The sequence below is a fragment of the Oncorhynchus kisutch genome, linkage group LG20 (genome assembly GCF_002021735.2).
Source record: "Oncorhynchus kisutch isolate 150728-3 linkage group LG20, Okis_V2, whole genome shotgun sequence".
NCBI lineage: Eukaryota > Metazoa > Chordata > Actinopteri > Salmoniformes > Salmonidae > Oncorhynchus > Oncorhynchus kisutch.
In genome coordinates, this window is record NC_034193.2 from 39,783,112 (window position 1) to 39,907,921 (window position 124,810).

Sequence of the window (124,810 nt, forward strand, 5' to 3'; positions counted from 1 at the left end):
GTATGTGGAACTCAACATACGCTGCGCCTTGGTCCGACATTCATTATAACGAACGTGACACCATGTGCAGTTTGCAAACCGTAGTCTAGCTTTTTTATGGCGGTTTTGGAGTAGTGGCTTCTTCCTTGTTGAGCGGTCTTTCAGGTTATGTCGATATAGGACCCGTTTTTCTGTGGATATAGATACTTTGCACCTGTTTCCTCCAGCATCTTCACAACGTCCTTTGCTGTTATGGGATTGATTTGCACTTTTCGCACCAAAGTACGCTCATCTCTAGGAGACAGAACGTATCTCCTTCCTGAGCGGTATGACGGCTGCGTGGTCCCATGGTGTTTATACTTACGTACTATTGTTTGTACAGATGAACGTGGTATCTACAGGAGTTTGGAAATTTCTCCCAAGTATGAACCAGACTTTTGGAGGTCTACAATTTTATGTTTCTGAGGTCTTGGCTGATTTCTTTTGATTTTTCCTATGATGTCAAGCAAATAGGCACTGTGTTTGAAGGTAAGCCTTGAAATACATCCACAGGTACACCTCCAATTGACTCAAATGATGTAAATTAGCCTATCAAAAGCTTCTAAAGTCATGACATTTTCTGGAATTTTCCAAGCAGTTTTAAAGGCACTGTCAACTTAGTGTATGTCAACTTCTGACCCACTGGAATTGTGATAGAATTCACTGTAAGTGAAATAATCTGTCTGTAAACAATTGTTGGAAAAATTACTTGTGTAATGCACAAAGTAAATGTCCTAACCGACTTGCCAAAACTATAGTTTGTGAACAAGAAATTTGCGGAGTGGTTGGAAAAACGAGTTTTAATGACTCCAACCTAAGTGTATCTAAACTTCTGACATCAACTGTATTTGCTTTCACCATGTACAGCTGCTGTGTAACTACAGAAGCTTTTACATGGCATAAGAGCAACTTGTAAAGTGTTTTTGGGGACCCATCAAAACTGTTAAACATTCCTCCTTCCGAAAGTTAGCATACTACAGTAAGAATGTCCCTGAATGTCCCTGTTTTATGAGCTATGCATTTTATACATGCATGAATTCCATTTTACCACAGCATATCCTATCTCTGGTCCAAAATAATAATTTCAACAAATGGTAGGTATTGTTCTTGTCTCTGAACATTTCAAATAAAAATATTATTTCATCATACATAGATAGTCAAGACCTAAACTGAACGATTTTCACATTGACTGTTCTCTGATCAAAGTTGTGAACAAAACTGCATCATCAGAGCTCAATACAGGTGTCCTCAAGCAACACATGGTATCCGTTTCATTCTGCAATATGTCACACTAGTATTCATTTATGGAGACAGATAAGTGCCAAAATCATGTACATAAATGATCAGAATACACAATCCTCAAATGTACATAAGTCACAATCCACAGACAGATACAATTTGCCTTGTACTCATGCAGTATTATTTATGTCCTTGACTTTACATCCTCCACCCCCCACCTCCATCCAAAAATGAGCCCCAAGGGGTGGATAATGACAGTTGGGATATTCTGGTGACAAGGTGGGTGAGTTTGCAGTGTTGTTATTATTACAACATGGGGATTCGTTCCAAATGGCACCCTATTGTCTATGTAGTGCACTACCTTTTACCAGATCCCTATGGTCAAAAGTAGTGCACTACATAGGGAATAGGGGTGCCATTTTGGACGCAAGCCGCGGGACAATTCCGATTGCCCTGGAATGTGAAAAGAGTGAGTTAAGGGCCACAGAAAAAGGTCACAGCCACAATTATCTCTGGCCTTGGCCTGACAGGGACAGCTGAGCAGGCCTGGTATTCTTCCTGTTGTCGTTTGCTGTTGCTGTTTTAGGGGCCAAATGGACAATGTTTCTTTACCCCCATGGGCTGACTTGGTAGCTATTCTCGTACTTTTAAAGAATCATAAAAATGTGTAAAGATACGAATAGGCTACCCGGAAAAGGCTTCTGCTGAGGATAAACCTGAATGGGGACAGTTTGTGCATATATTATTATGAAACATCGCGTGCACACACAGACAAATACACCCATGCATACAGTGCCTTCAGAAAGTATTCACACCCCATGAGTTTTTCCACATTTTGTTGTGTTGCAAAGTGGGATTAAAAAGAATTGAATTGTCATTGTGCCAACAATCTACACAAAATACTCTGTAATGTCAAAGTGGAAGAATATTCTAACATTTGAAAAAAATAAAACACTGAGTTAGCAAAACATTAAGGACAGCTGCTCATTCCTTGACATAGAATGACCAGGTGAAAGCTATCATCCCTCATCACCTGTTAAATCCACTTCAATCTGTGTAGATGAAGGGGAGGAGACAGGTTAAAGATGGATTTTAAGCATTGAGACAATTGAGACACCGAATATGTATGTGTGCCATTCGGAAGGTGAATGGGCAAGAGAAAATATTTAAGTGCTTTATAACAGGGTATGGTAGTGGATGTCAGGCGCACTGGTTTGAGTGTTGCTGCTGGGGTTTTCATGCTTAACAATTTTCCGTGTGTATCAGGAATGGCCCACCAACCAAAGGACATCCAGCCAACTTGGCACAACTGTGGGAAGCATTGGAGTCAACATGGGCCAGCATCCCTGTGGAATGCTTTTGACTCCTTGTAGAGGCTGTTCTACGGACCAAAGGTGGTGCAACTAAATATTAGGAAGGTGTTCCTTATGTTTTGTGCACTCAGTGTATATCTTGATTAGAATAGTGTTCAGCTCCCTGAGTCAATACAGGTTAGAATCACCTTTGGCAGTGATTTTAAAGCTGAGTGTTTCTGGGTAAGTCTCTAAGAGCTTTCCACACCTGGATTGTGCAACGTTTGCCCATTATTCTTTTCAAGCTCTGTCAAATTGTTTGTTGATCATTGCTAGACAACCATTTTCAGGTCTTGTCATAGAGTTTCAAGGAGATTTACAGTGCATTCGGAAAGTATTCAGACCCCTTGACTTTTTCAAAAATTTTCCTTATTCTAAAATGTATTAGATTGTTTTTCCCCCCCTCGTCAATCAACACAAAATATCCGATAATGACAAAGCAAAAACAGGTTTTTAGACATTTTAGCAAATAATAAATACAAAAAAACTGAAATATCACATTTACATAAATATTCAGATCCTTTACTCAGTACTTTGTTGAAGCACCTCTGGCTGAGTCACTCAAAGACATTCAGAGACTTGGCCCAAAGCCATTCCTGCATTGTCTTGGCTGTGTGCTTATGGTTGTTGTCCTGTTGGAAGGTGACCCTATGCCCCAGTGAGGTCCTAAGCACTATGGAGCAGGTTTTCATCAATGATCTCTCTGTACTTTGCTCCGTTCATCTTTCCGTCGATCCTGACTAGTCTTCCAGGCACTGCCACTGAAAAAAATCCCCACAGCATGATGCTGCCACCACCATGCTTCACCGTAGGCATGGTGCCAGGTTTTATCCAGACGCAACGCTTGGCATTCAGACCAAAGAGTTCAATCTTGGTTTCATCAGACCAGAGAATCTTGTTTCTCATGGTCTGAGAGTCCTTTAGGTGCCTTTTTGGCAAACACCAAGAGGGCTGTCATGTGCCTTTTTACTGAGGAGTGGCTTCCATCTGGCCACTCTACCATAAAGACCTGATTGGTGGAGTGTTGCAGAGATGGTTGTCCTTCTGGAAGGTTCTCCCATCTCCACAGAGAAACTCGAGCTCTGTTAGTTACCATCGGGTTCTTGGTCACCTCCCTAAATCAAGGCCCTTCTCCCCTGATTGCTCAGTTTGGCCGGGCGGCCAGCTCTAGGAAGAGTCTTGGTGGTTCCAAATTTCTTCCATTTAAGAAGGATGGAGGCCAATTTGTTCTGGCTGATCTTCAATGCTGCAGACATTTATTGTTACCCTACCCCAGATCTGTACCTCGACACAATCCTGTCTCGGACCTCTACAGACAATTCCTTCGACCTCATGGCTTGGTTTTTGCTCTGACATGCACTGTCAACTGTGTATATAAACAGGTGTGTGCCTTTCCAAATCATGTCCAATCAGTTGAATTTACCACAGGTGGACTCCAATCAAGTTGTAGAAACACCTCAAGGATGATCAATGGAAACACAATGCACCTGAGCTCAATTTTGAGTCTCATAGTGAAGGGTCTGAATACTTATGTAAATAAGATGTTTCTGTTTTTTTATTTGTAATAAATGTGCAAAAATGTTTTCACTTTGCCATTATATGGTATTTGGTGTAGATTGATGAGGAATTTGTTTTATTTAATTGATTTTAGAATAAGACTCCACTCTTCATCCCTCATGACCCGAGCCTGAGAGTCTAGGTGGTACCATAAACCTGGCTCCCAAACTCTCCTTGACCTGTATGACCTGTGCCCTGATAGGTTGCTAGGGAAGTTACTAGGGGGCCGGACATCTGCCCATCCTCTTGACGAGACAGGGCAGCACAATATTATCAGTATCCCTCAAACAGTGGCAGAGAGCAACATCTGTCTCTGCCCATCAACAACTGGACTCAGTCATACTGTATCTCTGGACTGGTGGGATGGTTGAGTTGTGTAACATATTGTTCTTAATAATTTGTTGTTGTTGCATTATGTATGCTGCCTCTGTATATCTTGTAACCTGTAAACATGTTCAGGGATTATATATATATATATATATATATATATATATACATTTTTGATTTATTTAACCTTTATTTAACTAGGCAAGTCAGTTAAGAACAAATTCTTATTTACAATGACGTGCTAGGAACTGCCTTGTTCAGGGGCAGAACAACAGATTTTTACCTTGTCAGCTCGGGGATTTGATCGAGCAACCTTTTGGTTACTAGTCCAACGCTCTAACCACTAGTCTACCTGCCGCCATTTATACAGTCCTTAATTCCTGCTATTTTTGCTCTTGTGAGATCGTAAGTACAGTAAATTCATTAACTTTCATTTCCTTCTACAGAACCCCTGCTATTCCACTACTTCTCCCACTTTTAATCTGCATTTACATCCCCATGTTCATCTTCCTCAGCGTGTTTAAATAAAGTTCCGATATGTGTTAACTCTTGGGCTGCTTTATTCCCCTTTAACCAGGGCGGCATCAGTCACAGTCCAGTTAAATACACAGACCCGGGTCACTCTCTTTCAAGGTCCTTTGTCTCGCCGGATTTGTGACTTTGCTGACACCACTACAGCACGGCGGCCCACAGAGACCACACAGGGTACTTTCCACACTGCCCACCTGTGGTCCAGTGGAGTATGGCCCCGGGTTATCCAGTGGATTGCTACCATGTGGATTATACCCCCTCTCTGGAGCCTATGAGAGCCCCATGCCTGCTGACGGTGCAGCATGGACCCTGTGGCCCTTCTCCTCCACCTACGGGATACTATTCAGCACCAGATGGGGCCACAACCCCAGCAACCCAATGTCTGGATTGTTCTTCTACATTGAAGTCCCAGGGAGTTACAGCGTTGTGGACATCGCTGCATATGTCATGACTATAGGAAGCTCGTTTTGCCCGACTTGAGCAGAATACACAGTATTTTTCACATTCTACAACAGAAGACCAGATCCCAGGCTTCCTCCTATCAGGGGAGCAGGTTGCAGTGGAGAACATGGGACAGTCATGGTGGACAGTGGCAAGAAGTCGTCTCTTCGGCCCTGGCACCGTTGCCAGGTGTGACTGTGACCATCGAATGTGACTATATTGCCTCTCCACCCTTCGCGGCCCCTATGCTGCCTCTGTATATCTTGTAACCTGCAAACATGTTCAGGGATTATATGTCATTTATACAGTCCTTAATGACTGTTATTACCCCTCTTGTGAGGTCATATGTACAACATATTCATTGCCTTTCAATTCCTTCGACAGAACCACTAGTAGTCCACTACCTCTCCCACTTGTCATCCCTATGTTCATCTTCCTCAGTGTGTTTAAATAAAGGTCCTGTATGTGTTAACTCTTGGGCTGCTTTATTCCCCTTTAACCAGAGGCAGCGTCAGTGAATCGCAAACCAGTAAAAAACGTAGAGCCCGGTCAAGGGGTGACAATACTTTCTGAAGGCACTGTACAGACACACATGCATACACACACACACACTTGCCATATTGCTCCCATTTATCTAGTCCTCTGAGATCGACAATAGTGACAAGGGAGTAGGGCACTTGGGTCAATTATTCAGATGGTTTGATTTGGTTTAATATACCTTGGGAAATGCTAAATGTATTACCATAATGCCAAAGTCTATCTAATCGTCTCAGATTTACTTCCTTGAGTGCCTAGGGTGTAGGGGCTAGGGGTTGTTTTGGGACTCTGAAGAGTAAGGCTACATTCGGAATCTCTGCTCGTGCACTCGTTCACTCCCCCTCATACATTTAAAAGCATTGGATTGGTGCAAGCGTGACTGGAGAGTGTTTCCAACATATTCCCCACAGCAGTCCATTATTTTTTAAATCTATGAGTGCCCACATGAGAAAATACTATAGTAACCTATGATATAAATACTATAGTTTTCACTGTAGTGTTTTTGCTAACTTTACTGTAGTATTGACTGTAGTGTTGCGGACACGATTGCAGTACACTGTAGTATTTACAGTTTACTTATGCAATAAGGCCCGAGGAGGTGTGGTATATGGCCAATATACCATGACTAAGGGCTGTTCTAAAGCATTACACAATGTGGAGTACCTGGATACAGCCCTTAGCTGTGGTATATTTTCCATATACCCCAAAACCCTGAGGGGCCTTATTGCTATTATAAACTGGTTACCAACATAATTAGACCAGTAAAAAGTGTATTTTTATTTTTTAAATGGTATACCCATGGTATACGGTCTGATATACCCCGGCTTTCAGCATATCAGCATTCATGGCTCGAACCACCTGGTTTGTAATAGAAAATAAATACTGTAGTAAAAAAAAGTGTGTGTGTGTATATATATGTATATGTATATATACACACACACTATATACTATATATATATATTGTAATTACTGTAGTGTTTTTGAAGACTTATTTACTGTAATATTTTGAAATGATAGTTCAGAGCTTCTGCTCTTTTCTGTAACCTGTAGGGAACACAATATATGGTCTATACTTGGCATGTAGGTTTCTTGCTTATGGCACAAATTGGGATATGGGACAGGGTATTTGCTGGTGGGAAAGGAGGACAGGCTCATGGTAATGGCTGGAATGGAATTAAAGGAACGGAGTCATTAAACGTGGTTTCCATGTGTTTCATGTGTTTGATACCGTTCCATTTATTCCATTCCAGCCATTACAATGAGACCGTCCTCCTATAGCTGTTATATGCACATTAAATACTGTTTTATATACTTTAGTAATTACTGTAGTGTTTTTGCAGACTAGTGTTTTTGTGGACATTACTTTGGAATTTACTGTACAGTTTTTTGCAGTCTGTAGTATTTAATATAGTATTCTACAGTACACTACAAAATTCTATAGTAAGTACTACTACACATGATTGAGGGATACTACAGTGTATAGTATTCTACAGTTTGCTACAGAATTCTATAGTAAGTACCGTAGTATTCTATAGTACACTAGTATGTTACACTTCGGGAGAAGGGTAGAGAATCTGAATGTTGCCAGCACTAACCATTGATTGAAGCATCCAACAGACTGGCTCCCTCTACTGAATTGTGCCATAACATGCCATTTGCTGTGGTATTGTAAATCATTTTTATAGCCCTCACTTTGTTTGTGTTATCTGTTTTAAAAAAAACACGAATAATATAATTTACAGAAATATATAAAGCAAAGTGGTGTATAACAAAACATATGTTCTAGCTACGTTGATGTCAAACTAAAAGTATTACTAATAACATGTGACACAAGGCAATAATGTTAAAGTACAATGCAAGAGTAGCATACCATGCAAGGTCATTTTACACAAATGTAATATATCGGATATAAATTGCAGTGGTGTAAAGTACTCACTAAACACAAATACTGCATTTGTAAATAATGTCTGAGTGTGCCCCTGTCTGTCCGTAAATAAAAAGGAAAACCTGCCGTCTGGTTTGATTAATATAAGGAATTTGATGTATAGCAATTACATCTTTTACTTTTGCCCTCGTAAAACTGACTATCCTACCGATCCTTGACTTCAGCGATGTAATTGACAAAATAGCCTCCAACACCTTACTCAGCAAATTGAATGCAGTCTATCACAGTGCCATCCGTTTTGTCACCAAAGCCCCATATACTACCCACCACTGTGACCTGTATGCTCTCGTTGGCTGGCCCTCGCTTCATATTCGTCATCAAACCCACTGGCTCCAGGTCATCTATAAGTCTTTGCTAGGTAAAGCCCCACCTTATCTCAGCTCACTGGTCACCATAGCAGCACCCACCCGTAGCACGCGCTCCAGCAGGTATATTTCACTGGTCACCCCCAAAGCCAATTCCTTCTTCGGCCACCTTTCCTTCCAGTTCTCTGCTGCCAATGACTGGAACCAACTGCAGAAATCACTGAAGCTGGAGACTCATATCTCCCTCACTAGCTTTAAGCACCAGCTGTCAGAGCAGCTCACAGCTCACTGCACCTGTACGTAGCTCATCTGTAAATAGCCCATCCAATTACCTCATCCCCATACTGTTATTTATTTTGCTCCTTTGCACCCCAGTATCTCTACTTGCACACTCATCTTCTGCACATCTATCACTCCAGTGTTTAATTACTATATTTGTAATTATTTTGCCACTGTGGCCTATTTATTACCTTACCTCCCTTATCCTACCTCATTTGCACACATTGTATATAGACTTTTTCTATTCTATTATTGACTGTACGCTTGTTTATTCCATGTGTAACTCTGTTGTTTGTGTCGCACTGCTTTGCTTTATCTTGGCCAGGTCACACTTGTAAATGAGAACTTGTTCTCAACTAGTCTACCTGGTTAAATAAAAAATAAAGTACCTTTTCCACCACTGTACTTAAGTAGGCTACATTTAATACCAGCTAGTATATAGTATATTACAGTTATAGTATAGGTATTACATTTAATACCAGATAGTATATTACTGGGTGACTTTCACTTTTTCTTGAGTATTTTTTTTATTAAGGTATATTTACTTTTATTCAGTTTGACATTATTTGTACTTTTTTCACCACTGCTAAAATTTCATCTGGACAGTTGTGAACGGCAAATGAATGTAACGCATATGTTGACCACTAGGTGGTGGTAGAAGACAACTATTGAGGTTTGGGACCATGGTTCGTTGAGCCTTCTATGTGTGAGAAATTGAAGAATAGTTTATTGACAATATAAAAAAATATATTTTCATTGTCACTAAGGCTGAAACAGCGGTAATGTGATACAATTACCTTAATTGAAAACTATCTACAGCTGTTCTACACAAGACCCCTCAAATATATGTTTTCTTTCTTTTTCTCATCACCTATTGTGTCAGTGAATGACAGATGTGTTTGGCAAATAATTGATGGTGCAAATCAAAAATATGTTGCATTCCAGTAACTTCAGCTGTTATGAATGCATGATAATCATGATTGAGGTATTCGGGTTACTCACTAGTTCATAAATAGGCTACATTAGGTATCATTAACCCTGTATACAAATCTCCATAACATACCAACCAGCACTATTTATAAATGTAACTAGGACGCACCTATGATAAAGTACAGTCCAAACTGTGATGTAAATGCAATGTCCCGAGAGTGACCTTATTGTGTGGAACAGTAGAAATAGGGAAACTCATAGATCATAGTTTGGTATAGCCAATTAGTCCACTGTTGGCTTTTGGACATACCTAAAAATCCTATACGGTCTGCAGTCCTTCGGGTCTGACGTCATCACTTCCGCAAGCCCCCCCTCCTCCTCCACTTCCAGTGTCGGCGGCGTTGGCTTCTACCGACAGAATCCAACATGGAGTAACCAGAGATGGGGCTCGTACGGGGCCATCCTCACCGACATCAACGCACGATTTCAATTACCGTATTTCAGCATGGGGCGCGACGGGATTAAATCGGTGGAGGTATTCCAAAGGGATTTACACTCTCGTGGATGCACTCGAATAATTGTAGTGAAGCGCTGAGAGACGAAGAAGAGAAGCAAGAAATAACGCAAACAAACAGAAAAAACACTCGGAAAACTAGGCTGCTACTGCTACGGGTGTGTGATCGAGGTGTTGGACGAGAAGGGCAAGACAAAATGAAGACACCACACAATGTACCCTCGGGTGGGATATTATTGTAGGTGAAACGAAAAAAAATGACCGAGGAAACACACCCAGACGAGTGAGTAGCCTATAACATTAGCTACTTGACAAAAGTAGCCTTAATTCTTATTTTGCATGTGATACGTTCTCTATTTATACCCATGTTATGCATAACGAGAGTGGTGGACCTGAAGTTTTTCTCCAAAGTTGAAAATGCTTTGTTACAATGTAACGTTAGCGGACAGAGGAGCGGGATGGTTAGGCCCCCCCTCGCCCTGCTGAACGACTTCAGTCTCGAACGAGGGAGAAGGGGGGGGGGGGGGGGGGGGGGGGGGGGGGGGGTTGGATCAGAAACATTTTGTAAAGGGTTTACAGTGAAAAGTTTCAAAACTGCACTTCATGTACCATTTGCCATGCCAATAACACGGCAGACGTATAACAACTTTGTATGTTGACCGCTATGTAAAATGATCTGGGTGCACGGTCACGGAAAAGTAGCTTTCGTTTGCATTGTGACGCTGTTGGCTAGAAAGTCTTTCTTTGTGGAGGACTGATATGCCATATCCGCCATTTCTTTTCGGAATCGCTCTCATTTGCATACTGTCCTTCATTCATAAAAATACCGACCGCAAAGGCCGAGGGGGTGCGCGCTGCGTTGGCAGAGTCTATGCGAATATTTAATCATTTTCTAAGTAGGATCAAATATGAATGTCTAGTTGGAAAGTTAATCCTGTTGATCCAGTCTAATGATTACATCGCATTTTACTGCAGTTACCACATTTCCGCCCAAAAGCTTTTTGGTTTTATTATAAGGACCTTGTACATTACGTTAGGCTATTATTCATAAGTTCTGCTGCAATAATAATACATCGGAATTCACTGGAAATTATTTCTAATGCACAGATTGTTTAATTTTTCTCTCTATTTCTACTGGGAAACCCATTTTCACACGAGCCATTTTCTCATGTAAAGTCCATTCCATCTTATAGGCCTACACACTTGCTTTTTAAAATAGATGTCCTATTGTAGCCTCCTCAGAAGGGAGGCGGAGGACCATCCTATTCATTGAATTTCATAAAAGTAGTGAAACACTTAGTTATAATTTTTAGATAACACTATATGTACTAAATATATTCACATTTCACCAAATAATAGGGATGGACAAATATATTTTTTTGACTGAGTACTTGTATGATATGTTTTTTTAATTTGAGTACTTGAAAAACAAAGGTCCACACTGGAAATATGTGTGTGCGCATTTATCTATATGCCAACGATACATCATTTATCATAACCATTACAAATAACAAATCCTAATAGCTAAAATGCCCCAGTCGTCAATTTAAAAAAAAGTGCAGTTTTATAATGAATTCATTGAAACGGTATTTTCACCTGGTTATATTATATCGTGGAACACAATCTTCAAAAAGGTAGTAACCCCTTGCTTGTAGAATCCTATCCTATGCCATAGCGTTGTTTAAAAAATGTATAAAATTGCACCCAAGACTCTTATTTCCCAAGCCGTTAACCACAGTAAAGACACACCCATTTTATAGTAAAAAAAAAACATGATTTAATAGAACAGAATAAAATAGTGTGAAGTGATGTACATCTCCAAGTCTGGAACAATTATTATCAGAGTGATAATTTTTTACCAGGCTCAATTTGGTGAGTTAAAGGACCATTTTTTAGGGTTACAAACCAAAATCTGTCTTTTCGATATAGGTGCATTCAACGTAGTTGGCCTAGGCTTAATGATTCTGAAGAAAATATGCCATTTCTATTTATCAAACTAATGTTTTGCATATTGTGTGGAACCTGTCTATGCTTAGGGCATAGGCTAACCAATTATAGCACAGGCTAACCAATTCTAAACGGCACTAGCAGTTTGCAAAGTAGTGTTGCCATAGTCATAAACCCTGCCTATTTGTACAATTTCTCTTCTTAATATCAGATTTAAACCTAACCCTTAACCTTAAATTAAGTCCAAAAAGTTTTTGTTTTCATACATTTTTACAATATAGACCATTTTGACTTTGTGGCTGTGGTAACTTGTAGCCTGAGCGGAAATTAGACTGGGTGCAATTATTCCAAAACTACAGCTTGTTGTTGGAACACAGATTTCTTTACTTCAGTCAACCAGTCCATTTTGAATTTGTGATTAAACTGTTGTTATTTGGCAAGGAACGTTGCTTGTGTATCTCATCAGTTAGATGCATTTTTTTCCCGAAGGCCGAGCGGGAGGTTGTGTGTGGCACTTAGCATGTGTAGAGGGAGTGGTCGGAACCCAATTGAGTGAGACATGGTGGGAAAGGACATTTGGGGAGAAGAACGGTTTGATACATACATTTGACATTAGTCATTTAGCAGATGCTCTTATCCAGAGCGACTTACCGTAGTTAATAGGCCTACATCATTTTTCATACTCGTCCCCTTTGGGAATCGAACCGATAACCCTAGCATTCCAAGCCGCCATGCTCTACCAACTGAACCACACGGGACCCACTTGGTTTCGTTTTTGTTTGCCCCGCAAATGCATATGTACAAATTGAACACGAGTTGAAGCAAATTAACGTTGTCTTCAAAGATGAGTTTCGACCAAATGTTTTTACAGTATTTGAAAAACGTGATCTCTGGTTAAAGACAGTTAGGATGTCCGTTCCTGTACTCAAATTACTCACACCCATCCCTACCAAAATAACCGATTAAAACGCACTGTTTGCAATGGTCTGCAGTAGCCTCAACAGCACCCTCTAGGGCAGCACCTTGGGGTAGCCAGAGGACAGCTATTTTCTGTCCACCTCTGAGTACATTGACTTCAATACAAAACATAGGAGGCTCATGGCTCTCACACTTCCATAGACTTATACAGTAACCCTAACCATATGTATACTTGTTGTATTTGTTCTTCTTCTTAGTTTACCTTTCACTTACTTAGCTAATGTAGCAAATTTAGCCTACTCAACAACCTGACTCAGAGGTGGCATAAGCGTTTCCAACACTTCAACTCTTCCAAGTCAAGATAAGCTTTTGGTTTCATTCATTTATTGCCACTGTGGCCCACCAACTGCTTGCTATATACACTACTGTTTGATTGTACACCATGGATTGCATTTTGGGTTTACTAACATGTTAGTTCTAGTTTGTTGACTATAACGTTAATATGGTGACAGCGATGTAGGCTGTGTAGTGGTTAGAAGTTACGATATGAAGGTTTGGCTTGTTAGAGGTTTATTGTGCCTGGTCACAGGCATCTGTTCTGTTGTGCACTGAATTCCACAAGCGAAGGGGAAAGGAGCGAGGAGTAGCGTAGATCGAAGGAATTAAGTGATGATTCTGTATGTGGCTGCTATGAAAGTGAACTGTGGGTGATAAGATCAGCTAGTTGCAGGCAAGCATGTGCAAGGCGGCATTGAATGTGTCACTTTGATTACTCCAATTTGTCTCTCGACCGGTGCGCCTAGGATATAAACTTTCATTTGTAGGCTAGGTTGTAGCAACCTCACGATGGGTATAGGGCAAATTCGATTATCATGTAGTAGCCAAAACCTGTTGTTACACTGAGCTGGGCGAATGGAATATGAATGACACTCATCCATGCTGTCGGCCAGGGTGAATTCAGAAAAAGTGGGATTTTTTTTTTGCATTTCAGTCTTTTGTAATGTCTTTTGATGTCTAGCCAACATGTTAGCCCAACAAATGATACAATGGTCATCCCTAATATTAAATGGCACTCACCACAACTGGCCTACACGTTCTATAAGGCATATGTTTCTGGGTGTAGAGTACAGAGGGGTAGAGAGGTTTGGCAATAAAGGTGCTGTTGCTCATAGCATTATGTCCTTTGTCTTGCGTGTAGAGATTTGGCAATAGCCTACTCCTTCAGGTCATTGGTTATCTTTTCTTACAATGATTTCTGGTACACTCACACACACCTATAGGTAAACACATGACTCGGATGGTAATGTAAAGGGAAATCTAATAGTTTGAGCTTGGGAAATATTTACCCAAACTGAAAGTGCTAAAAGAAGCAGGTTACTTCAATCCATAACCGTTGGCGTTGACATTTCTTAAGCAATTGAACATGATTGAATGGTGGGAATGTTGGAACAAAGTGGCCTTGGCAACGTTTCATGTGTGCACAAAAGGATACGTGGGATGCTCAAGTTCTCTAATGATATCACAGGTTTTAGTACCCTCGAGCAACAGGCCAAAGTAGTTACACAACAGTGTTCCTGCAAATTCCAGCTACATACAGTACACAACTGTTAGACTGTTTTATTATATCTATCCAAATGGCTAAATGTGGTCCAGTTTTATTGATCTAAGTGCAATAAAACTCAGCTGTACTATTCTAGACAGCAAATTTGTGAGGCGTTGCCTTGCATTCCCCCAAATGTGCATATGTGCACCCCCCCTGTTTCCGGAGGTTTGGTTGGCTATTGATCACAGTAATGATGCCACAGAACCAACCATTTCTGAGCTGTCAATAATGCCACCGAGGGGAGAAAATGACATTGAGGAAAGGTCAACACAACTGTCCCCAGCTTCCCAGCCCCATTACTGCCCTGGATCGATTTCATATCAACCCTCCCCTTCCATGAGCTGGGCCGGCAGAGTTCAGCTCAACAACGGCAGAGATTAAACTATTGGAGCAAAATTGTTGCTGTTGTCATTTTCCCCCTACCGAAAGGTTGTTTGAACGTCAACAAAAAAGATGCCTCATTGCCCATAGGCTTATTGTCTATCACCAATGATACAAAGCTTGTTATTACATGAATAATACTGTACTTCATTCATGTGCTTTACTTGTAGACTGTCTCATTCATTCTAAGGTCTTGATCCTGACTTAAACTGTCCAAAACTTTGAGGGACTCAAAGGTGGCCAACCTCTACACTACAAATACTGTTGGGCTTTTTTCCGAGTGATTGGGAAGTCATTCTCCATGTTTGCCATTTGGGCTACAGGCCATGTGACATGACTAATGGAAGATGGATTTCCTTTACTTCAGTTCAATAGTGGCATCGCACATGTCCACATTCTGCCTCTATCGACCTGCTCGCGTTTTGGATATCTGTTGACGGGGGAGCTCATGTGAAAGCGCTGCACCAAGGTCACAGAGTGCCTTTTTCCTTTTTCCCCCAGTTTGGTTGACTTGGTTAAAGAGCATAGTCACTCTCTTTGTGATGCGAGGGAAATCATTCTCAGTGTTTGGCAGTGACCAAGTGAAAACACTCCATCTGCTCCATCTCTCCGCTGATAGGGGAACTGTGATCTGACCATTTTGTATGGGGGTGATGTCATAAGCATGTGTGGAGTTTGCATTAGTTTTCCCCGGTGTCAGTGGACCACCTGAGGCAACAGTGTGCTGGAATGGCTGAACCTGTACATCCAGTGTACAGCCGGTGGGACATTGGCGCAAAGTTCGCTTTAGCAGCGTCAATGGCAAGGTCCCACGTGAACGGTTTGACATGACTAGTTTAGCAGATATTAGTTTTGGGCAGGTAAAAGGCACTTCAGTTTACTGTAGCAAAAAAACGAGTTATATTCCTAGTTATTCCCATCCCAATGTACAGTACATTTGCCCCAATAGAGGTTTGAAAAGACTGTCCCCCAAAAAAATCACACCAAAAAAAACTCAGAAGCTTCTTTTGGAAGTGTAGCCCACAACTTTAAGACAATAACTTATCCAGTAGAAAATTGTCACGAACATACTCAGTCTTGATGCCCTATTGAGGACCAATCAACACTACCAACAGGCTTTTTCGCTAATAGATTATTGGATTTTATGTGATTGTTTGTGTTTTGGGGGTTAAAGGCAGATGAGGTAAGATTAGGGAAGCCCTATCACATCCTTTTCTTATCAGCGAAAGGGTGCAGAGGTTGGAACAATTGAGTTTTTACATTTTTTTTATCCCCGTGTGTCAGTTTGTTTTATTTGATCAGTTTATTTTGGCAGTAGGTTTGACAGTGTGGTTATGGAACAGCTGTTTAGGCAACAATTACATTTCTGTACGCAAATACCTTTCGGTATGCAAAATGAAAACTGCTGTTAAACTACAGTACCAGTCACAAGTTTGGACACCTAATTATTCAAGGGTTTTTTCTTTATTTTTTAAACTATTTTCTACATTCTAGAATAATAGCGAAGACTGAACTGAAATAACACACATGGAATCATCTAGTAAAGAAGTATCTCCTTTCCTATAGTAGTAGTGGTGTTGTGTGTCTGGAGTATATTAATAAATATATGTTGCACTCTGTCTGCAGTGCCACCACCAGGCATGTGGTCTGTAGCCACAGATTACATGCCTCTCATTTTCTATCCAATTTCAGCTGCCAGCCATACTATGACATCTTCATTCTGAATTTAGTATACCTTCCATATCAAGGTCCCGTAAATACTAGCGCGTACTATACTAATTGGAGATGTCTAGGGTGAGGGATGTTGTATAGTAAAGGGGTGAAACTGTGGTGTAGATATTGGAGGAGGCGAACAGTCGACGTGGAGTCATACATGCATATGTATTTATATTAAGAAGAAAAAAGATGACCACTGAGTTTTATTATAGAGTTCACCTACCTTATGCCCAATCCACATTTTATTTTGATATATATATATATATATATATATCAGTCAGATGTTTACATACACTTCGGTTGGAGTCATTAAAACTAGTTTTTCAACTACTCCACTAATTTGTTAACAAACTATAGTTTTGGCAAGTCGGTTAAGGACATCTACTTTGTGCATGACACAAGTAATTTTTCCAACAATTGTTTACAAATTATTTCACTGTATCATAATTCCAGTGGGTCAGAAGTTTACATACACTAAGTTGACAGGAAAATTCCAGAAAATGTCATGGCTTTAGAAGCTTCTGATTGACTCAAATTATGTCAATTAGCCTATTGGATGTGTACCTGTGGATGTATTTCAAGGCCTACCTTCAAACTCTGTGCCTCTTTGCTTGACATCATGGGAAAATCAAAAGAAATCATCCAAGACCTCAGAAACAAATTTGTAGACCTCCACAAGTCTGGTTCATCATTGGGAGCAATTTCCAAATGCCTGAAGGTACCATGTTCATCTGTACAAACAATCGTACGCAATAAACACCATGGGACCACACCGCCGTCACACCACTCAGGAAGGAGACACGTTCTGTCTCCTAGAGATGAATGTACTTTGGTGCGAAAAGTGCAAATCAATCCCAGAACAACAGCAAAGGACATTGTGAAGATGCTTCCTAGGCCGTCATTGAAATTAAAAATGTGTTCTTAACTGACTTGCCTAGTTAAATAAAGGTATTTAAAAAAATGGCGCCCAAAAATACAGATTTCCGATTGTTATGAAAACTTGAAATCGCCCTAATTAATCGGCCGACCTCTAATGGAGAGTAAAGAGAAGATCCCACCATTAGCATACAATAACTCCATTGGTTTCAGTTCTGGTGGGACTGGACTATTTTGGGCTAGAATATGAATATTTAGGCCTTAACCCTACTTGTTTGTTGGAATCGTTTATCCCAATCAAAAATCAACCTATTTCATGTACAGTTGTCTATGAACCTCTGAGCCTTGATGGACCCATTTCTGCACTGCTTTGCTTTGTCTGGTTCATTAAGTAACAGAACAGCCTCTTCTCCACACCTCAAACTCAAGGAAAGTATCCCATGACGTTAACTTTGTTACCGGCCAGCACCTTGTACAAAATCCTCATCACTAGATATGCTTGGGCCGTTTATGATTGCCTGTGATAGAGAAACAAGAGCTTGGAGGGGAAACCGATGAGCTGTCCTGGATGGGAGCTGCCAGAGAGGAAAAAGGATAGGGAGAGGAAAGAAAGGGGACTATCGATCACCTATGTTCCTCTATTCTGAGCCATGGATGACATCACCCCAGGTCTTTCACACCTACCCGTGGGTTGGGTTTGTACATTGTAAACCTTTTAACCTCCTGTTATGAGCCTGACAAAGTTAGGACACCGGGCAAACACTCCTGATAGAAGTCCAGTCAGAGCTGAGTAATATTCAACCCACATTCTTCTGACCTGCTTGCTAGCAAGAGCCATGGAATGTACATGCTCTTTGCTCTCTGTTTTCAGTTGCTTCAAATTCCTTTAGTGCTCAGTGAGGATCCTGTGTGTGAGAATAAGGCCATGTTCCCCCGCTTCTCCCCTCACCCCTCCTTGACGGATGAGGATGGAGTGTGCTGTGTGCCACTGCCGGCAAATGCGGAATGGCTGCCGGGCGATGACTCATGCTCAACACACACACACTCCACTCTCTCGCTCCCTCTGTCTCTCGCACACACACACACACACACACACACACACACACACACACACAAGCGCCATCTGCTTGTCAAGGAGACTGAATCATACGGTACGTGGGGAAGCACTTTTGAGCAAACAGCCTGGAAATTAGGCACGGCCGCTGCTGCTTCCACCATGGTCAGACTGGTGATTGGGATGTTGCGTCGTTTCGCACACCGCAACCGTCTACCGATGGAGACCACGAGGAATTTGTGACCGTGGCCGCGGGGTGTAGGAGAGATGTCCGATTATAAAAGGCAAGCCGCCCGGTTTTGTATTTCTGCTGCTTCCCCTGGTTCTGCTAGCCATGTCTTTCTGTGTCTACTCTGCAGTGTTCTCCTCCTCGCTCATATTCTGGGTGGCTGTTGCTGGAGGGGCTGCTGCTCGTGACTACTGCTTGGTTAGGATACGGTTTTGTTTTGGCTGTGGCAGAATAGGTTAGATGAGCGAAGCAATGCTGCCACCTTTTTACAGAGGAGATTTGGTGTTTCTGTAAACGGCTTGTGCTCTCAGGGCTTTAGATGTGTAATCATAGGTGAGTACATTCGCTGGCACTCTGCGAGATTGTTATGAATCATCCATGTGGGCTCCGTGTTCATGGATCTCAGGGAGACGGATCGTCAGCCTTGTTTGCAAAGACGGGCTTTATTCAGACATTCTCTTCCTTTTTTCCCAGGTTATTGGTCAAAACTCAATAAATATTCATTGTGTTTGTAAGTGCCGCCAGGGTATCTGGGATAATCATATGGTGTGTGTGTGTGACAGAGAAGATGTGGGAGAGAGGGGTGACCTCTGCAGAGGGAGAGGAATTACTCCCCTCTTTAGTATGTACTATTATGGCCGCTGCATTCCAGGGGTGTCAACAAAACCCGAGCTTATCGTGCTCTGGGGGTGGGTGGGCTGTGGAGTCATCATCCCTAAAACTGCCTGTCCCTCAGTATTTGACAAAGAATTGGCCATGTCTAGTGCCACATACACCCAATTCATAAGCACTGGTGTCTTTGTCTGGGATGATATATATATATATATATATATATATGTATGGATTGCTGCTGATTTTATTTTATTTTATTCATTTGTAACCCTTTTGCATTTTCGCTTTTAGTTAGGTGTCCTTATTTCTCTGGTGTGCATTTCTCATGTGTCTTGGCATGGTAGGTACATGTCTGAGTTGGGCCTAGCTTGTCTGAGGGTGTATGTGTGGGAGTGTTAGTGGATGTGTACCATCACCCATGCTCTCTTCAAATGCCAGATGGACAGCTAGTTTACCATATTAAAACCCATGGGCACATAGACATCTTTCAACTGCTATGGGCGTAAAATTCCTGCCCAATATATCGCCAAATAGTTTGATCTGAGGTAGTGTCATGCGCACAATTGTGCTGTACCCATGGTATAGCAATGCTGATTCTTACAGGACTAGACTTGCCTCAGTATCCCTTTGAGAGGCTGTGATGACTAGAAAGACAAATGTAAATGTGCATGAGGAGTAGTGTGAGGGTGCGATTAGGGAGGTGACAGGTTTGAGAATCAATGGAGATTTCGGCGGCCATGACTTTTTGTAAATCTGCGTTCTTCATATCTGGTTTCGGGGCAGCTGCTTGAATAGCTGATATTTGGTACCCTTTTTCAGCAGCTTGGCGATATCATTTCAATACTATGTCATGCAAAGCCATACCACTGCTAATGGGAGTTCTTCTTAATAGCTGTGTTTAATTGGTGCTAGTTTGTTTGTGTCCTTTCAAATATGGCAGAAGGTGAGGGGGTGATGCAGAGTACGTTCGCGGACCAATTTCACAGCGCAGATGTACGCGTGACTCAATTTTTTGGGGGGGGGGCTTGTTCACGAAAAAGGGGTTTCGTCCTGTGGCTGTATGCAAATATGTAGGTTTCATTTGTATCAGTAGTTTTGTTTTGTTGTGTTTGCACTGCAAAGCAGGTCCACGATTGTGACCTCGTGTCACCTCATGTTTCAGCGTGATAATCACCGGCCCCATGTTGCAATTATCTATACACAAGTCCTGGAAGCTAAAAATGTCCCAGTTATTCCATGTCCTGCATAGTCACCAGACATGTCACCCATTGAGCATGTTTGGGATGCTCTGGATTGACGCGTACGATAGTGTGTTCCAGTTCCCGCCAATATTCAGCAACTTCGCACAGCCATTGAAGAGGAGCGCGACAACATTCCACAGGCCACAACAGCCCGATCAACTCTATGCGAAGTAGATGTGTCTCGCTGCGTGAGGCAAATAGTGGTCACACCAAATACTGACTGGTTTTCTGATCCACACCCCTACTTTTTTCTAAGGTACAGTATCTGTTACCAACAGATGCAGTCATGTGCAATCCATCGATTAGGGCATAATGAATTTATTTCAGTTGACTGATTTCTTTATAGGAACTGCAACTCAGTAACATTTTTGAAATTGTTGTATTTATATTTTTGTTATAAAATATAAATGCAACAATTTCAAAAAATTTAGTGAGTTACAGTTCATATAAGGAAATTAGTCAATTGAAATAAATTCATTAGGCCCTAATCGATGGATTTTATGTTAATGTCAGATTATTTTTTTCCCCACAAAAGGGCTTTATTACAGATAAATACTCCTCGGTTTCATCAGCTGTCCGGGTGGCTGGACACACATGATCCCGCAGGTGAAGATGCAGAGTGTGGAGGTCCTGGTCTGGCTTTTGTTACACATGGTCTATGGTTGTGAGGCCGGTTGGACAGTACGTCCAACCGGCCTCACAACCATAGACCATGTGTAACAAAATGTTCTAAAACAACTTTGGCTTTTGGTAGAGAAATTAATATTCAATTAATCAGCTTTGGTGGGCATTCCTGCCAATTGCACGATCTCTCAGCTTGAGATATCTGTGGTATTGTTGTGTGACACAACTGCACATTTTAGTGGTCTTTTATTTCCCCCAGCACAAGGTCCACCTGTGTAATGATCATGCTGTTTAATCGGCTTCATATGCCACACTTGTCAGGTGGATGGATTATCTAGGCAAAGGATAATGCTCACTAACAGGGATGTAAACCAATTTGTGCACAACATTTGAGAGAAATAAGCTTTTTGTGCGTAACTAACATTTCTAGGATCTTTTATTTCAGCTCATGAAACATGGGACCAACACTTTACATGCTGCGTTTATATTTTTGTTCAGTGTAGTATATTCAGTGTATAACACACATCCAGGCTGCGTAAGGGCTATTTGACCGAGGAGAGTGATGGAGTGCTGTATCAGATGACCTGGCCTCCACTATCACCCGACCTCAACCCAATTGAGATGTTTTGGGATGAGTTGGACCGCAGAGTGAAGGAAAAGCATTCCTCATGAAGCTGGTTTAGAGAATGCCAAGAGTGTGCAAAGCTGTCATCAAGGCAAAGGGTGGCTACTTTAAAGAATCTAAAATTATATTTAGATTTGTATAACCCTTTTTTTTGGTTACTACATGATTCCATATGTTATTTCATATTTTTGATGTCTTCAAATGTACAATGTAGAAAATAGTCCAAATAAAGAAAAACCCTTGAATGCGTAGGTGTGTCCAAACCTTTACTGGTACTGTGTGTGTATGTCCAGTTGAAGTTGGAAGTTTACATACACCTTAGCCAAATACATTTAAACTCAGTTTTTCACAATTCCTGACATTAAATCCTCGTAAAAATGTTTTAGGTCAGTTAGGATTACCACTTTATTTTAAGAATGTGAAATGTCAATAATAGGTAGTGATTTATTTAAGCTTTTATTTCTTTCATCACATTCCCAGTGGGTCAGATGTTTACATACACTCAATTAATGTTTTTTTAAATTGTTTAACTTCGGTCAAATGTTTTGGGTAGCCTTCCACAAGCTTCTCACAATACGTTGGGTGAATTGACCCCTTCCTCCCGGCAGAGCTGGTGTAACTGAGTCAGGTTTGTAGCCCTCCTTGCTCGCACACGCTTTTTCAGTTCTGCCCACAAATTTTCTATAGGATTGAGGTCAGGGCTTTGTGATGGCCACTCCAATACCTCGACTTTGTTGTCCTTAAGCCATTTTGCCACAACTTTTGAAGTATGCTTGGGGTCATTGTCCATTTGGAAGAACCATTTGTGACCAAGCTTTAAGTTCCTGACTGATGTTGCTTCAATATATCCACATCATTTTCCTTTCTCATGATGCCATCTATTTTGTTTGTGAAGTGCACCAGTCCCTCCTACAGCAAAGCACCCCCACAACATGATGCTGCCACCCCTATGCTTCACGGTTGAGATGGTGTTCTTCGGCTTGCAAGCCTCCCCCCCCTTTTCCTCCTAACATAACGATGGTCATTATGGCCAAAGGGTCATCAGATCAGAGGACCTTTCTCCAAATAGTACAATCTTTGTCCCCATGTGCAGTTGCAAACTGCAGTCTGGCTTTTTTAATGGTGGTTTTGGAGCAGTGGCTTCATGCTGAGCGGCCTTTCAGGTTATGTCGATATAGGACCCGTTTTGGTTTTTACCTTTATTTAACTAGGCAAGTCAGTTAAGAACAAATTCTTATTTTCAATGATGGCCTAGGAACAGTGGGTTAACTGCCTTGTTTAGGGACAGAACAACAGATTTTTACCTTGTGAGCTCGGGGATTCAATCTTGCAACCTTTCGGTTACAAGTCCAAAAATCAATGCTCTAACCACTAGGCTACCTGCCGTTTTACTGTGGATTGGATACTTTTGTACCTGTTTCCTCCAGCATCTTCACAAGGTCCTTTGCTGCTGTTCTGGGATTGATTTGCACTTTTAACACCAAAGTACGTTCATCTCTAGAAGACAGAACGCGTCTTCTTTCTGAGCGGTATGACGGCTGCATGGTCCCATGGTGTTTATACTTGCGTACTATTGTTTGTACAGATGAACGTGGTACCTTCAGGCATTTGGAAATTGCTCCCAAGGATGAACCAGACTTGTGGAAGTCTACCATTTTATTTCTAAGGTCTTGGCTGATTTCTTTTGATTTTCCCATGATGTCAAGCAGAGAGGCACTGAGTTGGAAGGTAGGCCTTGAAATGCATCCACAGGTACACCTCCAATAGGCTAATTGACATCATTTGAGTCAGTCAGAAGCTTCTAAAGCCATGACATTTTCTGGAATTTTCCAAGCTGTTTAAAAAGGCACAGCCAACCTAGTGTATGTAAACTTCTGGCCATCTGGAATTGTGATACAGTGAAATAATCTGTCTGTAAACAATTGTTGGAAAAATTACTTGTCATGCACAAAGTAGATGTCCTTAACCGACTTGCCAAAACTATAGTTTGTTAACAAGAAATTGGTGGAGTGGTTAAAAAACAAGTTTTAATGACTCTAACCTAAGTGTGTGTGTGTACTGTTAAAAAGTTTGGGGTCACTTAGAAATGTCCTTGTTTTGAAAGAAAAGCAAAAACAATTGTCCAGTAAAATGACATCAAATTGATCAGAAATACAGTGTAGACATTGTTAATGTTGTAAATGACTGTAGCTGGAAACGGCAGATTATCTTTTAATGGAATATCTCCATAGGTGTACGGAGGCCCATTTATCAACAACCATCACTCCTGTGTTCCAATGGCACGTTGTGTTAGCTAATCCAAGTTTATCATTTTAAAAGGCTAATTGATCATTAGAAAACACTTTTGCAATTGTTAGCACAGCTGAAATCTGTTGTGCTGATTAAAGAAGCAATAAAACTGGCCTTCTAGTCAGAGTTGCAAAGCAAAAGCCATATCTCAGACTGGCCAATACAAATAAAATATTAAGATGGGCAAAAGAACAGAGACTGAACAGAAGAACTCTGCCTAGAAGGCCAGCATCCCGGGGTCGCCTCTTCACCGTTGATGTTGAGACCGGTGTTTTGCCGGTACTATTTAATGAAGCTGTCAGTTGAGGACATGTGAGGCATCTGTTTCTCAAACTAGACACTCTAATGTACTTGTCCTCTTGCTCAGTTGTGCACCGGGGCCTCCCACTCCTCTTTCTATTCTGGTTAGTGCCAGTTTGCGCTGTTCTGTGAAGGGAGTAGTACACAGAGTTGTATGAGAACTTCAGTTTCTTGGCAATTTCTTGCATGGAATAGCCATCATTTCTGAGAACAAGAATAGACTGACGAGTTTCAGAAGAAAGTTCTTTGTTTCTGGCCATTTTGAGCCTGTAATCGAACCCATAAAATGCTGATGCTACAGATACTCAACTAGTCTAAAGAAGGCCAGTTTTATTGCTTCTTTAATCAGAACAACAGTTTTCAGCTGTGCTAATATAATTGCAAAAGGGTTTTCTAATGATCAATTAGCCTTTTAAAATGATAAACTTGGATTAGCTATCACAACATGCCATTGGAACACAGGAGTGATGGTTGTTGATAAATGGGCCTCCGTACACCTATGGAGATATTCCATTAAAAGATAATCTGCCGTTTCCAGCTACAGTCATTTACAACATTAACAATGTCTACACTGTATTTCTGATCAATTTGATGTCATTTTACTGGACAATTGTTTTTGCTTTTCTTTCAAAACAAGGACATTTCTAAGTGACCCCAAACTTTTGAACGGTTGTGTGTGTATGTGTGAGCACCTGCTCTATAATTTCACTGTCCCTCTTTCCCATGCTAACTGACTGACCCCAACTTTCTCCCTCTGGCAACCATACAGTGACAGCTACATTGTGCGTGTCAAAGCGGTGGTCATGACCCGGGACGACTCGAGTGGCGGTTGGCTGGCCCAGGACGGTGGGTGCCTCAGCCGTGTGGGCGTGTGCAAGGTGCTGTCGGCCGAGCTGCTGGGCCGAAGCAGCTTCCTCATCCACGGCGAGCGCCTCAAAGACAAACAGGTGAAGACCCAGCTAGCACTCAGACCCAAATCCCGAGTAACAACAGTAACAATTAGCTCACTAGCTTCCGAAGTAAGAAGTGTCGTTGGTAAAGTGGGATCGAATCCCGTCCAGGGCAGACGAGGGTCGATTCTGTCACACACATTTTAGAATGTATTCACAAATCCTTTATTGTCACCAGTTAACGTTTTTCGGGAATGTCCATGTCACCCAAATGTGTTTGTCAGATATCGGTCCTCAGCTTTTTTCTCTGTTGCTCTTTCTGTTCCTTTTATAGATAATTCAGGTTGTAGAATCAGTGTGGGCTTGATGTAAAGACGATTGTAGTTCGAGCATACTTTGTTAGGAGCATGGTTTAGTTTATAGTCCATTCAAGTGTGCCTCCTCCCAGGTGATTCTGGAATGCTTCCTGAAGAAGGATCTGGTGTACACCAAGGCCACGCCCACATTTCACCACTGGAAAGTGGACAACAAGAAGTGTGGCTTGACGTTCCAGAGCCCGGCCGACGCACGTGCCTTCGACCGTGGGGTCAGGAAAGCCATGGAGGATCTGACGGAAGGTACGGGAGGGGAAGGCGAGGACTATGAGGGCTGTGTCTCAATGCTCTTGAATGGTATACATCTTTTAATAGCCACTGATAGATGGAAGAGATGGATTGGTAACCACCATGTTGGTTTACCTTATCAAATGCGTTCAGATCATCATAGTAAGAAAAGGAAGATGTTTGATTCTTTGGGGATGTGGAAGTCCAGATGAAGTTTTTCAGCCTCCTGCGCTGCAGGTTACTCACTATTGGCTCGTTCTGCCATCTTTGTTTTCCAGGATCTACCACCTCTTCTTCGACCATCCAGAACGAGGCAGAGTTGGGTGACGACGATGTTTTCACTGTGAGTTCCTCTATTGTAGTTTTAAACACCAGCAAGTTCAGGGACATTATGAACACTTGAGAGAATCCAAGTTTGTCTTTTTTGGTTAGGGTCAGGATTTTAGTCCCACCCAAAACTCTGGGCTTCATATCAATGGAGACTAGATGTTTCCCATCTATGGTCATGGCTGTCCACTTGCATGTTGGACTCCATATTGTTTCCGTCTGCAAGATCACCTCTAGTCTGTGCTTGGTCAGACTTTTCTCTCGCCTTCACTTATAGTCCTTTTTCTTTTTGGAAGAACGTGTGAACCAAAAGCTATTTTTATTTGGCCCATTTCGGGAAGAGATGGCCCTTTGTTTTTGAGTAAGACATGGCTGGTGTGATAGTAACAGGCGGCTGGTGGGGGGAAGGAAGGAAGGGTAGGTATCCTGTAGTGTTTTGACCAGACTCCGCCGCCGCTTGGCATTTTGGTTTGTCGCCGTCACAGGAGATGAGGTGCAGCAGGCGGGGGTCGCGAGGTCTCTTCCTGCCCCCCACTCCCCCTCCTCTAAAACTGTCATTAGCAGCTGCTTCCTAGCAAACTGCCTCTGTGATTTAACACCAGGGGAGGGGGAAGGAGGGGAGGACTGAGAGAAGGGAACGCCTTGTGTTTCTCTCTCTCATGTTGAACAGTCTGGAGAGAGCTGGGGGTTTTTGGCCAGCCCTCTTGGAAGAGGGAGTTGCTGTGCGTGTGCGCACACTGATTCTTCCTTCAGCTGTGTTTTGACTTGCCTCCGTTGTGGATTTCTGCAGATGGATGTTTTTGTTAGCCAGCAATTGTGCATGTTGAAAGAGCACGTTACGAAGCAAACGTCTAAATAACTTCATTGCGAATGCTCGAGATGATTAAACATGCTAATTTACTCAAGTGCAGAAGCTGTGAAACAGCATGTGGCTAGCATAGTTCAGGTTCCCAAGCTACCAGCTTTGACACATTAGACAAGATGGGCCACTTCCATCTATTTAAGATCTCTTTATGGGCTCCTGAGTGGCGCAGCGGTTTAAGGCACTGCATATCAGTGCTAGAGGCGTCACCTAAAGACCCTGGTTCGATTCCAGGCTGTATCACAACAGACCGTGATTGGGAGTCCCAGGGTGGCACAATTGGCCCATCATCGTTAGGGTTTGGCCGGGGTAGGCCGTCATTGTTATTTACAATCTGTTCTTAACGGACTTGTCTATTTAAATAAAGGTTAAAAGAACAAGAAAGCCCGCACACTCTTAAAGCTCCCAATTCACTGCTTTATTGACAACGCTTCAATCTGAAATGGATCTTCGTCAGTTCAAACTAACAAACGGAGTGCTCACTTCCCAAAATATACCCATTTCACGTCACATGACCATTACGCGTCACATGACCATTACGCACATGACACATGGTGGGTGTGGAAACAATTCAATTCACTTTTGTGCACAATCAATCATAATTAATCACGGAGGTACATAAAGGATTATATACAAATGGTTTCAAGTTAAAAACCTAGGCAACTCTAAAAAAGATTGTTGGAATACCCAACAACGGCCACCACGCAAGAGGCGTGGTGGCCGTAGAAATAATTCCAGTGACCTATTTCAAAAACAACTTGTGTATCTCTAATAATTTGATGTCAATGAGATGGGTACATAAAGTACTTACAGAATCTAACAATACAGTGCGTTCAGAAAGTATTCAGACCCCTTGAGTTTTCCACATCATGTTACGTTACAGTCGTATTCTAAAACAAATTAAAATGTCCCCCCCGCTTATCAATCTACACACAATGCCCCATAATGAATACTTTCCCAATGCACTGTAGATAAATGCGCAAAACATTTCCCCCCGTGCATTGTGTTGTTAAAAATTTATTTTATTTCCATACAAGTACTGAAAAGAAATCATGCGAATACTCAGTCAAAACATTTCAAATACTCATCCCTACCCAGAGCTAGCTAGAATGTGGCCACCTCCGGTAGTTCACTAGATCACTGCCCTGAATGCCAGCTCCGTTCCTGGCATGAATAACATGAAAACCTCACACAAGGCATCAAAAGCATCAGTCCAGTAAGGCATACATTCCTGCACAGATATAACTGCAGTGTGTGTTGCTGTTATATCACAGGGTTTTGAATAGCCCTAATTTCCAGGGAGAGGAGAGTGAGGGAGATTGTACATGAGTCATAGTGTTGCATCTGCAGTGGAGGCCTCTGCCTGGCAGCCTCCATCCCAACTACTGATAGCTGCTGCCTGACCCACTGTAATGTACCCAGCCTACACGCAGTTAGCTATCCTAGCAGACATGCTAACCCTTTACTACCACTGTACTCTGACTACACACTGTTAGCTAGCCTAGCGGACATGCTTAATATGTTACTTATTTATCAAGCAGACACACTCACACTTAAAGGATCACTGAAATGTTGAGATTTGGGTTTTTCTACTTACCCAAAGTCACTGCGTGCAGTTTGGAGATTATTGACGTAAACATATCGTTAGTTTAGGGCAAAGTCGAAGGTGTATAAAGATGTCGGGATTCAGATATGACGTCATGGTTTTTAACACTACGCATGGAGCTTTTAAATTACGGTGTGCAACATGGTTTAATGTGTCAATAAATCGGCACTGTGAACTTTTTTCAAGTTTTTGATATTGCTAGTGTCTTGGAGCTTAAATTGGGATCATGTATACTGTGCTTCTGACGATACAAAAAAAGAGTAGCATTTGTGGTAAGTGCATGGATCTTTTATACACCTTCGCCATTCCTGGAAGTCTCCCATTACAGTAGCCAGCTCCTCTCAAAAGCATGGAAATAGACAACTGAACCAAAGCTGAGTGGTTGGTCATTTTAGTCTTACAAAAAGCTATACATAGTAAACAATATTTTATACATTTGGTTACTTTACTGATAATCATAAGAAACGTGATTCTATCCACTTCTCTGTCCCGTTGTCACATAGAGAGGTATAGATATCAGAACATTGTATGATTACCATTGTGGTGCCTGTGAGCGCCATTGAGACCGATAAAACTTTGCGACGACGGGAAAGAGAACGGCGTGGATAGAAGATCAGTCAAAGTAACAAATGTGCTATGTTTAGCTTTGTAAGACTATACGTTTTGGAGTAGTTGGAAGATCTATTTCCCTGCTTTTGATCGGCGCTGGCTACTGTACCCGGGAGACTTCCAGAAATTGCTCTAAGCTAACGATATGCTAACTTGAATCTTCTCCAAACGGCACACAGAGACATAAAACATGGTTTTCAATGAGCTCGTCTTACTCTGGGTAAGTAGAAAGATGACCTAAATCTAGAAATCTCGCAGTGTCCCTTTACGCTAGCAGACATGCTAACACATTACTAAACATGCTCAAACGTGATGCTGACAATACTACCAAGCTCAAGAGAAAAGACGCTACTTAAGAACACAACTAAGAAATGGTTAAGTATTACACTACTACTAAAATAAACTGAGATGGCCCTTCACTGCTACACAACTTTATTCCCTCAACGTTAATAATAGCAACCTAGGCTAATGAATCCGTCCATTGTAACTAATTTGCTTTCCTCTTGTCTGGCGTACCTAGCCTTTATCCTAAATCTGATGGTGATGGGAAGTCCAGGTCCTTACACTCGCTTAACCCTCTTTCTCTTCCTTTTTTTCCCTCCTTCTCCCTTCCGATGGCATCAAAGCGGAAAAGGGCCTAGCGTGTCGTTTCCACAGGATGTCCAGTCGGAGGGAAGAGGGCCCGTCAGTAATCCGTCACTGCCTCCCTGTTTACATAGCTGGCCCTACTTAGAAAAAGCAGGCCTGCTCAAGGGAACGCTTCAATTCGCCTCGGTTGCAGCCCCCCTGTTTTTTTTTTGTTTTTTTTTTGGGAATCTAGCCTCATTCCCCTGTGGCCCAGAGAGCTAGCCTGAAGGAGGGGGAAGGTCACATTGTATTCGATAGGATCTGTCTTTTTTGAAAAGCCTGAGGGAATTGAAGTCCGGGCACAGATGGAGGAGAGAGGACAATGACAAATGACCTTTACCCCCCCCCCAGGCGCTAGAACAATATTAGTCAAGAGTAAATAAGACACTCCCTGGGATGATGCAATACTTCCTCCTCTTTTTGGAAGGTCTGGTGAGATTTGGACAGACTGTTGGAATGTCTCCCTTTGGGGCTTGTGGGGGGATGTTTAACAAGGGTGCAGGAGGCTCAAATGCCTCACACTGTGTGTGTATGTGTGTGTAGTCTTACCCTTTTGGACATCAGGGTCTTTTTGAATGGGCTGCTGGTGAGTAGACTGTCCACTCTGTAGTGTCGATGAGGCCGAGGGTAGTTTTAGAATCGCCAGCTGCCGCGAGTTCCATTCCTGTGTCTGGTCTGGAGGCTAAATTGATAATTAGCTCAGCCACAAATACACCCCTCCCCAACCACAGAAATCATTCCAAGCACAGGAACACACACACACTTACAAATGCGCGCACACACAAACACACTCACAAGTAGACCCTGTCGCACACATCCCCCAACCTGCCCCACAGTAATTACACTTAGCACAACACACACACAGCTCCTACCATTTGACTTTTCCTGTGCTCTAGGGCACATTGGCTAGAAGCTGGCTTGTGTGTTTGTTACTCTGTAAATACATCAAAGGGCTCCTTCCCCCCACCCCACCAGATGCAGCCCCTTGCCTTAATCTCCCATCTTTATTCACCTCCATTCACGCCCAAACCAAGAGATGATGAAAATCTTCTAACAAGGCAAGAGGTATGCCTTTGAAATCAGACGCTGCGCCACACACATCTCACATCTCTCCCCAAGCAACACGCCTGGTGGACTTCCGTGGCTTTTGTGATGAACATGGGCAATTTAGCCCTTTCACATTCCAAAGGTCTTGTGCTATTAGTGCTCTAGAGCATTTCTTTCTCCCTCTATAATTTTTTCCCCCTCGAGAAAGCCCTGCTGTCGGAGTAAATATCTGAACAGGGTCTGTGTTTGTAATCATCTCCATCAAACGGGCCCCGGTTCGCCTCCTAAAGAACCTTTCTCAACCATAACCAAGCTCTTGGCATCGCCCGAGGAAGGGATACCACTTTTAGCTTTGGCCGGGGCTCGCCGAAAGCCCTCTATAGCAAGAGTCTGTCTGTCTGTCCTATAAACCTGGGACTAAGAAACCAGAAACCGTCCAAAGTGAATGAGAGTGTACAAGAGAGGTGGTGCTCTCATTTTGAGATCATATGCCGTGGCCTGATTCCCTCATCTGATTACCGCAGCCTAGTGGTCCTCTGGCACGCAGTGTTGCGGTGAGGCGAACGAGGGAACCGAGTTAGCTCAAAAGCACGCCCCACCCCCACATGAAAGAGGTGCCCCGTGCCGGCCTCAACTGGTGACGCAATCGACCACACTCGATGCTTGCTCGATGCTAAACGGGCTGTAAGTCGTAACTCTCCGAGCTGGAATTAATTTAACCTACACTCAATATAAAAAAAGGGGGAGTCTTCAGAACAATTTTTTACCACTCTTTTGTTCTTGGGAGGCGTGGGGGGTTGTTGGTTAATTGCATACAGAAGTAGAGAGATTTAGACTGAGCCATGACACACTTTTACCTTAGCAATGGCCCACTGAGCACGTGCCATGTGCAGGTCGGTTTGTTGGTCTCTGTGTAAAGGGCCAATGGGAGTCTGCTTCCCGCACGGGTTCTCGTGCCCAATCGAGGGTGTCGTTATCTCCAAAATTAGTGGTACCGTTCATTACGTAACCAAACACAATGTTCCAGAAAGCATGTTTTCTATTGTGAAGCTTGGCCGGATATTCCTTGTTTAGTCGTGGGTCGTGTTCATTAGACATCAAGTGGAAGAAATTGGGCAAACGGGAGGGGCGATCTAAAGCTGTCCAATAAGACATGCAAAATGTCTGTTGCTTGCCCTAATGAACAGGACCCTGTCCTGACTCATGTTCGGTTTGGTCTTGTCTCTCAGAATGCCACCGACAGCTCGTCCAACTCCTCCCACTCCCAGAAGAAGGAGCCCCTGCAGCTGCAGACCCTGGCCCCGCCCAGCTTCTGCGAGCCGCGCCGCCATCACTGCATCCTGGGCCACTTCTACGACCAGCACCGACCCTCGGACCACTACTTCCTGGATCAGGTGGGTGGCTGGGGGACGACAGTGGCGAAGGTGGGTCACCAAAACTTTGTTAGTTGAACAAAAAAAATCATATGTGTTGGAGCTAGTGGGTTGCGGCTATATTCTTTACTACAATGGGTAGGTGGGAGGGACAGAGGGAATGAGTGTTCTTGAAGCATAAACTATTTTGCTAGTGTGATGATGTATTTCAAGTTGGGCCTGGAAGTTACCTGCTTGTTGGAAGACATGTTTAGATGCCCCATGTTAGTTTTGTAGTTTTATAAACTGGTCTGTGTAGTTCTCATCTTTTTTTGCTCTCCTTCATCTCTACAGTCGGTTCCCATGTTCCCACGCCACGTCAGCTTCCAGGTGGAGGAGGAGGAGATCGTGCGCATCAACCCTCGCGAGCGGACCTGGCTGACTGGGTACGAGGACTACCGGCACGCCACCGCCACGCGCGACAAGCTCACCCAGCACCCCGAGGACGCCTACGTGCACTTCGCCAAGAGCGAGCCGCCTAAGCACGACTACACCTACCCTTACCCCCTGGGCCTTGATCCCCACCAGCATGCAAGGGACCCCAAGATAGGCTGCGTGGACCGACTAGGTGGGGGTGGACTTATTGGGGGACACAGGGCGGTGGTCACAGCCCAGCCCCGCACTCTCCAGCTCAAGGGCAAGCGGCGGAAGGAGGACGGCGAGCGCTCGCGCTGCGTCTACTGCCGGGACATGTTCAACCACGAGGAGAACAGGCGCGGGCGGTGCCAGGAGGCGCCGGACCCAATCCAGACGTGCATCCACCGGGTCAGCTTCATGTGGTGCGCGGACAGCCTGCTCTACCACTGCATGTCAGACCCGGAGGGCGACTACTCGGACCCGTGCTCGTGCGACACCAGCGATGAGCGCTTCTGCCTACGCTGGCTGGCCCTGGTTGGGCTGTCACTGCTGGCCCCCTGCATGTGCTGCTATGCCCCCCTGCGCGCCTGCTACCGCTGCGGGGTGGCCTGCCACTGCTGCGGGGGCAAGCACAAAGCTGTGGGCTGAGTGCCAGGAGGGAGAGTAGAACAGAGACCCATGGAAGGGACTGGACCGGAAGAGTGTGGCCCCGCTATTCTTTTGTTTTGTGTTTTTGTTTTCGCTGTTGTGTCTCTCGGCCAAATTCCAGATGGCAAAGCAATTGGCTTGTCCCGATTCTTTTCGATTTGGAAATTTCTCTCGGTGGAAAGAAAGAAAAAACACGTTTTTTTTATAGGGGTACCCTGCCTACGGCTTCCACGTCCTTGCATTACAAAGACTAAAACAATGAATATTCATATATAAATATTATATAAACAGGTACTTTATATTTTTACACTCATGTTTTAAAGGCTTGAATATTTTTACCAGTGTTTTGTGTGAGGTCAGTGTGAGCGTTGTTTTCTGAGGGGGGGCTCTCACTTTGTTCCCCTCGCATGGCTCACCACCAATCACAGATCAAGCTGGTTCCCGCCTGTAAAGCAGAGGCACTTAAGTCAAGGGTGTGTCCTTAATGGTACCGTATTGCTTATAAAGTGCACTACATAGCCCAATGGGCCCTTGTCTAATGTAGTGCAATATATAGGTAAGAGAGTGCCATGTGGGATGCAGCCCAACTGTGATCATGTCTGCCCCTCCCAGCCAATGAAACAAAAGAAAAGGCAAACGTTTAACCAGTGTTTCCTCATTCTGCACCTTGACTACTCCTGACCTAGCCTGTTCCCAGATCAATTAGACCTACTCCTGACCTAGCCTGTTCCCAGATCAATTAGACCTACTCCTGACCTAGCCTGTTCCCAGATCAATTAGACCTGGGGCCAGGCTACCCCTGGCTATACAGAGTTTTTATAACCAAATTAAACCTAATATCAATGAATGTCAGTGGAGACACACTTGGAAAAAACCTGAAAGTACCATTCTACTGCTTGGTCAAATTAGACTGACTGTATTGTGGATTCGACCCAGAACCAAATCTAAAATGGGTCAGGGGAACTTGAGTATTGGATGGGGAAACTCTGCTTTAGACACTTAATCTGTAGGGTTGTGTGTGTCTGTGTGACTTCCTATGTGCAAAAGTCTGGAAAATGGAATGGACAACAATGTATCCCTGATTGCTATTGTTGTGACTTCAACTAAAAGCCAAAATGACAAAATAAGCTGCAGCATTTATATAGAGTATCTACATTTTTCTTTGTTTCTTTTTTTAAAGATAATAATCCTCAATCAACTGTTTATTACAGTGGAGGAGAACTCAAGCCTTAGGTAACTTTTTATTCAGTTGATGTTTGATGATAATCTTTTGATATAGTTATTTATTTGCCTTGCTAAATTTAGACACCAGCCTAGGGGGTTATAAGAGGAAGGGAACAGTCCCATTTGTAAACTAAACACAGCCAAGAGGGGAAGAGGATAGATTTTTGTCACCTTTTGAGATGGAGGATGACCTTGTCCACACTACAGTGTCATTGGTGCTTTCTTATGCGTGTCTTTTTCCTTTTGTCTTTCAAAAGGATACTCAACGAGGCTAACTGTCAGGGAATCGCTATCTATAGAGTTTTGCTAAACTTTAGCTCGAGAGAAAGACACACCGCTTTGATCTGGTTGTTCATCGGTCTCCACAAGGGTATAAGATAGTGGGTTCTCCAACAAAGGGACGTGCTGGCACACCCGATTCAACTAATCACCTAATCGTGTTCTTCAGTCTATACCACGATTAGCTGATACAGGTGCGTTACTGCAGGGCTGGAACGAAAGGCTGCACACCCAGTAGCTCTCCCAAGACCAGAGTTGGAGAAGTGTTGAATCTATTCTTCTGTAGTCCAATAACTCCCTCTCCCTGGTCTTTTACTCAGTATTACATTACAGCGTAGCCTAGTGGTTAGAGCATTGGACTAGTAACCGGAAGGTTGCGAGTTCAAACCCCCGAGCTGACAAGGTACAAATCTGTCGTTCTGCCCCTGAACAGGCAGTTAACCCACTGTTCCCAGGCCGTCATTGAAAATAAGAATGTGTTCTTAACTGACTTGCCTGGTTAAATAAAGGTAAAATAAAAAAAATAAAAAAATTACATTACAGCCAAGGGCAAGGGAGGAGGCTGTCAGCCAATCGCATCAGTCAAGATGGTGTCAAAATATATACACAAATAAAATGGACGCTACAGCATGAATATACATCAACATATGTACAGTTGAAGTCGGAAGTTTACATACACTTATGTTGGCGTCATTAAAACTCGTTTTTCAACCACTCCACTAATTTCTTGTTAACAACTATAATTTTGGCAAGTCGGTTAAGGATCTACTTTGTGCATGACAAGTAATTTCCCAACAATTGTTTACAGACAGATTATTTCACTTATAGTTCACTGTATCACAATTCCAGTGGGTCAGAAGTTGAACAGCTTGGAAAATACCAGAAAATTATGTCATGGCTTTAGAAGCTTCTGATAGGCTAATTGATATTTGAGTCAATTGGAGGTGTACCTGTGGATGTATTTCAAGGCCTACCTTCAAACTCAGTGCCTCTTTGCTTGACATCATGGGAAAATCAAAAGAAATCAGCCAAAATTATTGTAGACCTCCACAAGTCTGGTTCATCCTTGGGAGCAATTTCCAAATGCCTGAAGGTACAATATTCATCTGTACAAACAATACGCAAATATAAACACCATGGGACCACACAGCCGTCATTCCGCTCAGGAAGGAGATGCGTTCTGTCTCCTAGAGATGAACGTACTTTGGTGCGAAAAGTGCAAATCGACCTCAAAACAACAGCAAAGGACCTTGTGAAGATGCTGGAGGAAACGGGTACAAAAGTATCTATATCCACAGCAGAACTAGTCCTATATCGACATAACCTGAAAGGCCGCTCAGCAAGGAAGAAGCCACTACTCCAAAACCGCCATAAAAATGCCAGACTACAGTTTGCAACTGCACATGGGGACAAGGATCGTGCTTTTTGGAGAAATGTCCTCTGGTCTGATGAAACAAAAATAGTACTGTTTGGCTATAATGACCATCGTTATGTTTGGAGGAAAACGGGGGAGGCTTGCAAGCCGAAGAACACCATCCCAACCGTGAAGCACGGAGGTGGCAGCATCATGTTGTGGCGGTGCTTTGCTGCAGGACGGACTGGTGCACTTCACAAAATAGATGGCATCATGCGGGATGGAATATTGTGGATATATCGAAGCAACATCTCAAGACATCAGTCAGGAAGTTAAAGCTTGGTCGTAAATGGGTCTTCCATATGGACAATGACCCCAAGCATACTTCCAAAGTTATGGAAAAATGGCTTTAGTTTGGGAAAATGACTTGTGTCATGCACAAAGTAGATGTTCTTAACCAGCTTGCCAAAACTATAGTTTGTTAACAAGAAATTTGTGGAGTGGTTGAAACACTAAGGTTGGAGTCATTAAAACTCGTTTATGTTAACTTCCGACTTCACCTGTATATAAGTATGTATTGAAACAACAAAAACTAGCCTCGCATTTAAAACCACCCTGTAAACTCACCTCGTGGGAGGAACATTGTTTGATTTTTTTCCCTGTAGGAAGCACAACACTAATCAGAAAAAACCTTATGAACAATATGCGCAAATTCCTGTGAAGTACCCGGTCTCGAGTCGTATCAACGTGGCAGAAAATACATCTTATGCGATCGATCGCAATCATACATTAACTAATCGAGTTCCGAGCCATGTCTGGAGTTAAATGGGTGATGGCATCATGGCGTTGCGGGTTCTGTACAAAAGCTGTCGTTGTGTCAGTCTCTCTTTACCCTCTCTCTCTCTCTCTCTCTGCCTTTCTTCCTTCCCTTTTTCTGCTGTGTGTCCCTGTTTGTCAGCTTTGCAATACTGTTGCCATTCATTGTAGAGAAGATCCCAGTTTTATTTTTCTATCTGTGGTAAAAGAAAAGTTAACCAAAAGCAGTTTGTCTGTTTTGGTGCAGTGTCTAATTCCTGCACACATTTAACTATTAAAGGAAAGTGCCTGAAGCATCCTCTTCATCTATCTCATGTATACTTAGTAAAAAAAAAAAAATTATGTTTAAAGAAACAGTTAAATCGATTGTTTTCTGTTTTTTTTTGTTTTTTTTACAATCTAAGTTTTTACCTCTGTAAAAAAAAAAAAGCTAAAATATATATATATATATATATATATATATCTATCAAGTGTATGATGTACATTTTAAGTTCTATTTTTGTATTGTTTCCAATATGATCATCACGACTCTTTGCTTTTAAAAAGAAAAATTAACATCTGTATAAATGCCAATACATCATATGGAAACTAACAGAAGCATGGCCTGGATAGTAAGTATTTTTCCATGTGTGTGTGTGTGTGTTCATTTCCACTGTGTTTTACAGAGATGTGGTTTTGAGAGGTTTAACCATGTTACAGTGGCATCTCATACAGCCTGTACATTTTATCCCATATACATTAGTTTGTAGCCCAGCACTTCCCTGTGTTGCATCTTTCAGGAGCATTGCTGAGGGGGGCTGCTGATCGACCTCATGCTACTCGGCACGGTCCCATCCTGCTGCAACACGGTAATCCATAATGGGCCAGGGCATGGCCTGAGGGGGTGTGTGAGCGTTTGTTTGAGTACACGCATGTTCTCGATTAAAACACACATCTCTATCGTATGTGTGTGTGTGTGTATCATAAAGAAGGAATGATTGCAGCAGTCAGATCCTGTCTTTGCTCCAGAGTATTTTTTTCCCCCTCTGTCTGTAAAGACGGAAATATACGCGTTGGGCGCTAGACAGGTTCACAGAGCTGTACCATGCTCTGCAAGTCTAGAAAATCTAGAGTACACCAATGTTTTGCTCTGTGGGTCTCGAGAAATGCATATGGAAGACAGTCAGCGAGCGAGAGGAAAAAAAAGGTCCCTGAAGGCCCTGGCCCGGCTACGGAACTCGGCGACTGCAAATAGTATCAAACTTCAACATGTGCAAACCATTTAAGGCATACTTTATTCTAATGAGGTCACTTTTTTTCTTCCCTTCCCCTCTTTTGAATCAGGGTTTGAAAGAAAAAAAACAGCACTAAAAATGCCATCTTCGCCTTTCTTATTTAAGGCTTGTGCACTGTGATTGTCTTAGCCTGCCCCCTTAAAATAGATTTATATTAACCTCATCCTAAAAGACAGATGAACGTGTTTTGAAATACAACCATGTTACAGTATGACGATGGAATGGGAAGGAGTTGGCCTTTAACTTGGTTCCCCGCAGAGAGGTTTTCAGCACTGTTGAGCATATGGTTGTTTCTGGGTGTCAAAATGGCACCTTTTTTTGTTGTCAAGGTATACGCAAGCCCATGCAAGCAAGTATACCGGTAAGCTTAGATGACTAATTAATATAGGCTTAAATAAATGGTTTATAACATAAACACTAAAATGTCTGCCAATTAACACTGGAAGTGGTCTCTGACTCAATTGGACATCACCATTATTCTTTGAGGTGAGCGTTTTATAAAGGTTTGTCAGTGTGACTGCTAATAAGTTGACTAGCAAGCTAGCTGTGAGTGGACGTCAAGAATAACAGCACACGTTTTGCCAAATGTGTGCTGTGCATTGCAAGCTAGCTTGCTCGGCACACGTCAGCTACAGCCATTCCGTCCAAAAAACATTTTTAAGTGTCTTATTTTAGAGGGGAAAACAGGAGACATTTTGAGAAGTCAAGTTAGCTAGCAAGTTAGCCTCAGCAAAAGCTAGCCTATTTCATAGGGTTGAGAGTGAGACTTATCATGGAACTTATTGTAGTCCACTACCTGGTTGTTGCTCTCAGTATCATAGCACTGGATATGCCTAATAATTATTGCAAATGCATTAGTGTCATTCAAATATTTCTAAATAACCCAGTCCAAGATGGGCGCCACCATACCATACACCACACACATTTTTACCGCCCTGACCTGAGCCTAGGAGTTCACAACAGAGACTGGTAAGAACCAACGATGCCGTCCATCATATGACCCCAGACGAGTGGTGTCGGGCTCTAATTCTGCCCTGCTAGGCCTTGGTAAACAGACCTCGCCATGTGAAACTGGACACAAGACCTCAACCTCAGCACGGTATGTCATGTATCTCCAATCACCATTAATAAATCAAATGTATTTATAAAGCCCTTTTTACATTTATTTTACCTTTATTTAACTAGGCAAGTAAGTTAAGAACGAAATCTTATTTTCAATGACGGCCTAGGAACAGTGGGTTAACTGCCTGTTCAGAGGCAGAACGACAGATTTGTACCTTGTTAGCTCGGGGGTTTGAACTTGCAACCTTCCGGTTACTAGTCCAATGCTCTAACCACTAGGCTACCCTGCCGCCCCGTACATAAGCGGATGTACAGAAACCCAGCCTAAAACCTCAAACGATGCGGGTGTAGAGGCACAGTGGCTAGGGAAAACTCCCTAAAAAGTCCGGAACCTAGGAAGAAACCTAGAGAGGAACCAGGCTATGAGGGGTGGCCAGTCCTCCTCTGGCTGTGCCGGGTGGAGATTATAACAGAACATGGCCAAGATGTTAAAATGTTCATAGATGACCAGCAGGGTCATCTAGGAGAAAATGTCAGGTGGCTTTTCATAGCCGATTGAACCATAGCTTTTGAACCTGTTCTGTGTGAATGTGTGTAAGGCCACAGCCTGCGACCGATGGCCAAGAATCCATGTGATCTTAGGTCAACACTAAGCGCTGCGTCCACCATCCACCACCAGCTCCCTCCATGATATCCCCCACAACCTTTATAAAACATGGTTAAACTGTGGCATCCGTCGTTAAAAGTGATGCTCCTGTTTACCACCACGGTACAGTTGGACTCCCTCTTGGCAGTCCTTATCTGTCCAGTTGGCCTACTTTTAAATGGACGATGCATGCTTTAGCCGTGCCCCCCCCATAGCAATGTTCTAGAACTTCTATACAGTACTACCTACTGCTGCAGGATTAGGGATTAAAAACTCGCTGTTCATTTCCCGCTGATCCATCCTCCCACCAGTAGTGTGCTCGTCGCCGGAGCCCGAATGGTGGACACACCCCTGGCTCCAATCCCATCCCGTGCTTAGCCAGAGAACTTCAGGGCTTTGTTTGTGTACCATTTCCTCACCGGTGGGAACATTGCAGGACATTTATCAGGATGTTATTGTGCACATATCACAACAGAGAGGGAGCCTCTCCATCCTCCGATGGACAGAGGCGAGGGAGGTGCTTTCCCACACTGCTCAGGGGGGGGGGGGGGTAGAGTCGGAGGAAAGCAACGGGCGCGGTGGCATTGTCTCCACAAGTGCCTTTTTTGTTTACCATCTCCAGCTATCTGGCAGCAAAAGTCATTGACGGCCAGGGAGAGTGAACTCCAAAAGAAGTGGTTCTCTATTTCATCCTTTCAGGAGCGCTTGTTGTTGATAGTTGGCTTCTCTCTGAACAATAAAGTCTGTACCGTGCATATCGCTATACCTGTATAAATGGCTTCTCCCAGTTATGAAGACTGTTCTATGATGAGTTAGTTCAATCATTGTGTGCAAGCAGGAGGTTTCAGAGTGCTTGATCTGAAAAGATTCAATGAAAATTATTCTCAGGTGAGCCTAGCCAACTCAGCAAAAAAAAAGTGTTTATTTTCAGCAAACTTAACGTGTAAATATTTGTATGAACATAACAAGATTTAACAACTGAGACGTAAACTGAACAAGTTCCACAGACATGTGACTAACATAAATGGAATAATGTGTCCCTGAACAAAGTGGGGGTCAAAATCAAAAGTAACAGTCAGTGTCTGGTGTGGCCACCAGCTGCAGTGCATCTCCTGCAGTGCATCTCCTCCTCATGGACTGCACCAGATTTGCCAGTTCTTGCTGTGAGATGTTACCCCACTCTTCCACCAAGGCACCTGCAAGTTCCCGGACATTTCTGGGGGGAATGGCCCTAGCCCTCACCCTCCGATCTAACAGGTCCCAGACGTGCTCAATGGGATTAAGTTCCGGGCTCTTCGCTGGCCATAGCAGAACACTGACATTCCTGTCTTGCAGGAAATCACGCACCGTACGAGCAGTATGGCTAGTGTCATTGTCATGCTGGAGGGTCATGTCAGGATGAGCCTGCAGGAAGGGTACCACATGAGGGAGGAGGATGTCTTCCCTGTAACACACAGCGTTGAGATTCACTGCAATGACAACAAGCTCAGTCCGATGATGCTGTGACACACCGCTCCAGACCATGATGGATCCTCCACCTCCAAATCGATCCCGCTCCAGAGTACAGGCCTCTGTAATTCCTTCAACAATAAACACGAATCAGACCATCACCCCTGGTGAGACCAAACCGCAACTCGTCAGTGAAGAGCACTTTGCCAGTCCGGGCTGGTCCAGCGACGTTGTGTTTTGTGCCCATAGGTGACGTTGTTGCCGGTGATGTCTGGTGAGGACCTGCCTTACAACAGGCCAACAAGACCCCAGTCCAGCCTCTCTCAGCCTATTGCGGACAGTGGAGGGATTGTGCGTTCCTGGTGTAACTCGGGCAGTTGTTGTTGCTATCCTGTACCTGTCCCGCAGGTGTGATGTTCAGATGTACCGATCCTGTGCAGGTGTTTGTTACACGTGGTCTGCCACTGCGAGGATGATCAGCTGTCCGTCCTGTCTCCCTGTAGCGCCGTCTTAGGCATCTCACAGTACGGACATTGCAATTTATTTCCCTGGCCACATCTGCAGTCCTCATGCCTCCTTGCAGCATGCCTAAGGCACGTTCATGCAGATGAGCAGGGCCCCTGGGCATCTTTCTTTTGGTGTTTTTCAGAGTCAGTAAAAAGGCCTCTAGTGTCTTAAGTTTTCATAACTGGCCTTAATTGCCTACCGTCTGTAAGCTGTTAGTGTCTTAACGACCGTTCCACAGATGCATGTTCATTAATTGTTTATGGTTCATTGAACAAGCATGGGAAACAGTGTTTAAACCCTTTACAATGAAGATCTGTGAAGTTATTTGGATTTTTATGAATTATCTTAGAAAGACAGGGTCCTGAAAAGGGGACGTTTCTTTTTTTACTGAGTTTAGTATTCAGAAAATGTAGTCTCTTCCACACATAGTAGTCGTTCCCCAATTTGTTCAACAATGCCCATGCATACTCCACGAACCAAGCAACAACCTGTGTGCCGTGGACACAAAATATAGGATCTGAGGTTATTTGCATTGGCCAGAGTCCAAGCAAGACCAACACACACAAATCAGGCGGAATTGGATGCCTGTTTTTTTGTACAAACTGCCGATCTCCCAGTCTAAACCTGGGTTTTCTATATACGTGCCCCATGCCAGTTCATCTCATGTGGCCAACATGGACACAGAGTTATTTCCAAAAAGACCAAACCCTGGTGTGTGTCTGTTGGCGCGACTGGATGTAGCTAGTGTTAAATCAAACCAACAGGAAAAGTGGAGTGAAAATAATACGACCAGTGTTTATTTTTGTGGACGCTTGTATCGAGAGTTTGTCTGCCGTTCCGGCCACATTTGGGGTTACTCGGGAGGCACAGAAAGGCTTCAGTTCCCACTGCTTCGCTTTGGGCCGGTAGGAGGAAGGAAGTGGACTTTAACTGTTAACTTTATTCCATCTGAACCCTGCCCCCACTCACCTCAGTTACTTAAATGTTCCACCCTAGTTACAAATTAATGCTCCACTGCCAGAATGGCCTTGGTGGTCATTTTCATACAGCTGGAGCTAGTTGAGTTGTACAGGCTGTGTATGCACACTACATCAACAGCCAATGGGGGAAGCTGTAGCCAAATTGACGTCAAATTTGCCAACAAGCCCCCCAGGCCTTTTTGAGAGATTGTACTGGTCTACTTATTCTCCGTCAGTGCTGTACATGAACTGTGTAGACTCCAACAGGGCTGAAACAAAAGCAAAAGAGAGAGCATTACACACACACACACACACACACACACACACACACACACACCAAGAAGCCTCTCATCCACTGTAATAAACAGGGGGAAAATTACATCAAATAACTAAAGAACTAGTTTTACCCCCGCCACAAGAGCACTGAGTGATCTCATCAAAGCCGTAGCGAGTCAGAAAGTGCTGATGGCCTAGCATGCGCGGGGTGTGAGGCAGGAACTTCTGACGGGATGTTAGTCTGGGCCTAATTTAAATAGGCCCCAGCGTGTCTGCCTGCCTCCCTTTGTTTACATGGATGAAATCTGAAACAAATGTGAACACGATACCCCTCTTGTCCCCCAACCCTCCCCTCGAGCTGCCTCCCTCGTATCTCAAACGGAGCCATGTGTAGATTTTCTTGGACCAAAATTAACGCACAGTGGGTTCCTGGTTAACTCCCCACCAGGCTCCTTACAGCATTAACTTTTTATAAGCTTCCCTTTTTTGCTAATTGCCTATTCACCTCTCTCTATGGTTAGTGGCCATTAGTTGTTTTCTCAGGAAAGCCAGAGGAGGAAGATGACCCTCTCCTATCCTGGAAGAGAGCTACTGTACTGCACTGAACAAAAATATGAATGTAATGGGTTGGTTCCATGTTGCATGAGCTGAAATAAAATATCAGAGAAATTAGTTCACACAAATGTTTATATCCCTGTTAGTGAGAATTCTGCTTTGCTAAGATGATCCATCCACCTGACAGGTGTGGCATATCAAGAAGCTGATTAAACTGCATGATCATTACACAGGTGAATCTTGTGCTGGGGACAATAAAAGGCCACCAAAATGTTTTGTCACACAACACAATGCCACAGCTGTCTCAAGTTTTGAGGGAGCGTGCAATTTGTATGCTGACTGCAGGAATGTCCACCAGAGCTGTTGCCAGAGAATGTCATGTACATTTCCCTACCATAAGGTGCCTTCCAACGTCATTTTAGAGAATTTGGCAGTACGTCCAACCGGCCTCACAACCGTAAACACCACCAGCCAAGGACCTCCACATCTGGCTTCTTCACCTGTGGGATCGTCTGAGACCAGCCACCCGGAGAGCTGATGAAATTGTGGGTTTGCACAACCAAATCATTTCTGAACAATTTGTCAGGGGGGGACAAATTGTCTCAGGGAAGCTCATCTGCATGCTCGTCATCTTCACCAGTCTTGATCTGACTGTTGTTTGGCGTCGTAACCGTCTTGTGGGCAAATACTCACCTTCGATGGCTACTGGCACGCTGGAGAAGTGAGCTCTTCATTGATGAATCCCTCAACTGTAGGGGGCAGAAGGCAGACCGCATATATGGCATCATGTGGGCAAGCGGTTTGCTGATGTCAACGTTGTGAACAGAGTTCCCCATGGTGGTGGGGTTATGATATGGGCAGGCATAAGCTACCGACAAGGAATACAGTTGCATTTTATCAATGGCAATTTGAATGCATAGGGACACTGTGACTACATCTTGAGGCCCATTGTGTTGCCATTCATCTGCCGCCATCACTTCATGTTTCAGCATGATAAGGCGCGGCCCCATGTCACAAGCCTCTGAACACAATTCCTGGAAGCTGAAAATGGCCCAGGCATACCATGTCCTGCATACTCACTAGACATGTCACCCATTGAGCATGTTTGGGATGCTCTGGATTGACGTGTACGACAGCATGTCCCAGTTCCTGCCGATATCCAGCATCTTCGCACAGCCATTGAAGAGTGGGACAACATTCCACAGACCACAATCAACAGCCTGATCAACTCAATGTGAAGTAGATTTGTTGTGCTGCATGAGGCAAATTCTGATCCACGCACCCTACTTTAAAAAAAAAAAGTATCTGTGGCCAACAGATGCATATCTGTATTACCAGTCATGAGAAATCCATAGATTAGGGCCTAATGAATGTATTTAAGTTGTCTGATTTCCTTTTGTGAACTGTAACTCAGTAAACTCTTTGAAATTGTTGCATGTTGTGTTTATTATTTGTTTCAGTACAACTGCAGTTGCAATCTTAACAGCTCCTCCTTCTTTTGGACATGCAACATCTTGGTCCAAGCCCCCTTATACTCACTGAACTTGTTGCTTTCTTGCTACATTGTTTAAAAGGCATTCAAACCCTTTTTTAGTTTCCCCCTTTGTGTTTAGAAAACAACCATCTGTACCAAGAGGCATATATGAGAAGTCAGGCAATCTGTTTTTTCTCAGAATTACAATTATCCAAATAATCTTTGTTGTGGGATTTAGTATGTGGTTTTCTTACTAAGTGCCATTTTCAAGCCTGGTTGGTTGGCTTGCGCCCATGAGGCAAATGCTCTAACGATTAAAGAATCATTGTGGGTTCAGAGGGGATTTTGGGGCCTCTGTTAATCCCTGACAAAGTGTTCCCTAAGTGGAGGAGCATGGTGGGAAAGGTGTGTTTTGGGTGCATGATCACCCAAAACAGAGTAAATTAGCAAATTCTCCCGCCTAAAAATAATTAAATGAGCCTCACCCTTTCAAATGTGATGCCAAGCAAAAAACAACCAACCAAAAAAAGGGCTGGTAGATAGAGGGATGCCATGCATGTCCTTTCATCCAGCTTCTGAGAACAGTCAGCCTCCCCTTCTAACCTCCCTGCGGTTTCCAGAGACCCTCAGAGTTCAAAGGGTCCTCCACTAACACTGTGCCACACCCCTTGGCTTCAGCTTGTCCTGGCTGTCTTTTCTCTTTTGTGCTCTTATATCTCTGATTTGGAGATAAGAACCACTCTTGTCCAAACCGACAGGTAAACGTCCTGTGGGTTTTAGCCTAATGCTAAACACCACCAACCATAAGAAAGGAACTGAGGTGAGGTGGGACGGTTCCATGCCGAACTGCCAGTGGAGTCAGTCTTGTTTGCGAAGGCCATCATCTTGGAGACCTTTGGTGGGAATTCCTTGTGTAGTGCCACATCAAAGAGAGCGGCAGAACGGTTTGGGTCTGCAACAGTGCCCCTCCAAAGGGCTGCTTTCAACCTACAGACCCCGACACACACCCAAATATCTTAGCAAAATCTCCCTCCCCTAGATACTTAGACACACACACACACACACACACACACACACACACCTGTATTACCTAGAATGCCTTCAGAAAGTACACCCCTTAACTAAATTGAGATTTTGTGTCACTGTCCTACACACAATACCCCATAATATATCCAAGTGGAATTATGTTTTTAGAAATATTTACAAATAAAAAGCTGAAATATCTCGAGTCAATAGGTACTCAACCCCTTTGTTATGGCAAGCCTAAATAAGTTAAGCAGTAAAAATGTGCTTCATAAGTTGCATGGACTCACTGTGTGCGATAAGTGTTTAACATGATTTTTGAATGACTACCTCGTCACTGTACCCCCACACATGCAATTATTTGTAAGGTCCCTCAGTCGAGCAGTGAATTACAAACACAGACCCAGGTTTTCCAATGCCTTGCAAAAGAAGGGCACCTATTGGTAGATTAAACATTAGAACAGACATTGAATATCCCTTTGTGCATAGTGAAGTTATTACACTTTGGATGGTGTATCAATACACCCAGTCACTACTAAGATACAGGTGTCCTTCCTAACTCAGTTGCCGCAGACGAAGGAAACCGCTCAGGGATTTCACCATGAGGCCAATGGTGACTTAAAGAGTTTAATGGCTGCGATAGGAGAAAACTGAGGATCGATCAACATAGTTACTCCTCAATATTAACCTAAATGACAGTAAAAAGGAACTAAATAAAAATATTCCAAAACATGTATCCTGTTTGCAAAAGGGCACAAGTAAAACTGCAAAAAAGGTGGCAAAGACATTAACTTCATTTCCTGAATACAAGGAGTTACGTTTGCAGCCAATCCAACAACACATTGAGTATCACTTCATATTTTCAAGCATGGGGGTGGCTTCATCATGTTATCGGTATGCTTGTCATCAGCAAGGACTAAGGATTTTTTAAATTTTTATGGAATAGAGATCAATCGGCAAAATCCTAGAGGAAAACCTGGTTCACTCTGCTCTCCAACAGATACTGGGAGACAACCTCATCTTTCAGAAGGATAACCTAAAACAAGGCCAAATTACAATGAGTGTACAAAACATTAGGAACACCTTCCTAATATTGAGTTACACCCCCTTTTGCCCTCAGAACAGCCTCAATTCGTCGGGGCATGGACTACAAGATGTTGAAAGCGTCCCACAGGGATGATGGCCCATGTCGACTCCAACACTTCCCACAGTTGCGTCAAGTTGACTGGATGTCCTTTGGGTGGTGCACCATTCTTCATACACACGGGAAACTGTTGAGTGTGAAAAATCCAGCAGAGTTGCAGTTCTTGACACACCCAAACCGATGCGCCTGGCACCTACCACCATACCTCGTCCAAAGGCACGAAAATCTTTCGTCTTGCCCAATTACCCTCTGAATGGCACACACACAATCCATGTCTCAAGGTTTGAAAATCCTTCTTTAGCACGTCTCCTCCCATCCATCTACGCTGATTGAAGTGGATTTAACAGGTGACATCAATAAGGGATCATCGCTTTCAACTGGTCATTCTGTCATGGAGGTGTTCCTAATGTTTTGTACACAGTGTATATACTGGAGTTGCTTACCAAAACAATAAATGTTCGAGTGGCTAAGTTACCGTTTTGACTTATATTGGACTGAAAATCTATGGTAAGACTTTAAAATGGCTGTCTAGCAATGACCAACAATCAACTTGACAATGCTTGAAGAATTTAAAATAATTAGTCACATTTTGTACAATCCAAGTGTGCAAAGCTCTTAGATACTTACCCAGAAAGACTCACAGCTGTAATCACTGCCAAAGGTGATTCTAATGTATTGACTCAAAGGTGTGAACACTTAAATATTAATTTACATATGCATTTCATTTAATACATTTGCACACAAAAAAATAAAATAATAAATCCCTCTTTGGCATTATGGTGTATTGTGTGTAGATAGATGAAAAGCATTTTGATTTCAGGCTGTAACAAGAAAATGTGGAATATGAATACTTTCTGGGGTATGAATACTTTCTGAAGGCACTGTAAATTTCTACCAGCATGTCTCATGCAACTAAAGGCAAAGAAAACCTCTAGATCACCTTTACTCCACACAGAAACGCATACAAAGCTCTCCCTCGCCATTGATTTGGCAAAATCTCACCATAACTCTATACTCCTGCTTACAAGCAAAAACTCAAAACAGGAAGTACCAGTGATGTGCTACAGGACAGTTTTGCTAGCACAGATTGGAATGTGTTCAGGGGTTCATCAGATGGCATTGAGGAGTTTACCACATCAGTCACCAGCTTCATTAATAGGGGCATCCACGACGTCGTACCCACAGTGACCGTACACAAATATCCCAACCAGATGCCATGTATTATGGACAACATCCGCACTGAGTTAAAGGCTAGACCTCGAGACTAGTCCGCAAGCTTATAAGAAATCCTGCTACACCCTCCGACGAACCATCAAAACAGGCAAAGCATCAATATATGACTAAGATCGAATCCTACTACACCGCCTCTGACGCTGGTCGGATGTGGCAGGGCTTGCAAACTATCACAGATGACAAAAGGGAAACAGCGAGCTGCCCAGTGACCTGATGAGCTAAATGCCTTATATGCTTGCGTCGAGGCAAGCAAAACTGAACCATGCATAAGAGCACCAGCTTTCCTGGATGACTGCGTGATCACCCTCTCCATAGTGGATGTGAGTAAGACCTTAAAACAGGTTAACATTCACAAGGCCAGACGGATTGCCATGACGCCTACTCAAGAGCATGCGCTGACCAGCTGGCAAGTGGCTTCACTGCACATTTTCAACCTCTCGCGGACTCTCTGTAATACCAACATGTTTCAAGTAGACCACCATAGTCCCTGTGTCCAAGAACGCCAAGGTAACCTGTCTAAATGACTATCGCCACGTAGCGGTCTCTTCTGTAGCCATGAAATGCTTTGAAAGGCTGATCACGGTCCACACACAGTCGTGAAGAGGGCACGACAACACCTCTTCCCCCTCAGGAGACTGAAAAGATTTGGCATGGGTCCTCAGATCCTCAAAACATTATACAGCTACACCATTGAGAACATCTTGACTGGCTGCATCACCGCTTAGTATGGCAACTGCTTGGCATCCGGCCGCAAGGCGCTACAGAGGGTAGTGCGTACAGCACAGTACATCACTGGGGACGAGCACCCTGCCATCCAGGACCTCTATACCAGGCAGTGTCAGAAGGCTCTAAAAAACTGTCAAAGACTCCAGTCACGCAAATGACTGTTCTCTTTGCTACCGCAAGGCAAGTCTGGAACCAACAGGACCCTGAACAGCCTCTACCTCCAAGTCACAAGACTGCTAAATAAGTTAACCAAATAATTATCCGGACTATCTGCATTGACCCTTTTTGAACTAGCAATATGCTGTTGCTACTGTTTCTGTCACTTTATTTCAAGTTATATGTACATATCTACCAGAATTACCTCGTGCCCCAGCATATGGACCCAGTACATATAGCCAAGTTGTTACTCATGTGTATTTATTACTTTTACTATTTTCTTGTTGGGAAGGGCCTGTAAGCATTTCACTGTTAGCCTACACCGGTTGTTTACGAACGTGACAAATAAAAAAAATTGACAGTCACAAAGAAGCCACTCGCATTCTTGTTCTCTGCAGCCTTCATTCTAAATATGACCACATAGTTACACAGCACACCCATGCATCCGTACACGTGAATGTACCAACTCATTCTTTTGAGGCAATTCCATCTGCCTTCTAATTTGGTCTTATTTAGGATCACTGCCGACAACGACGATAATGTCACAAGTATTTATGGCGACCACTTGGTACATCTCAAAGACAGCGCACCACCAGGTATTTATAAATCACTTTGCTTTATTTAAAAATCAGCGGTAGGCAGTTATGCTATGAAAAAAAAAAAAAAACCCAGCTACAATAACTGCACTTGGCACTGGATGACTGTTTGGATAAAAAAGAAAATGATACACATATATTGTGTAAGTTCATATACATATGAAAACCAAAAAAGGAAAACCTTAAATACCAGCTTTTATGTGGTCTCCATGTCTACTGATTCTTATTAATATTACAAATGTTCAATACCCAACAACCCGACCTAAAAAAAAGATTTAACAAAAAAGAATCTTCACTGGAGCGGAGACTAGGGAGAGTTCCTACTGGTCTCAGAATGACTGCCCCTCTAAACAGGTTACGGTTCAGTATGCCCTTAACAACTGGTCCTAGGTCTGATGCATTGTTTAGCTCACAATGGTTAAGGATAGGCCTGGGATAGAGATCCTAGACCTGCTGTTGAGGGCAAAATGTAACCCAGACCTTAAAAACCAAATGACTTGTGTGTCCAACAGCCATGAGGACGACACATCCGCACTCGTTACGAAAACAAACACGGGAGTAATGCACTGCAAAAACAATACAAGACGTTTTTTGTCCGTCTGACAAAACGAAAGGCAAAACCACTTCTTCTCCAAAAGGAAAGCGCATCAGCAAAATTAATGTGAGCACAAAACATGACTTCAAAGAAAAGGCTGAGCAGTCCTCATTGGAATTGAATACATGGCAAATATTTAGCCATCAGTGGAATGAAATGCCTTTATCGTGAGGGAAGGCCAACCGTTTTATTTGTTGTCATCACATCCCTCTAACGACACAATGGCAACAGACTAGATATGGGATTCAGACAAGTGGGCAGGTGGACCCTGTGAGAAGGAGAAACATGCCCCAAAAACCACCTGCACTCTAATCCACCATCACCCCCTGACCTCCCCAACATTAACACAACCTCCTCAAGAGGAGCAAGAAATCACCTGCTCATTAAGACTGGACAAAAGACAGGATAGGCAGAAGGGTGGAATTTACCATTTTAAAAAAGGCAGCTTGCCTTAGATGGAGGCCCCTTGTGTACCCTGTGCCCACAACACAGGAGAATCCGACACCCCTCTATAAATGAATCCCTAATAATAATAATTGACTTCATCTTGATGATCATTGGGATCGTGTTTTGACCGAATAAGTTGGGCAACGTGATTGAAACTATTCCCAGGAGACATGTTGTCAGCACCTCATCCATCTCCTCCCACCTCCCCAACAGTCTGTCACAACATGCCCTTGGAGAGTGAGCGAGCGAATCTGGGACAGGGGTGGTAAAAACAGATGATCGGGTCACGAAGAAGTGAGCTGTAGATGGATATCAAGTGGAGGACGTAGCAGAGAAGGAGGGCGGGAGACAAGACCAAGGCTACATCCCAAATGGCACCCTATTCCTGAGATAGTGCACTACCCTATGGGGTGTGGTCAAAAGTAGTGCAATAAGGGAATAGGGTGCCATTTTAGACTTAGCCCAGACATGTGCATCTGGGGGGGGGGGGGGTTTATCTGACAGTGACCCCCAGCTTCTCCAGGACACGCACCCCCTTCTCCTGGTACTCCTCCCTTGTCAGCCAGAAGTTGTCCTTGTCCTTCATGATGTCGGCCAGCACAGCCCCGCCCAGGAACACCATGTGCTTGCGCCGAGGGGGGTCCTCGATCCGGATCTTGAATTTCTGCACACAAGCAGGAAAGGAGGAGCCAGAATAGAAGATAAGGAGGAGAAGGGAAGAGTGTGAGAAGGGAAGAGTGTGAGAAGGGAAAGCATAAGAATAGGGGGAAGAGGAGAAATAAGGAAAGGGAAAGAGAGCAAAGAGTGGGAGGAAAAATGTCTGTCTTAACAACCTTAACAAAAAAATAGGTGTGAAATCATCTAATAATTACATGAACTGAACCAGCAGGCCTGGCATTGAAAATGCTGAAGTGGATATTGTCAAATTGAGCAATCAGTGTGTAAAGGAATGAGTGAGGAACAATGAGACATTATATTTTAATTTAGTTGTTGAGCGCATGATTTAAACATGGTCCCATGACAAAGATAGTTCCCTCTGTGTTGAAACCCTCAGTGCTCGTGTTGTGCACTAATTCAATTTAGGGCAACACCGCCTCCTGGTGGCTGATCAAATGACTGCAGTGAGAAAATGGATCGTTAAATGTCAGTTAGTAGTTGTCCATCTGTTAAAAGTCAAACATTGGACAGTTAAAACCTGCACTAAAAACAGCAAAAATAAAATATGACATGTATTTAAAGCATGCTACTTCAAAGATACAAATGGCGTTCTGTGTGTGCCCTCACCGAGAGCTTATCCACATCTCCCTTCAGCACGCGCTCCAGGTAGAGCTGCTTGAGCTCACGCTCCAGTCGAGAGGGAAGGCCAGGGTACATGGTGGAGCCCCCTGACAGCACTATGTGTTTGTAGAACTCAGACCTGTGGAGCGAAGGAGAAGACGTTTAGGGAGGAGAGAAGACCTGGATGAAGGAAGAGGTGATGGAGAGAAATAACTTAAGGTGAATAAGAAGGGCGACATGGAGAGAGGAAAAAGAGAACATTTTGCCACAATGTGTTTGTAGAATTCAGCCCTGAGGAGAGAAAGTGAGGATGTTTTCAGAAGAGAAAAAGGGATGTATAGAATATTAGACCCCCCAAAAAAATACAATATATGGAGAAATATTTTGATAATCTAGGACTGACCCCATTTAGTCGACTGGTCAATTGGCTGTTGGCCAACAGATTTCATTAGTTGAGCAGTAGCAAAAAAAATACTGTCTAAGACATGAATTGCTGAAATTGTATATTACATAAGAACAATGGTGCACCACTAATAAAAATACTATTTTATAACAAATGCTGTCTCTCGTTGGATAGTGGTCACTGTCCGCGGTCGTGAAACATGAGTGAGCTGTTGAATTGGCGCCTTTTCCTAGACCATGTTGCTATATGCGTAATATCAAAGTTAACCAGCATATTGGTGTTGAGAACAATGCGTCGGAGGCAGCAGCAGAGTTGGGAGACGAGAAAATAGCCCTCGCCTTAATTTTTGTCTAAGAAAAGTGAGGAGAGAGGAAACGACAACTTAAATTAGGTCTATAAACAACCCAACTGTTAAATATGTCTGGCTTTATTAATCATCCATACACAGTACCAGACAGAAGTTTGGACACTCATTCAAAGGCTGTTGTTTTTTGTTGACCATTTTCTACATTGTAGAATAATAGCGTTGACATCAAAACTATGAAATAACACATATGGAATCATGTAGTAACCAACAACAATTTTTTTTTTTATCTAAATATATTTTAGATTTGAGTTTCTTCAAAGTAGCCACCCTTTGCCTTGATGACAGCTTTGCACACTCCTTGCATTCTCTCAACCAGCTTCACCTAAAATGCTTGAAAGAGTTCCCACATATGCGGAGAACTTTTTGGCTGCTTTTCCTTCACTCTGCAGTCCAACTCATCCCAAACCATCTCAATTGGGTTGAAGTCGGGTGATCGTGGAGGCCAGGTCATCTGATGCAGCACTCCATCACTCTCCATCTTGGTTAAATAGCCCTTACACAGCCTGGAGGTGTGTTTTGGTTCTTATTGTCCTGTTGAAAAACAAATGATAGTGGGACAAAGAGCAACGCAGATGGGATGGCGTATTGCTGCAGAATGCTGTGGTAGACATGCTGGTTAAGTGTGCCTTGAATTCTAAATAAATCACAGACTGTCACCAGCAGAACACCCCACATGCGGAGATAATCCGTTCACCAATTCTGCATCTCACAAAGACACCAAAAATCTCAAATTTGGACTCAGACCAAAAGGACAGATTTCCACCAGTCTAATGTCCATTGCTGGTGTTTCTAGGACCATGCAAGTCTCTTCTTATTGGTGTCCTTTAGTAGTGGTTTCTTTGCAGCAATTAGACCATGAAGGTCTGATTCACACAGTCTCCTCTGAACAGTTGATGTTAAAATGTGTCTGTTACTTGAACTCTGAAGCATTTATTTGGCCTGCAAAGGCTGGTAACTAATGAACTTATCCTCTGCAGCAGAGGTAACTCTGGGTCTTCCGTTCCTGTGGCGGACCTCATGAGAGCCGGTTTCATCATAGCTCTTGCGACTGCACTTGAAACTTCAAATCAAATCGTATTGGTCACATACACATGGTTAGCAGATGATAATGCGAGCGTGGCAAAATGCTTGTGCTTCTAGTACCGACAGTGTAGTAATATCTAACCATTTCCCAACAACTACCTAATACACAAATCTAAAGGGCTGAATGAGAATATGTACATATAAATATATGGATGAGTGATGGCCAACCAGCATAGGCAAGGTGCAATAGAAGGTATAAAATACAGTATATACACATGAATAATGTAAGATATGTAATCATTATTTAAAGTGGCAATGTTTAAAGTGACTAGTGATCCATTTATTGAAGTGGCCAGTGATTGGGTCTCAATGTAGGCAGCAGCCTTTCAAAGTTCTTGAAATTATCCAGATTACTTTCAGACATTAAGGTCAGTCAATGGACTGTCATTTCTCTTTGCTCATTTGAGCTGTCCTTAAAATAATATGGACTTGGTCTTTCACCAAACAGGGCTATCTTCTGTATACCTACCCTAACTTGTCACAACACAACTGATTAGCTCAAACGCATTAACAAATTCCACAAATTACCTTAAAGCACGCCTGTTAAATGAAGTGCATTCCAGGTGACTACCTCATGAAGCTGGTTGAGAGAATGCCAAGAATGTGCAAAGCTGTCATCAAGCAAGTCTTCTTTTTATTGGTGTCCTTTAGTAGTGATTTCTTTGCAGCAATTCGACCATGAAGGTCTGATTCAAAGTCTCCTCTGAACAGTTGATGTTGAAATGTGTGTTACTTGAACTCTGTAAAGCATTTATTTGGGCTGCCATTTCTAAGACTGGTAACTCTCCTCTGCAGCAGAGGTAACTCGGTCTTCCATTCCTGTGGCATTCCTCAGAGCCAGTTTCATCATAGCGCTTGATGGTTATTGCGACTGCAAATGTTCGAAGTTCTTGAAATTTTCCGGCTTGACTGACCTTCATGTCTAAAAGTAATGATGGTGGCTACTTTGAAGAACCTAAAATATATTTGGATTTGTTTAACACTTTTTTGGTTCCATGTGTGTCATTTCATAGTTTATGTCTTCTACAATGTAGAAAATAGTCAAAATAAAGAAAAACCCTGGAAAGAGTAGGTGTCCAAACTCTTGACTGGTACTGTACATCTACAGAAATAAGACAGATCCTACTTCTGTTGCCTGTTTGAGTGTGTCTAATAGCCTACTGATTCCGTGAGTACCAAGCCTCATGCAACCACATCGATAAACAATCACACATTTTTTAATCTTTGCTATGCTGTAAAGGAGTACACACTTTTTTCCATTTAGTGTTTACATCTTTCCAAAATTGTATCTTTCAGAAAAATAGTAGATTTATAATAATAACCCTCCATTTTCCTTGATCCCCTTATTGTTCTTTTTAATTATTATCATGAACATCATAATAATAAGTAGGTTTAGTATATCAGCCTTGTATAACCATCATCGAGCTGTAGGCCAAAGAGCACATCCTGTTTCGTCTTAATACCTTAACTTACGTAGGCCTATGTTTTAATACTTATAAGCTACCGTATCAATCAATCATTTATTAGTTCATGTCATCACACAGCAGACAAGTCATTCATGATTTGAAAAGCAATCAAGCATTTTAGTTAAAATACAATAAAGCGAATATTGAATAATTAGCATAAAGATAAATAGGCCTAAACCGTTCCATTTGGGAATTGCATTAACGAATGAATGCTACGGTTTAGTCTTTGCTGCAATAAAGGCTTTACAATTAAAACGTTACAACAGCCTCTCTGGTCCGCTTATCATTTATTTTGTGTTGTTTATATTGTTTCAAACGGTTAGAACAATTATAACAGTACCTGTTTGGAACACATAATATGCACCCAGCACTTCCTCAACTTATTTTTCTTGATCTCCAGTATTTTCCACAACTAGTCAAATTTATTAAACACATCTGACTTCCCCTTTACCTCCTGAGCAACCAGCAAACATTCAACTGTTTCTAGTTTATTTGTCATGTCCTCTGCATCCATTTTGCTGTAACGTTTCAGTTTGTTAGAACCAATTTATTGATGCGATTATGATATGCTATAGGGCAGGCCTTATTGGTCACGTGCATGAGACGCATACATGTGTCACGTAACGAGAGCAAGGGTTGAGGGAATAGGGAATTTTTAGCAATGGGTGCTAGTCACTCAGTCATTTTTTTGTTTTGTTTTTACTTCTTAGGGATATCCTCCTTTTTTAAAATGTTTCGCCTAAATGACAAACCCAAAACTGACTGCCTGTAGCAAGGATATGCATATCCCTGGTACCATTTGAAAGGAAACACTGAAGTTTGTGGAAATGTGAATTGAATGTAGGAGAATAATACACAATAGATCTGGTATAAGAAAATACTGAAGAGAGAGATAAAAAGTATTTCTCTACCACTATCTTTGAAATGCAAGAGAAAGATCATAGTTCTAGCCATCACTCTGGTTGTAATTCCGATAGTGTCCACAAGATGGCAGCAGTGTATGTGCAAAGTTTCAGATGGATTACTTGAAGAATGACTGACCTACAACACTTTGTGTGAAGTACCCAGGCACATTTGGGCAAATCGTGAAGGAGACATTTGCATTCATATTCCATTTTTCTGCAAGAATATCGTCAAATCTGTATACTTGGACTTTGATTTAGCTTACCAAGTACAAGTAGCCAAATTATAAGTTCAACATTTGCAAAAAACAGTTTAACTCTGAATATCCTTAGAATTTTTGTCCAAAATGAAAAGGCATGCTGTCGTACAAGGTTAGTAGCTACATATGACGACATATACATGGTTTCCGGATACTCCCGTAAAGCCCAGCTCATTGGTTTTCTAGCTAGTTATGTTTGACTCCGATTGGTGCTTATTTGACAAAGATAGTCGTTCAAATGATGGCCGCACGCATCTTTGGCGTGCCATGAAGGCTGCACTCTCTGACCAAATATGATGTCCTATAGGATATACTACACCCCTAATGAAATAGTGAAGTGTTGTTACCTTCTAGGATCTCTGAGGAATAGATACAAATGTGATTTGACTAATTGAAACAACATTTAGGGTGAAATTTTCAGATTCCTTTCTTTGCAAATTCAACAAGTGGAAATACAAAATCGATTGTGCATGCTGTATGAACCTTTTTAGGATATGAAAAATGATATTTATCTAACAAAACGACACTTCATGTTATCTCGGACCCTTTGGATGATAAATCAGAGCAAGATTTCAGAATGTAAGTACACATTTCACCTTCAGAGGTGAATTTATCAAACCTATCGTGGTAAAAACTTTTGTTGTTAGGAGCTCTCAAACAATAGCATGGCATTTTTTCGAAGTAATAGCTACTGTAAATTGGACAGTGCAGTTATTTTAACAAGAATTTAAGCTTTCAGCCGATAAGACACTTGTATGTACCGACATTTGTTGTTTCTCTAAAATCCACTCAATGACTAGAACGTTAACTAATGAAATGGCAAAGAAGTGAAAGAGGGTTGGACACTACTAGGTCACTAGTAAGTAGGGGGAGTCGGTCGTGGAGTTACCTGGTGTCGATGTCTGCTGCATTGATAGTATTGAAGAGAAGCTCTGCCACCCCGACTCCCTCCACATTGATGAGGTGGGGCTGGAATAGAGCCTCAGGGGCTTCAAACCGCTCCCCTCCCACCTTGATCATCCTGCCGTCGGGGAGCTGGGGACACAGAAAGGGGAACATTCACACATCGGAAAGCATTTAATTGACATTAAGATGGCTTTCTTCTGTTTGAACACCGCTAGGGAAATCTGAAGGCAATGCTAGGCTAGAGATGGACAATAGACAATGTTTGGAACTGGCAACGTTAAGTAAGAGTCTCTCAACCTCTGGTCAGATGGAGCCGGCAGACATACAGTAGGCCTTTTACAGAGCGTGGTGGAACATTATGAGGGAGGGAGCATAAAGGGCCCATTGACGGCTCCAGTCTGGAGTCCAGAGGAGGAAACAGACACCAGGTCAGCACGTGGCGTGGGAGTCTGGGTCGTACAGGAAATGATGTCACGCCCATGGATGGAGGGGGAGGGGGGGGTCATTTCTTCAAAACCACAGTAGTGCTTTTGTTCCATCCTCTGTCCTCCGCCTCTCCTTCTCTCTCCAGGATTTGGGCAGGGAAACAAGGAGGTGCGCCACCGCCCGCCACACATGAAAAATTCCATCCAGTCCCTATTTACATCACAGGGACCCCTACCGGCAATTGAACCCGGGTTGCTCAGGGATTTGGGCACGTGGTTGACTTGACTAAGTAACCTGGGGGCATCCAGAGCTTGGTTCAAGAGCTCCTCCCACACTAAATATGGCTTCTAATGCTCTAAAATTATAACCTGATCATCTGCATGATACATTATGTCCACAAGGAGGCACTGTTACCATATAGCCAGGCTTCAAATACAGATTAATCCTATTATTCTTGGTGTAGGATGGTGTTACCCTTACCATGCAAGACTTTAATAAGTATAATTTGGTGCAGTGTTGGGGGTAATGTGTTTTTAAAAGTAATGCATTACGTAATCAGATTACTTTTATAAGTAACTTGTAGCTTTTTCAAATTGGGTAATATTACAGTTACTGTCAAACAACGTGTGCATTACTTTCAGAATCATCCCTCTACCGGGCGCGTTTCCCATGAGCCGATCTCAAATTGTTTCAGTTAATTCTCGAGCGAGCAGAGAAAGGCTGTTTGGAGAAATGTCATGGCAGCCGCTCTCCATAGAAATATATAGAGGGTGCAACTCTGATATTTGCCATTGATCACTTCTGTGATGGGAAAGCCTCTAGGCTTTTCTGTCTAGTGACAAATGTGCCTTCTATACATTATGTACTGATGATAATATTATAACATAACGCGTTACATTTAACAAAAGTAACTAGTAATAGGACTTTAACTAGTCCAAACACTGATCTGGTGTGCTGTAGATGACAAATCAGGGTTGGGCTCAGAATGCCCAAAAACAACAAGAGAAAATACTTCGAAACAGGGTTGTACAATAAGGACTGAAAGTGTAGGACTCGACCAGGATGATGACGTTGTAGGACTATGTTACTGACCGTATAGGACTCAACCAGCACGGTGGTCTCCAGCGCCAGCTTCTGCTCCTGCTCGATGTTGTAGCCCACGTAGCAGAGCTTCTCCTTCATCATGCGCACCGTCTCAAAGTCCGCCGAGTGGTTGAAGGCATAGCCCCTCAGCAACAGCAACTGGATGATGGATAAAAGTCAGAGGTAAGGGATGTGTTTGGTTGGTTTGCAGAGATCTCATAGGTTGTAAAGGACCGCAAAACTAATATTATTAGGCAAGATAGTTATAAGTTATAAATATATATGGTGGAAGCACCAATGGGCAAGGTGCAATATCCATCATAATGCCTTAATCAGTCTTCTCACATCTACACATGCTAGGGGCTAGGAGTTGTTTCTGGACAGGACATTCTACGACAGCCTGAGTCACCCGTGGGGAACGAGGGTGTACCTTGATGAGGTAGCGTGTAATGTCCCGTCCTGCAATGTCCAGGCGTCGGGTCAGGTGGGGCAGGGAGAAGCCTTCGTACACGGGGCAGATGTGGGTGACGCCATCACCAGAGTCCACCACCACGCCGGTCAGGAGACCTAAAAAATATATATATATTTTTTTAAACAGCAGCGCCAACAGAATAGGGCCATTTCAAAAGCCCATTAACATTATAGACCATTTCTGTCATTACTCGTTTGAAACGGAAAGCTTTTTATTAATTGTCATTACCAATTTCTTGGTGTCAGAGTTTTCCGTCAGAATACATTAGTTCAATATCAACAAACAAAAATGCATGGGACAATGAAAGGCCTACGTCCTACAAATGAAAGTCTAGTATAGAACACGAAGTACACAGCTACGTACTCAACTACACGCTACTGCATATTCAACTCTCGGCCTGCTACTGAAAGGGTCACACATTAGCACAGCCTGTGTTTATTTTTTTTTCCAGAGAAAGACCAATGTTACAAACAGTACAGCACAAATGGAAGCACTTTATTTTATGATACGAGGTATTTACTACGGTAGGAAAATAATGTGGTATCAATGGGTAGTTTCTGGTACTTAAAATAATTGGTAACTATCTGGTACCAAATCAATTGTTTTAATTTGTTTCTCAAAGAAAACAAGGAACTCATAGCTTATTATTGTGCAACTACTAACTAATAACCATTTTTAAATATAAAGTAAATATCTGGTACTTTCTGTTCCGGAAAATAAAGTTTAAGCCCCAAATAATTGTTGCTGCCATGGTAGAAACATAGCAAAAGCTAATTACCGGGTAGAACCTCCTACATGTGTTCTGAAAGGTACTTTAACTTGCAATTCGTTGGGAGTGAAATCTCAGGTGCCCAGTGCTCTTCACTGGTTTAGGGTGTTCTACCTTCCTTCTAGTTGCATCATTTTGCTTTAAAGAACCTACCTTGAGCATAGAGTGTGAGCACAGCTTGGATGGCTATGTAAACCCCAGAGAACTGGTACGTCTCAAACATCACCTAGGAAAGAGGTAGGGAGTGCGAGGGTATGTCACTGGAATATGTAGTCACTGCAAAAAGTTCAACTTAACATCTTGCTAATACAAATGACCTTGGTTTTTGCATTTTGCACTGCTAGGAAAACCACAACAAATCTAACCTCAACTTCCACTCACAAGGAATAGACCTCCATGTTCATAAACCTCAATTTGAAAAGGGTAAAAAGGACTTACCCTCAAAACATTTAGCCATGACTGGCCACCCCACAGAGGACAGCCTGACTCAATAACAGTGGCTCTGACAGACTCCCACTGAGGAGCTGTCGCCAGGAAGCAGACCTAGGTTCAAATACCATTTCAAATCTTTCAGATACTTTAGCTGTGGTTGACTGACCTTGCCTGGCACAATGGAAACAATGGAGTAGTCCCAAAAGTGCAATGTCCACCCATGTGAAACTCCAGACAGGCTCAATCAGACTATAAGTGTTTGAAAGAGTTCAAATCCTTGCTGAACCCAGGTCTGCCAGGCAGTGCTGCTGCCATAGTCACAATGACTGGCAAGTTGCAACTCCAAGATAAACGTCCGTAGCGGGAGCGCTAGTGCCTCCTCAGCACAGAGCATCACTGTTATGACCGATGAATCATTTAAGATCTACAATGGAACCTTATAAAAGGCCTTACAGGAAGTCTCCTCCAGCCATTCCCAGGTACACTCCAGAATACACTTTCAAAACTAAAGCATGTTAATGAAATTGTCCTCTGACAACGGATTTATTCGTCGTGGGTTAACAAAAATAAACACTTAAAAGAAAAAGTTTACACACCTCAATGATCTTCTCGCGGTTCTTGGTTGGGTTCATGGGCGGCTCGGTGAGCAGGATCTTGCAGTTGCGTGAGTCGATGTTGAGCTTCTCGGGACCAAAGGTGTAGTCCCACAGGTGCTTCATGTCGTCCCAGTTCCTCACGATGCCGTTCTCCATGGGGTAGTTCACCTCCAGCATGGAGCGCAGCTCGCTCGCCTCATCCCCCACCATCAGGTCCTGGGGAGGGAGGGGATAAAGAGCAGAGTTTCAGACTACTGCTAAAACCAGGGTGTGACTTTTTAAAACAAACCCGCTGTTTTGGAGGAACCCCAACAGCGCAGTAGCCACTGAATATTACTGCATAGAAACGATGCAGTGACCTCCACCCAAGTCATTGACGTACCACAGCAACAAACTGACTGTCACAGTGTCAGTGCCGACTGACCACAGTTATACAACAAAAATAATGCTGGATAGCTTTGGGTACGAAGGTAACAATGTCACAAAAGGACATCCACCATCGTAAAACACTCTACAGAACAAACGTAAAGAACTTCCCTAAAAAAGGACATTTGCATGCCACAATAAACAAGTCAAACATCCCTTGTGGTCAACATCTAGTCATTCTGCGGGCACGTTGCTTTCAGTGAGCTGACGATACGTTCAGCCCTGCTCCAGAGAGCAGGTGGTAGAGGAGGTCACATTAGATAGAGATTCCAGCCATGCAGTCAGAGCACACTGTTAGTAGAGCGGAGTCCATCTGGTTAATTGGGATGCAGAGCCTATTGAAAATGTCTAGAACCTATAGTATATGCAAACTCAATAGGCCTGACTGTCTACTGCCAAACAAACAGGTCACTCATATTGGCAGAGAACTGCATGGGCAAACTAATGCTAAATGTGGTCGTTTTTTTTGTTGTTGCTCTGAGGCAGCTTGCAAGTTTAATTTTAACATGAGATGCTTCAGCAGACATGTTCCCCTTGTCATGAGTCCTCCATTGTCCTCCAAAAGGTATATGATGATATCTCTACTATTGATATCACGGTTTCCTTCTGCAACTGCCTGTATGTGCACAAGACCATGAATGTCTGCCAGTGTGTTCAGATACTGTATTTAACATGTTGATTTGTAAAAAAACAAGACAGAGGTAATACAGTTTGTAAGGTTAGCCGAAACAACCATTTCATCACAGAAAACCAGGGAAAGAGTAGTAGAGGGGGAATGAGGAAGCAAAGCCAAACTACTGACAGATTGGTCCTTTTTTAAATTCTCTCGTCGGAGAGATGACGAACGCAGCAATTTCACTGTCCGAGCAGATTGCAGGGACCCATGAAACTAAACATACACACTTACCATCTTTCTGTTATTCTACCTCAACAGGTGAGGAGGAGGAGAGGTGGGAGGAAGAGCGGGATGAAGCAGAGGGTCAGAAGATAGAACAGAGAGAGGTCAGAGGAGCCAAGGTCAGAGGTGAATCTGTGCGTGTCCTACAAAAACCATGGCCTACGCCCGCCCATCCTCTCATAACGCTGCGATGTTATCAAGAGGAAATGTTCATGTGTAATACCCTGATAGCAAGACAAGGTGCGACATCTAGGCCAAATCAACAAATCATGGCCAGCGTCCCAAATGACACCCTATGCCCTACGCAGTGCACCACCTTTGATCAGGACCCATAGGGTTAAAAGTAGTGCACTATGTAGGGAATAGGGTGCCATTTGGGACTCGAACAGCCATGGTAAATATCAGGGACCAGTGTGTTGGATTTCCAGAGGACACTCAATGGAGGAAATACTTTTTTTTTTTACTCACAAATACTATGAGAAACTAAACTCAAAAGGGCTGGTTTCCCCAAACACAGATTAAGGCTAGTCCTGGACTAAAGCATGGTCAATTAAGAATCTCCATTGAAATAGCTTCCTTATCCAGGATATGTGTCAGGAAGATTGCGCCAACAGGTTCACAGTGGAGGGAATAAGCTAAATGTAATCTAACAAAGTAGTGAAAACCAAGAAATGTGCACCATTCTCCAGGTAGGTCTTCATGTTCTGAAAAACTTAGAACCATAGTCTGCTCTACAAGGCATTGCAGCCATTTCAGAACTTCCCCAAATCTCCACAAAAAATAAAAATGTAATTCATGAGGGCTATGAAGTTGTTAGCCTAGCGGTTAAGAGTGTTGGGATAGTAACAAAAAGGTCACTGGTTCGAATCCCTGAGGTGTAAAAAAGTAAAACTGCAGTTCGGCCCTTGAGCAAGGCAGTTAACCTCACCGATGATGTTGATTAATTAAGGCAGCCCCCCACACCTCTTCAATTGTGCAACTGACTAGGTATCCCTTTTCCCCAGATGGGTACACATTTTTTATTTTACCTTTACTTAACCAGGTAGGCTAGCTGAGAACACGTTCTCATTTGCAACTGCGACCTGGCCAAGATAAAGCAAAGCAGTTCGACACATACAACAGTTACACACATGGAACAAACAAACATACGATCAATAACACAGTAGAAAAATCTATATACAGCATGTGCAAATGAGGTAGGATAAGGGAGGTAATGCAATAAATAGGCCATGGTGGCAAAGTAATAACAATGTAGCAATTAAAACACTGGAATGGCAGAATGTGCAGAAGATGAATATGCAAGTAGAGATACTGGGGTGCAAAGGAGCAAGACAAAAAAAACACAGTATTGGGAGGAGGTAGATTGGATGGGCTATTTACAGATGGGCTATGTACAGGTGCAGTGATCTGTGAGCTGCTCTGACAGATGGTGCTTAAAGCTAGTGAGGGAGGTAAGAGTCTCCAGCTTCAGTGATTTTTGCAGTTCGTTCCAGCCATTGGCAGCAGAGAACTGGAAGGAGAGGCAGCCAAAGGTAAGAATAGTCTTTGTGGGTGACCAGTGAGATTTACCTGCTGGAGCGCGTGCTACGGGTGGGTGCTGCTATGGTGATCAGTGAGCTGAGATAAGGCGGGGCTTTACCTAGCAGACTTGTAGATGACCTGGAGCCAGTGGGTTTGGCGACGAGTATGAAGCGAGGGTCAGCCAACGAGAGCGTAGAGGTCGCAGTGGTAGAGGTCGCTGTGATAGACTGTATCCAATTTGTTGAGTAGAGTGTTAGTGTATTTTGTAAATGACGTCGCCGAAGTCGAGGATCGGTAGGATGGTCAGTTTTATGAGGGTAAGGATGCTTTGTTGCGAAATAGGAAACCAATTCTACATTTAACTTTGGATTGGAGATGTTTAATGTGAGTCTGGAAGGAGAGTTTACAGTCTAACCAGACACCTAGGTATTTGTAGTTGTCCACATATTCTAAGTCAGAACCGTCCAGAGTAGTGATGCTGGACGGGCGGGAGGGTGCAGGCAGCGATCGGTTGAAGAGCATGCATTTAGTTTTACTTTCATTTAAGAGCAGTTGGAGGCCACAGAAGGAGAGTTGTATGGCATTGAAGCTTGCCTGGAGGGTTGTTAACACAGTGTCCAAAGAAGGGCCAGAGGTATACAGAATGGTGTCGTATGCGTAGAGGTGGATCAGAGAATCCCCAGCAGCAAGAGCGACATCATTGATGTATACAGAGAAGAGAGTCAGGCCGAGAATTGAACCCTGTGGCACCCCCATAGAGACTGCCAGAGGTCCGGACAACAGGCCCTCCGATTTGACACACTGAACTCTATCAGATAAGTAGTTGGTGAACCAGGCAAGGCAATCATTTGAGAAACCAAAGCTGTTGAGTCTGCCAATAAGAATGTTGTGATCGACCTGGCTCAGGATTTCAACTCTGTCAATAAATACGGCTGCACAGTAAATGTCTCTTATCGATGGCGGTTATGATATCGTTTAGGATCTTGAGCGTGGCTGAGGTACACCCATGACCAGCTCTGAAACCAGATTGCGTAGCAGAGAAGGTACGGTGGGATTCGAAATGGTCGGTATTCTGTTTGTTAACTTGGCTTTCAAAGACCTTAGAAAGGCAGGTTAGAATATATATAGGTCTTTAGCAGTTTGGGTCTAGAGTGTCTCTCCCTTTGAAGAGAGGGATGACCGCGGCAACATGCCAATCTGTGGGAATCTCAGACGATACAAAAGAGATATTGAACATGCTAGTAATTGGGGTTGCAACAATTTTGGCAGATAATTTTAGAAAGAGAGGGTCCAGATTGTCTAGCCCGGCTGATTTGTAGGGGGTCCAGATTTTGCAGCTCTTTCAGAGTTGCTGTGAGGGGGTGGATTGCTGTTGACCGGGGTAGGGCTAGCCAGGTGGAAAGCATGGCCAGCTGTAGAAAAATGCTTATTGAAATTCTCAATTATAGTGGATTTATCGGTGACTGCTTGTGTGACAAAAAGCGACCCATTTTAGAATGAATTCTGTATTACACTCACACATTCTAATACCTATTTCACACAGAATTCAGTGTGTTACCTGTTAAAATAATGCAATGTTTAGATGACCCCCCTTCAAAAACAGGTTATTACCACTTTCTTGAGTAAATACTAAAGAATATATATTTATGTCTAGATATAATAGGGATTTAAACACTTCTGTGAAGTAAACCAGTGAGGTTACCTTGATCTCAATGTTTCCCACTTTAGCTGTGGAGCGAATGATTGGCCTGCCAACCAACGCCGGGAAAATGTGCTCTGGGAAATTGGAGCCTGCATAGCCGCACTTCACAAACTAGGATTAAAGGGAGAGACAAGGGCAGGGTCAGTGACAAACATCCTTTTTTGCAAGTTGGTAAGTAACATAGGACAAATACATTTTCATAGCACACAGAATTATAAAAAAAATGTATAAAGATTAATAAGCCTAGAGCCAAATACTAGAAATCACAAAGCATTTAGCAGACTACATTAAAATAAAACCTTTTAGTCCAATAACTAACATAACCTAGCCCGATCGATAATGCACTTCACGTGTCTTGTTCATTAACCAGAAGTTAGAGCCTTATCTACTTTCTCTGAGTCACGTGGTGCTGTTTGAGTTGCCTCTAGGTACAGATTTATGATCAGCTTGCCCTCCCCAAATCCTAACCATTAGTGAGGGAAACGCAAAACTGACAAAAGACCAGCAACTCCACCCTACTTTGTTTGTGAACACTGAGGGATTACAGAGAAAGTTACAGCATTGGTAGTGTTACCCTCCCACAATCACTACCTGACGTGCCTGACCTGCAGCATGCTTAGGAAGTTACGTAGAGAACCTATGCAGGGAATTTCATTCAAACCTGTTAGGTTGTACTAGGCGCTTGGCTTCAAGGAATAGCCTAGCGCATGAATCAATAAGATCGCTTCTCCATGCATGTTTAAAAATCCTTTGGGCTTTATTTAGGCCTACATAAATGATATAATCTTCCTTCTTTCACCTACGTTACATTACATAAATGACCACATCCTCAACCTGCCGGTAAGAAGAATAAAATAAGTGTATGACATGCATCATCAAGTAGACATGACATCAGCCCAGAGAGGAAAGGGTAACTCAAAGACAAGAATAAAGACAGGAAGTAGGCTACAGTGTACAGCGTGTCCCATTTACACTCTCCGAGCTATGAATAGCTATCAGGCTGTTTTATTCGCAGTGTGAATAAAGGCTGTAAGCAGCATAGTTTCTCTGTGGTAGGTAGCTGGAGAGAGACAAGTCAGCTAACCACTGAATGGAACACAGCCAACAAAAATATATATATTTTTTTAAGATCGATGAAAGAATAGTCCAGCTAAATACTAAGGTAAAATGGTGGAGGTGAAAACAGCATAAATTAATTGTTATTTGTCCATTTCAACCAGATGACTCATGTCTACAAACATATTTTACAAGAGAGTTGCAATTGATCTGATAACTCCTTACATGGAAGAATGGTTTCAGACTTCCTCACTGTACAAGGAGGCATGCGCATTATCTACTGCTCGAGACAAGTTGGTTAACTTGTTCAACAGTTGGTAGCAATACTTTAATTGTGATACTTGTTTGTTAGTGCCTGGTTTAAGTTAAACTATATGCGTAAATCCTCATCCAATTACGCAACAACGTAGCAGTGTAAAATACCTGCTACAAGTACAAAGAGGTTTCGGGTGAGGGCTGGGCTACAGATGCTGGATCATTCTTTGTGAACAACACCAAACAGTATCTAAAAATGTGGAGTTCCTGAATAAAACGCAATAGATCACGTCTTTTCCTTGCCCAATTCGTTGCAATTAACAATAACGCTGGCAAGTTCGAAAAGAGAGCTCTCGTTAGTTTGAGTTAACAATCAAATTGAAGTAAGGGGTGGAAATGTAGGGTAATGTCTGATGAATACATATGATATAGCTAAATGTGGCAGAACACGAGATTTAAGTGATCTCTGGAGCATGCTATAAAACAATAACTGCGATTTGTACATTTTAAGGCTAGCTATTGAGTTTGCTGGCCAGCAACCGAACTAGCTCGAGACGATTCGAGTTCGCAATGTCAGCACGAGCAGCCGACAGCAGCGATAACAATATTTATGGCTACTCCCACTGATTCACGAATTCTAGTCAGCAATCGGTACTCTAAACATTTCACCGACCGGTGTAAACCTTGCCACCTCTAATTGACAGATGCACCAACCTCAATGAATGCATAACTAATTGACAAACTGACAGACCGTGGCTACACAAGCTAGCAATGAAGCGAGCTACTTCCTGTTCCTCCCCATCTCATCTGCCAAATTGCACAAAAGCCGGAACCCTCATAATTTGACGATAGAACACGGTCTGTTTGTAAACTTACCCCGGTCCCATTGTCGCAAACCACCACTTTCCTTCCCTGGCTGTCCATTTTCTCGGAATACAGAAACCAGCAACCCTCCCTGGCACAACTTTCTTCGGCAAGGCGGAAAACAGCACCCCGGCTCTAGCAAAGGGCTTTTTCCGGAATGTATGACACATGCCCATATTACACACACACCTATCAGGGTAGAGATAGCTAAGAAATTCAGCCAATTACGTATGGCAACGCCTTTCCATACACTTTTCTATTCGACAATCCCACTGATTGACGGTGTTGTGTCAATCAGAATTTGGAAATATCCATAATGCAAGCTTTATCAATGCATTTAGGTGGTGGCCTGTTGGGCCAACGCCGAAAACAGTGAAGTTGATCGATCTACGTCGAGGGAAGAGCATCTGTTTTTTTTTATATGACAATGAAATATTCTAATAATTACTGTAAAATTTGTTGGCACCTTCAATTATTGCACATTTTCTCAGAATAAGTATATTTCAACCATAGAAAATGATAGAGGCCTCTAGTGGCCAACTTCATTAGCTGATCCCTCTTGGTGACACTGTTGGAGTCATGTCCAACCGGGTCATGGGGGATCCGAGAATGGCGCTGCAAAGGATAGCTTCCGTTTTATGGGCTCTTGTCCAATTCTGCTATTTAGTGTTTTTTTTTTCATCTTCACAGATCATAATGTTTCCGCCATCGTTTCTTTTGACTGAAAATAGCTTCTGGACATCAGAACAGCAATCACTAACCTCGATTTGGATGAAGATTTCTACTTCAACGAGTCAGAGATGCAGGACATACTCAATACGGAAGGGTTCTGGAATTCCGGAATTCATCTGATGGCATTGAAGAGTTTACCACATCGGTCACCGGCTTCATTAATAAGTGCATCAACCAACGTCATACCCACAATGACAATATGTCGTACATATCCAAACCAGGAGCCATGGATTACAGGCAACATTTGGACTGAGCTAAAGGCTAGAGCTGCTGCTTTCAAGGAGCTGGACACTAATACGGATGCTTATAAGAAATAAGAAATCTCAGACGAACCATGAAACAAGAAAAGTGTCAATACAGGAAAAAGATTGAATCCTACTAAGCCGGCTCTGACACTTGTCAGATGTGGCAGGGCTTGCAAACTATCACAGATTACAAAGGTAAACCCAGCCGCGAGCTGCCCAGGGATGCAAGCCTACCAGATGAGCTAAATGCTTTCTATGCTTGCTGCGACGCAAGCAACACTTAACCAAGCATGAGAGCACCAGCTGTTCCGCACGACTGTGTGATCACGGTCTCTATAGCCAATGTTTTTTTATTTTTTATTTCACCTTTATTTAACCAGGTAGGCTAGTTGAGAACAACTTTTCATTTGCAACTGCGACCTGGCCAAGATAAAGCATAGCAGTTCGACACATACAACAACACAGAGTTACACATGGAAGGAACAAAACATACCGTCAATAATACAGTAGAAAAAAAGTAGATACAGTGAGTGCAAATAAGATCAAATAAGGGAGTTAAGGCAATAAATAGACCATGGTGGCGAAGTAATTACAATATGGCAATTAAAAACACTGGAATGGTAGATGTGCAAGTAGAGATACTGTGGTGCAAAAGGAGAAAAATACATAAATACAGTATGGGAATGAGGTAGATAGATGGGCTGTTTACAGATGGGCTATGAACAGGTGCAGTGATCTGTGAGCTGTCCTGACAGATGGTTCTTTAAGCCAGTGAGGGAGATGGGAATCTCCAGCTTCAGTGATTTTTGCAGTTCGTTCCAGTCAGTGGCAGCAGAGAACTGGAAGGAAAGGCGACCAAAGGAGGAATGGAGTAAGACCTTTAAACAGGTTAACATTCACAAAGCTGCAGGGCCAGATGGATTACCAGGACGCGTACTCAGACCATGCGCTGACCATTTTCAACCTTTCCCTGACCCAGTCTGTAATACCTACATGTGTCAAGCAGACCACCATAGTCCCTATGCCCAAGAACGCCAAGGTAAACTGTCTAAATGACTATCGCCCCGTTGCACTCACATCTGTAGCCATGAAAAGCTTTGAAAGGCTGGTCATGGCTCACATCAACACCATCATCCCAGAAACTCTAGACCCACTCCAATTTTCATACAGCCTCGACAGATCCACAGATGACGCGATCTCTATTGCACTCCACACTACCCTCTCCGACCTGGACAAGTGGAACACCTATGTGAGAATGCTGTTCATTGACTACAGCTCAGCGTTCAACACCATAGTGCCCTCCAAGCTCATCACTAAGCTAAGGATTCTGGGACTGAACACGTCTCTCTGCAACTGGATCCTGGACTTTGACGGGCCGCCCCCAGGTGGCTAGGGTAGCCAACAACACATCCACCGTTCTCACCCTCAACACGGGCATCCCTCAGGGGTTGGTGCTTAGTCCAATCCTGTATTCCACGTTCACCCATGATTGCGTGGCTGCACACGACTCCAACACCATCATTAAGTTTGCTGACAACACGCCGCTAGTGGGCCTGATCACCGATGACGATGATACAGTCTATAGGGAGGAGGTGGGAGACCTGGCAGTGTGGTGCCAGACAAAGAAGCTGATCTTGGACCACAAGAAACAGAGGGCCGAGCACGCCCCCATTCACCGACGGGTTGTAGTGGAGCAGGTCGAGAGATTCACGTTCCTCTGTGTCCACATTACTAAGGATCTATCATGGTCCACACACACCAACACAGTCAAACTTCCTTTATATATATTTTTTTATTTTGGTCTGTTTTTCCATGTACAGTGGGGCAAAAAAGTATTTAGTCAGCCACCAATTGTGCAAGTTCTCCCACTTAAAAAGATGAGAGGCCTGTAATTGTCATCAAAGGTACACTTCAACTATGACAGACAAAATGAGAAAAAAAATCCAGAAAATCACATTGTAGGATTTTTAATGAATTTATTTACAAATTATGGTGGAAAATAAATGTAGGTGACCGTGATGGTTTGAGGTCCAGAATGGGTATTTAGCCAGGACACTGGGGTTAACACCCCTACTCTTACAATAAGTGCCATGGGATCTTTAATGACCTCAGAGAGTCAGGACACCCGTTTAACGTCCCATCCGAAAGACTGCACCCTACACAGGGTAGTGTCCCCAATCACTGCCCTGGGGCATTTTTAGACCAGAGGAAAGAGTGCCTCCTACTGGCCCTCCAACACCACTTCCAGCAGCATCTGGTCTCCCATCCAGAAACTGACCAGTACCAACGCTGCTTAGCTTCAGAAGCAAGCCAGCAGTGGTATGCAGGGTGGTATGCTGCTGGCAGTAAATAGGTCATAGTAGCGAAGTAATTACAATTTAACAAATTAACACTGGTGTGATAGATGTGCAGATGATGATGTGCAAGTAAAAATACTTGCAAAAGAGCAAAAAAGTCAATAAAAACAATATGGAGATTAGGTAGGTAGTTGGATGGGCTATGTACAGATGGGCTATATACAGCTGCAGCGATCGGTAAACTGCTCAGATAGCTCATGCTTAATGTTAGTGAGGGAGATATAAGTCTCCAACCTCAGCGATTTTTGCATTTCATTCCAGTCATTGGTATATCTCCCTGGTCATCCCCAAAGATGATGACCAGTGAGATATACCTGCTGGAGCGTGTGCTACGGGTGGGTGTTGTTATGGTGACCAGGGAGCTGAGATAAGGCAGAGCTTTACCTAGCAAAGACTTATAGATGACCTGGAGCCAGTGGGTCTGACGACAAATATGTAGCGTGGACCAGACGACGAGAGTGTACAGGTCGCAGTGGTGGGTAGTATATGGGGCTTTGGTGACAAAACGGATGGCACTGTGATAGACTGCATCCAATTTGCTGAGTAGAGTGTTGGAGGCTATTTTGTAAATGACATCGCGAGGTCGAGGATCAGCAGGATGGTCAGTTTTACGAGGGTATGTTTGGCAGCGTGAGTGAAGGAGGTTCTGTTGCGAAATAGGAAGCCGATTCTAGATTTAATTTTGGATTGGAGATGTTTAATATGAGTCTGGAAGGAGAGTTTACAGTCTAGCCAGACACCTAGGTATTTGTAGTTGTCCACATATTCTAAGTCAAAACCGTCCAGAGTAGTGATGCTAGTCGGGCGGGCGGGTGAGGGCAGCGATTGGTTGAAGAGCATGCATTTAGTTTTACTAGCGTTTAAGAGCAGTTGGAGGCCACAGATGGAGTGTTGTACGGCATTGAAGCACCTTTGGAGTTTTTTTTAACACAGTGTCCAAAGAAGGGCCAGATGTATACAGAATGATATCGTCTGCGTAGAGATGTATCAAGGAATCATCCGCTGCAAGAGCGACATCATTGATATATAAAGAGAAAAGAGTCGGCCTGAGGTACCTGTGGTACCCCCATAGAAACTGCCAGAGGTCCGGACAACAGGCCCTCCAATTTGACACACTGAACTCTAGCTGAGAAGTAGTTGGTGAACCAGGCGAAGCAGTCATTTGAGGAACCAAGGCTGTTGAGTCTGCCAATAAGAATACGGGCCCTGTGTTGGGCTACCTCTCTTCTGCATCCCTTAACAATCGGACAGATGTGTGGATCTATCTTAAGCCCATGATAATGCATGGAGTGGAAATAATTAATAAATAAATGATGGATGATAAATAATGTAGGCCTAATACGATTTGACTACAACTTCCAGTAGCCCCATAGGTTTGTTTGGCATTTCCTGGTCAGGAGGGCAGCCATATTTGATTCGATTATCTCGGCTCCGAGTAGTTAGCTAGCCAGTTGCAGTTGTTCTGAAAAAAATTGTTGCTGGATTATATTACACACATTTTCCACGACAAATGATAGCAATATTTTAAAGAATAACTGCTTAACGTTACCGTGCTTAGTCAACGATGAATCCCGAATAGTAAGTAACACTGTTGGTTAATGATGACAGTCTGTGTTTTTATGCTAGCTAACGGTCGTCCGCTACCTGGCTAACTGTTAGCTAGTTTAAGATACTTGTTTTGTCTTCTTTACAAACATGAAATCAATGACATAAGGTATGTTCTGTATCAACTCCACTCTAGACATGTTTTATATTGACTATTAATATGCGTATTAGGGCCTGTTTTTATCTTCCTAGTTACGTTCAAACGCCAGCTAGCATGAATGCTAGCTAACTACCCATACATAGACTAGCTAATATCAGCTGGTAGCTAATTTAGCTAGTTACTATCACAGCTGGCCAGTTAGGTAACGTCGTTAGTTAGCTAGTTAAAACGTCAACTACTTTGTGGACTTTTTCAAATATGAACATGTGTAAAAAAATCAGCTGACCAATTTAACCATAATTGCCCAATAATATAGCTATCTAGTTAGCTATGTGTTTAATTCTATTCAAGGCTACTTTGATTGTGTGATACAAATGCATTTATTGATTGACTGGCTTTTGTCACTAAAGTAGCCAAAACTAGTTACTATGTGACAATTTATTGCCTTGTTGTTTTTGACTTTCAACAAATTGAATTAATTGACATTTATTTAACCCGTGAAATGTCTACTCTCCTTTCAGTGATTATTTATTCAAGCTGCTTCTGATTGGCGACTCTGGCGTTGGAAAATCTTGCCTTCTCCTCCGATTTGCAGTAAGTAGCTGGCCTCTGTCTAGGTGTGTTTTTGCCATGTTGATATTTTGAGAGATAATAGTTTGATGTCCCGGGAACTTTACTGTACTTTGAACACCCATATGGATTTTCTGTTTTTCTCTTCAGGACGACACATACACAGAGAGCTATATTAGCACTATTGGAGTGGACTTCAAAATTAGGACCATAGAATTAGATGGAAAGACCATAAAACTTCAGATTGTGAGTACCTATGGCTGACATGACTTGATTGAGTCACAAGAATGTCAGAAGTGGAACGTTATGATTTGTATATGATGTTGGGTCTGACTTTGCTCTCATTTGGCCCCCAGTGGGACACAGCTGGACAGGAACGGTTCCGGACAATTACATCCAGTTACTACAGAGGAGCGCATGGCATTATTGTAGTGTACGACGTCACAGACCAGGTAACTCCATCCCTCATTCGCTTTTCAATTTTTTTTCCACTTTCTATAACGAGTTTACATAGCAGATACACAGGTTTGAGAACAAGGCTAAGTTAACAAAAGTTTCAGTGTATCTGGTTATGCTGTCTATTGCATCGGTTGTTGAGTTATCAACAGTTGTCTCCTCTCCTGTCACACCCCAGGAATCCTTCAATAACGTGAAACAGTGGCTACAGGAGATTGACCGTTATGCCAGTGAAAACGTGAACAAGCTGTTAGTAGGCAACAAATGTGACCTGACGACAAAGAAACTGGTGGACTACACAACGGCCAAGGTAACGCTCTACCTGGTTACAGAATGAAAACAAAAAATAAAGTTATATTTTTAAGTTGTATCTTCTCTCACTCCTGTTCTATCCCCCACTCTTTTCTCATCTCTTTTCCTCTTTCTTGGTGTGTATATGCCTCTCCCCTACTCAGACCTTACTGTTTTCTCTCTCTCACTCACTCACTTATATATATATATGTATATGTCCCCTGTCTTTTTCTCTTCCTCCCTCAGGAATTTGCTGACAATTTAGGGATCCCCTTCTTGGAAGCCAGCGCCAAGAGTGCCACCAACGTGGAGCAGGCCTTCATGACCATGGCAGCTGAGATCAAGAAGAGAATGGGCCCTGGGGCCACAGCCGGAGGTTCGGACAAGTCCAACGTCAAGATCCAGAGCACGCCAGTCAAGACCTCCTCTGGAGGCTGCTGCTGAGGCCACTCAGCCCCCCAAACGCCATCCACCCAGACCCCTACCTACTAATCTCAAAAGTTACCATGCTCCACAGGGATAGAGAAAGAAAGAGAAACGGGGGGGGGGGGGGGGGGGCGAGAGTGACAGAGAGGGAAGACAGTGGCCTGGATTGTGTGTGCAGTTGCAATACCAGAAATGTCCCACCCCACCAAGGTCCACTTTAGGATGGTAAGCCCATCCACACCCACAGAAACACACTAACATAATGTGGAATATTTTTTACGTATTACCAAAACATACCTATACAAATTAAGATGTTGCAACTTATCCAGACATTTTTAAACAAGGCGCAAGGTGATTATTATGAATGAGAGGAATATGAATAAACCTTGTCCGACTCTTTACTCCAGGTCTGCTAGTTAAAAATACATTTTTCTACGATGGTTTTGTTCTCATTTTACTGTGGATATCAGCATGACTTTGGCCTGATCTCCTCAAATGATTTAGGAAGCACTCCCAATGAAGCACATGTTTTAAAGAGCTTTATGCATGTTGGCAGAACTGATTACTTTACCCACAATGCATCTGGAATGCACTCATCATGACTTAGCATGTCTGCTCACTGTAATCAACCCAAATGATTTAGAGGAAATATCATTCAATGTCACATGGTCCAACTTCATAATGTTGCCCCAAATAATTTGCCAGTTCCTTTATGGCAGGATGTATATATGATATTCTTTTGGCACACTGCGTTGTTGGCATGTCCTTCCAGCCCTAGAGACCTTTTGTATGCCCATAATGGTTGTATGCCCAAGCTCTTATCTCTCATTTGGGTTTAGTCTAATGAATTTTGTATGACACTAGCATTAGTTAACATTCCTGTACAGAGTAATTGTTTTGCTGACATACATAATGCCACATGGACACGTGCTACATTGAAAGTGTCATTGTTTTTCCTCCGCCAGTCTCTCAACCAACAGCACAAAGTTTCACCAAACGCTGAAATAATTCTACCAACTGTATATATTTATACATATGTAAGAACTGATTAGTTAAACCTGTAGAGAAGCAAGTGCAATATGACATCATGAAAAGTAGCTGAACATTTTAATTTCGGCATGTGATTTGTGGCTGAGGACTTGACATTTTTGTGGCACAATGTCTACTATTAAACAATGAAGGAGATTCTTTAATAAAGATTTGTCTTATTGGAATTATTTCCTGATAGTTACACCTGTTCAGCATGTACATTTCACACTGAAATAGGCCGAGTCTCTGAAATGCGACAGACTTTTTGTGCTCTTGTTTCATAAGCTGAATGGTATGATCTTTGGCCTAGCTTCCATTGTGTCCAGTAAATGGTGCTGTTGTGCTGAACTTGAGACGTCCATACCCTAAACCCCTACTATTAACCTTACCTTAACTTCACCTTCAATGGGGTGATGTCAGTTGGACAACCCAAGGATCATGTTTAGACTTTCTCTTACCCAGCTCAACCACCTTTTTGTGCCTGCCGGGGCCAAAACACTATTTTTTACTTCTTACTTTTGAGTCTGTCCAGCAACAAGTGTACATAACAGTTAATGGGATTCTCTGGTACTTTATACTTTTTAGCCAGTTTTGAAAGTGTTCCCTTAAAATTGTGTACTACGTAACATATGTGCAGATCTGTGCACCACGTCGTTACTCTCGCTCTGCTGTGTGTTCATGATGTCTCTTGCTAGCTGTCACTCAAATGGTGAGGGGTTGAAGCTCATTGGTTGAAAGCGAATGCTAGGGGGCTGGCCCACATGGGGGAAAATGGCGCAGCACAGCTACCAGAAAAACAAACTAGGGATTTCGTGGCTAATTGAGTTAAGACAGTAATCCTGTTCGTAGATGCATAGGGACCCAGTAAAACAACTGAAACACTGAATCTGGTACAGGTCTGTACCAGTGGAGGGCAGCATTAGGTGGTTTAGTTCATCTCTGAAGCTGTACTGTCTATCTCCCAGTAGTTTGGATTTCTTAATCTGAGTTAAGGGCCATTTCAAATCAATGACTTTGAATGGGCCCTCATTCGAATAGTAATTAGATTACACATCCCCAACAGCTGTCGTGAATTATATCAGCTTTTCCATGGCGTTCTATGTTGAACGGCTATCTGAGTTGATGTGACGTTGACGTCCATGACAAAGGCATTGTTTTGTGGCTGTGATCGGTAGCCTTAATCTATTCTTTCACACCAACCTTGTCATAGAATTAGTATCATACCCAAGGTAGAGCACCCACCAGATCATCCTGTGATTGGTACCCACATTGTGTGCCCGCTTGATTAACATCTGACCCTCTCATCCGGGTTGCGGTGGCATGGTGCCCGCCGCTGTAAATGTGCCCTGGCCGGCCTCTCTCACACACAGGCCCCAGGCAGAAGAAAGGGCACACTCCTAACTGCTTGGCATGCTCCCTTCCACCCTCCTCCCCTCTAGTGGACCCCTGTAATTATGTCAATGGAGTATAGTAAAAGGCAGTGTGAAGCCAGCCTCTTGTTTAGCTGTTGTGAACTGGAGTCTTCTATTTTTCCTAGGCATAACCCCAATTTGCTTTTAAGTGAAAACAAAACCTACATTCAGCCGGTCAGCGTGGACAAAGGGCTAGATGTTTTGCTGTGAGGTTCAGAGGGAGTTGGGATGGGGAGCAGCAGCAACGGCGCTGAGGAGGGGTTTAGAGTTGATGGCGCAAGAGGGAGGAGGGGTGGGCTGTTTGCCGGCTTTATTTGTTCTTGGTTGCCGGGCAATGGAAGGGGGAAAGCATCTGTGACAGCTGTAGAGGGGCCGCAGCCTTTCCCCCGATCTACAGAAGAAGCCCTGTAGGTAAAATACAGAGAGAGAGAGTGAGAAAGGGGTGTGGGGGAGGATAGGGAGGGAGCTCGTTAGCCCATGTGTGAAGTTCACTCAGGACAATACCCACAGCAAAAAAGGTGAGCTGGATTTGTGGAAAAGAGATGGAGAATCAAGCCTCCATTATGTCAATCTTAATTCTTTCACTCACGCCTAGACGGCAGGTGTGCACTTGAGACAGGCTTTGGCCATACTTTGTAGTGTAACATCATCAAATGGAGTGAGAGGTGCTGTGGACTGTGTGTCAGCTAGCACTGAACAGCATGCTGCCCTACTGGCCAGATGAGTCCCATTTGTATGCCTGACGCCCTTCTGAACAATGGCTAAGTGTGCAGCAGAGCACAGTTGATTCTCTTTGGATGAATCCGAATTAGCAGCAGCCTGAAACGACTGACATATAATACAAGTCTACATGGACAGCTCAGTGAATTAGACTACCGGTAGTGACTGTTTCTGTCTTGTTAGAATTGGAACTAAGTTGTTTTGCATTCTGTTCTCAAGCGGTTGACTTTTGGTCACTGCTATAGTACTGTGAGTAAACAGTACAACTACTTGCCTTTGAAGGATTTAGCCTCTAACACATTATTTTATTGCTACTCAGCCTCCTTGTATTCACTGTAGACTAAAAGTAAGTGGTGCGTGTTTATTTTACAAGGCAGCCTATTTTAAACTTCATTGACACTTTTTGGGGGGGGAGCCAGGGCAAGATGAGCAAACAAAAGATACCTGGTTTCTAGTCACCGACTATAGGATTAACAAAAATTCTGTTGACTTGAGTTTTTACATAACCTACATATGTATACACTCCCCTTGAGTATTTACACAGCCAATAAACAAGGACGACTCATTCCTGACTATTCAAGCGACACTGACTTAACCATACATGTATCTTTTCAGGGAGTTTAAAGCTGCTTTGGTCAGAAGCATATCTCCAGAAAGTGAGTTGCCACAAGTGCATCTTGCAATTTGCAGCAGTGATGAATTGAGTGACTATGACTTGAGCTGCCTATTAGCTTTAGTTACAGTATGTCTGTGCCCGACCCTCTTGTTCATGCATGCATGTACAGTGAGCTCCAGTGAAAGCATTTGGGGGTGTGATTCATCAAATATGTCAACTATCTCACCATTTCATTTACCTCACAGTGAGTGCTAAATAATCAAAGACATGTCTCTCTTTTCCCCCTCAACATCTACACGCTCATTCCAGCCAGGCCACACTTTAAATTGAAGGCCTCCGTTACGCTAGATTTTCTTTGGCTTTTAATCCTTTCATGCGAGACCTACCCCCCCCCCCCCTTTAGCTACTCTCAAAAAAGCAAATGGCGATACTGTATCACTCTGAAGTAGCTCCTAGTAGATCCTTGCCAGTCAAGACAAAAAAAAAACTGAAAGAAAAATATAGTGATGGATGGATGCCCGCGGCGGAGGAGCCAACCTTAAACTGCAGCCGTTCATTTCCTGATCCCAGCCTGACGGCCCTCCCTCAGTGTTCTCTCTCAGAGCAGGAGGAGGAAGAGATGGGTGGGATGGGGTTTCGGGAGCTAATTGTCAACCTTGGCAGTTCGTTATGGAGGGGGGGGGGGGGGGGGGGGGGGGGGGGGTCTGTTTGAAAATAGTGCCCGGGTGCCAGTCGTACGTTTTTCTATGTGGTGGAACTGGCTCCAGAGAGTCTGTTGTAAGAGGCCCAAAAGAACTGACCCCAGGATCTGCCAAACGTTGACACAAAACTAAATCTGGAGGATGTATGCAGAAAATAGGAGCCTTAATTGACACCACCTTTGGTGTATTTCTTTGGCAGTTCCATGAATTATGGGTGTCTTGTTTGTCAGATGTAGCAACTTCTCAACCCTCTTCCGTTCTCCAACCTGTCCTAAAATTGCTTCCAGTTGCTTACAAGAAACATAATTCTCAGAGTAGAGGTCTGTCTCTCGCCATGCCTTTCCACTCTGCTCCAGTACCATCATGGTTGTTGTGATTAGACCACTGCTACTCTATTGGCGTGTCAAAAGGTAGGGATCCCTCAGGGCTGCGTCTTTCATTCAGCTTCATTTCATTTCCACGTGTAATTACAAGTGATGTGTAACGATACGTTAATTTCCTGCATGGGCTCTGATTGGGGTTGAAGTCATAAGGCAGTTCTCTGTACAGTCTCAGGTCCATCTGTCTGTGGGTGGACGGTCGGGTGAAATGTGAGAGGGGAGAGAAACCATGATGACCGCAGGAGCCCTGCAGCCCTGTCTCAACTGGTGCCAGGCCCAAAATAGGAGAGCAGTGCTCGTTCCGCTCACAACTGGCAACCCAGGCCCCCCTCTCTTGCCCCTAGTAGGGACAGAAATACCCCTAGCCCGGACTACTGCTGCCCTTCTGTCACGACTGTTTACCAGCTGTGGCATTGCCATCGCTTTCAGGGCCCTAATGGCCATTGTCATTTTCTTTATTTAAAATTGTACTACATTCATTGGACTTCCCTTAGTTAGTACTCATGTACTGTGTTTCTGGTCTTAACTTTTAACCTTGGCTTTTGTGCTGATTTACACTGAGGTGTTAAACGTAACTTTGAACCAGTCCAAAGTTAATTACGGGTTCCACTGGTCACAGATGGGGAATGCCATATCTTCAGCTCCTGCAATAACTTGAAGGGAATCAGCTGCTTGTGTTGGAGAGTCCTCTGGTTTTTATTCTTGCCATCTGGTTGCAATTATGTCATGCTCTGCCTAACTCGGGGATAACCACCACATTATTGAACAGATGCCAGAGAATGGAGTAGTATGGCGCTCACATCATTCTTTCCTAAATGAGCATCTGCACACAAACAGATACACAGGTGTGCGCATAGCCGCATAACGACCCACGTCCATTTTGGGCATATGAGCATTTGATAAATCCCTTGATAAAAATGATTATTTCTGCAGTTTGCTTATGCTCTATTATCTGACTAAGTGTTTTGGACATGTGGCCATGCATTTGTCTTTGAAGCTCTCTGCTGCAGCATAGTTCTAACCTGTTTGACGAGTTGAAATTTGTCTCCAGTTATCAATGGAGAAGCTGTTGCCAGAGTGACAGATGGCAATTGGCTAAAACCAATTGAGAGTTTCAGAAAAGGTTGGTTTGATTTCTAAGCATTATAATGGAACAAATTACACTTTGACGTAAAAGTAATACACCTTGTGATGTACGTTAGAGCTACGTTGTACGAGTGATCATTGTCAACACATTTAATTTCCCCAGCAAACAAAAATGCATTACAATATTGCACTGGCTAATACCAAGATGTCTAACGTTGAATATCTTGGATGCCTTACATAGTTGTGGTTGCTCACTCACAGAAAAACTACTTGACAAGTAACTTGATAAATGCTCCCAAGAATAAGCTATGACTATTTCTCTCAATTACATGTTATCATTATTATTATTCCTGAAAGCAGCCTACACACATAATGGGTTTTGTTCTATACGCTAGCTTAGGATATTTACACTAGCGCAGCAAAATCCAACATTAGATGTTTGTTTTATTTTGGGCTATTATGTATGTCTAGTCTGTGCATGGGGTAGCCTGGGCAGATGCTAGTTGGCGCTATGGATCTCCGTTATAGACTGGGCTTAATGTGCCAAGCCGGTGATACACTCGTGTCCCCTGGCGACCAATTCGTACTAAAAACCATTCTGGCTGCAAAGGCTTCGATTTCGATTTCCTCCTTAACTCGATTTAATGGCATGAAGGCGGGAACATTTTTGAAAATGTGCATATTTTCTTCATGAAACACAATTTTCCACAACCATGCAAGAGTGGCTAAATGCCAGTGTTGCCAACTTAACGACTTTGTCGCTATATTTATAGACTATTCGTGGTCTTCCTGTCTGGGTTGGTGCCCCCCCTTGGGTTGTGCCGTGGCGGTGATCTTTGTGGGCTATACTCGGCCTTGTCTCAGGATGGTAAGTTGTTGGTTGAAGATATCCCTCTAGTGGTGTGGGGGCTGTGCTTTGGCAAAGTGGGTGGGGTTATATCCTGCCTGTTTGGCCCTGTCCTGGGGTATCATCAGATGGGGCCACAGTGTCTCCTGACCCCTCCTTTCTCAGCCTCCAGTATTTATGCTGCAGTAGTTTGTGTCGGGGGGCTAGGGTCAGCCTGTTATATCTGGAGTGTTTCTCCTGTCTTATCCGGTGTCCTGTGTGAATTTAAGTATGCTCTCTCTAATTCTCTCTTTCTCTCGGAGGACCTGAGCCCTAGGACCATGCCTCAGGACTACCTGGCATGATGACTCCTTACTGTCCCCAGTCCACCTGGCCGTGCTGCTGCTCCAGTTTAAACTGTTCTGCCTGCGGCTATGGAACCCTGACCTATTCACCGGACGTGCTACCTGTCCCAGACCTGCTGTTTTCAACTCTAGAGACAGCAGGAGCGGTAGAGATACTCTCCATTATAGTCTATGAAAAGCCAACTGACATTTACTCCTGAGGTGCTGACTTGTTGCACCCTCGACAACTGCGATTATTATTATTTGACCATGCTGGTGTCAGGGTTGCGTCAATTCCAATCTGGTATCAGGATAAATATGACAATGAGTCACCAATTGTATGGTATGTATTTTTTATTAGCTAAGCAATAAGTGGTAAATGCAATTTTCGTATATACGGGCTCTCCGTCCTACCTCGCAGGGCAAAAGAGAGAACTGACTTGTTCTTGACAAAGATATTATAAATATACTCTGACAGAAATAGTTCCTGCTTCCGAGCCGGCCTGTCAGAGTAGAGACTGGGCGTGGTTTAGACTCACCCAGCCTATCGTTGATTGTTGGCGCAGAGCTGGTCCCGGCCTCCGGGCGCTCCAGTTGATAGATGTAACTGTTGCTGTGAAGAATATCTATGCACTCATGCTCGATACCGTTATCTCGCACCTGGCTCCTGTTATCTAACAAAAGACCGTTTGTTCTCGCAACACTACGTTCTGAATGTGCCCCCCCCAATCACATATATGGTAACGAGCTATAGTGCATAACACAGAATCCTCATACTGGTCATTCATGAACATTTGAACATCTTGGCCATGTTGTATTATAATCACCCGGCACAGCCACAAGAGGACTGGCCACCCCTCATAGCCTGGTTCAGCTCTAGGTTTCTTCCTAGGTTTTGGCCTTTCTAGGGATTCTTCCTAGCCACCGTGCTTCTACACCTGCATTGCTTGCTGTTTGGGGTTTTAGGCTGGGTTTCTGTACAGCACTTTGATATATCAGCTGATGTAAGAAAGGCTATATAAATACATTTGATTTATTGATACCTCTCTAGCAACACATTTTCAAAAAAGCGACTAGCGACTTTTTCTGGTGTTATTGGAGACGGACGTGAAAGCACTATCGTTCTTAATCTTCTCAATGAGCAGCGGGTGCTGCTGTGGGTCCCATCCCAGCTGCAGTCAGAGGAGGCGATGTTCACCCCTCCGCGACCAGACTGGAAATGAACCGCGCATGCTGGAAGCCGCTGCTGGCTGATCCCACCCCGGCTTACATAAAACATTTAAAAAATTAACCTGAATTAGGGCCAGACTAGTTACCATAATTTTCTCACATTGCCATTGACAGTTTTTTCTATTGTCTGTTTTTGGTCCATTTAGATTGTTGATGTAGACTATATACACATTTATTTTTATTTTTAAATGTTATGGTTAAAAATGTTCATGTTTTACTGTGACTTGTTGTAGGCTCCTAAGTGGACCATAACGTTAAAAACCAAACCAAATTAAGAAAAATAAACAAAAAAACTAAGTAACTCCGCCATTGTCTCTTTTGGGTCACTTTTTCTGGTCCCAAGCCCGGATAAAGGGTTGGAATTGTGACATTAAAAAAAACAAGAATCGCCAAAGAAAGTTAATTTGTAGTTCTAAACATATTAAGGGTGTTTTTCACTCACTTTTAGTCTCTCCCACGACGTTATTCCTCTCTCCTACAGCTACATCACAATTACATTCACATGGCCAATTATGCAAATTATGTGATGACGTAATTTAGTGACTTTTAGGACAGCCAATAGCTACTTTCCTTACTGAGGAGTTTTGGCAACACTGGATATCGCATTCAGCTAATCAGGTTGCAGCAGTCTGTTTTCTCACACCTAACCTAATGTAACTAATGTACCTAGCAAGCTAATTTTAGCTAACTAGTTTTATAGTTTTGTCATTTATTCCAATAAATTTCAGAATTCCCCAAAAGATATTTATGGAGCTAGCTAAGTTTTAATGGGTCCTCACTACAAGAATAAGCCAATTTGACAACGCCATCTATATATATTTTTTTAGCAAGCTAATTTAATAATTTTGTCTGACATGCCGAAAATGCAATCGTGTTTGCGTTGAATTGTGGTTCATATCAACCCCACAAGTGATCAAAGTTCTTCACTTTCTACGTCGAGCTAAATCGATGGCCGAGTGGGCAACGTCGTTAGTGAATTGGGCCCGCATCCGGTTTCAACGTGGATTCCCCATGGGAAAGTGGCTACCGCGATGGCTGAGGGGTTCAAAATATAGTGTTTGGACTGCAGTCTGATAGTTTCGAAATAAAAGTTGTACCCACTGAACATCCCGTTTTAAATTACATTTATTGGATTTCTTTGCATGAACTATTTTACAGAACATTGTTCACTATTTTAATGCAAAATGTTAAACATTTGTGAAGTGAAATTATACAGTTAAAACGAGATTTAGAGTAGAATACATATGTTTTTACCACCGATGCAATTAAGTTAGCAAGTTAGGTATGTAGGTGTGGTGGTAAGTGTCATCGTAGTCAGGGATCAGTCCAGGGCACGCCAGGTAGTCAGCAGCACGACCCGGTGGGTTTGAGACAGGCAAAGCCAGGAGGAATCATCAGGCCAGGGTGTCCTCGGGCATAGAGAGAGAAATAGGGTGATTAGTAAGAGCATTCGGATCCGATTGGTTTTATCTTTTTCATTATTAATTACACTTTTCAGATTGCACACGTTTATGAACATATAATTTAATGAACCTGTAAACAAAACTATAATTACGTTAATTGCATATTGCATCTGGGTATAAAAATACATTCTACTCAATCAAATTGTAACTTTAGAATTTCACTTCATAAACGGAATAATGTTCTGTAAACGAGTTCATGCCAACAAATCCAATACGTCATTTAAAACTATGTTCAGTAAGCACGACTTTTATTACGACTTTTAGCACGACGATCCTTGTTTCTTTTACGATGCTATGTTAGGGGTGGAAAAAACAGACTGCTTCATCCTGATTGGCTGAGCGTGATACGCTACATCTGAGACTAACATTTAGTCACTTTTAGCATGGTGGTGGGAAATGGTGTTTCCAAAAAAGAAAGTACGCATATTTTCCCCGTTTTTGTATCCTTGACATTAAATCGAGTTACAGAGGAAATCGAAGACTTTGCAGCCTGAATAGCGAATGTTTTAAATACAATCCGTTCGCCGGGGGACACTAGTGTATTACCGGTTGGGCACATTAAGCCCAGACGATAGTTGAGATCCACAGCGCCCACTAGTGGCTTCCCAAGCTACATGGGGGCGAGGCGTGTGCCACCGTACCAGTCAACACTGGCAGTTCAGAGCGTAATTTCACTTTACGTCATTCCTAGCTAGTGTAGTTGTAGGTCTATCTGCAGATTTAAAAAAATATAGCTCTGACAGTGCCTGTCCTGCTGTTCAGTGAACGGTAGTTGTCTGTGGCTATTCAACGGTCTCCTCGACAGCTCGCCATTGTGTAGAGCTCCACGGCTATTTTGGAGAACCGCGGCGGGGAAATGAAAGTATAGACGGCGAAGAGTTCGATGTCTGGTGTTCCTCGTTGTAGAGCCTATGTTCTTGGCGTCAATTTGACCCCGATGCAGGATTTGAAACCCTTGCTGAAACTACATGTGGTAAGTTTATGACTGCGTTGCTTTCACCAGTTTTAGGATTATTTAAACACGCGTCAACATGGAATAATTACGCGTTAATTTACGTATAAATGAATTATTAGCCGTTATTAACCTGTTTGCCATTCTCTCTTTTAAAAAAATGAAGCATTTTGTCGCATTTTGTTGCTGTGTCTTGAGTCGAGAGGGAGAAAGCACCTCTGTCTGAGTGGCTTTTTTTGTTGTTACATTTAGCTACTTGTCTGTTATGTCGCATGTGGAAGGAGGCCCAAATATTTGAAACCAGAACGTAATATTGTTTTTAAGTCTCCAGTTCAGTGAAGAGCCGACTGAGTACTTTGTGGCAGGTGGCGGTGAGTAGGCTATGGCGCCCCCATCACAGCCATAGGCTATCTGTGGCGTATGCCTTTGGAGGTCAAGGGCAGCTGTTGTGACAGCTACAGTAATACGTCAGTGACAGCTCATACAGTGAATTGATCAAACATGCGTTTTGGCATTACAGAGAACCCAAACCATTAAATTTATAAGATGCATCAATAAACACAATCGTTGTTAGTAGGCTAGTCATCCATACCATTTCCCGCAGTCTTAGTGCCCCAGTAGTGGGAATGTCTGAATAATGTTTTTCTGACATTTTGAAAGAGCAAGTGACACCCACGCGTGACTTAGTTTCGTTTCAAATGCTAGAGCCATGTCATACCAACAGTGATCATAGGGCCTTGGCTACAGAACCACTTTTTGGTGGCATGTAAGTCGTTGAGGGAGTGGGAGGAGGAACTTCACACCAATATAGCTTTGTTCACTGAAAACGTTGCGGTTCATGTGGGTCCCAGTACAATTGCTACTTTGTAAGTACGGGAGCGTTATGTAATGTTGCATATTTTCATTTGAGACTTGCCCATAGCTTTGTTGTGACTCATCGGATATATATTTGGTCATCACATTGTAGTTTGAGTGACTCATTGTCACCTTTTTATAGGAATATGATGAGCCATAGGTCCTGGAAGCTAAACTAGTAGTTTAGAAAATAGAAGGCATACATGCCTTTTCAAACTGTTTAGGCTAAAAGTTAATGAGTACGCCATACTTACAGACTTCACTGGGGGAATGGGGCCTCTGAATTAATCTGATACAGCCCTCTGGTTTTGTTTTACCGTTTTGTAAAGCTTTTAACTATTGCTGTAAAGATTTCCAAATAGTTTAGCGCTGGTTCAGAGATGTGGGTGGTAAAAAAAGGCTAGTTCTGGCTGCTGCCTTGTAGGAACCTAACAGTGCAAAGTGTTATTTGCATTTCAACTGTAGGGCAGAGTGACATTCATATTTGCACAGGGAAATATGGATTTTTTTCCCCTATTTTTTTTTTTTGTTGGTAGAGTTCAGTTGCATGATTTGGAAATGATTGTGCCGTAGTTCAACTCTGAGGCCTAATGCAACATTTCCTTAATTTGATTTAATAATGATAAAGATTTTAACATATACATGAATTGCCCATAAAAACACAAAATAATTGGAGTGAGGCATTAATTAAAATATGAAAAAGAATAGTAAGAAATCCCCCAAAGGGTTACCAACATGCAATGATCAACCACAAGGAATCTGCACAGATTTGCAGTAGGCACACAGTCCACACTACTACTAGACTCAGCATTCCATCTCCGTGACTAAAGTCCACCTTTGCTTCCTTGACTCTGTCTGCTCTGGTTTCCAGTAAACACTATTCGTTCCTCTTTTTCCTTTTTCTTCTACTATGTGAGCAGGAGGGCTGAAGTTCACCTAAATATTTCAGCAAATTGGCTCTGAAATCTCCCTCTTGGTGATCAATCAAAATAACTCTCCGTAACTCTGCGTCTCTTCCAAACAAGCTTAGGTCCTTCCAAAATGGCACCCTATCCCCTGTATAGTAAGATTATTTTGACCAAGGCCCTAGTCTAAAGTAGTGCACTATATAGGGTGCCGTTTCAGACGCAGTTGGAGTCTCTTCCAAACAAGCCCAGTAAATCAGTGCTACAAGCATCCACTTGCCTGCTGGAGAAACCTAGGAAAACAATCCTAATGCCAGGCCAGCCTGGCTTCTGAGTGTGGTTTCTCGCATGACCAGAGCCCAACAGTGAACCTTGTCTTTCAACCTGGCATAAAATTATTATCTTCCAGGAACCTTTTGGGCAAAATTGAGGCCGAAAATGCTTGCATTCCAAATATGAATGTTTTTCTTTAACTGCAATCTTGAAGGACTTGGAAGTCTGACAGAACTTTAAAGAAGTAGTGTGGGAAATGTAATGATTATGCTTGTTGATGAATGAGGGTTGCAATCTCCGGTGCAGGCTGCACTGTGTGCCATTGAGAAAGGTGCAGGATCTGGAATTGCTCTTCCAGCCTAAGTGTGCACAGCAGAGTTTGTATTAGAAATCGGTGTGCAACCGAGACCCTCCTCAAGATGACGATGCCTGCTGAGTATGTAAGGCATGCAGCTGCCTGCTACCACCCTAAAAAAAAATATAATCCAACGACATTTTGACCTTGTCCCAGATGGGGCTCTACAAATCCCTGGCACTTCATGGAAGTACACACTGAAATAACATTACTAAATTATTATCAATAACATGTGGATGGATTCTGGGTCGTATTCACTAGGAAGCAAACAGGGAGGGACTGCTGAACTTGTCCAATAAGGAACTCCTGTTTTTTTTTTTCTCCAGTTAAAGCACGTTGTGCTACGATGTGTACTAATGAATAGGACCCTGGTATATCGGAACACAGAGCTCTTGGGAGAACCAAGAAGTTCATGTTGGGACATGAGTTTGAAGTGGTCATGTGCTCGAGGGGTGGACATTGCCTCGTCCCAATCTGAGTGTAATCTGAGTGCCATCGCTGTAAGCCTGCTGCGAGTATGGAGTGAAAGAAAGCCTTCTGTGTGCCTGGAATGCTGTTGTAATCAGACACTTCTGTGTTGTTTTTGTCAACGGAAGGTGTGTTCCTATTTCTATATTGCTGCTCTTTTTTTTCTTCTTTCTCAACTCTCCCTTTCACCTTCCTTTCCTCTGTCTTTCTGTCACCCCTGTTTTTCCCGGTCAGCTGAAATCCCCTGTCAGTCTTCTCTATTCTCTGTCTCTCGCTCTCTCTCTGCATCTCTCAACTGACTTCAGACAGTGTCAGCAGATGGCAGCGTCAAAGGGCCCCACGTGTGAAAGGAATACGTGAACGGAGCAGGGGTGGAATACGGGGCTGATGAATAATTTTACAGAGTGGGGGAGGCATAGTATTTGCAGTGGGGGAACTATTACAAAATGTAGCCTAGTTACATCAAAGTAGTGCACTAGTGAATAAGGGGCCATTTTGGATGCACTCCAAGTTGCTCTCTTACCTCCACATCCAAGCAGCAGCACTAGCTGCAATAGTGATGGCAGCCTGGGTGAAGAAACATTTTGGTTCTTTCTTTCCTCCTTTGCTTGTCCCTCCTCCCTACCTCATCCATACCTCCTCCCTCTCTCTCCCTGGATTCCCAGCTGACTGTATTCGTCATGGTAACAGGCGAGTGTGGAGCTATCCCCAGCCACGCGCATGCACTTCCCTCCGTGTGTGGGCCCCGGGGAGGGAGGGGGGGGGTTTGGTGTGCTCAGTGTTCAGAGTCCAAGTTGGCGTGTGTGGCTCTAAGCAAAGCTGACACACTCAAACCCTCTCTCTTTCTCAGTCACTCACTCACTCTCTCACACAGCAATGTTCTCTACAAGAACATGGTTTTGAAATGGGATAGGGAATCTCTTTTCCTCTGGCTTTCATAAAGGTAGCACACGTTACACAACTGACTGAAAGGGGCGAGTCTCTCGCAGGCTGTGTGCAGTATTTTATGTAGCGGGGTAGAGTTACACGTACCAGTGAGACAATGCACTGCAGGAGAGGTGTGCTCTGTGCTCCATCTTAGGTGACAGTTTTTGGGAGGCATTCTAGTGCGGCAGTTCCCAAACTAGGGGTCCCTGATACGAAAATGGGGCCGTGGGAGAATTTCCCAATTCCTGAAAAGAAATCATCATTCTAAAAAATATATATATGTTGTCTTTATCTCAATCATTGTAATGTAGTTTACCTTTTAAAAATCTAAATGGAAGATAAAATTAAACCAGAGAGCGCCGCACTTAGTCGTTGCCCACTACGCTATGAAACCGCACACTACTGCAGACCGGCCGCAATTGATATGGTGAAAACCGTGTGTGAGGGCTGAGATGATTATGCATTGACTCTTTTGTTCGCTATACATGTGGTGGGATGTCATTCATAAGGACATATTGTTCTGTCTCATGATTCACGAGCATGAAACGTCAATGTTAAGTGTGCTGCGTGGCTATATTGACGTAAAACAGGTTCCATGGTATTGAATGATGGGCTTTTGCACAGATGGGGGCGCCATCTATGGCGGGCAGGACTCTGCACTCTAGTACAGAGTCCTGCCCTCTGCCATATGGACGCATTGTGATACATCGAGAGCAACTGGCGGTAAAAGAGGTGATTGTAAAGTACATCAAACCACATTCACTGCGCACACGCCTGTTCACAAAACTGTGGAGATAAGAGATCAGAGCATGACAATGTTCTATTTCACATTGAGGCTTGGGGCTATTTGGGGGGTGGGGTGTGTTGGAAAGATTTTAAAAAATTGCATTGAGAGAGGAGCTGAAAACCGACTTGGTTGACTTCCTGTGTAATGGAAAGGGTGTCTCCTTGCCTTTGTAACAGACATATTTGGGAAACTGAACACAAGCATGCAAGGGAAATACAAAAACATTCTACTGATCAGTGGATCCAGAGAGAACTATTATTATTGGAGATCGAGGGGGGGGGGGACCAAAACAATGTGGGGGAAATGTATTTGAATGGTCATCCGTCTCAGAATACCAGCTCGGGAACTCGGGCCTCTTTCTATAGCTCCGACTGTCCGACCTGAAGATCACTGACGTCATGGTTTTGCCTCCATATTTCTAAGAGTTCCCAGTTGTCTTGAAAGCGCCATCGGTGCTCTCGTCTGGATTCAAATCAAATGTCGGTCCAGGTTGGCTGTGACAGCAGAGATGAGGTGGTGGTGAGAAGATTCATTATTTCAGACAAATGATCAATTGACTGCCATAGCCCCAAATAAAAAAGTTAACATTGGATATGAATTACAACAACAAACAATTCCCATGGTTGGGGTCCTGAAAAAGTTCAGATATCAAAATGGGGTCATGGCCCAAAAAAAGTTTGGCCTAGTGTGTATGATACTATCTTTCCCTCTTTGTTTTCGGACCTCTATCTGTTTCTCATCTCAGAAAGGCAAGCTGACGATAAATAAGGGAGGTGAGTGAATGAGTTGGAATTGATATGAGGACAGAAACTACACCTCAATGATAATTATTTATACATTTTACTCCTTTCCTACCTAGTTTGCAATAGGTAGGACAGGGGGCCCGGTTATGTTGCGCTGTGTGTCTGTAAATGTATTTAAAAATTACAATCAATCAGGTGACTAAGCCGGATGTGGAGGTCCTGGGCTAGTGTGGTTACACATGGTTGTGAAGCCAGTTGGACATACTGATTATCTTGGCAAAGGAGAAATGGTCACTAACAGGGATGACAACATTCGAGAGAGAAGCTTCTTTTTTTTTTTGCGTATGGAAAATTTCGGATATTTTATTTCCGCTCATGGAACATGGGACCAAGACTTTTTACATGTTGAGTTTTTATATTTTTGTTCAGTATGTATGTAAGATGTATATCTCTCTTACATACATGCATACTGAACAAAAATATAAAAACGCAACATGTAAAAAGTCTTGGTCCCATGTTCCATGAGCGGAAATAAAATATCCTTGACCATTTCTCCTTTGCCAAGAGTGTGTGTGAATATACAGTTGAAGTCATAAGTTTACATACACTTAGGTTGGAGTCATTAAAACTCGTTTTTCAACCACTCCACAAATTTCTTGTTAAAGGCCTACCTTCAAACTCATTGCCTCTTTGCTTGACATCATGGGAAAGTCCAAAGAAATCAGCGAAGAGTTGCACAAGGGGAGAAAGATCATAGTTTTTGGAGAAATGTCCTCAGGTATGATGAAACAAAAATAGAACTGTTTGGCCATAATGACCATTGTTATGTTTTGGAGGAAAAAGGGGGAGGCTTGCAAGCCGAAGAACACCATCCCAACCGTGAAGCACTGGTGTGGCAGCATCATGTTGTGGGGGGTGCTTTGCTGCAGGAGGGACTGGTGCACTTCACAAAACAGATGGGTTAGGGAAATTATGTGGATATATTGAAGTAACATCTTAAGACCTCAGTCTGGAAGTTAAAGCTTGGTTGCAAATGGGTCTTCCAAATGGACAATGACCCCAAGCATACTTCCAAAGTTGTGGCAAAATGGCTTAAGGACAACAAAGTCAAGATATTGGAGTGGCCAGCACAAAGCCCTGACCTCAATCCTATTGTAAATTTGTGCGCAGGACTGAACAATTGTGTGTGAGCAAGGAGGCCTACAAACCTGACTGTTACACCAGCTCTGTCAGGAGGAATGTGCCAAAATTCACCCAACTTATTGTGGGAAGATTGCGAAGGCTACCCAAAACGTTTAAAGGCAATGCTACCAAATACTAATTGAGTGTATGTAAACTTCTGACCCACTGGGAATGTGATGAAATAATTAAAAGCTGAAATAAATCATTCTCTCTACTATTATTCGGACATTTCACATTCTTAAATCAGTTAAGATCACCACTTTATTTTAACACAGGGAATTTTTTCTAGGATTAAATGTCAGGAATTGTGAAACTGAGTTTAAATGTATTTGGCTAAGGTGTATGTAAACTTCAACTGTGTGTGATATATATATATATATATGAGGAAACTGACTTCCTGCCCGGACACAGCATAGAAAACAGGCAGAAATGGACCTGCAGTTTTATCGATTTACGCTTAAAATGGTCGCAGTTGGGCTTTAAAAACAAATAAATATATATATATATAATAATTTTAAAAAAAAATTACGCCCAAATGTGACCATTTTAAGCGTAAATCGATAAAACAGCAGGTCCATTTCTGCCTGTTTTCTTTGCTGTGTCCGGGCAGGAAGTCAGTTTCCTGTGCTGACACGTCTGTTAGCACCGTATTCTGATTGAGTCAGGTGGTTCAGTTGGGAACTTGCTTGTGTCCCAAATGGCACCCTATTCCCTATTTAGTGTAGTACTTTTGACTAGGGCCCATAGAGCTGGTCAAATGTAGTGCACTATAAAAGGAATGGGGTGCCATTTGTGACTATTCCACTTTGTCAGAGCTTGCTGCCACCCACCTAGTCAGCTGACGCGGCCTCACATGCTAGTTGGTCAGCTGACACCAATCCCCCCCATACACTGACGCTGAGCGTGCGTTCGCTGCTTGCTCATTTAATTTCTTGTCACTGTTTGCAAGGAAGCCCCTCTGCTTCCAGGAAGCTTGTGTTGTAGTTTGAGTGAGAAGTGGGTGTTTTCCACTTGTTATATTGCTGATAAAACGATGAACGAGGGATTTTCCTCTCACAGATGTTTGTTAATTTTAAACACTCATATCACGTACAAGTGTAACTGACATCTATCTCACTTCGTTTTGATGTGGTATGTCTCCCAGCAGTCATTCTTTCACATAGCTGTGCCTCACTGACTGCCTCACTGACTGCCTCACTGACTACTACTCACTCTTTCACATATGACGTAAAAGCAACCATATACATTTTTCTCCTGACACCTTGTTTCTGGTCTCTCCCACAGATATATGTTGGGTAACGGTGTGAAGCGCAAACTGGATGAGGACGGCCTGGAGGAGGGCAAGGCGCTCCTCACATCAGCAGCCGGAGCAGCGGGCAGCCACTCAAGGGTTAACTACACGCTGCAGCGCCAGACGGTGCTAAACATCTCCTTGATGAAGCTGTATGGGCCGCCGCGGACGCCCGCCACTGAGCCAGCCCTGCAGCGCCGTGTGCTCATCAACAATGTCATCCGCCGCATCCACCACGAGTTCAAAGAGGAAGGCGGTGCGGGACTGCGCGCACACTTCTTTGCCGTCCCGCCGCCGGCGCCGAACATCACCGAGGACGAGGGCTACCACGAAGCTCCGCTGTCTGCGTTCGGCGGCGTCCTCTCCCCGCCCCTCTCGCCACTGTCGTCGCTGGACTCTGGTTTGACCCCGGCCTCGCTCCTGGACGATGACCCGCCACTGTTCTTCGCCTTGCCGCCGTCCTCACCCCACCCCCTGGGTCACCACCCTGTCTCGCTGAGACCGTCAGAGCCCCCCCCGCCTCCTGCCAAAGACAGCTTCTCCTCAGCTTTGGAGGAGATCGAGGAGCTGTGCCCCATCGCAGTGACAACCTCTACTACCTCCTCCCTACCTTTGTCTCCTCCACCTTCACCCCAGCCCCCACTCTCTCTACCAGCAGGGATAGACATGAAAGAGGAAGGGAGGACATACAGCCTGAAGGACAAGGAGTCGCTCTTGCTGGACGAAAGCCAGGCTGCAAAAACAGACCCTCCCAGCGCCCACGCAGACATATCGCCCTCCTCCGGGGGCTTCCTCACTGACTTTGCCCTGGATGACATTCTATTCACGGACATCGACACCTCCATGTATGACTTTAACCTCCCCTGCGGTGCCTCTTCAATACCGCCGAACTTGGGGGTGTCCAAAACGACCCCCATGGTCACTGCGGACGACCTGGTCAAGCCTCTGGCTCAAAACCAGCCCTTCAAAATGGACCTGGCTGAGCTCGACCACATTATGGAAGTCCTGGTGGGGTCTTGACTGACATCGGGATCGTGTTCAATAGGCACAAAAAGGAAGAACTGAATGAAACGGCAAGTTGCTTGTCCAATAAGAAATGCTCATTTACATTTTCCGTTTTGCTACGGTGTGCCCTAGGGAACACGACAAACTTGATAAAAAGTGCCGTAGGCGGCGAAATGTTAAAATTTATTATCGTTTTTTTTCCTATGTCCGGAAATTGTAAGAGACTTTACCAGAGACGTTTTAACTACACTGTGCATGCGTTGTGCTCGCCTTTCCAAAATGGAAACAAAATGTTGAATATACTGTATGGAATGCATTTATTTGATTGCAATTTGAGTGCCTTTGTCTGTACTATTTTTGTTTTTCTCTTCTCCAAATGCAAAGATCTATATCTTTTGCACACAGCACCATGGGTATACACCGACGCGTCCAAATTGAGGGTACTTTAACAATATTTTGTATGTGGACAGCTTATCAATGTTGACCTTTTTCATAGGCCTCATTCAAGTTTCTTGTTTTTCTTCTATATTTTAATGTATTATTCATAATTTGTTAGTTGAATTTATCATACTGCTGTGTATGACCTTTCAACTCTCTATTTGTAGATGGACTACGTTTCCTTTATGGCATATTTTTGAATTTGCTCAACTGATCTGACTCAAAAGGATATCAAGTGAAATATACAAGGGTAACCTTGCAAGGTCTTTAGTTCACAGTTCAAACACAATTGCAGACATCAAGAAATGTTGAAAATAATCTGTACTAAGTGATTATGAAGTTATTTATTATTAATTTCTGGTGTACCACATATATTTATTCAAACATGACACTAACATTTGGGTTGTACAGAACATGCAGTCAAATTCTGCTAGTAATGTGTGAAGAAATGCGGTGTAATATATTTGACCCTCGTTTTGTTTTTCAGGGAAGTGAATGCCGGTAGTCAGTGTGGTGGGCTATGTCTCTGGTGTTTGGCAATCGATCAGTCGGGAAGCAGTTAGCCAACAACTTTCAGTGATGACTTTAGTAATCCAAAGCCTTTAAAACAAAGCATTTCTCGTCAGTCAGTGGCAAAAAAATGTTATGCTGCTTACTATTCTTTGCATTATGGTTTATTATTCTTATTTTTTTTAAATGGAAGCAAATGTGGTCATTTCCAGTCATCTCGCCGATTTTGTTTTTAAGTTGACCTGTTTTCAAGAATGGCTGTATTTTAACACTGACCTTCAATCTGTGCCTTGTTCTATGCAATATGTATTAATTGGTCTGAAATATCTGATTATTTTTATGTATAAATGTGCATACGACTTTAATGCAGTTATACTTTTGTAGATTTATTTTATACAATAAATGAAATGTCAACAATTCTCAGCCTGTTCATGTGTCCCATTTGAACTAATACTCACTCTATAACTTTCAAACTCACCTCTGGACCTCCATATCTAGTTCCACTGCTTTTTTTCCCACTGTCCCCCCCTCTAATTAGGGACTGACTTAGATCTGGGACACCAGGTGTGTGTAATTAATTATCAGGTAGAACAGAACCAGCAGGCTCCGGACCTCTAAGATAAGAGTTGAATACCTTTGCTCTAAAATGTGCTCATGAGTACTTGTGGCCTGTGCTGGTATGCCACAGTCTGGTTTCCCTCCATAGTATAACCTGACAAAGGTACTCTGAGGTAATTTCCTGTTTTGGAGTTGACAAATGGCCTGGCTAGGCTGCACTCTTTGGTTCAAGACTTTTGGTTGCCATGGGAGAATCTCAATTGCATTTCCTTAGGGTTTTCTCATTTGGTCAAAAGTCTGTTCTCTGTGACCCGGAAACTGATGTGGTTCGATGAGTGTGTGATTTCAGTGTATCCCACAAAAGAAGCTTTATCTGCCCCAACCCCTTTGAATCAGCTGTTGATTGTCGGAGTAGAAAATCATGCACGTTTAAAAACTATGCTATTTTATCAATATGACACGTGAGTGAAGGACCATCTCATTTCAAACAAGCACCTTTCTGTCCACCTTCCCTCCTCGCTACCTCATTACTTTTGAAAAAGGTGAAAAGGAGGAGAGCGAAGACACAGGAATTGAGCAAAGGCCCTTGACTCCTGTCCTTTTCAAAAACCTGAGGTGAGAGGGTTGGACCTGGTCGTTTGGTCTGCTCCTGCACATCAAACCGATGTGGGACCCAAATCCCTTTGACGGACCATTTTGATTTCTTTAATATACTTGCCATCACTCCAGGTGGTCAGCATTGCCGGTCAAAGTTTAGAAACTAAGCTGCCTGCCTCAAGGTACATACCTATCCAACTGCCCATGCTTACTCGCATATCTTCTGTACACAGGTTATGGACTCTTTTGGGCAGTCCTTGGACACCTAGACATACCAAGCATTGGATTTTCAGTAGTCTGGCTAACTATGTCTAAAACAAGCTGGCTAGAGTCATGGCCCCAAGTCCAGTGTGTCGTGTCCTCTTCGTAAGACCACACTGCTACTCATACTGTCCCTTTCAGAACTACTGTGGACCAAGCCCAATGGCTATGAATTAAAACAGTATATGAAAACTGTTTCTCTAGGCCTGGTTTTAAATGAGGCCCACTTAGGAGTTTTAGAGAATTAATAAATATAAAATGCACAAGAGACAAGTTTGTATGAATATGAATTCATTGTTCATTCATTCCTTGTTGGGAGAAGTAATGGTGCATGAAGGACCACTGAGCACTTTTTCTCTTAAATTATTTTAATTTCTTGTGTACACTAAAAGTAAAATTTACACACTTAAAGTCTGAAAAGAACCCGGACATGCATGTTAACCTTTTCACAGGCTCTTCAAGTTATTTTTTTTCCATAGGAATTTTCCCCATACATTTTACAGTCCATAGTACACAGTCTAAAGCCACAGTGAACTATGATTACATCCATTTCATCTTTACAATGTGCAAAATCCTCCTGGGAACAGGTTGACAGTGGTATAACAAAAAAATAGGTAGAGAATGTCAGCAAAACTAAACAAAAGAAAAATAACTTCATAAAAGTGTATAACCAGACACATGGAAGCAGAAATTGGTCCCTTATTCCCTTGTAATGTAGGCTGACCTTCACTCAGACCAGCTATACTGATAGTCATTCGTATAATTTCTGTCAGTGGTTTAAACCATGATTCCCCCTCTTTTTACCACCCGTTCCCAAAACAGAATAAAGTTCTAAAGAATAGAATTCAACACAAAACACAGTCGTCCGTGACATACCGCCATTTTCATGGCTGTTTGACTGCATCAATGGGAGACGCAAGAAAAACTGGCTACAGTTAAATCGCTTAACGAATGAGCATACATTAAGAGCGCATTTTTAGCCATGGGTTAAGAAATCAAGTTAAGAATCAAACCTAGGCCTTATGTAAAAGGACAAAACAAAACAACTAAGGCCATTAACACAACAGGGAAAACAACATTCAGCTGGATTTTGCAGGCAGTGTGGTTTCAAGTCACATACATTTACACACACATACGTAGTCATACAATGAGTGAACAAAACATTAGGACTGCCTGCTCTTTCCATGACTGACCAGGTGAAAGCTGTTTCCTTATTGATGTCACTTGTTAAATCCACTTCCATCAGTGTAGATGAAATGTTAAATAAGGATTTTTAAGCCTGGAGACAATTGAGACATGGATTGTGTATATGGGTGCCAGTCAACTTGACAACTGTGGTATGCATTGTAGAGTCCACACCCCGACAAATTGAGGCTGTTCTGAGGGCAAAAGGAGGTGCAACTCAATATTAGGAAAGTGTTCCTAATGGTTTCTACACTCAGTGTATATCCCACTTCACTTTACTCAAGCCTCGCTTTGAAGAGGTTCAACCAGTGTTTCATTTCCTCACAAAGACAAACATTGACACACGCCCGCCACAATGAGAAACGTAAAAGCCACCTTTGAAAACCAACACAATTCGTCCCTGATTATGTACACATTGATTCTCCTATCATAAACAAGCGGCCTCTCTCAAGGACCTTGATCTAGAAGTTAAACTGCTTTAACATGTTCTCTTGCTCTGCTATTGACAAAAGCTTAGCTTACAGGCTTAGCCTAGTCCAGGTCTGACTAAACATTCTCCATTCACAAGGACAAATCGCTAAATGCTTCACTTGATTAAAAAGATTAAAACTGAAAATAACAAATAAAAAAAGGGAGAAAATGACAAAAAAGGATGATGGTATGGAAGCAAAAAGGATAACTTCATGATATAGTGATAGAATGACAGACGGTGATAAGGAGGAGAAGAGGAGGGCATTGATGGAGTTGGGGCGGGGTGGATCAGTCGAGTGTGGGGTCAGGGTCAGAGGAGCAGCCCAGGGGGGTCAGCGTGGTGGGGAACATCAGCACCTTGGCCTGCATGAAAGACAGGTCTGGTAGCCCTGCAATCACCTTCAACGTCTCCTCACTTAGGTTCTCATCTTTCCGGGGCTTTCTGCAGAATCAGAGAGAAGGAGAGGGACACCAATTTTATTGGAGAGCACACACACACACACACAATGTATCCCAAATAGCACAATATTCCCTTTGTGGAGCACTAGGTTTGACCAAGGTGCAAATGGAATAGGGACACATTCTTTCATCCTTCCCCCTTCATTACATTAATGAGCCTCAATCAGATTCTAAATGGGCTTCGCCCCTTTCTCATGTGTCTTTCCTCACCTCCTTCTCGAGACACATTGGAGAAGGTCAGAGGGGAGAAAAAGGGGACACGAGGAATCAAGGAAAGAGAATTGAGAAACGACTACTACTCCTATCTGGGGTACTATTTTTAGGGCTCCCGGGTGGCGCAGCGGTCTAAGGCACTGCATCTCAGTGCAAGAGGCGTCACTACAGTCCCTGGTTCGAATCCAGGCTGTATCACATCCGGCCGTGATTGAGAGTCCCATAGGGCGGCGCACAATTGACCAAGTGTCGTCCGGGTTTGGCCGGCATTGTAAATAATAATTTGTTCTTAACTGACTTGCCTAGTTAAATAAAAAGGGTAAATAAAATGTAAGGGGCGTTAGAAAATCTGTCTCCATCTAGTAGACCAACAGTTTCAAAGGGTCCCCACTAGAATGTGGTTAAATTAAAGTCATTCCATCCCTGCATGTCTAGAAATACCAGGGTTGCTTGTCTCTGTTCACCATTTAACTAACTTTTGACTATAAAAAAGTATAAACTCTAACTAACGGCAAATATACTAACGTTATCCTTTTTATAGCATCATTGCTTACCCAATTACTACACACTGATCTGGTACTCCCTGTATATAGCTCCAATCTATTGTTCATTTTTATTCCTTGTGTTACTACTTCATTTTTTAAACTCTGCATTGTTGGGAATGGCTCGTAAGCAGGCATTTCACTGTAGTCTACACCAGTTGTATTCGGCGCATGTGACAAATAAAACTTGATTTCATGTTTGCGAGTGAGATGTTGGTTGTGTTAGATTTGTATTGTTTTGCTATTCTCATCTCCAAGGGCTGCAATTGACTCTGGTCACATCCCAAATGGCACCCTATTCCCTTTATAGTGCACTACTTTTGGTCAACGGTAGTGCACTATAAAAAAGGGAAGCGGGTGCCATTTATAATATCTGCTATTTAGCAGACGTTTTGATCCAAAGCGACTTAGTCATGCATGCAGGCATGTGCGCCGATAGCGGTCTACCTGTGCCCGAGCACCTGCCCCCCTTTTCCCTCCCCACTCGCCAATTGCCCTTTTATTTCGTTTTTTGAACCCACCTCCCCAAGTCGTCGTGACGTCGTCAAGTTCGCCACCCCGTTTTAGGACTATAATTTCCTCTTCATTATTGTGCAAATGTGTCTCCACTCACCTAGGCCTAAGCTATTGATGGATTCAAGACAAGGTCATTTGTATTCATCTCTGATGCTCAGTTCAATAGCCTGTCAATTCAATCATTTGTGCAGTATTAAAAAAGATTTTGCCACCAGCCATTTAAAATGATGTAGAATTGCATGAAATGTGTTAATAAAGAAGGCACATCTCCTAGACCCTAGTCTACTATAAATGGTCCCCATGTGTGCAACTTCTGTAAGCTCCTCTACTGCTCTATCCCACTACGTAAATGCAATGATACACAGGCAATACTTTAACATAAAAAAGGTTTAAAAAATAAATATATAATGCGCTCTGGTACCTCAGAGGTCCCCCCCCCCCCCCCCGCACTCACTTTGTTCCGGCACCTCCCAATTTACAAAATTAAGCACTGAACACAGGTAGTCTAGATTCTAACTAAGCACCATATACTAAAATATCCACACAAGCCACTAGCCAGCCATTTATCATGAGTTAGAAAATTATGAATATTAGGCTTTATTATGAAGTTATTAGGAGTAATGAAGAAAAATCACAATGAGTAAAATAATAATTGAGCTACCTAACTAGAAAATGTACACCAATCATCAACGATCAGCTGATTGGGAAAAGAGTGTGGGCTATGTCAATCATGTCTTTAGGAGGCACTGCAAGTAGCTTGCTTAAAAATGTGCGCTACAGAGGCAGTTAGTATGTTACGAATTTCAGGATATGATTTATTAATGTAGATTTTTTTTTTTTTTTTAAGGGGATTTTCATTTTGAGCACCCTGAAAGATTTTTGAGGAGCAGTAATAGACCAACCTGGTAGAGGTGCTGGTCTTCTCCATAGTAGACATAAGGCGGGCAAAGGCATCAGCCACACGGGTCCCAGAGCCACTGGGGTCCAGTTTAGCGGTGGTTAGCTCATACAGCTCCGGGTCCACACCTAACCACACAAACACATTATATTGGATATGTCCCAAATGGCAGCCTATCCCCTATATAGTGCACTACTTTGGTCAAAAGTAGTACAGTATATAGGGAATAGGGAGCTAGTTGAGACACATACATGGTCTACTAGTCCACTCAGAACAAGGGAGGGGGATGCACTTTATTAAACTTCAGTGTAGCCAATTCCCAGATATTTTGGTAGATATTCTGATTCAGTTGGTAATATAAACACAGAAAAAACAAGACCTTGATTTAGTGAGGTCAGTATCTAAAAGCGAAGACCAGAAGACATCTAAAACAAATAGTAGAAGAGAAAACTGAGTATGGCAGAGGCTCTTTAATAATTATCATTCCTCGCATCGTCCTTCAGTCCTCGCCTCTTTCCCAAAACTCATTTGGAGAAGATCCAAGCTTCCTCCTCTCTGACCTCCCCCAGTGCATTTTGACAGAGGTAAGAGGAATCGGGGAAAGAATAAGGCCTTATCCCAAATGGACTCCTAGACCTCTACACCCTGTGTACCTGTGAAGATCCATGAGGATTCAATCGGTGTAAGCCATATATGATAGTAGGTCAACCTTGCCTTACGATCAGATAGGTGGAATTATCACTATTGTTTTACCGCTATACAATCCTCTCCGGTCTCTGCATAGGGTGTAGAGGGAAACAGTCAATTTGGGATACAGACAAATTTATGAAAAAAATTATCTGGCAGTCAGGGGGTTAGAGTTTCCTGTGCTGACCTGGGATGGAGGTGGAGCTGCTAGGGCCAGAGTCCTCCACGGGCCCAAAGAAATCGAGGTTGAGCAGAGACGAGCCTCCGCTCGCTTGACATTCAACATAGCGGACAGGCAGACCGAGGCGGCAGTGGGTTATAACACAGAGAAGAAGTCAGGAAAGAGACGCACTTAAAAGACATGCAGCTGAGCTGGTCATTATTGTTAGTTACAAAGAAAGAGCACAGGGTTCGTGTTCAGTAGGCACGAAAGGTTTGAAAACATTTTGAGACTGAAAAATAAGAAACTCCAGGAGTTTCTTAAATCCAGGTAGTCCCTCCGTTTTATTCCATTTGATGCCTAATGAACATGACCCAGTGCAAGCTAACTGACGTAGCTGTGTTAATGAGAAAATACTGTGAGATTCTATCTACAGGTTAATGAAAAATCTGCATTGACATTTTGAAGTATGAATGGCATCATGGCTTTGTAGCATGAGCCGTGGCAGAACAAATTATTTAGCAATTTAGCTAAATGATTTGTTGCTAACAAAAGGCATAAGGAGAAGATTTGATGCGATAAATATATTTTATGCATCTGGATATGACAAGTGAAATCAGAAATGGTCCAATATGGCAATGAAATACACAAAAACCTGGCGCATGTGGATAAGAATTGTCTGTAATCTTATACTATAGTCTTTAAAACAAAATTCACGTAACGCTGTGTAAAACTATAACATGTAATGACCAATGGTTGATGAAATAAACATAAAATGATGTTGTCCAATGGAAGACAGCAGGCAAAAACAGGTCTAGGCTGCTTGTGTGTTTGGACAAAACAGATGGAGTGGTGGAAAAAAGGAATAGGCTAGCTCTGGATAGAGCCAATGGGGACAATTCATTATCTCAGCAGGTGGTTTGGAGGAGGGACCTACCGTCCAGGGGGTTAGTAAGGCCACTGCTGCTCCAGTCAAACTGGACGGGCGGGAGCACTTCCTGGTGAGGAGGAACAAACAAGCTCAGAAGAGGGTGGTGACACTCAGTAAAAGTGAACAGCTTTGTCAACAGGTGATTCGCCTATGCAGGTGGTCAGGAAGCCTGCTAATGGTCTGCTTCTATCCCAGGAGGTTAGTAGCAACTTAATTAGGGAGGACGGGCTCGAGGAATCAGTGGAACGGTATCAAATACATCAAACACTTGGCCTTCCATTCAATCTGTTCCAGTCATTAATATGAGCCATCCTCCCCTCAGCAGCCTCCACTGGCTTCTACCCTTACAACAACTCAGCAGTCTAAGGTTGAGTTCCTACCAGACTACATTGCAGACCGATGCCATATCTTACAACGCCTGGATAGGTATTTAACAAATCAGCTTACCACTTCATGGGCACGTTTCTCTGCCAAATATTACAATGCCCGGATAGGTATTTTATGTATCAGCTAACCAACAACATATGGTATAGCAATCTATCAGTCGATGACACAGTCGAAGATGTGCTTTAACAAAGTTAACCATTTTCACCGTACTGTCCAAAACGTCTTTCAAGATGTCAGGCATTCCCTTGGCAGCAAGAGCCTCTCGGTGGATGCTGCAGTGTACCCAAATGACGTCGGGAGCAACTGCTTGCACGAGTGTTACCACTCCACTATGTCTCCCTGTCATGGCTTTTGCGCCATCAGTACAGATACCAACACATCTTGACCACCAAAGTCCATTTGACATCACAAAGCTGTCCAGTACTGTCCAGTACTTAAAATATCCTCTCATGTTGTCCTGGTTTCCAGAAGAGGGTGTCTTCCTTAATTGACCCTCCCATAAACGTATTGGACTGTGCCAGGCCTGCCACGTATTTTGACTCATCCAGCTGTAACGCATAGAATTCACTGGCTTGTATGCGACACAGTAATTGTTTCAAAACATCTCCTGCTATGTCACTGATGCGTCATGAAACAGTGTTATTTGGAGGCATTGTCTGTATCGTTTTTTTGGCCTATTGTCCCAGCCATATCCACAGCAGCAAGAAGAGTGAAGTCCTCCACAATAGTATGGGGCTTGCCTGTCCTAGCCACTCAGGAGCTCACCATATAAGACGCTTCTAGCCCCTTCTTATTAATGGTACCTGTTGCTTTTATACGTCTTTATTCAAAAGTCGTCTTTATTCTCACTCAAAAAACTCCTGTGGCTTATTTTTCAAATTGTCATGTTTAGTTTCTAAATGTCTGTGCAAGAGTGAAGGTTTCTCGCGAGAGAATAACGGTTAATGTGATTGGATGTTAATTATTTTACATTGTGTTGTTATTTCACTGAACACTAGATGATTTTATTTTTGGCAGTGAAACGAGGCTACTCAGGCGAGAAAAAAACATCACCCAAATGTATAGTCCCGTTGGAAAATATAAATGTACTATTTGAAAATGTGAAGAATAAAGAAAATATGTATCACATTTTTATTTGGCGTAACCCCGACGGCATTGCACGTACCCAAGTTTGGGAATAACTGATCTAGCCAAATAATTTATCCAACTTGTTTGAAAAGCACCTCAGGTTCTACATTAGACCAATTACTGTAGAACACATACAAACACACTCTATATTCATTGTATACAGTTGTGACAATTGGCCTTACAGTCAATACAGCAGTGGAGGCTGGTGGGAGGAGCTATAGGAGGACGGGCTCATTGTAAAGGTTGAAATGGAATAAAGGGAACAGAGTCAAACATGTGGATTGACACTGTTCCATTTATGCCATTCCAGTCATTACAATGAGCCCGTTCTCCTATAGCTCCTCCCACCAGCCTCCTCTGCAATACAGTATACACCACCAGGGATCTCCAACCCTGTTCCTGGAGAGCAACCCTCCTCTAGGTTTTCGCTCCAACCCCAGTTGAAACTAACCTGGTTCTACTGATCAATCAATCAATTATTAGAATCAGGTGTGCTAGATTAGGGTTGAAAACCTACACGATGGTAGCTCTCCAGGATCAGGGTTGGAGAGCCCTGGTATATACTCATACGACTACTGATGAGAAGAAATGCATCTAAAAGGCCTGAAAAAAAAGCACAAAATATAAAAATATCAAAATTCCAAACATTGTGCCCCAAAAGGATCATAGTGATTCAATGTAGGAGTCCAACCTGGGCTGTGTCTGGTGGACTAGTGCTTATGATCTCTGCTGGGGCCACTGGAGGTACTTGTTGTGCTATGGACGTGATCATCTCTGCCGCTGATATGGGTTTTACTGGCTCTTTGGTGGGTTCCAGCATGCCCTAGGTAACAGAGAGGCAGGGTTACATCCTAAACGTACTAAATACTGGTATGTGTATAGGGTTGAACAATTCTGGTTAAAACCTGTTGTAACCATGTTGTAACCGTAGGACATGTCAGTAAAAAACATTTTGCAACCAGTTGGCAAAAATGTCACCAGTTTTTTCAATTTTATAATCCCCGAGTTAATTTGTCTCTTTCCTCCGTTTCCTCAAGAAGGGCAAAAACAATTGAGGGAGCAAGTGGGTGGTTTGAAGGGGGAGATGAATACATCCTTGCAGCATATAGTTAACTCACCAGGCTGGCAGCATACATGGGAACTATCACTGGCTGCTTCTTCTGACCTGTGAAAAGCTATGGGGAAACACAGAACACATTTCACAATCATTCCTCCTCTCTCTACTGCAAATAGTCTTAAACAACCTTTTTCCATTTGACAGACAAAAAGTTAAAACATTCTCGCAATACATCTGAAATACAATCACGGTTAGTGTTTTTTCTCTCACAGAACCATTAATAAAAAAGGACAAGGTCACAGAAAGGGGGAGAATGTCATGTCCCAAATGGCACCCTATTCCCTATAGCACTATGTGTTCTGGTCAAAAATAGTGCACTATATAGGGAATAGGGTGCCATTTGGGATAAAAGACAATGTGATGACTTCTGACTGGCTGCAGAACTCACAATGTTCCTAATGTCGATGCCCAGGGAGCAGAGTAGTGTCTTGTTGCTGTGCGAGCCGCCCCACTGGTGCCGCAGGCCAAATGCCTCGTGGATGTCCAGCAGTTGCCTCCACAACACGTCCCCCTCGGCCCTGTAGCAACGGACACCGATGACAAAGCAGGAACAAAAAAATATGTCATAGATATGTCATAGTAGTACGCAAATATTCTTGACTGCATAGTATACACAGTAACAGTATATATCTGTTGTATAAAAAAAAGATAGAGCAGACCAGAGTCTTTCTGTGTATTGATGAGATTGTGTGTAGTTATGGGATATTAGGGTCGAGGCGATATTAGCATCCCGATACTTGTTGACATCATGGCAAGGAAACAAAACATGCAAGCGGTTTAATTGCTTTAGGAAAACAGCCCTAATGCTGGAAACAAACATTATGTTGTCATCCAGTCACATCTGTTTATTTTCCAAGCTATAGCACACAATATTTTACATACAGCAGGTTATGGATCAAGGAGTTTGGCCTGCATCGTGTTTTCATTTTTGCCACAGAAAAAAATATTGCAATACTGGTATCGTCCCAGCCCTAATTAAAAAAGGGGGGTATTTCTCTCACCCATTGTCTGGCACACCGCTCATCATTTCATGCTCTTCCTGCTGTAACCTCACAGGAGGCTCCAGCAGGGTTTTGAGGGAGACCACCTCCACCCTCACCTGCGGAGCAGGTGCGTCGGGGAACATTTCCAGAAAAAGCTTCTCCAGCCGACTGCACAGAGCCACCTGGTATAACAAACACATGATAACGACCAACATTGTTGAATAAGACACTGGTTCAGTGATATAACAAACACTTAATAACAATCAATATTGTTGAATAAGATACGGGTTGAATAGGTCTTCTGTTATCACGCGTGGCAGCTGGCAGTTAGCTTGCATTGCTGGACAGGGTATGCACAATAAAATAGACAGCTCAGATATTCATGTCTGTTTCGATAGACAATAAAGCTGTATTCTATTATGTCCAACAATGACCGACACTGACGTGATTCAATCAACACATTTCAAATCTTTAATAAATTGTAGCGCTTGACTCCAATAGCAAGGACAAGGAGGGGCATTGTTAAATGGTATGTACTTGAAAAGGTGGAATTCCCTGTCTGGTCACATTCCAAAGGGAGGGCAGGTGTACGGCTCTCTGATAAACGTCATGAGAGCGTCAGAATTTCCCTAAGTGTCATTGAGCATACTTTTCCTGGATAGTACAATACAACAACATTCAATAGGGCACCTTCGATTAGTGTAAGAGGGGTTTTTAAAACACCACTACTTTTCTGTCAAGTATGCAACATTTCTGAATGCTAGAGGTGGTTCAGAAACAAAGCTGCGTGATGAGTTCTCTTGCCTTTAGCTGAGAGGCGTAATATGTTATTGTGGTGCGCTGGAGAACCGAGTTCAAACCCTGAGTGGTCAAACTCACACAGAAAAACTTACAGACTGACTGTCTCTTCTACTGATCTGATGGCTGCTGGATGAACGGGCTGCTACAGGTTCACTCTCCTGCCACTCGTCTTCACCCGTTTCCAAAGGAGCATTGGCGGTCGGCTCCTCTCCAAATGCAGCCCAGGAATTTCCCTCCCCTTGACCCTGTACAGGCTCATCAAAGGCATTCCAACCAGCATCTGGATCAGGGTTCGCACCAACAGGAGCCGAGCTAAAGTCGGCAAAACTGTTGCTGCTGGGAAAATCCGCAAACTTTCCCCTATCTTCATTCTCAATTGCCTTCCCACCACCAATGTGGCTATTGGGGGCGTCAAATTCACCAAAGTCCTTGTCGTGGTCCACTAGTTCCTGTGTGGGAGGTGCAGGTTGTTCCTCTAGTTGCAACTCTGGCTGGTCAAAGTCAGCAAAGCCCTGTCCGCTAAAAGAGCCCATGTCCCCGAAGTCTCCAAAGTCACCAAAGTCTTCACCGTCGTCGTCGTCCTCCAGCAGCTGGCTGTGGTCGGCAGGCGTGGCCGTCTCCTCTTGGAGCAGTGGCGAGGGCACAGAGCCCGTCGTGCTGATGTCGCCGTACTCCTCAAGGGCATCAGTGGACAGCGGTCGGCCGAAAGACGTTTCGGTCTCTGTTTCTGTTTCGTTTTCGGACCCAGACTTTTCGTCTGCTTGCTCGCCATTCCCATCTTCATCGTCTGTATCGGGCGAACCCCTGTTTTCACTGACACCTGCCTTCTCTTCTTCTGCCTCCTCTTCCGACTGCTCCAAATACACACCGTTCTGGGCAACCGGTTCGTCAATATAAAGTGCCCTGGAGGCAGAATCCTCGCCACAAACCAACTCTTGGGTAGAATCCTCACTACAAACTTTCTCTGGGGCAGAATCCTCACTAACAATCACCTCAGTAGCAGAGTGCTTGTGTGCAAAGTCCGGCTCTATGTTCCTCCGCTCAGAGTTAGCAGTGTCTCTTTCAAAGCCCCCGTCCCCGTTGCTCAAGCCTTCATCAGTGTCTCGAACCTCAGCAAGGTGCGATAGAGAATCAGAGCCAGCGATGTCATTGGATCCAGTTGTAATGGGAGTGTCCCTGACGACGTCCCCTGACCTGATTCCCTGCTCTACATTAGAGTGCTTCTGCTGCCTCTGCTGCTGGCAGGTGTCCTCTGCCAGCCGTTCGTCCCGGTTGCTATTGTCCAAGTTCTCGCTGGTGAGGTTTGTCACCTCGCTGGAGTATCCTTGAACGTCTACATTAGGAAAAGCAGAGAAATCCGCAAAGTCGTCCTCGGGGCTGCTGGGAGGGCAGTTGTCGGCACACTCTGTGGTGGTTCCTTTCTTTTTAGAGTGGTTCGAATTCTGCAAAGATGGGATTCCCTCTATTTCAAAAGTCACAAAGCCGTTGGTCAGAACTTCCGGGACCCCACCATTGCAGTCGACAGGCTTGTCTATGTTGTCAGTCTGACCCCTCCCAGATTTGTCCAAGGAGGTAGAATGATTATTGGCTCGAGTGTGGTCGGCAAGCTTTTTTAACTCCTCCACATTCACAGTTCTCTCCAAAGGACTGTCGTACTGACAGCCTCCCGGCACAACACCATTTGACTTGGAGTTGGTGCGCTTGACCACGGGACCCCTTCCCACGGGACCTGAACTGAGGTTTGACAACCTAACCACCCCTCCATTGTTGAGGAGTTCAGGTGGTGAAGTGGCAGCCAAGGCTGGGGTCTGATTGAAGGTCGCTGGGGTGTCAAACTCATTGAAGCTGGTGCTGGTCGGAACTCCAGAGAAGCCCCCAAAGTCCCCAAACTCCTCGTCCTCTTCCTCAGCTCCGTCCTCCATTGGGGGTGGGGAGGAGGAGTACATGCGGATCACGTCCGGCTCCATGGTCCTAAAGCTGTCACACTACGCCTTGAGGTTACACCTGGAGAGTAAAGACACTAGTCAGTGTGACCAAACAATGAAGGGCATATAAATGCTAGAAATTACACTATTTCCCTCTTAAAAACACATTTCTGAAGGCTAAACGGTCAGAATTTACAAAACGACAATGTGTTAGCCTACAGACCTAGAAGCGGTCTCTGGGGGAGGATCTTGGCTGTCTAGGATCTTGGCTGTTTTCTTTGTCTGGTGTGTTGCTTCAGCCGTAAACCCAAATTAAATTACCAAAGCTCTCCAGACTAAGAGTGGACAGATTGTTTTCAAATTGACAGTAATTAAGTGATAATGGTGAAGTGGTGTTGTGATGTAGAAAAGGCCCGAAAGGCAATGTTGAGCACTCATTTCTTATGACCTACCTAAATAGTAGCAAATGAGAACTGAAAATGAGCCACAATTTATTTTATCAGTACAAATATTTGTTGTGTTAATCTAAACTGGCCTAATTACTTCAACCAATGAACTTTGTACCCAATTTGTGTTCGCATTGACCTAAGTGTTGTGTGTGTGTAGTATTTGTATATTGACATAGGCCCGTCAAGATATGTAGAATGCCTCCTTTTGAAATATTAGATTTAGAGCATAGGCCTAGGCGTGTTGTGCCTCCAGGTGTGATCCATTTCTTTGTCCAGCTGTGATCCATTTCCTTGACAATTTTGAATTCATCACTAAACCAGACATAGGGCATAGACTATTGATGTTCTTTTTGGATGCTCAAGGCTGAACTTGCACAATGCACTTATAAGCCCACAGTGTGCTTTACTCGCATCCAGACTAGAGCTCTGAAAGTACAGTTCTGAGTCAAAACTGGACACAAATATGGACATGTTTCAGAACAGAGAATTCATGCCCACGAAGCCTTGACTAGATATCTTAGGCCTAGTAAGCCTTGCCATGAAACCTTGGAAGGCATTTGAAACATTGTTAAATCTCTAGGCTACTTGAAGTGGCTTCTGATACTGTGTATGAAAGCAAGATGGCATTAAAGACAAATGATCTGATATGATAGCTATTCACAACAAATAACACTGCCTATTGCTTTATTATGGGCTCTGTGATTGCATGATATGGTATGTGTTATAATATGTTGTATCATAAACATTCATAATGCAACATGAATCTCTTTATAATACAACATTGTTAACTAATTGACACATCAGAAACAGGTGTCCTCAAACCCTATGTCTTGTCCAGCTAGTTATTCATTCACCAAATTAGACTGTCTGTCAACAAGCCTAAAACTGACAGGTGATGACAGACCACTATCTAGAAACCTCTGGGTAAGCAAAACAAAGAAAACACGCAACCCTTCCTATGATAATTTGTTGCCGACTACCCACAACCTAGCTATTTAGCTAAATTGTAGCCGAGCAAAGATAGGTAGCTAGTTAGCAACTCGAAACAAGTTAGTTGCTAGCCAAATAGCTCACGTTAACCAGATAGTTAACTAGCTAGCTGAATAAATCATGTTGATTATGCTAACAGATAAATTACCATACGTGCCATTCAGGCTTAGGCTAGAACGGAAAACAGGCCATGGCTGGCATACACCGTACTCTCCATCAGCTGGGGAGGACAGGGGGATAGTTAGCTAGCTGGCTGTTAGCTAGTTAGCCGAGATACGTAGCCTGTGTAGTTAGCTACCACTAGCCAGCACAAATGGCGTAGCTAGCAAGCTAATAACAACAACCTGGTAGCCTATGCGAATGGATAGCTAACTAGCAATAGGCTAAATTATGAACATATTTTTTGTACATTGATTCGATATGAGGACAGGAGTGACAAAGTAACTAGCTAGGTAGGTAGGTAGTTATGATGCTAGCTAGCTTGCTAATACACTGACATTTTTAGTTAACGTTAACTGTTAGCTAGCTATCTATGAAGTTGTCCTCCCGTCTCTCGCTAGCTTGCTTTAGCTAGTCTCATCGTATCCGGGTTGGTTGGCAGTGTACCAATAAACATTTCGGCATACCTTAAGATCTTGACCATTCATTCCCATGGTTCAGATGAAGTGGACACTTGTCAGACTTAAAACAAGACAGCAAAGTAGTTTCGCTCTGACTGAGAAAACTAGGTTGAGTCAGCCGGTTATGATGATCCTACTTTGGCTCCTTCTCTCTCCGAATATTACCCAGCATGCAACAAGAGCTTTTGGTTTTTCCACTGCTTGAGAAGCAGAGCATACTAGAGTTCATGAACAAGCGGAGAACAGTCTGCATCCAAAATCCATCGGCACTGGCTGTAGTATTACTGAGTAGTAGTTCATGGTGGAAAAAGTACCCAATTGCCATACTCGAGTAAACGTTAAGATACCTTAATAGAAAAGGACTCAAGTAAATTGGGGGCTTCTTTTAGGTCAGTTAGAAGAGTGAGCCATCACTTGGTCTCCCATTCAAGCAGCTGGTCAACTGAGCAAACGAAAATATACTGTACTGCATACTTCTCTTTAGGTCTATAATAATCCTCAATCATTTTAATTTGAAACAATCCACAATCCAAATTTCCCAAATTAATTGATTCATCTATGATACATGGCTCTTGATTCAAATATTTTAATTGAAAATGTATAGGCCACTGAAAGAGCTTCTCAACATACACAGCCATTGTCAAGCATCAAGGCGAGGGAATAGAAAATCACCATTCTACTCTTTAATAATAACCTGTGCCCCTACAATATAATCTACTGGCATAGTTCATGAATGTATTGTAAATATGCCATGATTCAAAAGAAACATAATTTAATTATTGCAGAACTGAAAGGTCACCGTGTAAACATAATACTCCACATAATTATTAACGACTTCATAACCATTCAATTATTAATTTCCAATCACACTTAAATATTATATCATACTGAAATATGTAGTCTGTTGTAGTTATAAGTTAATCAATATTAGTTAACCAATATATAATCAAAATGTTCTCAAATAAAGGACACACTATGTCCTTTATTTAAATGCCATTCCCATCCAGTGGTTTCCCCTTGCGCCTGTCTGGTTCATGGTTTTGACCATTCTGCCTACCCTCTTCCTTGTCCTGCCATCCTGTTCCTTGTCCTACCACACTGGATTATTTGACCTCTGCCTACCCTGAGCCTGCCTGCCATTCGGTACCTTTTGGACTCTAATCTGGATTACTGACCTCTGGTTGAGCTTTCGTTTTGCCTGCCCCCTGTTCTAGTAATACACTTTTGTTACTTCAACACTGTCTGCATCTGGGTCTTCCCTAAAACCTGATACTGGAAGCCTTTTTATTTCATGACCATCTCAAACCAACAGCACTCAATACCATGAAAAAATAAATAAAATCCCAACTAACAGAAATAGGTAGGCTATATTTTATAGAAAATCCTGCAGATTGCTGCGCAATCAATTTTGTCAGCTAAGGCTCAAAGAGGCTAAGAAACGCAGTAGTTCACAATGGATCGTGATCTGGGGAAGAAACAACAAGAGGGGAGGAAGTTCAGCCATATTGTTGTATTGTGAGTATTAAATCATGTGTTACCTTCTTGAACCTGAACTACACCTGACACTTTATTTCAGTGTTCTCAAAACGTGCTTAATCCTATGAAACAATATCAAATGTTTCTGTTTATTCTTATGTAAACCTAACCCTATGCTATAACCACATTAGAACCTACTGTATATTATAATCATAACCCTCTGCTATAAATTGCAGGATTCAGTGGCACTATCTATCAAGGGTGGAGTACAAAGATGAGCCACTGAAAAAGAAATGAAGATCCTCCACATACCAGGAAAGGTTGATCCTCGATGAAGGGGAAGTAGGGATGGGCTTCTCAGCGTAGCCCCAGGTGCCTGAAACACAAGGCCCTTGCGTAGGAACTGGCAGTCCTCGAACTTGGCACAGAGCTCCAGTGCCACGTCAGTGGGAGGAGCCTCCTCCACTGTGCCACACCCACAGGCCAGACTGATGTCAAAGTAGGGTAGCCAAGGTAAGTGTCTTAGAAAGGGTAGTTAGTCTAAGTCTTATGTACTTTGTTTAATTGTTTATATCTACAATACTTACTGACCTTGTACAAAGTGGACATTGACACTTCCATCCTCCCAACTCCGGTGGCATTTTCCCACTCCACATGGCAATGGAATTCCAATACAACTTAGAGCAGGTTTTTTCTAAGGTACATCAAGATAATAAATATTATTTGTAGCTGAGCTAACTGGTATCTAATAAGCAGTGCCGATTTTAGCATGTAAATCTTGGTAGGGAAACCCCCCGAAAATGTGGGATGGATACCAGCAAAGCCACTACACAACACAACACTAAACAATACATTAATTGCACTATAACGGTGACAAACGGTGCCCACAAACTGTTAGGGCCTACATAAAGCTGTCCCAACACATTACCACTGCTACACCTGGCTTTCAGGAGGAGCCTTGTCTGGCAGCGAAACAGTTCATTCAGCCTCATTTGCTGCCTTTTAAAAAAAACATACAGTGGCTTTTGAAAGTATTCACTCTCTTGGCATTTTTCCTATTTTGTTGCCCTACAACCTGGAATGAAAATAGATTTTTGGGGGGTTCGTATCATTTGATTTACACAACATGCCTACCACTTTGAAGATGCAAAATATTTTTTTATTGTGAAACAAACCAGAAGACAAAAAAAACAGAATTTGAGCGTGCATAACTATTCACCCCCCCAACGTCAATACTTTGTAGAGCCACCTTTTGCAGCAATTACAGCTTCAAGTCTCTTGGGGTATGTCTCTATAAGCTTGGCACATCTAGCCTCTGGGATTTTTGCCCATTCTTCAAGGCAAAACTGCTCCAGCTCCTTCAAGTTGGATGGGTTCCGCCGGTGTACAGCAATCTTTAAGTCATTACAACAGATTCTCAATTGGATTGAGGTCTGGACTTTGACTAGGCCATTCCAAGACATTTAAATGTTTCCCCTTAAACCACTCGAGTGTTGCTTTAGCAGTATGCTTAGGGTCATTGTCCTGATGGAAGGTGAACCTCTGTCCAAGTCTCAAATCTCTGGAAGACAAACAGGTTTCCCTCAAGAATTTCCCTGCATTTTGCACCATCCATCATTTCTTCAATTCTGACCAGTTTCCCAGTCCCTGATGGTGGTCTCGGGGTGATGAGAGGTGTTGGGTTTGCGCCAGACATAGCGTTTTCCTTGATGGCCAAAAAGCTACATTTGAGTCTCATCTGACCTGAGTACCTTCTTCCATATGTTTGGGGAGTCTCCCACATGTCTTTTGGTGTACACCAAACGTGTTTACTTATTTTTCTCTTTAAACAATGGCTTTTTTTCTGTCCACTTTTCCGTAAAGCCCAGCTCTGTGGAGTGTACGGCTTAAAGTGGTCCTATGGACAGGTACTCCAATCTCCGCTGTGGCGCTTTGCAGCTCCTTCAGGGTTATCTTTGGTCTTTTTGTTGCCTCTCTGATTAATGCCCTCCTTGCTTGGTCCGTGAGTTTTGGTGGGCGGCCCTCTCTTGGCAGATTTGTTGTGGTGCCATATTCTTTCCAATTTTTAATAATGGATTTAATGGTGCTCCATGGAACCCTAATCTGTTTTATAATCTTAATCTGAACTGTACTTCTCCACAACTACGCCCTGACCTGTTTGGAGAGCTCCTTGGTCTTCATGGTGCCGCTTGCTTGGTGGTGCCCCTTGCGTAGTGGTGTTGCAGACTCTGAGGCCTTTCAGAACAGGTGTATATATACTGAGATCATGTGACAGATCATGTGACACTTAAATAAAGTCCACCTGTGTGCAATCTAACTAATTGTGTGACTTCTGAAGGTAATTGGTTGCACCAGATCTTATTCAGGGGCTTCATAGCAAAGGGGGTGAATACATATGCACGCACCACTTTTCCATTTTTGTATTTTTTGAAACAAGTAATTTTTAAAATTTCACTTCACCAATTTGGACTATTTTGTGTATGTCCATTACATGAAATTCAAATAAAAATCCATTTAAGTTACAGCTTGTAATGCAACAAAATAGGAAAAATGCCAAGGGAGATGAATACTTTTGCAAGGCACTGTAGCTGATATGGCTGACTTGCTTAAACAAATGTGGTTTCTACTGACAATTGAGATGTACAAACTATGGAATAAAGGAAAGACAAGCGGAAAAGAGGCCATCCGTAATTTAGATTAAGACATTAATGAACGCTTGACGACGGACCTAGTCCATATAACTATTTGTAACAATCAGCACATTCAAATGTACAGTGACAGAATTCAGAACATGGGCTGTTCTTACAGTGTACTACCTGTACAACATGTCAGAACCATAGAATAAATAAAGGGGGCATATAAACAGACAATGAAAGCTCTTACAATAGTCAATGATTACATTTCTCTAAAACAGGTTATAGGCAACATGTGCACCACCAAGATAGCACAATAGGTGTAAATAATAGGTGAAAATATACAAAATTATTAGGGTGAGGCACATTGAATGATGTTTGGATCTTTGCGTGTAATAAAAGATACGTCAAATAACACTATTTGACGCGTTAAATAAGCTTTTAATTTGACACGTCAAATAACACAATTCTATTATAGAATGTTGTGTGTGCTGAATTTGCATGTGCAAGCCAAGCACCACCACTACTATCAGTAGCACTGTCACAGCTATACAAAAAAAGTTGTCAAACAAGCACACACCAGGTGTAACGGCTGGCTGAAGGAGAGGACCAAGATGCAGCGTCGTAAGTGTCCATGTTAGATTTATTCGATAACTGAACACTGAAACACAAAGTAAACAAAAGAACAACCGAAACAGTCCTGTCTGGTAGAGAGACAGAAAACAACTACACCCACAACTCAAGTGGGTAAAACAGGCTGCCTAAGTATGGTTCTCAATCAGAGACAACGATTGCCAGCTGCCTCTGATTGGGAACCATACCAGGCCAAACACATAGAAATGGAAAACATTGAACACAAAACATAGAATGCCCACCCCAACCTAGCCCTGACCAAACTAAAACGGAGACATAAAAAAGGAACTAAGGTCAGGACGTGACACTAGGCCACGAACGATGTGTTTACAGTACTGCGTTGGTGAAAATAGACCAAATTATTAGGGAGAGGCACATGGGCTACTAGCAGCTTACTACACAAAATACACTTAGTATTACTTTCTTAGCTACAGTATTTTTATTAATTTTTTTTTTTTTACCTTTATTTAACCAGGCAAGTCAGTTAAGAACACATTCTTATTTTCAATGACGGCCTAGGAACAGTGGGTTAACTGCCTGTTCAGGGGCAGAACGACAGATTTGTACCTTGTCAGCTTGGGGGTTTTGAACTCGCAACCTTCCGGTTACTAGTCCAACGCTCTAACCACTAGGCTACGCTGCCGCCAGTATACAGTGCCTTGCAAAAGTATTCGCCCCCCTTGAACTTTGCGACCTTTTGCCACATTTCAGGCTTCAAACATAAAGATATAAAACTGTATTTTTTTGTGAAGAATCAACAACAAGTGGGACACAATCATGAAGTGGAACGACATTTATTGGATATTTCAAACTTTTTTAACAAATCAAAAACTGAAAAATTGGGCGTGCAAAATTATTCAGCCCCTTTACTTTCAGTGCAGCAAACTCTCTCCAGAAGTTCAGTGAGGATCTCTGAATGATCCAATGTTGACCTAAATGACTAATGATGATAAATACAATCCACCTGTGTGTAATCAAGTCTCCGTATAAATGCACCTGCACTGTGATAGTCTCAGAGGTCCGTTAAAAGCGCAGAGAGCATCATGAAGAACAAGGAACACACCAGGCAGGTCCGAGATATTGTTGTGAAGAAGTTTAAAGCTGGATTTGGATACAAAAAGATTTCCCAAGCTTTAAACATCCCAAGGAGCACTGTGCAAGCAATAATATTGAAATGGAAGGAGTATCAGACCACTGCAAATCTACCAAGACCTGGCCGTCCCTCTAAACTTTCAGCTCATACAAGGAGAAGACTGATCAGAGATGCAGCCAAGAGGCCCATGATCACTCTGGATGAACTGCAGAGATCTACAGCTGAGGTGGGAGACTCTGTCCATAGGACAACAATCAGTCGTATATTGCACAAATCTGGCCTTTATGGAAGAGTGGCAAGAAGAAAGCCATTTCTTAAAGATATCCATAAAAAGTGTTGTTTAAGGTTTGCCACAAGCCACCTGGGAGACACACCAAACATGTGGAAGAAGGTGCTCTGGTCAGATGAAACCAAAATTGAACTTCTTGGCAACAATGCTAAATGTTATGTTTGGTGTAAAAGCAACACAGCTCATCACCCTGAACACACCATCCCCACTGTCAAACATGGTGGTGGCAGCATCATGGTTTGGGCCTGCTTTTCTTCAGCAGGGACAGGGAAGATGGTTCAAATTGATGGGAAGATGTATGGAGCCAAATACAGGACCATTCTGGAAGAAAACCTGATGGAGTCTGCAAAAGACCTGAGACTGGGACGGAGATGTGTCTTCCAACAAGACAATGATCCAAAACATAAAGCAAAATCTACAATGGAATGGTTCAAAAATACACATATCCAGGTGTTAGAATGGCCAAGTCAAAGTCCAGACCTGAATCCAATCGAGAATCTGTGGAAAGAACTGAAAACTGCTGTTCACAAATGCTCTCCATCCAACCTCACTGAGCTCGAGCTGTTTTGCAAGGAGGAATGGGAAAAAATGTCAGTCTCTCGATGTGTAAAACTGATAGAAACATACCCCAAGCGACTTACAGCTGTAATCGTAGCAAAAGGTGGCGCTACAAAGTATTAACTTAAGGGGGCTGAATAATTTTGCACGCCCAATTTTTCAGTTTCTGATTTGTTAAAAAAGTTTGAAATATCCAATAAATGTCCTTCCACTTCATGATTGTGTCCCACTTGTTGTTGATTCTTCACCAAAAAAATACAGTTTTATATCTTTATGTTTGAAGCCTGAAATGTGGCAAAAGGTCGCAAAGTTCAAGGGGGCCGAATACTTTCGCATGGCACTGTACATATCTCCCTTGCATATTATATCATTTACTGTATGCAGCAGCATACAATACATTTTTGGACTCACCTTGTGAAGGTGGCAAAGCGGTCCTTTGTGGGCAAACTTTGTCATCAAAGTCTGGCATTCGCTGGATTTATGGTGGGAACTCTGGAAAGAAAAAACACAGCCACTCCATTGAATTAGCAGGCTAACGTTAGTAGTTGCTTTGCAATGCTTGCAGTTAGCCACTGATTACTTCCAAACGACTCATTGTTGAATTTCCAACTTGTTGTGTAATCTTTATGTCCAATGGCCGATGAGCACCGATACGTTTGATCCATAATTTCTCTTCATATGACAAGGATTAAAAAGGATTTGCCAGTAGATTGTCAACTTGATGCATGATGATGACTGCTAACTAAGATGTTGACATGATCAGTCCAATCAAAGCTACTTTACATATAACGTGATTTGACGTCATTTTTTTATCTGTTGCCAAACGACCTTAAGCCTTTTTGGAAGGGCATTTGTAATATAACTCTATGGCAGGACCCAAACGGCTGAAATTTTGGATGTTTACCCTTACTAAGCACTCAAACTCAGCGATGACTTACTGTTCCCATGAGTGACAGAACACTGAGCCAATCATGGTGCAATACTCCTATTTTCTGCTGGCTCGCCCCACCACCCCAGAAATCACTGAGCTAGGCTGAAACAGCTGCATTTTGGAGCTCAAGAAAAAAAAAAGAGACCATGTGTGTATGCAGATTTATTAACTGAATTATGTATATATTTTTTCCATTACTTGCAAACTGATATGTGACACGTTTTAATGCCAAAATAACATGCAAAACAGGCAAACCTGAAATTGTATTTTATTTATTTATTGCTAAAACTGTGGGGCTCAAAACAGGTGGGGTTCTGCCCCACCTGCCCTGAATGACGGGTCGCCACTGCTAATAAAGCATAGTCATGCTCAACCTCCCAAATGGAAACCTTTTCCCTTTATAGTGCACAACTTTTGACCAGGGCTCTGATAGAAATACATCCTTTGGTTTATTGTGAGTTTCACCAAATTTGTAAAACCAGTTAATCTATAGTACATGGTTATTTGGAGACACCTGGTGAGCGTCATACCTATATCTCATCGAAGGACATCCATGGTTTCTGGGGGTAGTAGGGTTGAGGCTTCCAAGAGTCAACAGGATCAATGATCAGGTCATCTCTGAAACTATCCGTGGACAAGGTAGACACTCACACCCTCAGGTTGACCAGTCCAAGGAGGTTGTGCGTTGGTCCATCGCCAAAAGAGCTGTAGTCTGATTTGGCTTCTTTAGTCTGACTGAAATAGCTGATATTCTCAAAATCTTTGACATGGTCAGGCTTTCCGTTGGTGGTTTTGTTTCTTTTGCTTTAAATGTGTGTAGAATCCAAAATGTCTATGGAGCTACTACATTAAAAAATGGTATAAAAACCACCAACCTGTGCTCGTACCTTTCCACTTCATGATCAAATTTTGATATGAGTTTCTTGTATTCTGAAAATTTGAATTTGAATTATGTTTCCTGGGAAACATTGCTTTATGACATCATCGGAACTCCAGCGATGTCATATGTTGTTGAGATAATGTAAAATTATACTGTCCTTAATTCAGTGGTGTAAAGTACTTAAGTAAAAAATACTTTAAAGTACTACTTAAGTAGTTGTTGTGGGTACCTGTACTTTACTTTACTATTTATATTTTTGACAACTTTTACTTCACCACATTCCAAAAGAAAATAATGTTATTTTTACTCCATACGTTTTCCCTGACACCCAAAAGTACTTGTAACATTTTGAATGCGTAGCAGGACAGGAAAATTATCCAATTCACGCATTTATCAAGAGAACATCCTGGTCATCTCTACTGCCTCTGATCTGGCAGACTCACTAAACACACATGCTTTGTTTGTAAGTAATGTCTGAGTGTTAGAGGGTGCCCCTGGCTATCTGTAAATAAAAATAACAAGAATGGGGCTATCTGGTTTGCTTAATATAAAGAATTTGAAATGATTTATAGTTTTACTTTTGATACTTAAGTATACTGAACAAAAATATAAACGCAAAATGTAATAATTTCAATGATTTTACTGAGTTACAGTTCATATAAGAAAATCAGTCAATTTAAATAAATAAATTAGGCCCTAATCTATGGATTTCACATGACTGGGCAGGGGCGCAGCCATGGGTGGGCCTGAGAGGGCATAGGCCCACCCACTTTGCACTGGGGAGTCAGGCCCAGCTAATCAGAATGAGTTTTTCCCCACAAAAGGGCTTCATTACAGACAGAAATATTCCTCAGCAAGGTATGCTGTCTGTCAGGTGGATGGATTATCTTGGCAAAGCAGAAATACTCACTAACAGGGATGTAAACACATTTTTGCACAGAATTTGAGACAAATACGCTTTTGTGTGAGTGGATTTTTCTGGGATCTTTTTTTCAGCTCATGAAACATGGGACACTTTACATGTTTTACATGTTGTGTTTATATTTTTGTTCAGTATACTGTATATTTAAAACAGAATAATCTTGGGCTTTTACACAAGCAATATTTTTACTGGGTGACTTTCACTTTTACTTGAGTCATTTTCTATTAAGGTATATTTACGTTTAGTAAAAAGTATGACAATTGGGTACTTTTTCCACCACTGCCTAAAATAAAATGCTCAATGGACATTTCACTTTTTAAAAGATTCCTCTATCACAGAACCTCAAAGTACAGTACCATAGCAATAATATTCTAATATAGAAATACAAGGACTGTCTTTTGTTTCTTGGTATGATGAATCTTTATCTGAGTAATTTATAGGCACAGTCTGTTTCAAATGTCATCAATGTACTCTATACACTGATTGTACAAAACATTCAGAACACCTTCCTAATATTGAGTTCCATCCTCGTTCAACAAGGATGCTGGCCCATATGGACCCCAATGCTTCCCACAGTTGTGTCAAGTTGTCTAGATGTCCTTTGGGTGGTGGACCATTCTTGATGAACACGTGAAACTGATGAGCTTGAAAAACCTGACACACTCAAACCGGTGCACCTGGCAACTACTACCATACCCTGTTCAAAGTCACTTAAATATTTTGTTTTTCCCGTTCACCCTCTGAATGGCACACATTCACAATCCATGTCTCAATTGTCTCAAGGCTTAAAAACACTTCTTTAACCTGCCTCCTCACCTTCATCTACACTGATTGAAGTTTTAATTTTAATTGACTGACTTTAAAAGTGACATCAATAAGGGATCATAGCTTTCACCTGGATTCACCATGTCAGTAAATGTCATGGAAAGAGCTGGTGTTCCTAATATGTTGTACCCTCAGTGTATATACCCAACGTATGTCCATGTATTTACAAAATGAACACTAGATGGCACAACTTACTCAGTGTGGGTCTGCCATCTGGGTTCACCCATGGAGCCCATGAATCATATACTTACTGTATGTGTATTTCTTTGCATTTCAATAGATCCTGTTCAGTCCAGGAAATGTGACCATGCCATGTGACAAAACTTTTGGGGTTAAGGGTTGGTCTCAAATGAAAAAGCACACCATTCAGGCATTGCACAGATATATGGACACAATAGACAAACAGCCAAATCTCTAATCTGCACTCTCCACTATTTGCTCTTGTAAGGATCTTATTTGACACACTACCACTACAACTGCTACAGTACCCGCACCCGTCCTTTTTCTCCTCACATCACATTGTCCATGACCTCTGGTCCCACAGTGACTTTGAACCAGCCATGTCATCGTTACCATGCTCGGAGAATGTATCTGATTACACTAGCACCTGGCTGGTAGAGAGAGAGATGGAAGGATAAGGAGAAAGAGGAGGGATGTAGAAGAGAATAAGATAGATTTTCTTTTAAGAATAAGAGAGCTGTGCAAAAACATCTGGATGAAAAGGGATATTATTGAGATATTCCCAGCATTTGACCTTATATGGCCTATATAGCCCTTTGGTTCTTTGTCAAATAAAATGGAATGAATTTTCTGAGAAATTCTGTAAACACTATCATTGTACATGTAGTGATGATATTACTGTTATAGGTAGTGATGATATTACTGTTATAGGTAGTGATGATATTACTGTCATAGGTTGTGATGTTTTTACTGTTATTGCTAGGTAATGGGAATACTGTGTATTGTATTTACTACACTGTTTGACACATTTCCTAAGGCAAATGCCTACAGACTGCCTTGTTCTTGTCTGGTAAAATGTAGTATTGGGAACATTATTGTAACCTCCCTACCCAACAATGAAGTGACTGTTAGAGGAAAAACAAAAGGTATTGGACATCAGGAACAGATTATGAAACCTAAGTGTCATTCAGCTCAAGTACAATACAGAGACTTATTCACACACCACAGCCAACCATGACTCAGCTATCATCACCTACATATTAAAGCTCCAACCAACACACCCACACTGATGAAGAGGTTATTGAGAGGGCAGGCATTGATTCATTGGCAATGACAATGCAGAAACCGACGCTCGAGCTAATGTATTGTCTCAGCTTGTCATCTCCCACCCCTATTCACTCAACTGTTTTATTTTAGAATGGACTGCAGTGGTGAATTCACTTATTTCACCTCATTTTACATATGCTGTTATTATATACAGTGCCTTGCGAAAGTATTCGCCCCCCTTGAACTTTGCGACCTTTTGCCACATTTCAGGCTTCAAACATAAAGATATAAAACTGTATTTTTTTGTGAAGAATCAACAACAAGTGGGACACAATCATGAAGTGGAACGACATTTATTGGATATTTCAAACTTTTTTAACAAATCAAAAACTGAAAAATTGGGCGTGCAAAATTATTCAGCCCCTTTACTTTCAGTGCAGCAAACTCTCTCCAGAAGTTCAGTGAGGATCTCTGAATGATCCAATGTTAACCTAAATGACTAATGATGATAAATACAATCCACCTGTGTGTAATCAAGTCTCCGTATAAATGCACCTGCACTGTGATAGTCTCAGAGGTCCGTTAAAAGCGCAGAGAGCATCATGAAGAACAAGGAACACACCAGGCAGGTCCGAGATACTGTTGTGAAGAAGTTTAATGCCGGATTTGGATACAAAAAGATTTCCCAAGCTTTAAACATCCCAAGGAGCACTGTGCAAGCGATAATATTGAAATGGAAGGAGTATCAGACCACTGCAAATCTACCAAGACCTGGCCGTCCCTCTAAACTTTCAGCTCATACAAGGAGAAGACTGATCAGAGATGCAGCCAAGAGGCCCATGATCACTCTGGATGAACTGCAGAGATCTACAGCTGAGGTGGGAGACTCTGTCCATAGGACAACAATCAGTCGTATATTGCACAAATCTGGCCTTTATGGAAGAGTGGCAAGAAGAAAGCCATTTCTTAAAGATATCCATAAAAATTGTTGTTTAAAGTTTGCCACAAGCCACCTGGGAGACACACCAAACATGTGGAAGAAGGTGCTCTGGTCAGATGAAACCAAAATTGAACTTTTTGGCAACAATGAAAAACGTTATGGTTGGTGTAAAAGCAACACAGCTCATTACCCTGACCACACCATCCCCACTGTCAAACATGGTGGTGGCAGCATCATGGTTTGGGCCTGCTTTTCTTCAGCAGGGACAGGGAAGATGGTTAAAATTGATGGGAAGATGGATGGAGCCAATTACAGGACCATTCTGGAAGAAAACCTGATGGAGTCTGCAAAAGACCTGAGACTGGGACGGAGATTTGTCTTCCAACAAGACAATGATCCAAAACATAAAGCAAAATCTACAATGGAATGGTTCAAAAATAAACATATCCAGGTGTTAGAATGGCCAAGTCAATGTCCAGACCTGAATCCAATCGAGAATCTGTGGAAGAACTGAAAACTGCTGTTCACAAATGCTCTCCATCCAACCTCACTGAGCTCGAGCTGTTTTGCAAGGAGGAATGGGAAAAAATGTCAGTCTCTCGATGTGTAAAACTGATAGAGACATACCCCAAGCGACTTACAGCTGTAATCGCAGCAAAAGGTGGCGCTACAAAGTATTAACTTAAGGGGGCTGAATAATTTTGCACGCCCAATTTTTCAGTTTTTGATTTGTTAAAAAAGTTTGAAATATCCAATAAATGTCGTTCCACTTCATGATTGTGTCCCACTTGTTGTTGATTCTTCACAAAAAAATACAGTTTTATATCTTTATGTTTGAAGCCTGAAATGTGGCAAAAGGTCGCAAAGTTCAAGGGGGCCGAATACTTTCGCAAGGCACTGTACATGTA

At 42.8% G+C, this 124,810-nt stretch overlaps 5 protein-coding genes across 7 annotated transcripts; 3 read left to right on the plus strand and 2 right to left on the minus strand.

The window, feature by feature from the left end:
• Positions 1-9,841: 9,841 nt before the first annotated feature.
• Positions 9,842-37,994, plus strand: LOC109865675 (sprouty-related, EVH1 domain-containing protein 2). Of its 2 annotated transcripts, none has more exons than XM_020454042.2 (6): positions 9,842-10,258; positions 25,160-25,337; positions 25,729-25,897; positions 26,161-26,225; positions 32,190-32,384; positions 32,667-37,994. In XM_020454042.2, the coding sequence occupies exons 1-6, from the start codon at positions 10,233-10,235 to the stop codon at positions 33,375-33,377; spliced, it is 1,344 nt and encodes a 447-aa protein (XP_020309631.1). In that variant the 5' UTR covers positions 9,842-10,232; the 3' UTR covers positions 33,378-37,994. The 2 variants fall into 2 exon arrangements, with proteins under 2 accessions (XP_020309631.1, XP_020309632.1); XM_020454043.2 differs by having other exon boundaries at positions 32,190-32,354.
• A 12,139-nt stretch (positions 37,995-50,133) lies between these two features.
• Positions 50,134-68,536, minus strand: LOC109865676 (actin-related protein 2-A). The gene is made up of 9 exons (XM_020454045.2): positions 68,350-68,536; positions 66,163-66,273; positions 61,616-61,831; positions 60,741-60,813; positions 59,777-59,913; positions 59,356-59,505; positions 57,821-57,966; positions 52,457-52,589; positions 50,134-51,836 (listed from the first exon to the last, which is right to left on the minus strand). Exons 1-9 carry the CDS (start codon positions 68,395-68,397, stop codon positions 51,666-51,668), a joined length of 1,185 nt encoding a protein of 394 aa, XP_020309634.1. The 5' UTR covers positions 68,398-68,536; the 3' UTR covers positions 50,134-51,665.
• A 4,539-nt stretch (positions 68,537-73,075) lies between these two features.
• LOC109865678 (ras-related protein ORAB-1-like) lies at positions 73,076-76,318 on the plus strand. The gene is made up of 6 exons (XM_020454046.2): positions 73,076-73,249; positions 73,898-73,970; positions 74,097-74,192; positions 74,303-74,398; positions 74,581-74,712; positions 74,940-76,318. The coding sequence occupies exons 1-6, from the start codon at positions 73,236-73,238 to the stop codon at positions 75,135-75,137; spliced, it is 609 nt and encodes a 202-aa protein (XP_020309635.1). The 5' UTR covers positions 73,076-73,235; the 3' UTR covers positions 75,138-76,318.
• Positions 76,319-85,287: 8,969 nt separating this feature from the next.
• LOC109865679 (SERTA domain-containing protein 2) lies at positions 85,288-96,036 on the plus strand. The gene is made up of 2 exons (XM_020454047.2): positions 85,288-85,899; positions 93,658-96,036. Exon 2 carries the CDS (start codon positions 93,662-93,664, stop codon positions 94,682-94,684), a length of 1,023 nt encoding a protein of 340 aa, XP_020309636.1. The 5' UTR covers positions 85,288-85,899; positions 93,658-93,661; the 3' UTR covers positions 94,685-96,036.
• Positions 96,037-97,383: 1,347 nt separating this feature from the next.
• LOC109865680 (aftiphilin) lies at positions 97,384-111,686 on the minus strand. Of its 2 annotated transcripts, XM_020454048.2 has the most exons (10): positions 111,502-111,686; positions 107,604-109,515; positions 106,729-106,892; positions 106,116-106,245; positions 105,729-105,785; positions 105,302-105,433; positions 103,102-103,162; positions 102,192-102,275; positions 101,322-101,445; positions 97,384-99,131 (listed from the first exon to the last, which is right to left on the minus strand). In XM_020454048.2, the coding sequence occupies exons 2-10, from the start codon at positions 109,476-109,478 to the stop codon at positions 98,978-98,980; spliced, it is 2,781 nt and encodes a 926-aa protein (XP_020309637.1). In that variant the 5' UTR covers positions 109,479-109,515; positions 111,502-111,686; the 3' UTR covers positions 97,384-98,977. The 2 variants fall into 2 exon arrangements, with proteins under 2 accessions (XP_020309637.1, XP_020309638.1); XM_020454049.2 differs by lacking the exon at positions 102,192-102,275 and having other exon boundaries at positions 111,502-111,685.
• Between the last annotated feature and the right edge of the window lie 13,124 nt (positions 111,687-124,810).

Bases quoted from the DNA above. Each gene is read 5' to 3' on its own strand.
- LOC109865679 (XM_020454047.2), top strand. From the start codon at position 93,662: ATGTTGGGTAACGGTGTGAAGCGCAAACTGGATGAGGACGGCCTGGAG.
- LOC109865676 (XM_020454045.2), bottom strand. From the start codon at position 68,397: ATGGACAGCCAGGGAAGGAAAGTGGTGGTTTGCGACAATGGGACCGGG. The intron at 57,967-59,355 runs GTCAGTAACATA...CTGTGTCCCCAG, and splicing joins TGCTGGTTGAGTCCTATACG to CTCCCCGACGGCAGGATGAT. The intron at 51,837-52,456 runs GTGAGGGCACAC...GCTTGTGTGCAG, and splicing joins GAGATGTGGATAAGCTCTCG to AAATTCAAGATCCGGATCGA.
- LOC109865675 (XM_020454042.2), top strand. From the start codon at position 10,233: ATGACCGAGGAAACACACCCAGACGA. The intron at 26,226-32,189 runs GTGAGTTCCTCT...CTTGTCTCTCAG, and splicing joins GTGACGACGATGTTTTCACT to AATGCCACCGACAGCTCGTC. The intron at 32,385-32,666 runs GTGGGTCACCAA...TCATCTCTACAG, and splicing joins GGGGGACGACAGTGGCGAAG to TCGGTTCCCATGTTCCCACG.
- LOC109865680 (XM_020454048.2), bottom strand. From the start codon at position 109,478: ATGGAGCCGGACGTGATCCGCATGTACTCCTCCTCCCCACCCCCAATG. The intron at 103,163-105,301 runs GTTGGACTCCTA...CCTCCTCACCAG, and splicing joins GTCCACCAGACACAGCCCAG to GAAGTGCTCCCGCCCGTCCA. The intron at 101,446-102,191 runs GTCAGCACAGGA...TTGTGTGGTTAG, and splicing joins CAGCTCCACCTCCATCCCAG to GTGTGGACCCGGAGCTGTAT.
- LOC109865678 (XM_020454046.2), top strand. The intron at 74,193-74,302 runs GTGAGTACCTAT...TTTGGCCCCCAG, and splicing joins AGACCATAAAACTTCAGATT to TGGGACACAGCTGGACAGGA. The intron at 74,713-74,939 runs GTAACGCTCTAC...TTCCTCCCTCAG, and splicing joins TGGACTACACAACGGCCAAG to GAATTTGCTGACAATTTAGG.